The 144,179-nt window shown below is 42.8% G+C and overlaps 1 protein-coding gene across 1 annotated transcript; it reads right to left on the bottom strand.

The window, feature by feature from the left end:
* Positions 1-28,835: 28,835 nt before the first annotated feature.
* LOC124620101 (sorbitol dehydrogenase-like) lies at positions 28,836-109,973 on the bottom strand. Its single transcript, XM_047146769.1, has 8 exons — positions 109,806-109,973; positions 82,774-82,807; positions 81,843-82,007; positions 78,255-78,414; positions 57,143-57,327; positions 36,837-37,015; positions 36,633-36,751; positions 28,836-28,998 (listed from the first exon to the last, which is right to left on the bottom strand). Exons 1-8 carry the CDS (start codon positions 109,971-109,973, stop codon positions 28,836-28,838), a joined length of 1,173 nt encoding a protein of 390 aa, XP_047002725.1.
* Positions 109,974-144,179: the final 34,206 nt, after the last annotated feature.

The following is a 144,179-nucleotide window of genomic DNA, read 5'->3' as shown; positions in this document are numbered from 1 at the left end:
TCAATAATCCCTGCAAAAGACTGGCCCTGACTAACAATAACCTCACATAAATCTTCATTACTCGAACTACTTCAATACAGCGAGCGCCAATAAAGCCAGCTAAATAAAAGATTCTAACTACTGAAGGCACTAACTACTGATAGGCATAGTTAGCAAATGAAAGATTTTGATAGAGAACAAAGAATATATTTAACTTAATTGTGTTCAAAAGACATATTGTATATAACAGTTCATGACATCCAGTCTTACAAGTTTTCTTTCTCTGACGGACACCCGTCCAGATCGTCCGCTATCAAAACTCTGGCATCTCTCTCCCCACATCCACCACTGCTGGCGGCTCACCTCCAACTGCACAACGCTACGCGCTGTTCATATCCAACTGCCCAACACTACACAAGCGAGTATTCCAACAATGAGTCCAACCAGCCACAGACTGCACACAGCGCAGTCAGCGATTTCCATACAAAGCTCTACGTGGCGTTACCAACATATAAACCTAAACAGCCTACTTACAGTTCCAAAACATTATTTTCTCTATGTATATGATGTCTTAATCATCCACTTTCACCTCCGTATACGGCTGCAATCCAGACAAATACCGGCAGCAAAGACTCTGTAACACTTCATATTTTTTGATAGCAAATTGTGCTTTCCAGAAATGGCTTTCTTGCTGTTGCCAGTCTGCATTTTACATCCTCTGTACTTCCGTCGTCGTCAGTTATTTTGCAACCCAAATAGCAAACCTCGTCACCAGCTTTAAGTGTCTCACTTCGTAATCTGATTCCCTCAGCATCGATCCATGTTCTCCTATCATTGATATCCATCCTATGGCCACCTCCCAAGACACTATCCCTTCTGTTCAACTAGTCTTCTGCATCCTTTCGCGTCTCTGACATTTACAGTATCATTGACAGTCGTCAAAGACAAATATACATCAACATTAAGTATGTGCTCACTGCCTTGGAAAAATGGTACCTGTTCTGATTTTTGTTTTGCAAGCAAGGCGTAATAACCATATTTCGCCTTATTAAAAATGTATTTGAAAAACTCATTTATACCTAAATGCGCTTATTATAATGAAAAGTCTGTAGTGACTCACTGTAATGACACGTGTGGGTGCCATACAATTTGTGTGACAAGTATGTTTTGCTTGGAGCTGGAATATTGTATTTGTTGTTACTTCATACTGTAGGTGATTCATGAACACACAGCATAACTCCCACATTTTGTATTGTATTACAATAATTTTTTGTGATCTAAAAAAGTTTAAAAATCTATTAGCAATCAATACCTTGCGACACTATTAATATCGATGACTTTGTTCCGATATTTCGAGGTTTCGACACAATTTTACGTACTGGTGTCGATGGCGTATATCGTATCGAATCAGGTGGTGTAACGTCTCAAATCACTGCACCAATGATCACTGCGTAATATCACCACCACCTGTACACATTTTCCGCTTGTGACACCAATCAGAGAAATACCGATGTTTTGCGGACGATCAGTTTACATGCAAATGCACGTCCGTTCTAACAGCTGTTAAAATCGAGTAGCTATGCAAACTCTTTGTACACCTAAATGTACATTTACTGCATTAGATTAGCAGTCTTTGTATCTGAATACTGCAAAGGACATAGATTCGATTCTTGGTCCTGTCAAGGATTTCCTTATTGTTAGGTTGACCAAAAAGCGACGTGCTTATAGTCGTAAATGCGGCAAAGAAACTACGTGTATTGAATGTATGCCAATCTGAGATCGCAACCAAGAGTACCACGTGATTTTGTCGTCTTTCATTAAAACATAAATGCCTTAATGCAACTTTACATGATAGACGGAACACAAGATACGTTAGCTCAAATGATATGGAGAGAACTGCTATAAACATAATTTAATGTGTTTTCTGCTTTATGATATATTTGAGTTATGTAAAATTCTCTCAGTGTTTTATTTTTTTCTAGTGTGTCTCTGATGGTGCTTTTTGAAGACAACCGAAACTGATAATATTTAAAAAGAATCTCTATGACACACACAGTGAAAACACTACCACAAATTATAAGAATCGTTGTACCAGAAAACACAAAAGAACCGTCGGACTGTGGCCTTAAAATTTCAGTATTTTGCAAACAAAACGAAGTATCGATCAGAATGTTAAACAACATAATACGTAACGAAATACAGTTTGACCTTTCAGTATCTCACGTTAGTTATTACACTGTTTGTCGACGGGATAGGTTCCGCTTCGCTATGGAAACTATTCCAGGCTGCCTCTCATTCAGACAGACGTAGAACATGCACTATTGGATTGGAGGGACGTGGTTGTATTTAAAGATTTGGTGAGCTCCGGCAGGGAACAATGATATAGAGATTTCTATTCGATCGTTGAGTGCTGATGAATATATGGCGTAATCAAATGTTCTTCTCTAGAGCGCAGTGGTCTGGTTACGTCGGTCATCTATGTGTCTGGATCTGACAGTTTAATTGACTGATGATGTGGAGCTCGCGCACGCACTAGCGGTAACTGAGGCAGATTTCCATTTAGATATGTGCTACACAACAAAGTGAACTCTACCTCCCGCTTTTGTATGTTAATGCTTATTTTGTTACATTTACAGAAGAATCAGTAGTGTGGAGAGTAGTGTTCAGAGTATCAGTTTAATCAAATTTAGTTCTATAGAGCTGCAGAAGTTTCACTAAGCCGGTCTTCTATAAGGGACATTCAAAAAAGACACGAGCCGGAGGTCGTAAAATGAAAATCGCTGAAGGGATCGTAACGCCATCTACATCTACACACATACTCCACAAGCCACCATACGGTACATGGCCGAGGATACCACATTCTACTACTGGTCATTTCCTTTCCTTTCCTGTTCCACTCGCAGATCGAGGGAAAAGCGACAATCTAAATCCCTGCCTATGGGCCCTAATTTCTCGCATCGTATCTTCGTAGTTCTTGCTTCAAGAAGTATCTTCATCAAATTTGCGTGCTCATCATATCTACCGGTGACAAATCTACCAGCTCGCCTCTGAATGGCTTCATTGTCTTCAATGTCTTCATTTAATCTGATTTGGTTGGGATCCCAAACACTGGAACAGTACTCATGAATGGGTCGCACTAGCGTTCTATACACCGTCGCATTTATAGGTGATCTATACTTTCCCAGAATTCTCTCAGTAAAAAGAAAGTTGAGCATTCGCGTTACACACAACCAATCTGACGTGCTCATTTTAATCACACCGCTTTGCAACGTTACTTCTAGATGTTAAGTCGATGTGACTGTGTCTAGCAGCACCCTCCTAATGCTGTTTGCGAACGTTACATGGTCGTTTTTTCTGCTCAATCGCATTAACTTACACTTTTCTACATTTAGAGCAAGCTGCCATTCATCACAACAACATACGGATCTTGAAGAATACACCTTTTGTCAGGTTGTTGTAGAATAGACACTTCGCTTTAGGTCTTCGTACTGTGATGACTTCGCTTTCGGCTTTGGGCAGGAGAGATGTCTGATGAGGCCAGCCTTGCTACCGCTGGGAAGATGTCTGCAACTCCAGCTCTAAGTAGTGAACGAAGACTGGCATCGTACCATCTGCAACGAGTCCTTAGACCCACCACTCTATACATGATAGACTGAATCGCCTCCAACTAATACTGCTTGACTCGGGTATTTCCGTGCTACTGAATGTAGACTTCCCTTGAATGATTTTACAGCTGTTACGGCGGAACTTGATTTCACCTAGGCCTGCTTTCGACTTCTATAGAAACAGTATTTTTGTTGATAGCAATGAACACTCCCCTCCTACGGCGTCTGATCTGTCATTTCGATATACGTTCCATGCCTCCCTAAAACAAGCAGTAGAAACACTCGTCACGTGCGGACAGGCACCATCTTGCTCATATGCAAGCCCAGGATGTCTTGCCATGAAGGGTAACAAAACAGGGCGTAGAACATCGTCGACATACCGGTGTGCTGTGAGAGTTTGGCGGATGAGAACCAAATGAGTCCTCCTACGAAAAGAAAGGGCACACCAGAACATCACTTCTGGCTGTCGGCCCGTACAGAGGGCGACCGTCAGGTTGATATGCCACTGCATTGTAGGTAGTTTCCAGGCACGTCATCGCAGGGCAGCGAGGCTCAATTTAAAGTGAGATTCATCAATGAAAACAATTCTACACCAGTCAATGAGATTCCAGGCCGAAGATGCGTCTGGGGGCGCCCGGGACAGTGGTGGGATGCAGTTCTGATTGTCGCTCGCCATACCACCCACAGCCAGTAGTGATGGTCTGAGTTGCCACTTCCTTTCATAGCAGGGATCCTTTGATTGTCATCCGCGGCTCCCTCACTGCGCAGCGGTATGTCGAAGATATTCTACGCTCCGTCTTGTTGCCCTTCGTAGCTAGCCACGTTGTGCTTACATTTCAGCACTATAATGCCTGCCATCACATGGCGAGAGTTTCTACTGCTTGTCTTCGTGATTAACAAACCACACTTCGCCCAGCAACGTCGCCGGATCTCTTCCCAATTCAGAACGTTTGCGGCATTATTGGCGAGGTCCCCCTACCAGCTTAGAATTTTGACTATCTAACGCGCCAGTTGGACAGAAACTGTCCTGATGTCCCTCAGAAGAACTTCAAACAAATCTATCAATCGTTGCCAAGCTTCCATAAGGATCAGAGGTGGACCAACACGTTGCTGATACGCTCACTTTGTGGAACTCAAGTTTTCTGAAATTGTATTCATATGTTTGTCTGTACATGTACATCACATCTACCGAATTCTGTCCCGTTCGGGCAGTTTCTTCGTGATGATTTTTTGTTTTCATTTTTTTTTCTTTTTAGTGTAGTTCGATGCGTTCTACTTCGAATTTCAGCCAGCTCGACGGCCGACGATGAACAATCTGGAACACCACACCATATTACCGATACCATTGCCCAGCAGGTGGATGCCCTCATTATTGAAGACCAGCTAATTACGGTGGCAGTAGCTCCCCAGAGGTCAGATTGAGCGTCGGAATTGCAACGGACATGCTGTACTCTCCTCACAGTTGTACCATTCTTCGATGAATTTACGTTCCCGCACTAATTCCGCTGTAAGGAAACTACTACACACCCCTTTAGTCTTCTTCTGAAGCTTCCACTTCTCCTCAGGCTATCTCTTTGGGACCCCTTAGCTGGGGTTACCTGTCCTTAGGCACTACGCTAGAGCAGCCGCAAGGCACAACTCACGAGGATAACGCAGAAAATGCCATGACCCTACTTTCCGGGAACTCCGATCAGGGGAAGAGGAGTCAAAATAAGCGAACACGTGTCTCGGCTTGTCCACACATACTGGACCTTTTATGGAGACACGACGGTCAAAGTATTCGAGGTATTTTACGTGCCTTTTGAAGCGTAATACTCTCAGACCCAATGATAGCTCAGTGGTGCCGGTACAGCTGCTCAGCGTTTTCGCACAGAAGGCTGCCTGCGCTCTGTAATAAGAAAATGATGATAAAAAAAGACCTGAGTGAAATAGTCAACTTGAAGGTGTGTCCTGTGACGCCCACGCAGGCCAAATGACGAACAAAATGGAATAATGACGAAAAAGAGTGGGTAGCGTCGCGGCTTATTAATTTTCCGCCCTGTGTTCAAACCCCGATTATTGTTTTTACTTTTTATTTTGTTTTTATTGTGTCTCCTTCATGTATGACTGTTATAAGGTTACTAAATGAATTCTTCTTATGAAATTATAGGATACAAGGGCGTTGCATTAATTGTAAGATTACGACTCGATTTCACAGCAAGTATCATTAATTTATTTTACAAAATATGTATGTGTGGTGTGTTGTGGAGTTACGATCTGTATAAATACTCGTATTCTGATTCTTCATATTCATGTCATTTCTTATATTAAGCCTTGTATTTTATTAACATGTTTATTCTTCAGAATATTGGTGCATTATCTTGGATGATACCGATCGTAGAAACATTCGAAACACAAATATTCCGAAAACCACGAGCATCGCGTGAAGGTAGGATTGCTACAGTGACATTTCTTCCTATGAGTCTCATTTGCGAAAGAAACGTCGTTAACATTGCTGAAGATTTCACGCGTTGGCAATAATATGGCGGAAAATCATGCATAACTGATCACTTTTCCGAAAACTGGTGCATTAAGTTGACTATGAATTAGGTACACTTCAGGAATTTCACCGAAAACAATTTCGACTAATTTTCTCATTCTTTTTTCTCAATTCATTTATCTGACATACAATTAGTTCGTTAATAAGGACAACCGGCCGGCGTGGCCGAGGGGTTCTAGGCGCTTCAGTCTGGAACCGCGCGACCGCTACGGTCGCAGGTTCGAATCCTGCCTCGGGCATGGCTGTGTGTGATGTCCTTAGGTTAGTTAGGTTTAAGTAGTTCTAAGTTCTAAGGGACTGATGACCTCGGAAGTTAAGTCGCATAGTGCTCAGAGACATTTGAACCATTAATAAGGACAATATTATGTCAATATACGCCGGAAAACATTCGTGTAGTTATTTTCTACCGACAGAAGTATATAAATAAAAATAATAGTTGGGTTTCGAATACTGAGTGAAAAATGAAGAAACCTCGACGCTAGTCACTGAGCTACCATTTAGTCTCAGGATATCTCGTCCCAAAAGGTAAAAAATACCTCGAAAATGCCTCGGAAACTGTAACAATCGTTTTTTCAGAAACCCCTCACCCTGAGCGAAGTTTCTTGGGAATAAGGTGATGCCACTTGACGAGTTCTCCTCGTCAGCTGAGCGGTTTCGAAGTCTCTACAGGTAGATTTTTAAAGTGCTCAACAAAAGTGCGTCGGTGCCACCGAGATTGTTGCTGAATTGGGTGGAACTTACAGGGACTTACAGGGAGCCTTTGCCGTTTCATTCTCGCACATGTCAGTGTTGCATCTCTCCACAATCACGCCACGGGAGGACGCGCAACGGTAGGGAAGAAAAAGCGTAAACACCCTCTGCTGCTTCTGTTCACGTTCACATTTCGTCGAACGGTTTTGAATGGTCTGTAGTGGTTCTACCTTGTATACCAGAGCAAAACTTTGCGGTCGCATGATGTTCTTAGAGTAGGGTTGAATCATCCGGAGGATCAGCAGAGTCGAACGTTGTCAAGACCGGTGTCCTGTAGCTCACCGTCCTTCAAACTGTCGTTTTCGACGGCGAAATGTGTGGTAATGAACACCCAAAAGAAAGAGATAGTTTCATTGACACCCTTTGTGGTGGATCTCCATTGATGTTCTCCTGTTTTCGGAATCAAAATGGTGAACCCAACTTCTATTAGCTGTAACAACGTTGTTACGCTACCAGTCAATCTCACGCTCAAAAGGCAAAAAAAAGTTACAGATGTCTAATCTCAAATGTAACATGTCAGGAGTGAGCATTCGAGGCACCCACCGTGCACACAATCTTGGGTACCGCAGTTCTGCAGCGATGGCCCCTATACTTTCTCGCGGTATGCCGCACTTACCTGAGAGCTATTTCTGTGTTACCCGACGATTTTCTCTGATGAGTTCATCAACCCGATTCCGATGGGTCTCGTCTGTTGCCGTAGCAGTCGCCCACATGCGCCTTGAGGTTAGCACCATTGTTTATTTCATTAAGAGCACGAAAAGCCCAACTTCGCACAACATTGATGTTGATAAATAATCACCGTAGACAGCTTTCGGCGTTCTTCTATGAATTTCAGTTGGACGCACGTTTTCTGCAGTCAGCAACTCGATCACAGCACGCTGTTTCTCACGCAACAGCATAATTATGTTACACTCCGCCACGTTCCACGCACTCTATCGGGAGATGGTTGCAGCTTGCGTCAGCGAAGCGACAAAGTCAACCATGTAATATGCATGGAAACAAATATCTCAACCGATACTGAGGACAAAATAACAAATGCGAAGGTGTTACTTATATAAAATACAAAGAAACAGTATCAGATCACGTACAAAATATGTATATAGCACCGTTATACGAATCCACCTAAGGGGAAAGAGAGCAGTAACACCTAATTATCAGAAGAGTTATATAGGTACCAACAAATCAGAGCATAAACTTGTGACGAATGACACCCTATCCTCCACATAGCAGAAACCAAATTGAGGCCATTGCTTATAATCAGCGCAGACGGTATCGAATAAATAATGAAAGAAGTTGAAATATAGCTTTTTGGGTGTATACTCCATTAGAGGGCACTACAGGTCCTCGATGACGCATATTAATGCCGTTTAGGCTGGTAGCAAGCAAATGCCTTGCTTTTATTTCTGCCATGTAAAGGCTAGCGTCATTTGTCACAAGTTTATGATCTGACGTGTTGGTACCTGTATGCTTCTTCTGGTAACGGTATGTCATCCCTCTGTTCACACTTACGTGGATACCTATTCTGTACTGATTCTATCTGCCTTTGTATCTTAGCACTGACGATAACTATGTTATAGGCGAAATCTAGATTTGCAATAAATTACGGATTTTAGCGACTGACTGCTGCCCTTCTTTAAATATGGATATTAAACACTCCCTGTGCACAAAGGCATCCAGATGACTCCAATTTAGTTAAAATTTAACTATTACAACACATTTATTTTTCAATTATTGATGAAGTTTCAGAGCATTTAATGTCGCCCTGGAGTCATAAACAATACTCAATTATCACATAGCAAATAACTGGTCAGCTTCAACACGAGGTGGGTCGAAGTTGACCGACACTTTTTTTTTCCTATGTGTTAGAGGAAAAGGTAACCACGCTCAGAAAGAAAAACCAGCACATTAATTTTATTGGTTTCAGAAAAATTTAATTTTAAATTTCAAAATCGGTCAACTCACCCCATCCGACGGTGTGTATAAGATAGTAACGTATTCGCTAAATTATGGTAGACGGATGAGCATGTAATTATTAGGTTCAACGGTTAAAATCATTTAGCTCTATGAGTCGAGATACTGATGCAAGTTAAAAAATCTGCGTACGTAACATAACATATTAGACTGCTTACAGAAGATATACTTTTTGTATGTGACTTGCCACAGCTGCACCATTTCCAAGTCAGGAGCCCCTATGGTCTGACGCTAGTCATGTTCAGAGATGGTGTTCAATCTGCCGAGTGATGAATATTCTTTTTTTTTTTATCAAACATAGGATGTAAGATAGTTGTGAATAATGTCCTGCACGCCATTCTCAATGGAGTGCTTCAGATGTCTAAGGTCTTGTAGCAACACATCGCTGGGATATCATTTGGCGTCATTCTTTTTATTCATTATTCGACCTGGCATGATTAGGGCCCGTTCGATCTGTTCACATTACATTGGAGTTACATCACATCCCGAATAGAATCTCGCTCGCTTTCCTGCTGAGTTGTAATTTAGCAGGCCAAGCTGGAGTAAGCCTTCTGCTTTCTGCAAGACATGGTCAATTATGGTGCTCATTCGTCTGCTCTACACATTTATGTGCATGCTGGTGGTCAAAGCTCCACCGTAAAGGTCTGCAGTGGTGCAGCCGAGGCCTTGACATCAACTAACAAGCGTGCAGCGACGTAAGTAGAGGCCAGCGGGTCGTATACTGCACCTTGTGGTAGCCACGTAGGGCGGAACACAGCTGCTTGCAACGGATTTCTTCTTCTGAGGCCACGGTTCCCCTAGAACGAAAGCCACGTTAAAAAAGAGAGCATATAATACGGAGGATTCTTTTTTTGTTAATGGTCGCTTTGGCCTGAAGGACCATGTACGTTCATTACATTCCTCCACAAGTTATTTCTGTTCCCGTATTTTGTGATCTGTTCTCCTTCTCTCAGGCACATAGCCTCTGTATCTCTGTTGATATCATTCTTCCATTTTGTCTGTGGCCTTCTACGGATTCTGAAAAAGCTACTAGTGGTAATCTTTCCTCTTCCATGTTAATTAGGTGTCCAGCTCGCATCAACATTCTTTTAGACCTCCTTCGAATAATATCAGCTTGTTGGTATCGGTCTTCCAACCCTTCCTTGTGACTCGGTGTCCCTCTTGGGGCGAAATGTTTTCCTTAATATTTTTCTCCCGTAAACTGACGGTTTTTGTTCATCTGTTTTTCTTAACGTAAATATTTCAGAGTCATATACAGCTACCGGGTGTAGTCTGGTATAGCCTGATTTGGAAACTTATCGAAACTGCTCTACTGCACAAAACGGCCGGTTAGCTAAAATATGTTTGCCGCTGCGATCCTTCATTTAATCTCAATTTCCATTTTATTCTGATCACTAAAATTCTTATATTTAAATATGTTTACTATCTTGAAAGTGAATTCATTAACTATAAATGGAGTTTTATCGCTCTGTGTCTTGCTCACACTTTGCGCAGTTGCCGCGAGGTTAGAGGTGCCATGTCACGGTTTCCGCGGCCCTTCCCGCTGGAGATATGAGTCCTCCCTCGGGCATGGGTGTGTGTGTTGTTCTTAGCGTAAGTTAATATTGTGTGTAAATCTAGGGATCGATGACCTTAGCAGTTTGGTCCCTTAGGAATTCACACAATTTTTTTTGTCTTGCTCACGACTATACACTCAGTTTTCTCCTCGTTAATGTGTAACCCTACTTCGCTTGCAATATTTCTGTAAGAACATATCCTGAGTGGCAAGTCCTCTTTGCTACCGCTTTTTTAGAAACATCGTCCGCGTATGCAAGCCGATTTGTTGTGATATTAGCCAGTTTTATTCCAGCCTGGTTTAATTTTTGGTGTTCTCTGCCTACCTTTCCTAAAATTAAATTAAAAATTATGTGGAGGATAAGAAAATTTAATGTAATAGTATAAAATCATGTACCTCGGGCAAATTCGATATCTGCTAAAGAAACTTGAATATTTCCTTATATGGCAGGTGAAATTTAAATTAAAAAATTATCGTCTTAAACAATAATTTTACATTCTGTCACCTTTTAATGTTAGGTCTGTGCATATTTGCTATACTCTTCTTTTACTGGCGTTGGAGAATGCTTCATTATAACTAGTTAATGTTACATCGATAACTAATAGTGCACGGCAATGTCATAAGCAGTTTTACAACTATTATACAAATACTATCACACAACACTGTACTTGAATTATTAACCTATTATGTCTAGTCACTCACTTGGTAAGTTCAGACTGAACCGTAGGATGCAAACAATGTTGTACCCAACTCAAAATCCATGAAAATAATGAGGGGGTGAAGGTACAATGCAGGAGGTTTACGAAATGAAAATAAGAAGTTTGCAAAGATAAAACGTCACGATTGGGGAGAAACGTCTTTCAGAATCAGTTGAACTGGCAAAAAAAATGTTAGGTGAGTTATTCTGACAAAAATTAACCTCCGCTATAAGACCCTGAAGATCGTTCGACGCCAACCGGCCGCCTGGTTATCTTCCGTACGGAACTGAGACAGTTCCAGAAAAGTAGAAATTAAGGACATAGCACCCGGATTAGTTTATAGTACAAGAGATTATTAAAGAATTTTGAAGAGAGCATTATGCAACGATTGACTGAAACAGGAAAAACGAATTCAACAAAAGGTGAATTGGTTGATTTGCGATATGAAATACTGAAGGCGAGAGAGGTCCAAAGAAAGACACACTAAACGACGTATTGAATTTAACCCAAGAGAGAAGAAAGTATGAAATGTATAGCAAACGAAGCATGCAAATGGGTATTCGAACGTCTAAATACTAGATTGACAGAAAGTGCAAAATGACGAAGCAGAAAATGGCAGCGGGGAAGAGAAGCTGGAGAATCATCTAGGACTAAGGAGAAGACAGATTCCGCCCATAGGAAAATTAAATACTCCTGTAGGAAAATCAGGGGCACAGAGAGTAACCAGTGCTAAGTAAAGAAATGAAAGGTGGCAAGTGGAATGTGTTATGAAGTGGAAGATTGAGTAAATGGGGTTGAGATGGGAGATATGAGGGTGCAGAAAAATTTCACAGCGCACTGAAACACCTACTTCGAAACAAGGCACCTGGAGCAAACGAACCTAAAGACCTCATCTCACCGGTCGAGAAAACGTACTGTGGGGAGTTGGTGACGTCACAAAGTGACAGTCCAAGTTCTATTACACTGTGAAGTGTGAAATGAGCCGGCCGGGGTGGCCGAGCGGTTCTAGGCACTACAGTCTGGACCCGCGCGACCGCTACAGCCGCAGGTTCGAATCCTGCCTCGGGCATGGATGTGTGTGATGTCGTTAGGTTAGGGGACTTATGACCACAGCAGTTGAGTCCCATAGTGCTCAGAGCCATTTGAACCATTTTTTTTGGTGAAATGAAGAATGTGGCACGTCAGACTTTTGCCTCGTGGAGTGGAACGTGACCAGTGAGAAGTGGCATCGGTTTTACGTCACAAGAAGAAGTTAGGCGCAGCCATATTGTATGGAGATAAATTCCGTAATTTATTTATTTTTTCTGTAGACTACGTGATATAGATATAAGCTGCTTCAAAGCATTAGTACATTGAGGATCTCTTACAAACGTATCGTTGTAGGGATGATTTGTTATAATAAAGTGCAGGAAACTACATATTGGTAGTTGAAGGCTTCCTGTATTTCATGGTTTTAGTGTTGCAACGTGTGTGTTATCAAAGCATATACGGTTTCAACGCTGTGGCACTCTGATGATCAAAAGCATTTTTCATAATTAAATGGACTCGCATTCGGAAGGACGACGGTTCAATCCCGCTTCCGGCCATCCTGATTTAGGTTTTCCGTGATTTCCCTAAATCACTCCAGGCAAATGCCGGGATGGTTCCTCTGAAAGGGCACGGCTGACTTCCTCCCCCATCCTTCCCTATTCCGATGAGACCAATGACCACGCTGTCTGGTCTCCTTCCCCAAACCAACCAACCAACCAACCATAATTAAATAGCAAATAATGACATTTATAGATACAGCCGTCACATAGCGTATACCATATAACTGAGGTGCTGCAGCCATGTACAAGTTGTAGTGTTGTTGGTAACGTCGTGAACTTCCCAGATTCATGTCTTGCTACTTCCCAGTTTTTTCACATTTTTTTTCTAAAAGATTCCTCGCCCTTCTAATTAATGCAATAGATGCATTATCTGCAATAGTCGATGTTATTTATTATAAATGAAGTAGTTTCTGCAATTCTAGTTGCATAGACCAACGACTGGAATGTGACCCGAGCGGTCGAAATCTTAGTGGCTACAGCCTGTGTCATAAAGTAAACGTAAGTTACATTCTGAAAGTTTATAGACTACCTCATGTTTGTATCTTACCGGTAAATGTATTTATCACTGACGGTGAGCCGCTTCGAATAGATCTCCTCTTCCATTCGAGTGCCGGCCGTTGTGGCCGAGCGGTTCTCGGCGCCGAAGTCCGGAACCGCGCTGCTACTACGGTCGCAGGTTCGAATCCTTGCTTCGGGAATGGATGTGTGTCATGTCCTTAGGTTAGTTAGGTTTAAGTACTTCTAAGTCTAGGGGACTGAGGACCTCAGATGTTAAGTCCCGTAGTGCTTAGAGCCATTTGAACCATTTTTTCCATTCGAGTGAAGACAAATCCCGATCTTACAACCTATATACGAATAAAATACGTTTCCTCAAGATGATGGTGGTCAATACATCCTGAATATGGATATTACGCATGCGCAAACTAGCATTAGACGCTATACTCTATATTAAATTTAAAACCGAAAATGAGTTAAGGAACAACTTCTATTAGAATGTATCTCAGATCGTTATACAGAATTATGTAGTGTTCCTGCGCCAGAAATTTGCTATTCAAACTATCGACGAGTCCATAATCCTCTTCGCGATTCCCTCCGCTCTTCTTCAACAATCGCAGACAGTGTTTGCGCTGCTATTTTTCGCGTAACCATTTTCGTTAGGAATCTGTAGCTTGCGCGCCGTGTTCCAAGAAGACAATGAGCAGCTGCCCCTTGCAGTCAAAGCAAGAGGTCATCACTACTTTCCCGGAGCTGACGTGCCTGTTGCTTCGACTTCACTGAAGAAGTTTCGCCGGGAAGCTCTGACACATACTCCATACCGTCCCGATCTCTCTCCATACGATTTCTATACTTTTGGCGCACTGAAGGATGACATTTGTGGCCGTCGATGCGCCTCAGACGAAGAGGTGCGTGCCCGGTTACAATCATTATGGCGTAGGCAACCGCAAGCGTATCTTCCATGAAGGGATTGACCATTTTATCTCGGAGTGGGATAAATGTATTAACAGCTACAGCGTTTACTTTTAAAATAATGAACAGTTTACTTTCTTTTTTTTTAGGATTTAGTACGCCAATGTCTGTAGACGGAACCCTTATAGGATAACTTTGTCCCATTTTCTCATGAACGGACAGACGTATCAAGTTGAAATTTATGTCATATACTAAGATTTATGGACCCTTGGCGGTGTAATAAATGTAAGCTCCTAGGTCAATCCAGTCAAAAGACACGGTTATTTGTGTCACATATTTTGATACTTGTAAATTCAGTCATCAAAACCTATAGGGTACTTCCTGCTAGCCTAGAATACTGAAATTTTGCAAAATGGTTCAGACAGCTCTAAGCACTATGGGACTTAACATCTGAGGTCTTCAGTCCCTTAGACTTAGAACTACTTAAACCTAACTACCTAAGGACACCACACACATCCATGCCCGAGGCAGGACTCGAATCTGCGGCTGTAGCAGCAGCGCGGTTCTGGACTGAAGTGCCTAGAATCGCTCGGCCACAGCAACTGGCGAAATATTGCAAGAAGCAGGGTTTTACAGTACAGGTAAAGAAAACAAAGCATAAAATTGTGAACCTGTTACTACATCAAACGAGTAAAAAGTTGTCATTTGTTAACCGACTGTCTCCTTATCCGTCTGTCTGATAAGACCCCTTTTTCTCAAAAACGTGTAGACTATCAAGTTAAAATATGTGTCACGTACGAAAGTCTACGGTCCCTTGGTGGCATAAAAAAATTGAAGCTTCTAAACCAATGAAGTCAGAAGACACAGCGATTATGTCACGTAAATTAGAAGCTCGCCAACTCACTTATTAGAAACTATATGTTACTTCCCGTTGACTTAGAATTTTTGAAATTTGTCAAGAAGCAAGGTTACACAAAACATGCAAATGATAAGTCGGAAAATTGTTAATTTTTAATTGTATCACAAGAAACAAATATTTATTTTACCTTTGTTATCCGACGTCAAACTTGAAATTAAATCATTCTCGAAATCCCTGGGACCGATATGTTGCCAGTAGCAACGTCCCTAACAGGCAAAAATGGTCGAGATTCTTGATTTCCGGGATGGATGAAGTACCTGTATGTACAATTAAGTTTTTACGGAACCCTCAGTGCGCGAGCTCTACTCCCAACTGGCCAGTTTTTTCCATCTGCCTCGTTTTCATTTGATTGCCCCTTATATTTCTATTAGAGATTTCAATGGACTCAGAAGATGAGTTCAACGGAATGGATAATGTATAGGAAAGAGGCTATAATATTAAACACAAGAAAAATGCAAGCAACGGAATGCACTCGAAAAAGAAATCATGTGATGCCGAGGGAATGAGACACTATAAGTCATACATTATTTTGTTATTTGGATAGCAAAATAAGTACCTGTGATTGAGACACTGAGACAGTGACATAATAAAATGCAGACAGACAATAACAAGGCATTCGTAGAAAAGAGAAATTTATTCACGTAAAACATAAATGTTTTGAAGTCTTTTCCGAAGGTATTTGGAGTATACACTTGTACGTAAGTGGAACGTGGACACTAAACATATCATACAAGAAGAGAATATGGTCTTTAGAAATGTGGTGCTGGAGAAGAATACTGAATATTTAATCGGTAGGTCGGGTAGTTAGAAATTCGTAGGTAAAGTTGACTACAACAAAGAATCAGTTGGTAGGACACTTCATGAGGCATCATCGAATCACTAATTTGGCAAAGGAGGGAAAAGAGAAAAGAGAGAGAGAGAGAGAGAGAGAGAGAGAGTAGGATGCGGTAGGAGGCGATGACGTAAGGTTGGAAAGGCAGAACAAGGCGTGACTAGAATAAAGAGGTTCAAATATTCATATGAATGTAGGCTGCAGTAGTTATGCAGAAATGAAGAGAACTTCTTGCTCAATATAGAATAGCACGGAGAGCCGCATCAAACCAGTCTTAAGTATGAAAACAACAACGACAAGGAAGCGGCATGAGGTCACCTTCCCTAATGATGCAGCCACTACTTTCCATACAAACATCTCGCAGTGCACGCCACTCCCGTACTCCAACCAAGGAAAATTCCTCGCCAGCCCCGTGCCAAAACCGCTGAATGCTCAATTCCTGTGACGGACCAGTCTTCCCACGCGATGTGCAATTAAAATAATCATTTTGTGAATGTTATAGTTCTTCTTATTTCCATATTTGCTAAGAAAATTGGAGAGGAATTATGTCTAATGCAAGACATCTTTGTAGTTTTGTTTTCACCGAGACGTGTTTGAGCACTTTTCGTGCTACCATCCGGGGGTTTATTTGGTTAGTTTCCTCCTGCAAAATTGTTGTTGTATGTTTATTGTAGAAGAAACTTTTGGCGCAGAATATTCACATTCGTGGACTGCCCGAGTATTGTCAAACACTTTACATTGGTTTGCATATAGTAAAGTGCTGAGACCTGTATCTAGGAGTTGAAGTATTCTATGTTGCTTTATTTGCGATATGTCTAAAGTTTCGAGTTTTAAAGTATATGTGGAAAAAAAGTTGATGCATGCATTTCTTTAGCGTGTTACCTCTACACAAAGAAAAAACACAACATCATAAAAAAAAATTGTAAGATACACGCTAAGTAAAAAGATAAATAATGATTCTCAGTCCTAAATGCATAATAAACAGAAAAAGTTTGGAAGGTAGGAGACGAGGTACTGGCGGAATTAAAGCTGTGGGGACGGGGCGTGAGTCGTGCTTGGGTAGCTCAGTCGGTAGAGCACTTACCCGCGAAAGGCAAAGGTCCCGAGTTCGAGTCTCGGTCCGGCACACAGTTTTAATCTGCCAGGAAGTTTCATATCAGCGCACTCTCCGCTTTAGAGTGAAAATTTCATTCTATAAAAATAATACATTTTACTGTTCGCTGGTGACAAATTGTAAATTACGTAGTAGACACAAAGCTACTAGTATAAACATCCAGTAACTTCATGTGATGTATGCAAACGGACTCATGCTTCCACTTTATTTCCAAATGTACTATAAAGTGAGACCTTTAGACATACCGTAAACAAACAACATAGAATGCTTCAGCTGGTTGATACATACCTCAGTTCTATACCTTATGCAAGCCCGCGTAAAATATTTGATGATAATCCCTCATTTTACGTATGTAAATGTATTGCACCGAAAGTTTCTTTAAAGGTTAACATGGAACAACAAGTTTGCGGAAGGAAAGTAAACAAATAAACCCACTGAACACAGCAGACAAAGTGGTGAAAGATATTTGAGTGAAAACATAGCTGCAAAGGTGTCTCGCATAAGGCGGAATTCCTCTCCAAGTGGAAATAAAACTTAACGTACCATAATTTCTGTATCTCAATTACGTCAGCCTGTTTGTTATGCTCCAAAATTGATTTTCTTGATTTGACACGAAGATACTCACACATTTTTCTTGATGTTTTACACAAATGTTTTACTGCAGTCTCAATATTGTGATCACTTCTATCCATCTGTGACGGCATAATTTCCTCTGCATATCTGTTTCCCAATTTTTTTGCGCTAGGTAGTTCTTTGAAAATATTTCCTGCTAGTGTGGTTCCTACTCTCTAACAGGCCGAATACTGCATGAATTATCAATACTATCTTTGTGTTGTAGACAGTTTTGTTATATAATCGGTTAAAAATGAGTCACTAAGGCTGTAGCTAAGAAAATGAGTTGGCACTGAAGAGACATGAGATTTAAACCTCAGTCTCTTTATTCTAATATTGATTTGAAGTGCCTTTCCTACACCGATTCAGCGTCATGTCAGATTAGTACCATTGATAAGACTACGATGACTTTTCCTTGTCATTTATAATCATTGTTGACAAGACATCAAATTTTTTTCAATTTGGTTTTCTTTTCTATTACCAATCCAAGGTTCTAATTAGTAACGAACAAAGTTCTTATCTGAAAACTGCTAACTACATCGCTGAGAATAGTCAGTTTTTTACGTCTGTTGCCTGTTACGAGAATATTCTACAAAAACAGCGGTGTACCATCAAAGCCCTTTCAACTGTTTTGAAAACAGAGCGTGTTAAATATTAACTGCAGCAGCGAAATGATGCCCCAAATATTGGCAGCGGAAATAATAATCCTGTCTTTAAAAATTCAGTACGCAGGTGTTTTAGCGTATAAGGCAGGAATTACTGTAACAGGAATTTTAGATCGTGATTGTTATCACGCAATGTCGGCTGTTGCAGTATAAAAGGGCGCTGCTTACGTGCCGAAAGGTTCATTTCATTGGGAAGAACCAGCAGAAATCCGTGTCTATGGCCTGAGGTTACAGGGAAGCGCCAGATGTCTAAAGCAAGAAGCTAAATTTTTCTTCTTGTTCAACAATGCAGTTTTCATGTCTGTACCTAAACAGGGCAAAGAATTCATTTTCGTTTCTTGATATATATTTCCTTATCAGTGGTCCATCTTCGAAGTGGCTGGACGTCGGTCGTCCAACAATATTGCGAAACTCCATGAAAAACAGCTTTTAGTGACCGGAAATATTCCCACTCTTCACTAAATAGGAATATAATCGTCTTTAAAATAATGTGGTTATCCAAGCATTTATTTCCACACTGACTTCCTGAAATTCCTTCACGAAGGAGTGCCTTCAGGGATGTGAAGCGATTCAAGTTATTACATTGAAATGGAGAAGCAGCCACAGCAAACCTTCTTCTATATATTCTAACAACAAATTAGGGGTAGTGTTAATTAACACATGTCGGCGGGAAAAGGTGATAACCTACATCAGCGTAACCTGACAGTCCAAAAAGTTTGGACAACAGATATTAAAAAATAGAGGAAAGTTAAGATCTTACCTTTAATACTTTCAGTATTCTACGTAGTGCCCCCCCCCCCCCCCCCCCACCCTCTCACACTTATGTAGAACGCGCAGAAAATTCATACAACCATGGGAAACGGGCAGAAGAATCTTTAACTGGAATGTTGTTCAACTCGTGCGTCACGTTATTTTGAATATCGATTAAGGCATTCGTCAAAGCGTTGACTCTTGACGTGAATTTTGCTCTTCGCCGTTTTGCCGTGAGTTCATATTGATAATACCAAATCTCGTCACTCGTTATCATTTCTTCCAGAAATGTAATTGTCCGCGTTTTACATTTCAGGTCAAGTCGTGGCAGGCGGCCACGTATCGTTGTTTTGGTTCGTGAGTCAAGGTGTGTGGCACAGACTTAGCACATTCTTTTGTCCTCTTCAAAAGATTCTGGAAAATTTCTTGGACGCTTGATTTATGGATGTTACTCGATTGCGATTTGTAAGACAAAACGTAGACACTGTACGGCCAGACGTCCACTACTTCAAAAAATTGCCTGCTCACAGCTGACTGCTCGAATGCATATCTGTTATATATAGTTGTTAATTAGAGCTGTCAACATAGGTGAGAAATAGTGAGAATTCATATGCACATCATTGATTTTGTGTTGTCAACGTACATTGCCACCATGGTCATGTGATCTACGGACGGCCCAGGTTTGTCCGTAATGCGTCCAATAAATTTTCAACCATAGTATAAATAGATTCCCTTCGCAGTTGCTGTGGATGTGGTACGGGCGTTTTGTAGACACCTAACAATTTGCATTAATTCATACCTGGAATAAACTGGGCTTGGCCGAGCGGTTCTAGGCGCTACAGTCTGGAACCGCGCGACCGCTACGGTCGCAGGTTCGAATCCTGCCTCGGGCATGGATGTGTGTGATGTCCTTAGGTTAGTTAGGTTTAAGTAGTTCTAAGTTCTAGGGGACTGATGACCTCAGCAGTTGAGTCCCACAGTGCTCAGAGCCAATAAACTGGGCTTCTATTTTGATAAGCAAAATGAGCAGGCATCACATCGTCACGTCAGGGTGTATTGACACTGTCCGTCACGCCATGTCACGTCACGTCGCGTCGCTTAGCCCATTACCGAACGGCGAAAGTGAGGTTATGGGTCACTATGCGTGATCCAAAAAGTCAAAGTATAATATCGGAATTGAGGTACTAACAACGACAACATATATAATCAGCCAGAGTAAATTTCGTAACATGTGATCTTGATCAGTTTTGAAACTTCCTGGCAGATTAAAACTGTGTGCTGGACCGAGACTTGAACTCGGGACCTTTGGCTTTCGCGGGCAAGTGTTCTACCAACTGAGCTACCCAAGCACGACTCACGCCCCGTCCTCACAGCTTTACTTCCGCCAGTACCTCGCCTCCCACCTTCCAAACTTCACAGAAGCTCTTCTGCGAACTTTGCAGAGCAAGCACTCCTGAAAGAAAGGATTTTGCGGAGACATGGCTTACCCACAGCCTGGGGGATGCTTCCAGAATGAGTTCTGCAAGGTTCGCAGGAGAGCTTCTGTAAAGTTTGGAAGGTGGGAGGCGAGGTACTGGCGGAAGTACAGCTGTGAGAACGGGGTGTGAGTCGTGCTTGGGTAGCTCAGTTAGTAGAGCGCTTGCCCGCGAAAGGCAAAGGTCCCGAGTTCGTGTCTCGGTCCGGCACATAGTATTAATCTGCCAGGAAGTTTCAAATCAGCGCATACTCCGCTGCAGAGTGAAAATATCATTCTTGATCAGTTTTGTTTGGTAATGCGATACGAAGTGAAACATAATTTCAAAACATCGACATTTACTTGCTAGCGAAAATATATACATAAAAACGCATCAAACAAATGCTATAAACGAATAAATGTTTACCTTATCGATTACTTTTTTTTCCTATGTAACTAATAACGTCAAAAACAACTGTAGTTTGTCCATCATTAAAGCTGACGTTTTCGCTTAAAATGTTATATAATGGAAACTTCTTCGTGAACTTATATTGTGGGCCTCGGCTTTGTTCGGTTATTGCCAACGTTAATAGTTCTTCTCTTTGAGATATCTGACCTCGTTTACGTAAGAACACTCAATGGCAAAAAAATATCCGAGTCGTCATGGACCATTTGTAATTTAGCTCGAACACAACGCATAATAATAAAACGAAGTTTGTGAAACTACAAAGGCACAAATCCACTACTATCACACGAGTGACTGCTGAGATACCGTCAGAATTTTCTTCCCGAGAAACCTTGACGTGCCGTGTCGTGACGTGATGTGACGGTCCATTGAGAACCCGTGTCAATGCCGCCTTTTGAAATGCATTGTGGAATTCGACGCGACGCCCAAAGGGAACTGACCTTAAACAAAGCATCGTCCTGAGATCACGCGATAATTCAAACATGCGCAGAGCCCAGTATTCACTCCAGATATTTCTACTCTGTGGCTGTCACCGTAGTTACTGCGCTGACATCGCTTGGACACCAAGAACAAAAGTAGTCGCGAAACTTTTTGGTCAGCGTAATGCGGTTCGTTGCTTAAGAGAGGACCAACACTTTTCCTCAAACAAAGCATTTATGTAACTTTTCTCAGAACACTAAGAGCAATATAAAAATTATTAATGTAAACAATAGAGAGTAGTGAGTAACAAATATCAAATCCACGGAAAAACTTAAAGTAGTAAAATTGAATATTATTTCACCTCCCAGTTCAAAGATAACGGGTTCGTCGGAACTCACGTAAGAGGTACGCGCCCATTTTTACGTAATTTGAAGGGTGCGTCAGTGGCGTAAAGAACGCTATAAAAATACGTGGAAGTCACGGGTACTTGTAATTGTGCTCAAGTTGCTGGAATTTTCTGTGCTTATGTTATTATCTTTCGGTTTTGTTTTATTTCAGTCATCTGTCAATTTCATTGGATGTTAGTAGGTCTAGTGTACTTAGCTAGCCATTTATAAAAATAAAAAAAAATGTTGTGCCTGAAACTGTATACAAGTCTTGTATGTGTCCATTACAATCATAACTGTTTTATAAAAATAAGTTTATTCGTCGTGCCAAAGCATAGACTCGTCCCTTCCGCATTTACCTGGCGCTCACCTATTGCGCCCCCCCTCCCCTCCTTTATAACATGAGTTTTGATAAGTGTGTAATACAGTCGCTACTTTACGACCCGCCAGGGTAGCCGAGAGCGCTAATGCGCTGCTTCCTGGACTCGGGTAGGCGCGCCGGCACCGGATCGTATCCGCCTGACGGATTAATGACGACATTTGAAAAAGTTCGCACTTTTTCCATGGCTACACTAGACACAGACAGCTGGGGTACATTAATCCCATCCCAGGGGTTCGGGGTGGTGGCAGCAAGGGCATTCGGCTATCCTTTACAACTAACACTGCCAAATAGTAACACGGCTGACGCCGCATGACGTGGGACAAGGCCCCAACAAATACAGAAAACAGTCGTTATTTTACGGTTTTATCACACTGTAAATTTGTTTTTTAATTATACACTATCTCTACATCGTGTCTTTGTCACTTTGAAGTACCGTCTATGGTTCCTTATGGATTTTATTAGATTAATCTGATGATTATGTATAAACTGAAACGTGTAATTGAAGGAAGTAGTCACCCTGAGACTTCCACGTATTTGTATAACGTCCATAGCACTGACACAACGTCCAGTCCAAAGAATTTAACGAAACATCTCAAACGAAACCACGAGGATCAGTCAGAAAACAATGCCTTCCAATATTTTACAACAAAAGCATACGCAATATACGTAGGATACCAGTTACAACGTTCGCGATTAGTTTGTCCCTTTCCAGTGTAAACACCATCTGTATCCATAGGTTCTTTTTTCCTATCTTGAAACAAGTGCCTATATACCAGAGCGGTAAAAAACATTGTCATACTTCCTCATCCAATAGAGTACAGAATGTTTCAGGGCAACTGCATCTTCAAAGTGATGCACCCGATGAGCTCCTTTTGGTAGTCCGAGCAACTGGAAGTCTTAGTCAGAGGTCTCTTTAATCTGGTCGGTCAACATTTGCGGTACCCAGCGTGCAAAAATTTTGAAGTTGCCCAGGTTTTCAATAGTGATGGTCACACTGCCTTTACCGATGGACAAATGACGACACAATTCCTCTGTTGCCACCTGACGGTCGTCACGGATGATTCGATCGACACGCTGGATGATGTGTGACGTCACTGCAGTCGCTAGTCGGTCGCTCCGCGTTGCATCAGTCAATTGTGTTTGCCCTTCAGCTTCTCTACGGCGGCGAAACCATCGTCTAACCTTGTGAACGCCAAGCGTAATATCTTTATACACCTTCCTCATCCTCTCATGAATAAGATCGGGCTTTCCACCGTCTGCAGTTAGGAATTCAGTCTCAGAGCGCTCTTTTATACTCACGTCAATGTCGGCCGTTGTTTGAAAATTTAACTCGGCTGCCTTCTGTTGGAGTGGGCTGTAGTGAAGATTTTCGGAAGTGCACCAGATTCATGATTACTACACTACTAAGTTAATGATGAAGAACGTGAGGAGACATTACTTTCTGGCTGTCACTCGTAATATGTAAGACATAGTCAAACAACAACAAGACAGATAGGAAGAAAGTTAGTAAACTTTTTATTATGTTAAAAAAGCACCTCTTCGCCCCAAGCGAATCCATGGCTATGAATGTTTAGGTCTCAATTAAAAAAAAGGGTGGGGAGGTATCGGGACTGTATTGGGCTACCCAGCGAAACACCTGCAGCGTGGTTGAAACAACCTTGGAAACACGTGGGTTCGCTCACATAGTGTGTGTGTGTGTGTGTGTGTGTGTGTGTGTGTGTGTGTGTGTGTGTGTGTGTGCGATAGAGAGAGAGAGAGAGAGAGAGAGAGAGAGAGAGAGAGAGAGATAGGGCTGGAGAGAGAGAGAGAGAGAGAGAGAGAGAGAATGATCTTTATTGATTAAATGTAAAAGTAATACAAACTGTCCAATTGTATCGAAGAGCTGGACAGTGTTCTGTAACTACAAGGGAGCAAAGGACGAGAATTCAATGAAATCTCCGATTACGACGTTACAGGTGCAAACAACAGCCAACTCCGGTAGTACATAGAATAAAATAGCCTTGACATTTAAATTGTTGATTTCCTGACGTCAGTTTTGTGAATCTACCGTTGTCTCTTTTCTGCACATTTGATCATGAAATGGCACCAGGAACGTCACTTTCTTGTTTACACACTGGCTTTCAAACACTAGTCATTACGAGCGTGTTTCGATGCCATTACTATTTATTACCAGAAAAAAATATTAATGGGCCTCGAGGTCGAACGCGTACTTCTATTTTACACGCAGTTTATAAGGTTCTCAACTTTCACGTGTGCCTTCTGATGTGACTTTTATACGCAGCATTCATCACATCTAGTATATCCCACTGGACGGAATGTACTTGCAGGTTGTGTTTTATGCGGGTACATGCCGTACTCAAAGTTCACGCCAAATGTTACACTGTTATAGACTTCATATTGCTACAGGGTGAAGATCTATCTCGCTATTAGCCGAGTTAATGGAGGAGATTACTGTTTAACGTCCCGTCGACAACGAGGTCATTAGAGACGGAGCACAAGCTCGGATTAGGGAAGGATGAGGAAGGAAATCGGCCTTGCCCTTTCTAAGGAACCATCCCGGCATTTGCCTGAAGCGATTTAGGGAAATCACGGAAAACCTAATTCAGGATGGCCGGACGCGGGATTGAACCGTCGTCCTCCCGAATGCGAGTCCAGTGTGCTAGCCGAGTTAATGATTAGTTTTTTCTTTAACAGTGCTGGATACTGCTCACTGTAGAGTTCCTCTAACTGAGAGCTGAGTAAGCATTACACCTACCTTCAACACAATAAAATGAAAGTAATGATGATGCCGTTTTTAAGCAAAGGCTGACTTGACTGCTCAGCAACAAACCGTTTAAAAATACCCCAGTACCTTACTATATGTACTCGTACCTATCTTAACTCTCTCTCTCTCTCTAGATAAATAATAGTTAGTTTGTTTGTTTGCAATTCATACAAATCTACAATTTTATTCCCATGTAGCTGAAATTTTGCACACTTTACCTTCCAAACAAGAGGAAGACCACTGTCTACATAAGATCTCGTGATACAACTTCGAACGTATATGTATACAATATATAAACGGGAAACATTGTTACCAGAAGTCTCTAAAAGTTCTTGGCCGATTTACTTCAATAGGGGATCGTGTAGGAGTTTGAAGTCAATCCGCTAAGAACTCTTAAGAGACTTGTGGTAACAATCCTACCCTTTATATATAGAGAAACTTTGTTACCAAACATCTCGAAAAGTATTTGACCGATTTATTTCAAATTTGTGCATTCAAATGGAACAATGAAGAAAATTTTAGTTGGAGGCGACTAACCTACCAAGTATAGACTGGGATGTCTATGGATTCACTGTAGGGGGTACGGACAGACAGTCATGCGAATTACTTTTTAACACATTTTATGAGGACTGTTTGGAACAGGTAGTTCGGCAATGGAAATATTTTAGACCTCGTGGCTACAAATAAGCCGGACTTTAAAAACGGGGATTAAGGATAATGATGTCATTACAGGAACTATGGTTACGAAAGTTAATAAATCAGTTAAGGACGGTAGGAGAGTGTTTCTGCTAGAAAGAGCAGATACGAAGTTGTTGGCATCTCACTTAGGCAGCGAACTGACATAACTTAGTTTCAGTAAGATGGACGTAGAGGAATTATGGGCAAAATTCAAGCAGATTCTAAATGGTGGCCTGGAGAATTATGTGCCTAATAAGTAGATTAAGCACGGAAAAGACCCATCATGGCTTAATAACAAAATTCGGAAAATTTTAAGGAGGTGGAAGCTGCTCACTCTCGGTTCAAAATAGAACGCACAAATGACGACAAGCGAAGGTTATCAGAGATTCGTGGTCTGTGAAAAGATCTATGCGCGAAGCAGGCAAGTACTACTTCCGTCATACCTTAGCAAGAGATGTGGCAGAGAACCCGAGAAAATTCTGGTAGAATGTAAAATCGCTAAGTGCGTCTAAGGCCTCCTTCCAGTAACTTGTTGACCACTCTGGTGTGACAGTTGAAGGCAGCAAAACGAAAGCTGAAGTTTTAACTTTCACATTCAAAAAATGTTTCACCAGTTGACATCGCAGCAGCTGAGAAGAGTGCTCCACCTGCCATCTTCGAAGGATGCCATGGGTCTGATGATGGTCATGTTATATGACCGAAACCGGTCACCTGTGTTCTTGTAACATACGTGGCGCGATCAAGACTGAATTTTAAAAAGAAAAATTTTTGATCACTGTTCCAAAAATGTCTATTAAAACTATTGAGAAGATTTAGAGAACTGTCATTTAAAGCTGACTGCAGAATGATTCTGTTGCCTCCAACATACACTGCGCGTAAGGACCACTTAGATAAGATACGAGAAATTAGGGCTCATACGGAGGCATATAGACAGTCGTTTTGCCATCGTTCTATTTGCGAGTGGAACAGGAAAGGAAATCACTATTAGGCAACGTGCCTAACGTGGATTGCGACATATACATGTAGATGCAAATGAAGTCGTGTATCAGTTACACTATTCGCTAACATTAAAAAACTTCCGCTCGTTTTCACATCAATAAACTATAGGCAGACAGTTGGTGTGCACATGTTCTATCCAAGGAGTAACGGGATAGCGACAGAAAGGGCCGTTTGGAATAACCACGCCATAATCCGTTGATAACCATGGCGACGCCGCGCCACCGCTGACTCACAAGAAAGAGATGATGATGTTCAAAAACAAGCAGTTTGTTCTCAGTTTGGAAACGACATACAGCTTTCTCGCCCTACTGAAAAACAAAGTTTTTGGTCATTTCTGTAATTGCTTCAATAAAAGAATAGATTAGTCGGTTTTGGTGCCTGGAATTCACCGTCTATTATAAGTCAGTTGCCATGTGACTTTTAAGGTCAGAAGTTGTCAAATTTTGTACTGTCTGTGCCAGACGCTACAGGTATCCGCTTCCCATGGCGACAGAAAGTCATATAAAAAAAAAAATGCGAACTCGTACATTCTGGATATCCATAGTGTCTTTATGCATATAAATTTTAATTAGGTCGAGAATAGGCAAAAATATCCCATCCAGCAGTTTGCTAGCTGAGAACTGTCAGGACAATGCTTTGCGCTGCAGAGATGGCAAGTATGGATGTTCAGTGGTCATCTTTATTTACAAGATACCAATTTTGAGTGTTTAGTCATCGACGTTCCAGTGGCGATACCGACGTGCTTGAAAACATCGATGTTAAATACAGAATATAGACCTCCGATGGCAGACAAAATAGCCTACTTGTTACCACTCTTAATAAGCTGCTTAGCATCGTTTAAGCGAATCTTTTTCTGTACATTTCTCTCTAGTATCGAAAAAAAAAATGCAACACAATTGCGCCTTGTCAAACTTGGGCATGAGGGGGAGGGGGAGGAGGGCAGTCTGGGGGGGGGGGGGGCAGGAGGCAGGATGCTGCGAAAAGGATTTTTTTCATTTGTTCACCGGTAGCGTACCACCTCGTTAGTGTCTAAGGCTTCTAGTTTCCTTTTTGTTGTACCCAATGAAAGTGACGTGAGCTATATTTTTATTAGATGTGTCATACTGTGTGTGTGTACACCGGATATTTTTCAAACAGGAGTCTTCAATAGTTGATATGTTGCGCCACTGAGGTTCTGAGTAAAAGCAATGTGATCTTTGGTTGTCAGTAATATTTTCGTTTTTAGTGACAGTCGGGTGTTGGTCGCACTACTGATCAGTCTGTCAATAGCTACCAGAGCTCAGTGATAGAAATCGAAAGGTTGTTGAATTTTGGAAAATTTGATTTTGCAAAGACTGAGTTGAGAAGTGTGAAAATTTTCGGCTAATGTCGCTGATTTGTTTAGTCGCAGGTAATTTATGAAAAGTATGTGAAGGGCAAATTTTGGATGATTTTATTTATTGATTCGGTTTAGTTAGTTCGATTGTCGAGACAAGATCAAATGAAAGTATCTGTTCACATAGCTTGCACTCAGACACTACAGTTTTACCACTCTTTCACCATTTCAACAACTATTTATATAGCACAGCAATATTTTTTTAAGAAGAAGTAATTTTTTTAGAGATGATTGTAATTGTTAAGTAATGTGTTTCATAATACTGTTCTTGGGTGCTAGTCTCTTCTTTATGCTTCAGTAATTACACCACCTTCCACCGCCTCGTTACGAAAATTTTATTTTGTAATTGTGTGTTGCTGCATTGCACTTCGCGGGAGCGCAAGACTTTCTTTCCTTTAGCTTGTTTGCTGCTACGCTGCATTTTTATTTTCACTACTTTTGGAGCAGTACTGACTTATTGTTGCTACAGGGAAGCCATGAAAATTTGTTAAGGACAGTTTCACATTACAGTCGGGACACAGTTAAATCAGTCGCAGTTGAGATATGCATTTCAGTGTTATTATCAGATTCAATTTAGATTAAATGCAGTACAGATATCGTTCCTTTGACAGTAATTACACAACTTGGTTTGTTCAGGATCACAATAAAAACCGATGGAAGTCAAGAATAGGAAACCAATCCAGTTTAGAACATAGCGACAAACACACAAAATTTACAAGTGTCCTTCCTATTGCATACGTTGTAGGAAAAGCAGCAAAATATGAAAGTATTTATAAATAAATTATCGTTAGTTAAATAATAACACGTGATCGAACAGCACTATACACACTGCTTTCTTATTTATTTTTGATTTGAGTTTAACACTATTAAATTTGGACATGTAAGTCAGGCACAATACCAGTAACCACAACTGGGACCATACGTACGTTAGCAAATTTTGTTGGCATGAATCAGAATTTTTATCGGATTGCCTGTTCCACAGACTGCCGTCTCGAATGCCTTCACTGACTCCTCTAACTTGAAGCAGTGCGTTATGATTGGCTTCGGGTCGACTCTTCCGGTAGCCACCAGGCTCAGCGCTATGGGATAGCTGAAAGAAAATGTCTAATATAACACAGGCAACGTGCCGAGCAGGTACAGTTCTTGCAGAATGACAGTCGCTGTTGATACAAGGTTAAATCCTTCCATGCTCGTACTTTCGTCCCCCTAGGAATTTGCAGTTTCCACAGTGGATAACTAATGTTTAGCTGCGTATGAATGCCTGCCTTTGTATACGAGGACATTATTTTTCTACGCTGATGTGAGTTGGTGCAGCGTTCAGATTAACAGTCTGCTGTTCATAGTGTGAGCACTGATTCGCGTTCAAATATTGTGTTGTATTTAGACCGTGCGCTGTATTTGCTGGTGTGTAATCGCTGTAGTCAAGGGCCTGGCGTATGTTACTGCAGCTGCCATTGTATTAAATCGTGGAAGGTTCGTAATTTCGTCCCCCTTGTAATTCTTATTTATGTCCCAGGAACGATATTTGGAACTACTATTAAAATTTTATAGTATTTGTTATTTACAAAGATTATTTTCCTTTTTTCAGTTGTGAAAAAGCACACCGAGAGAAATGTAGTCGTTTCATGAAATGCTTCGTTTCATATCACGAAACATGCCCTGCATCTACACAGACACAAATTCATACACGAAGTATGTTAGAAGGCGAAAAAAACAGTATAAGCGTTGTTCCTTCATGGTGTTCAAGTGATGTATAATAGTTACAATGTTTGGCAATGTCGTGTGCAGAAATACAATTAAATTAATTTTACTCTTGAGAATTTCAATGGGGACGAGATTACAAACACTTTCTTCGTATTTTTGCTTTCGCAGTGTTAACTAACTATAACTACTAGCTACAGTACGTTGTAACAATTTATCTGTAACTTTCCTAAAATGGAGAATAAATTCAGGAATATATGTACCAATTTTTAACGTTTCCCTTTATCTTCCGGGGTTACAGGTCCTAACCTATTAGAATGACGAAATCTGTGCCGCCTGCCTTACAGATTTTAAGCCCCGAGACGACTGTGCCAAAGTTTGGGTTGTGTGCTCTCCCAGAAAAAACATTAACATCCGCCTGAAAAGTCAACAATTTCGGTTCTTTTTCGTACATTGAGTAGTTTAGAGTTAATATTTAGCATCATTCATTCGTTTCCATTTGTTCTACCCAATAGGTGTTTCAGTGTGCCTGTAGACCAGGACAGAGCTACTACAATATTTATACTACTAAGTTATACATAAATTTCATACTAAATATACTAGGAGGATATTCTACAGATTGAACCCAACATTGCCAAGAAAATTTCAGTGGTCATTCAAAGATATTTTCTACCAATTTCGTATGAAGGATCCGTGGTTCCCGGTGGCTCGTTACAGAGTAATAATGTAAACACCGCTGGGGAAGCAAACCCGACACAAAACTGGGCAGTAATGAATGCAGCCTTGAAGGCGAAGAGTAAATCAGGAATTACTGTTGTCAAAAGGGAGTACTGTGAACAAGCACCGCGAATAAAAGGAACTAGTCAGTTTCCAAACAAGACACACAGACTATACCACAGATATTTGTACTGTAGTGCAGATACTTTGAGTATAATAGAGATATAAAGACAGATCATTATCATCATCATCTTGAACAAAATGGTTCAAATGGCTCTGAGCACTATGGGACTCAACTTCTGAGGTCATCAGTCCCCTAGAACTTAGAACTACTTAAACATAACAAACCTAAGGACATCACACACAGCCATGCCCGAGACAGGATTCGAACCTGCGACCGTAGCGGTCGCGCGGTTCCAGACTGTAGCGCCTCGAACCGCTCAGCCACTCCGGCCGGCTACCTTGAACAGTTTCCAGCCCCAGGCTGAGTCCGTTTGGAACATAAGTCTTGCTATGTAGTCCTGTTTTCCCACGATCTTTCTGTGTTCACTCTGGTCCATATCTCCAGATCTCACCTTTTCTTCCTTTTCTTTTCTTTTTTTTTTTTAAAAAAAAACACTCCTCCGCACCTTTCACTCATCCACCCCTTGGTCCTCTCCTCTTAGAAGTTTCTTTCGATTCTCCTTTTAATGCATCATCTTGCGAATCCTCTTTTTTCCAGTCTCCTTAAGTGCCAATACCATCTTAGCCTTGATGTTCCTATCCTGTTCTGCAAGGGTTCCTCTTTCACTGTTTCACCTACCCTTCCACACCTCACTTCGTCACTCTTTGTTACTAGTTTCCTACTTCTGAGGAACTTCATCCCACGTGCCTGTAATCAGCTTACATCTTCTTTCTTCATTACCCATGTTTCAGGTGCATATAATGAAGAATGTAGATGACAGTGCACTGCCTTTTTCACACCACATATTTGGTGGGACCAATCCGTCCTTTCATTTCCTACTTTCACACAACTCAGACTTCCACACTATATCTCCTCTACTTCGCGTGCTATCTCGTTTTCCGTTCCCTTCTTTTCTAGTGCTTTCCAGACTTTTCTTCTCATGCCGTTATCAAATGCCTTTTCTATATCGGCAAACACCAACACAAGATGTTTCCCTAGTTAATAGTGGTGTTCCTGGAGCTGCCTGACGGCAGATATGGCTTCAACTGTTGACCTCCCAGGTCTGAAGCCATGCTCTTCCTCTCTGTATATTGTCGACTCTTGTTAAGAGTTTGGATGTGGGGATAAGAAATCAGACGGACCACAATTACTCGGTAACGAGCCACCAGAGGTCATATGCCCGTCATGCTAGAATGCTCTGAAAATATCCCTGAACAGTCTCCAAAATATTGACCGTGGAGTTTGGATTCGTGTTGTATAATATAACTAGAAAATTAAAGTGGATGAGAACAGAACAAATGCATCATACAGAAATGTAGTATAACTAATATCTTCCGCGGCGCGGCAAGCGCTGGATATCTCTAATATGAAAGGTATCTGAGTGTGTTAGCAGTTCCCTGTATTATGTTACAACGCATTACATTAGACTGTATGTTGTATCATGTTACTACCTTGAAAATATTTTCGATGCAAACCGTATTCTTTTCCTTGTTCCGCATGTGGAGCATGTCGAGGCACTGTCCGCAACTATACTATAGATTCTGAATAACACGGCAGCACTAGTTTATCTTTTATCTATAGTTTGGGCAAAAAGGTCATTATCCACTCATTGTCAGAACATAGGGGGGGGGGGGGGGGGGGGGGCGAGTAGAGTTAAGAGTAATGGACACATGAAAGGAGAGATAGGAAGTGCGTTGTAAGACAAAAAAGGACGCACCACGTAGGAATTATCAGACTGGGACGGAAATTGTTAGACATTATGTATATGTACAGACAAACAAATGAATAAAAATTTAGAAAAATTGGATGATTCACTCTAGAGAAAGAGCTTCACTAATTAGGCAAGTCCATAACGCTTTGATCCTCCTCTGGTAGTCATTCGCTGTAGCATTGATTGATAGAGTTGTTGGATGTCTTCCTTAGGGATATGGTGCCAGTTCTGTCCAATTGGAGCGTTAGATCGTCAAAGTCCCGAACTGATTGGAGGGCTCTGCCCATAATCTTCCAAACGTTTTCAGTTTGGGAGAGGTCCGGCGACCTTACTGGCCGGCTAGGGTTTGACGAGCACGAAGACGAGCAGTAGAAACTGTCACCAGGTGCGGGTGGGGATCTCTAGTTGAAATGTAAGCCCAGGATTGCATGCCATGAAGGGCAACGAAACGGAGTGTAGATTATCGTCGACCTACTGCAGTGCTGTAAGGGTGCCGCAGTGACAACCAAAGGGTTTTGCTATGAAAAGAAATGGTGCCTCGGACCACCTATTCTGGTTGTCGGGCCTGCAATCTCATCGACTGGAGTAGAATTGTCTTCAGTTGAGGCACTTGAACTTAGCCTCGATGACCAGCGAAGACGTGTTTGGAGTCGGCCCGGACAGCAATGGATACCAATGTGACTATTGCGCGCCATATGGCCCGACAGTCAGGAGTAATGATCTGGGGTGTCATTTCTATTCATAGCAGGACCCGTTTTGTTGTCATATGCAGCACCCTTACAGTACAGCGGTACGTCGACTATATTCTTCGCCCCATTTCGTTGCCCTTCATGGCAAGCAATCCTGGGCTTACATTTCCTGTACACGGTAGCTGGTCCTGCTACTTGTCTTCAGGGTTGCCAAGTCCTACCATGGTTAGCAAGGTCGCCGGGTCTCTCCCCAATGGAGAACGTTTGGAGCATTGTGTTAATGGCCTTCCAACCAGATCGGTACTTTGACGATATAACGTGCCAATTGGACAGACTTTGGCAAGATCTGCCTCAGGAGTACATCCAACAACTCTGTCAATGAATCCCAAGCCAAATAACTGTTTGCGTAAAGACCATAAGCGAACAAATGCCTTATTCTATTGTTTAATTTATGAAGCTTTTTCTCTTGAATGAATCACCCAATTCTTCTGAAATTGTAACCATTTGTTTGTCTGTACATGTACATCATATCTGCCGCTTTGCGTCCCATTCGTATAATTTCTTCGTGGTGCGCCTTGTGTTTTGTCTTAGAGTGTCAGTGAGAATAAGGAGATAGCCTCTTCTGTTATTTGAAAATTAATAAATCAATGTCGGTGAATATCGTCTTTTATTGCAGCGGATCCTTGCATCCCTAGTTATTATGTTTGCGTGGAATTTAAATAGAGGAATATCGCGGGCAGTAGGTGCATGGCCTCTTTACTTTTGTAGGACGTGATCCATTTGTAAGTCGTCTCCCTTCAGTAGATCAGATTGTCTTCAAATTAAATCAGCTGTAGTATTCCGAAAAAGGGGGGATAGCTTACGGTAGTACAGAAGCTCATCGAATAAAATATCATTCATCTACCTGACAAGAACACACTGTGACTTCGGGGCGCTGTCGATGATGTAGAACTGGTTGCTTGCTGTCTTGTGACCTTCCAAATTTCATGTCAACTATGTCAGCGATGCAGTGTTTCTACACCAGTCGATTATATAGAAGTGCAATAAGATGGATCAGCATACAGAGTGGCAGAATGCCAGAAATGAGTTATCGTGCTTGGACGCGTCCATGGCCACACCGTGAGTAAAGTTGTCCTATTTGTTGGAGAACTGACGCGGACTGTCTGAAATGTGTACAAGGATCGATGTACCACTCACAGTAGCGTAGCACTGCTTAAACTGATCCTAACCGACAGGGACCGGGAAGGGGCGTCACGCCTTATTAGTGGTGGTTATTAGGGATGGCGGTTATCGCTGAAACAGCCGGTTTTACGCTACATCTTTTTTTTCGCGCCACTTGAGTATGACTGTCAAAACGGCTCCAAATAACCACTTTCTCAAATAACCGATTTTAGATTTTTCATTCCTACTATTTTCTGTAACAAACGTAGAAACCTAACAAAGGCCGAAAAATGTCGACTCTCAGCTTCAAGATGCATGGAATCAAAATATCCAATTAGAAAGGCAAATTGAGGAAAACCTAGTCCATCCACCGTTCGCTGCTTTTATCCAAAAAAGTGGGTGAATACACCAGTATAGTTCTATTCATTCCAATTTTTTGAACATCACGTTGTAATTGGGGATCATACTACTATGTGGGGATTACAACGGTCTACGCTAAAGGGTGAAAACTGAGGTTGAAGAAAACTGTTTCGAGTTAATTTGTCCATCTTCAAGGGGTATAAGCAGATAGAGGCATATTTAGTAGACACAGGCCGCATTTCAGCTACTTTCTGTTTTTATTGTGTGCTATGAATGAATAGTCGTTAAGACTAATTTATTATTGTTACCATAATTTCCTTCCCCTTATATTATTTCATAGAAATGGTAGATAAATCTTTAATCTTTTAAACCGAATGAATCATTATAATTCATTGCTATCACACTTCATAAATAAGATATTTCCAGCCAAGGGCTGGTGCCATTCTGCAGTACAACGGATGTCCGGCGACGACAGCGGGAAACTGCAGTGTAAACCAGGTGGGAGCAAGTCTTGGACACTGCACTTACACGCATACCTTAAGCCACGACTAACGGCAATAGGAACATAATTATCTCAGCAATGCTGCACAAATTCTTATGCCACCTGTTTCTTGTTCGTTTCTGCCAGCACTGTTATTAAAGAAAGCACTGATCGCTTTACCCATTTTCTATAGTAATATTTCAAACCAATGCAAATTTTACGAATAAAAATCATTCCCTTTTTTTAAAAAAAAAATTTAAAAACGAAACATTTTAGCACTGGTGCTGTGGCTAATTGATATTTCGTAATTTTACTCTGTTATAACTGAAAACTATAACCGAGACGGAAAAATACCGAACAAAATAGCCCTTAGGTGTAGCAGTTATTATTAAAATGCAGCCTCTGACTTACGTCCAACGTAAGATAGTGATAGTGCTAGTGCTCGTGCAGTGTCCGTTCTCTGGTCAAGAGTACGGGAAGTTTTGCGGTCTAGTTTACACAGGTTGCTATAGAAGATCCAGACGGTGCGACAGCTGGAACCTCATGATCTCCAGCAACTTTCCAAATATATTGCTCTTCGGTTTTTGGCAGGGATTCAAGAGTGGAATGACGAGGCACATTTTACATTTCAGGTTGCAGTGAACACACAGGAATGGCGAACTTGGGGGCTGTTAAACTGCGCGTCATGTAGGAAGAATCACAGCACTCTCCGCGTGCGACTCTGTGGTGTGGATTCGCAATCCCTTTTATTCTCGTTCCGTTCTTCTTTGAAGAGAATACACACAAAGGGATCATCAGGTGTACCATGACGTCTGCATGTTGCGGAGACCTTGTACAGCACGTGATTCCTGCTTTCGTAGAGCGCAGCTGTGTGGAAACCACTGTTTTCATACGAAATGCCAACATCTCGTAACACTTGCCCAGTGAAAGATCTACTTAATAAAATCATCCACGAATGTCATATCTCAAGAGGTTTTCTGGATGCATGGCATGCAAGATCACCTTATCTGAATCCATGTGACTTTTGGCGCTGGCGATATCTATAGGAACGCGTTTGCCACGCACACGTTCGTTCTCCACCTGATCTGAAGACCAGTACACAGGACCACGATATTCATATTCCACCCGAGCTGCTGCGAGCAGCTGTTGATCTCGTCTTTTCACGGATGAAGCGTCTCGTCGACTCTTCCGGTGCTCATGTTGAACAAATTGTGTAAGCAGCGGTTAATAGAAAAGTCCGCCGGGCGGATTCGTGCCGGGGACCAGGCGCTCCTTCCCGCCGGGAAAGCCGTGCGTTAGACCGCACGGCCAAACGGGCGGGCGAGGCGACAATACTTCTCCCTTTCATGATAGCGTCTGATTCCCCCACTCAACGTACGCACATGACTTCGTGCTCGGAGTGGAAACGTGTTTCTCTTTATTGTTCAAAGTCATCGGCGGCGAAATGGTATTGCGCATTGGGGTGAGCAAAACTTTCACGGGTTGCACCATGTGCTGCAAACCCGGGGCGGGCCGAGCGTCGGCGGAAACACGTGAAAATACATCCCAGGCGGAGTACAATGCAAGCGCCTCGCTCTGCTCCCCCCCCCCCCCCCCCCCCCCCCACGGTTTTTCGGCAGACTGGACTCAAACAAATCGCGAGACGGATCCGATTGCCCGCCCGTGCCCTATTACATTGACTGACATGTCACTATTCATATTACTAGATAAACATTGACAGTAGCGAAACGAGAACACTTACCAGTTACGGTAGCGGAGACAGCCCATCACATCGACTTCGTGACACACTGGAACGATCGGCATACAACTGCAGTCGGTAGATATGCCTACAAGAACATACTTTCCACCGTAACGTGTAACCTGTGGACATGTTTTCAATCAGTGAACGTCAAGCAGATCACGAAGAGCCTGAGTGAGTTTGTAGTCGCGACTACTTTCGACGTACCAGTATGCCCCTCCTAATCGTGCTCTCGAAGCCAGAGCAGTCGATGGTGACATGTGGAGCTCCACCCATGCCACACCTTACCTCCTGCACGAATTTTGCTTCATCGTCGTCGTCGCACTGCTTGAAAGTAATATCTGCGCATATTTTCTTGGCGACACCAAGCCGAAAGTCATTCTTATCTGAAACGAAAATAACAAGAGACTGTAGAAGATTGTGTTGCACGGACAAGGGTAGACTCCCGTTACCGAGTCAGTATCGCTAGATTAAAATGTAGCAGCTCATTAGGTCACATGTACATTGATCTCTTGATTGACTAACAAAATGAAATATTTCTTTCTGTAACGTTAGTCTGTATTCTACTTAACGTCTTCTCTGTCGTATCACAGAGTCAAGTGAATCAACCTCTTTATGAAAAATGAAAAAAAAAAAGTTCAAATGTGTGTGAAATCTTATGGGACTTAACTGCTAAGGTCATCAGTCCCTAAGCATACACACTACTTAACCTAAATTATCCCAAGGACAAACACACACGCCGGCCGAAGTGGCCGTGCGGTTAAAGGCGCTGCAGTCTGGAACCGCAAGACCGCTACGGTCGCAGGTTCGAATCCTGCCTCGGGCATGGATGTTTGTGATGTCCTTAGGTTAGTTAGGTTTAACTAGTTCTAAGTTCTAGGGGACTAATGACCTCAGCAGTTGAGTCCCATAGTGCTCAGAGCCATTTGAACCATTTTTGAAACACACACGTCCATGCCCGAGGGAGGACTCTAACCTCCGCCGGGACCAGCCGCACAGTCCATGACTGAAAGATGAACACCAAAGAAATACTGACCCACAGTTACGTACACGCCAAACCGAGTAAAACAGAGAACAATGTACACGTGATGTAATGAAAATAACGAACTAATTGCAACTGGCTTCATATTTTCAATACCATTACACATTCCTTAGGAACAAGACATAGTAAAAAACGTGTTTCTATATCATTATACATTGCCTAGGAACAGGATACTAAAAACTACACTCCTGGAAATGGAAAAAAGAACACATTGACACCGGTGTGCCAGACACACCATACTTGCTCCGGACTCTGCGAGAGGGTTGTACAAGCAATGATCACACGCACGGCACAGCGGACACACCAGGAACCGCGGTGTTGGCCGTCGAATGGCGCTAGCTGCGCAGCATTTGTGCACCGCCGCCGTCAGTGTCAGCCAGTTTGCCGTGGCATACGGAGCTCCATCGCAGTCTTTAACACTGGTAGCATGCCGCGACAGCGTGGACGTGAACCGTATGTGCAGTTGACGGACTTTGAGCGAGGGCGTATAGTGGGCATGCGGGAGGCCGGGTGGACGTACCGCCGAATTGCTCACCACGTGGGGCGTGAGGTCTCCACAGTACATCGATGTTGTCGTCAGTGGTCGGCGGAAGGTGCACGTTCCCGTCGACCTGGGACCGGACCGCAGCGACGCTCGGATGCACGCCAAGACCGTAGGATCCTACGCAGTGCCGTAGGGGACCGCACCGCCACTTCCCAGCAAATTAGGGACACTGTTGCTCCTGGGGTATCGGCGAGGACCATTCGCAACCGTCTCCATGAAGCTGGGCTACGGTCCCGCACACCGTTAGGCCGTCTTCCGCTCACGCCCCAACATCGTGCAGCCCGCCTCCGGTGGTGTCGCGACAGGCGTGAATGGAGGGACGAATGGAGACGTGTCGTCTTCAGCGATGAGAGTCGCTTCTGGCTTGGTGCCAATGATGGTCGTATGCGTGTTTGGCGCCGTGCAGGTGAGCGCCACAATCAGGACTGCATACGACCGAGGCACACAGGGCCAACACCCGGCATCATGGTGTGGGGAGCGATCTCCTACACTGGCCGTACACCACTGGTGATCGTCGAGGGGACACTGAATAGTGCACGGTACATCCAAACCGTCATCGAACCCATCGTTCTACCATTCCTAGACCAGCAAGGGAACTTGCTGTTCCAACAGGACAATGCACGTCCGCATGTATCCCGTGCCACCCAACGTGCTCTAGAAGGTGTAAGTCAACTACCCTGGCCAGCAAGATCTCCGGATCTGTCCCCCATTGAGCATGTTTGGGAATGGATGAAGCGTCGTCTCACGCGGTCTGCACGTCCAGCACGAACGCTGGTCCAACTGAGGCGCCAGGTGGAAATGGCATGGCAAGCCGTTCCACAGGACTACATCCAGCATCTCTACTATCGTCTCCATGGGAGAATAGTAGCCTGCATTGCTGCGAAAGGTGGATATACACTGTACTAGTGCCGACATTGTGCATGCTCTGTTGCCTGTGTCTATGTGCCTGTGGTTCTGTCAGTGTGATCATGTGATGTATCTGACCCCAGGAATGTGTCAATAAAGTTTCCCCTTCCTGGGACAATGAATTCACGGTGTTCTTATTTCAATTTCCAGGAGTGTATTTCTAGTTACGTTCTAACTTGTATGGTAGAGTTGAGTTCCATACACTGAAATCGTTACCTGAGGTGAAATTATTCTGACTTCAAATAGCGTTCAAACCTCAACTTAGCTAAACAAGATTTCCTATTCATACAGGATGACCTAACAACTATTGCACTCTATTCACACAAAACAATCGACCTAGTAAAGTTTTTAATGCTGCTATCGGTCCAACAGTTTTTCGTCTGAAGTGCACCAAGGGCAGTTATGGTCAACATTGCTAATGATTTTGGTCAGAGGCGAGGGACATGAAGAAGGACATACCTTGGTCTTTGCTCCGTGCTCATGAAATCATGATTTTCAGGACCTGCAGCGACGTACCCGGTGATGAAATGTTCGCCTCAGTCAATTTAGCTCCGACTGAATATCATGAAAACTACTGAGTACCTAGAAACAGTTTCTATAATTTGTACATCCTAGAGTACAAGCCATTGAGATACACTGTCTGGGTTCCAAAACTGTTGAAGACACTGCTTTCCTCCTCACCTCCTCACTCAAACGGCTCTCTCACTCCATTCATCTCATTCTTCGGATTCATTTGCTTTCCTTTACCGTGGCTGATTTGTTCTTTGTTAACATGTACATTGGCGAAGCAGACTGCCGCCATGATACCAGCTTGCTCTGACCTCCGTTACCTTGGAGTCAGTCTAGCAGAGTCCAACGTTGACAAATTGTTGGTTCTCGTATGGTGGGTGCTTCCGCAACCAAGGTAGCGTAAGTGATTGTTGTTTTGCGAGCCATCATATTGAAGATATATACCGCATGCAGGGTAAGGTGAAAAACATCCGCTAAGTCACAACGCGGACGGAAATGTCTGTTCAGCGATCGTGACAGACGGTCATTAAAGAGGATTTCGATAAAGAAATAAGGTGATGACAGTTGAAAAACTCACTGTGGATCTGAATGTCGCGCTCGTGAATACTGTCAGCACCAAGACAACACGACGGGAGCTCTAGAAGCGGAACTCCAAAACCACACAGCAGTGACGGAAATGCCCGTAACAGAAAACGCGATTCAGAAGCTATAAAACCTGGACTGTGGCACAATGGAAGAAAGTCATTTGGTCAGATGAGTCTTGTTGCAACTTCTGACCGAGTTTGTGTTTGAAGAGTGAAACGTGACATGGGATCTTCGTGATTTGGGCAACCATATCGTAGCATTCCATGGACACTGTGGTTACTCAGCAAGGTCACATTACTGCCAGGGGTTATACGAATATTTTGGCTGATCAGATCCACCTGATGATACAGTCTTTGCTCCTCAATGGCGATGCTGTGTTCCAAGACGACAGGGCTCCTGCTCACACAGCTCACATCGTCTGGGACTGGTTTTGCGAGCACGAGGACTAATTTTCACATCTCTCATGACCACCACAGTCACCAGACGTCAATATTATTGAGCCTTTGTAGTCCGTTTTGGAGATAAGGCTGCGCGCGATTGATATTCACCTCCGTCGCGTTGCCTAAATATGCCATTATTTTGTAGGAAGGATTGTATAAGATTTCCCTGAGAATCATACCGAACCTGTTTTCATCCATTACGAGACGAGTGGAAGCTGTTTTGAATGTCAACGGTTTTCTTAAAGTGCATCTCCTGTACGTGCTGTGGCTGCTTTGGTAAGCGCTAGAACTCCCATGGCTAGTTGACAACTTCCATTGTTTCTCTCTCTACAGTTTTTCCTTCAGTTGATTTGAAATTCGAACGATTTTCTTTCTTTCTTAAGCCAGTATGGTAGTTAATTGGCCTACTGCTGTCTTGAAATTCCGTTTATAACATACTATGGGCTGGAGTAAACAAACTTCTTTGTCTCTTAGGCTCAAATGGCTCTGAGCACTATGGGACTTAACTTCTGAGGTCATCAGTCTCCTAGAACTTAGAACTCCTTAAACCTAACCAACCTAAGGACATCACACACATCCATGCCCGAGGCAGGACTCTAACCTGCGACCGTAGCGGTCGCGCGGTTCCAGACTGCAGCGCCTAGAACCGCTCGGCCACTCCGGCCGACTCTCTTTCTCTTTAATACCTTGTTTGTTCAAATATCTTCCCTTGTGTTAAACTGCTATTTCCGCTGATAGTACGACGTTATGGATTAGTGACTCCCATAACGGAAGGGCTGCTTCCGCTTTTATTCGTATTGTCGAATATGTCTTATTTACGTTAAAATTCTACTGTCTGTTTCATGTGCGTAACCGACCCGCCTGTCCTAGTATTAGCATACAGCATGTTTCGCCATAGACACGTGCACTGAGTCTACATGTTCGACGCTGCCATGGTCATAGTGCAAGTAGAATTTCTCTAGAGGTCAGGTAGGAAACTACTCACCTGCGGGAAGAAAATGGAGCGACAGTGATGCAAAGACTACAGCCAAGATAAAGACACTGGAACATCCAAAGCTAAAGATTAACCTAAGCAACGTTGCTATATTCCTATACCTTGGAATTCTTCTATAGAAGGACAATATAGTATTCAAGCAACGTGGATGCGGTAGGTGGCAGCTACTCGCCGTATCGTGTGACAAAGAAACGCTTGTATACTTCAATGAAAGTATACACGGTGAGTCGCACAAGACGTAACACCACTTTTATGTCATGAACGGTTCAAGGAATCAGACGAGGTTTTATACAAATTGTAGTGCCCCAGAATTTTACGGAAATCTGGAGACACTTGTGTTCCAGCCGTTTCGAACACGCGTTATTTTAAAGCAGGGCGTAAGAATGAGCATGGGATATTGCACCCATTTATTGTTTGTGCAGGCGAAACTGGAAGGGAGATAATTCGTCGGCGCTGGCAAGTGTTCAGCGCGACCTGCCAAGAATAATCAAATACGGCCCGGAAGCTCCGTGGCCGGCTGCAAAGAGTAATGTAGCTTTGTATTGTTGAAAAACAAATGTAGAGACTCGAAATATTGACTGTTTATTAGACGTTGAACTGCTGTTGAGAGTACGTGGACTGGACGTGGATAGTCAGCCACGATAAAAGCTTATGTATTAATTGTGTTCAGAAATGTGTTATTAACTGATTCTGGGTGCCCGGTAATGTGTGGTTTTTTTGTACAAAGTGGAAATAAATATGTTCTGGTGCATTGAATGATATTCCAAGAGCAGCGTATTTTTTAAATAAGAAGAGAGAGAGCGAGAGAGTGAAAATTTCCCCTCCCTAACAGTGAAATCTTCGGAGAAGGGTCCGGTGCTAGCAGAAGACATCGGCGCTGCAAGAAAGCAAAACCAGCACTCTTCAACAAGTAAGTCCACGAAAACGCTTAAGCTGTATAGGGAGAGCTTAACATTACACCGGGCCACCGCAAAATGTTAGTACACCGATGGCAAATTAATGTTGTTGTCCGTTTAATCCTTGAAAGTATTGTATGAACCGTGATACTGAGGCAAATGCTTTTTTTTTATTTTTAATGGAACGGTGCCCTTTTTTTAACGGCATAGCTGGCAAACAACTTTTAACTCTATTATTCCGGCATATTTCCTTCCCAGGAATAAAGGGGTAAGGGGTGAGTTTCAGATTAGTGAAAAAAATGAAGGGTGACCCTTTCGGGTCTCCGTGTTGCAAAGACAATATTCTTAATGTTCTAGCAGAAGTAGTGATTTGCCAGGACTTAATGCAATCTCCTAGCCATACTCCTAAACTCAAGTTGAACTGAAACATAAATCGGTGTTAGTTCTCAGATGATAACATGGTCCGTTTCCCTGTTTGTGCGTCACCTTTTATGTCTCCCTCTCCCTTTAGTTTTTAATGAATTCTAACATTTTTAGTAGTTTCCGACAGTACGCTATTTAGACTCTCAAACAGTGTCGAGTTTATGTTTTCTATTGTAGTATTTCGACGCGCAAGTCGCCTAAGTGTTAGTGTACAGCTTTTGGCTCTCCTCTGCAGTAGTTTATAGTGGGGTGTGACATGACTGGAGTGAAATTTTAGGAATCGAGGGACAAATTTAATATCAAATTATCTCCAGCATCATGTTGTAATTCTAAGTAATGGTCATTTCCTTATTTTACATAACTTGCATTCAACCACTGCTGTCAAAGATCTGACAATTTCCTATCTAAGTTTGTTACTTCCTTGTCTTATCTGACCTTTTTCTATCTAAGATTGTTACTTCCTTGTCTTATTTTACGGTTCCTTTCTATTTAGGACTTCTCCAGATGATGTAAATAACGCTACGTGGAGGCGTCGTTAGGGTTTATCCCCTTCTTATTCTTAAGAAAACACTAAACGTGGAAGGATATGAGCTACTTTTACAACACCGTGTACTGCGTACAGAAAGGAACAGTTCCGAGACGATAATTGTTTGTATCAGCATTACAGTGGACTGAGTCATAAAGCAACACCCGTGAGGCAATGGTTTGAAGACATTGACATGGACTGGCATGCTCACAGTCCTGAGCTCAACGCCATGGGTGTCTTTGGGATGAGTTAGAACATCGACTAAGGTCCACACCCCTGCGTCGAACATTGCTAGCTTCTCTGGTTTCGACTGCTGAGGAACAATGGGCTGCCATTCCTCCACAGACATTCAGACGCCTCATTGAAAGTGTCCGCAGCAAAGATGAAACCGTCAAGAAGGCGAAGGGTGGAGTCATCCCATATTAATATCCACTAATAGGGGCCTAGTTCAGTGTACTTCTGAGGGCACGATTTGAATGCAAAATGTTTAGGAAACAATAAATTATGTTTACTACCGCTCCGTTACAGAGTGATTATCCAGCGAAGCAAACTTCAATTGACTGCCATTTTGAAGGAGGGAATTTGTTTGACGATAAAGGATCAGTATCAAGATATCCAAAGTTATTGTAATGCTAGAGTCTGTGTGAGTGAAGAATGGGATACAGATTTTGTAATGGATGTAGATAACGAATATCTGCGAAGATGAAAACTTTATCGATGGAGCAGTTAATCAAAGTTTTGTAAGGGAAATCAATAATAATAATCGCACTATACATAATGATATAGTGGGATTTATTAATGAAATTAATAATGATACAAAGAAAGGAAACAATCAGTTGGAATTAATAATTAATATGGGATAATTATATTATGAACAGTTTAGATTTCCAAAGGATCAAAAAAATATTTCAGTATACCTTGCTAACTAGGACGTCGAAGTACTCCTGAACGCGGCAAATGTTACTAACAGAAAAGACAGAGATAATTTCGCGGTTGGAATGAGTGTAATTATCTATTATAGATAAACGAATGTGAATATAAAGTTCTGATACGTTTACGCCAAGGTCTGAACAATCGACACGCAACTGGAAACATGTGTACATTGTCTATGTTTCATGGTAAACTTTTAAGAAACGTGAAAATAGACTGAATTGAAAAACAGGTATCGATAAACCGGAACCTGATACCTCCCGTAAAATAATTCCAACATAGTAAAAAACTGATGGGTTTACTTTTTATTGCCATAAGGATTTTCAACAACTGTGATAGTGTAAAGTACAAATATTCCACGTATCAACGGAAAATAGCGTTTTGCGGTCACCATTGAGAGTGTTATTTGCTTTGATCCTATAAAAAAAATAATTATTTACATCAAGCACGGTTCAAAGTGCAAAAGGTACAGCAGGATCCATGGGTTAAGCTGGTAGGGTAAAGGAAAATAGTCTGTGTATTGTAATGTGCCTGAATTCTCCCTTGTATGAAAACATCCAAACATTATCAGATGACTTTGCCTTCAAAAAAGTGATAAACAAGAATAATGATATATATGAGCATTAACACCAAACAATTTCTATACAAAGAGATGTTAAACAGTGCTGGTGTATTTAGTTTGTAGGTGAAGTGTTCGAACTGTCTATTTCATGAGAATGTAGGCTAGGTATAAAAATTATCTTTATGAGATAGTCAATGTTAAATGGTGCTAGCCGGGCAGAATCAGTCAATTTAATGTCCTACACGTGTGTAGTACTCTAAACCCTCCAGCTGAAGTGTGCAAGTATGATACAGCAATAACTAAAATTGAAATGGGGTTTGCCTCGACAGAGAAATAACGTTGATGTGAAAGTATTGGAAGGTTGTCGAGGGCATAGAGGCATTTTTAGTGTTTATTGGACGTAATGATAAACATGGGAATGATGATGGAGAGATATATCTTTATTAGATGTATGATTGAAGTACGAAATCTGTCAGAACAAATACTGTATCACGTATAACTGGAACAAAAGTAGCACAACTACCAAATAATGACATGTTAGGCATTATCTAAGTACCCACTGGACGTTGAGCTACATGAGCATATGGAACTGTTCCTTTTTTTCCCTGTGTGTGGAATCACTATTTCTTGGTTAATTTTAGTTCTATTATATCCATCATTTACTATGTTCTTCACTTCGTCATCACAGTCTCGAACATGCCCGTGCAGAATAATGAGATCTAAAAAATGTATTATCTTAGAACAGCTTTTTCCTTGAGTATCTGCGCTTGTTTCCTCACTGTTTAATATTGATATCCCATGCTTAGCTGCCACGAAGAACAAGAATTTGCGTATGCTGATGACTTTGCCCGTGCTATGTACAACAAAAGGCTTCGGTGATGTAATGCTGTCTCTTACTAAGGGTCTGAAGAGAGCTCTAGCGTACTCAAAAAGCCGCCAGCAACTATCCACCAAACACGCACATCTATATTTTTCCTTCTGAGCAACGCAATGTGCAAAACAATAATCTCCCTCTAAATTTAAGAATAAAAACAATGAATTCATTAAATTAGCACTTACAGGTGAATTAAAGCTGTAGTAGTTGGACATAAGGAGAGCGAAGAGAGAGGTGGGTGAATGTGGTGGTGGGGGGGGGGGGGGGGGGGAGGGCAAAGTAGAGAGACAGAGAGCCACCCTGTCACAGTTTTACAACTCCACACGTTACAATTAATACAAGCCTTTAGGTATTTAATTTTTAATTACCCGTTCAATCTCATTACTTGAGCAAATTCTAGAGCCAGACACTTCTCTGGTCTAGGGTTTGAGCAGAGCGAAACAAAACTCTCCAGAAATTGCTTGAAAGTAATAAGGGTAATTAAGCAAACTTAATTAGTAATGTGAGGGAAAATGTTGTCCGAATTTTCGTAGCCAAACGAAGAGTGACAGATGGGCAAATAGGTTATCAATTTGAGAGGCGTGAGATCTTGTTTGCAAACAAGATTTAAATGCCTGGAAGTAATCACGGTAATTAAGAAAGACATAATTAGTGATTTGAGGGAAAATTGAAACATTTCACGAACAGTTGCTGCTAGCAGTGAATAACGAAGTGTCCAAAGGTTCGTCTCCTTAAGCTCTAGTAGCTATTTTACACATAAGAAGTTACATTGGGGTGATATTTAACTGTCACCAAATCTTTGCTCGAAGTGAAACAAGACTCCCCAGAAATGACACACTGGATTTTATACAAATTTTTACAGCCAGACTAAGTGTGCGAAATAGACTAATCACGTATCAAACTGATTAGTGTGAGTTCTATTTTCTAAAAATTATTTAATTACTTGAAATTAATCAGGGTATTTAAGGAGATCGAGATTTATATTACATTTCATGCTTTCTGAATGATAAAAATAAAAAAAAAACTTGAAAAAAAGATCGCAATATTTTATGAATTGATATGTCTAAAAGTAAGAAATAAATAGATTTGAGATGCTCGAAATCATGTACAACAATTATCCTCTAGTACTCTTTAAAATTCTAAGTTAAACTCTGAACTTAATATTCTCATTTGGCACCTCATTTGCTGCACATAATTTTTTGTATCATTCAGAGGCGCGGCAGATGCTTCTCAGATCGAATTTTTTTCTTAAAAATAATTTCATAAAGCGTTTGACTGTTTATTCAGCTTTTTGTGGCCCACAACCTACAAAGAGACGTTTATGCAAATGACATCCTAAATTAACAAACAGAGTTAGCTAGTACGTAGGTAACAATTTATGTTAAGTCCTAATGGAACATCAATGTGAAAAGATATACATGTAAAACAACTTTTCATGTCTCATTACACTAGACACGTTGTATTATTAAGCAAGCAATGTGACGTGGTCCATTTTCATTATACAGAAACGCATATCACGTCTTTATATGGGCTACTTCATATGTCTATAACCGCAACTGATTTCGGAATGTATAAGAAAATTGTAAGTTATAGACAAACAAACGCGTAAGTCAACCAAACGGTGACAGCTGTACTTCACTAGTGAATCAGTGAAGTCCAAAGCATATAATCAGTAAAACAGGAGTTACAAGTTACAGAATAAAAGTAAATGCATCTAACTATCAACTAAACATAAATATATATGTGGAACAGTGATAAGGTTCTATTCAAGCCTCTGTTCTTTCCATGAGTCAAAGATCGACCGCGAATACTCAGTTATATTCCTAGGGCACTGATTCAGAATGGGCGCCCTTTATTCATCATAACGTAAATTTGTAAGTAATAAAAATTTATTCTGGTGTAAAGCAACGGGCACTCTTGGCTGCTACACAAAACTGCTTGAAATTATCCTTCTCTTTCCATACTAATCGTTTTATTTGCATTTATTTAATAAACTGTCTTCGTGAGATTAAAGTTTTCGTATTTAATTTCTCTTTTACAAGGGCGTGCTGGGAAGTAATGTCTTCGAATTTTTTTCTATGCTCTTAATATCGGTTGAGATGTTACATGCCATGCATATTACATAGTCGTCATCCCCGCTTCGCCGACGCAAGTTAAAACCCTCTTCCGCTAGAAGGTCTGAATAGTGGCGTCCACCCTCGTTAACTGAGTAGCCAGCGCAGCAGAATGCCGCGCCAAGGGGCCCGGGTTCGATTCCAGGCTGGGGCAGGAATTTTTCTCCGCTCAGGGACTGGGTGTTGTGTTGTCATCATCATGTCATCCCTATCTCCGACGAGCAAGTCGTCCAATGTGGCGTCGAATGCAATAAGTACTGCCCTCGGCGGCCGAACGTCCCCGAATGGGGGACTCCCGGCCCACAATGCCGTACGCTCATTTCCATTTTTCCGAATACTAGCGTGTAACATGACCGTATACAGCGTAACTATGTAGGTGCATGAGAAACAGCGTGCTACAGTCGTGTTTCTAACATCAGAAAACGTGGCTCCAACTAAATTCATAGAAGAATGTCCGCCCCGATAGCTGAATGGTCAACGTGATGGACTGCCGTCCTAAGGGGCCCGGGTTCGACTCCCGGCTGAGTCGGGCATTTTCTCCGCTCAGGGACTGGGTGTTGTGTCGTCTTCATCATTATTTCATCTCCATCCGGCGCGCAGGTCGCCCAATGTGGCGTCGAATGTAATGAGACTTGCACCAAGGCGGCCGAACCTGACCCGTCAGGGGCCTCCCGGCCAATGACGCCAAACGTTCATTTTCATTTCCATAGAAGAATGTATGCTGTGTACAATAATGATTGTATCAACATCATTAATGTGCGAAGTTGCGTTGTTCCTGCTCGTAATGAAGGAAACAGTGCTGGTAACATCAACGTGCGTGACAGACCTCGGAGTGGACGACTGCGTGCGACAACCGACGAGACTCATCGGAAACTAGTTGATGAACTCACCAGAGAAAATTGTGTGGTAACAGAGAAACAGCTCTCAGGTAAGTGTGGCGCATCGTGAGAGAGCATAGGGGCCATCACTGCAGAACTGCGGTACACAAAACTGTGTGCGCGGTGGGTGCCTCGAATGCTCACTCTTGACATGAAACAGAGGAGATTGGACTTGTCAACAATTTCTTTTGGTTTTTGAGCGCGAGGATGACGAGTTCCCTAACAACATAGTGACAGTTGAGAAAAGCTGGGTTCACCATATCGACCCTGAAAGTAAGACAGCGTCCGCCGCAAAGCACCACCTGCGACAAATAAGTCCAGGACCATGCTGTCAGCGGGCAAACTCATGCCCACAGGATTCTGGGATGTTCAACGGGTGGTGCATTTGGAATCCGTGTCTAAAGGCACCACCATGAACACTGCAAGGTACTGCAAGACTCTCATGAAACTGGAAACACGAATTCCAAGAGTTCGTCCATGTAAACAGTCGCTCTGCTTCTGGATAACAACGCCAGACCACACACACGAGCGCTGGGTCACCTGCAACAATCGATGCCCTGGGTTCACTGTCTTCGCTCATACTCGATGCAGCCCCGACTTGGCCCCATCCGATTTTTACCTGCTTCTAGAACTCAAAGAACACCTTCGAGGACATCGCTTTGATAGTGACGAAGCGGTGGAATCAGAGATGAGATTGTGGCTCCGTCAAAAATCAATCATTCTACGGGTGTCAACATTGAGAAACAAATATGTAGACGTGAAGAATAAAGATTGACAATGTTTATAATTTTTTTCTCATTTAAAAATCTATAAGAGTTTTCACATACAAAATTCTGAGGCATTACTTCACAGCACGGTCTTGCAGATGTATTACTAGTATTCGTTGAAAAGACGCGTTTCGCCTTATTTAGGCATCTTCAGGTTGTCTTTTCTAGATGGACGCGAGAGGCACCAAAGTCTGCATAACGCGTTCCCGTTCACAGGAGCGAGTAGCAGAGTAAGATGGGGGCTCAGGTAGCAAGCATAATGCCCAACTACTGCCCCCATCTTACTCTGTTACTCGCTCCTGTGAACGGGAACGCGTTATGCAAACTTTGGTGCCTCTCGTGTCCATCTAGAAAACATAACCTGAAGATGCTTAAATAAGGCGAAACGCGTCGTTGAAAAATGAAAAAACTAAAATTGCAGCCAAGACTGGTTTTTAACGAATACTGTTAAGCACTGGTTTGCTGTATGCCACGTATGGATTGGAAGAAATATATTACTCTTCGACATGTCCACGTAAATGTATCTCATCAACTGAAGATAAGCGAAACACGTCTTCGCATAACGAAAGCTCTATAAGAAGCGTCTGTTGTTGTGTGTCTTAAAGTAATTTAATCCATAGCCACGTAGCTCAACAGCGGTTATCATGGATAAATTAATGCTCTTTGATTCGATTCTGTAGCTACGTATTGCGTTGGCGACAGGGTCAGGTCCCACGTCGTCAGCTGTAGCGTACAGTGGCTGTTAACTTACATGCAATTAGAAAACTGAGCGATTTCATCTCAAATCGTACAATGCATGTCAGTTCATCATAATGCATTTCTCTGGAAAAAATTTATACTAGACTTCCACATCATTTTTATTAAGAAATAAAATAATTCCAATTTTTTACTTTAAATTGATACAGGCCTATGAAGAACGTGAATTTTGTTAATAACTCACAATATAGTACTGAACTAAAAATATGTGACAAACAAACCGCAAATACTAGTGACCTGAAAGATTTTTTGCTTTTGAACTTTCAAATTTAGACGAGTAACACACTCATAGTCTTTATTTTTATGCACAAATTTTAGATTTTTCTAATGTTCAAAACTATTTTCTTTTGAATTTGGAAGGTCAAGTAATGCTAAATTTCCTGTTATATTACCACATACAACTCATCTATCTACCTACAATGTCTTCTCTTCTTCAGCTATCTGTATTACGTAAATATATAATAACAAGAATTTTAAAAATCTCGTTTTTATGAGATTTTGCAAATTATTTGCTCTAAAATCCCCATCAAAAAATGTTGCATAATATATTAGTTGGTTATTGTGTGATTTGTGGATGCAATCAAAATGAGAAATTTTTTGTTTGTAAAATGTGAGTGATTTTTCAACATTAAGCGTATTTAGCTTTTAATTTTTAGCGTAAAATTAGTATGTTGACAACACTGTTTTCAGATCTCTTCTGTTTGGTATAAACACACATGAATTTCCATGTCAACCATCCTGCTTTGAATTCTCTGTGTGATTTGAACTTCTTGTTGGGTATAGTGCCATTGATTAAATACACTAGTGAAAGGGTGAGATGCGTGAACTGTGAAAACAAACACGGAAAGTTTGCGTTTAAGAAAAGTGGAAAACATCTACCAGTTTTTATATTCTTTCGTAAATAATTCGTGTTAGTATTTGGCCACCATGACTTATTAAATTGATAGTTCGATAGCCTTCACACCCATCAGCACTAGCTTTCTTCGGAATTGAAATTATTACTTTCTTCTTGAAGTCAGAGGGTATTTCGCCTGTCTCACACATGTGTCACACCGAACGGAAGAGTTTTATCATGGCCGGTGCTACCAAGGCTGTAAGTAGTACTGACGAAATATCGTTTACTCCCAGGCCTTGTTAGGACTTACACTGTGAAATTTTTCTTGCTGTATATCATATCTCCAATCACAAATTCAGTGAAGTAGTCTTCCATTTCTATAATATTGCCTTCAATTTCATCTGCCTTGCGGCAGATACGTGATGAATAGGGCCCGGATTTTAATTACCTAAAAAAAGTGAAATATGCAAGCATTTATGACCTAAAGCTTACATAAATATGACCTTAAAAAACAAAATACGACGTAATAGAAGTTTATTTAAAGCATTCTTATTTGTTTATGTAATTTTTATTCACCATGAAGTAATATAAAATTCACTTCTCAAAATATTGTAAGTATAGCTCTTTCTATCTATAGGGTTTGTAGCTAATTTGCACCTATTTTTTGAATGTCTCAAAACAGAAAGTATAGTGAAAAGATCATCTATCGAAACAGCAAAACAATGTTTTTATTTCTACATAGTATTTAAAGCATTTCCATTATTTAATACCGTACGTCAATCTTCAGTATCTTCAAAGTTGCACTGGATCACAAGCTGCATTTTCAAGTTTCCCACTGTCAAAGACCTAAGGTTGTCGCTGAGGATAGTTTTGCACCTGGAAAAGCTCCTCTCCACTTCACAAGACGTCACTGGAGCGTATTTGAAGGCAGCCCAGTCACTGGAGTTCAACTTTGTTTCAGTATCTTCAAATGTTGCGGCATTCCCTGAAAGACTGTCACTAATTTTGCACAGTATAGAATATCCAGGATTCTGTTGGAGAACACTTTGCAATTTGGTTTTCACTTTTTCAGCCACATGACCACGAGCTCGACTCAACTCACTCTGCACATGTTGCACAATAGTCAGGGCCTCACATAGCTGAGTGCCAACAGCTTCCAGTCGTTTGGTGGCTTTTGGTATCACTGAAAAACTGGCGTTGATGTATGCCAAGTTTCGAGACAATGTATCTGTAAAAACGTCTTTCACAATTTTGATAGCACTTGACTCATCGCTACCAAGCTCACAGAAGATTGTCTTTATTTGGGTGTAGTTGGTGCAGCAATACTCAGCAGCATTAAGCCAAGAACCCCATCGTGTAAGAACACGTTTAGGTGGGAGGGACGTTGAAGGTGCTTGTTCCGTGAATTTCTGCACCAGTAGCGGAGCCTTCACATAGGTTTTCTTGCCACGGGAAATTAATTTGTCCACGTCAGGGTAATTTGACCGCACCTCTTCGGCAACTCTGTGCAACGCATGTGCAAGTCAAGTGCCGTACACCATACGGGGGAAGAGAATCTGAAGCCCTTTGGATGCTTTAGCCATATATGAAGCACCATCTGTTACAAGCAGCAAAACGTTCTCTCTTTTCATACCATCCGGCCACAGTAGCTTCAGAGAGTTGTCAAACAAAATATCAGTCGTCAAATTGTTTACTCTATCGAGAGCTTCACACGTTAGTAGGAACATTCTCCACGGCCATCAACACCAACAACAACATTTGCAATATATCGCCCACTAATATCCGTAGTTTCATCAATCGACAGCCAGATCTTTTGCTCAGCAATAGTAATTCGTATTTTGTTGAACACATCATTGTAGCACATGGATAAATAGTTTTTTCTCAATGAAGATTCATGTGGAACTGGATGTGGTATGTACTTCTCCAAGACCCGTCTGAAGCGTCGATTCTTCAGCTTTTCCAGTGGGATGTTGCAGGACACCATCATCTCACAGATCCTTGCAGAACGATTGCACGGTTGACGATTGACCTGTTTGTTCAAATAACAGCGTTTGCCTGCTGTTATTTTCAGCACTTCGTTTCACACAGCTGCTGTGTTTAGCGGTATTACAGTGTTGTTGCACACTAAAGCGCGTTTCTGCACTAACTTTAACATCACACAGTCTACAGAATAATTTTTTCCCATCAGTACTGAAGAACTTCTCTCCAAATTCTCGAACATATCCTCGCAACTTCACGCTGTCGGAACACTTTGCTTTAGGCATGTTCAACAAGGCAAAGGCTATATTCAAACTGGTTACTGGGAACACCTGTGCGACTGCGATGATTATTACGGCAGAAGCCTTTGTTGGCTCTGACTCTGCGCAACAATGTTTTATGTTCGCGAAACGACTGTTGTGGTACACCGATTTTCTGCTACGGTCCTGAGAAATAAAGCTGTGTACTAATTTATCTGTTTATCTTTCATAATAGCACGTTAAATACTGTCTCGTGAGCAACATATTCCTTTTATAATTCGTATGTCCCGTAAGATTCGAGAAAAACGGTATATGAATTTTTGGCAAAAGTTGACGGAAATATGACCTATTATATTAAAAGTTAGCCACAATATGACATATTACTAAAATTTGTTGAAATATGAGTCTATATGCACAATCAAAATACACTTTCGACACTAAAATGCCTAGATTTGTGTACAATTTTTTTCTAAAAGTCACCCTATAGTTCAGAAAAATGTATGACTTGTCATTAAAATCCGGGCCCTAGCGATGAAACATCAGACTGGTGATAAGCTAGGATAAAATTATAACGTCGTAGTAACACGTTACTCTATTCTTGTAATATACATTTATTTAGCGTCGTTGAGCGGATGTGAGCCGCTCTCAGCAGCCAAAATAGTACAGTCTCGGTTTTCAGAGGGGCTAGGATGTGGAATAAACTAACTCAGTCTGTCGCTGTTTTTGCCCGAGAGCGCTGGGCTCGAGCGAGTATGAGCGAACAAAACGCCCTTTGCAGACCTCTAGTCTGGAGCGCTCTAAGAGTTCATGTTATGGGGCAGCCGCAACTGTACAAGCCCATTTTGGAAAATTAAGAAACCGCGAAAGTTGCTTAATCCCCTAGCTTTTATTGTGTACACACGGTCGGTTTCGGAACAGTTAAAGTTCCATGTCTGATGCAAGAAAATAAGATCGCTTAATCAGCATGCTTGAGGAGCACGCGTAGCGACTCAGTTGTTCTCTGCCGTCTCCGAATTGGACACACGCGGTTGACCCACAGCTATCTCCTTCGCCGTGAGGAACCCCCCCCCCCCCCCAGTGTCGCTGTGGTGCAGGGCTGACAGTGGTCCATCTACTGATGGACTGCTCCCTTTTAGCCCCCTTGCGGCAGTCCTTTAATTTGACCAGCTGCACTTCCTTTAATTCTAGGTGACAATGCCTCTATAGCTGACTCAGTTTTACGTTTTATCCGTGCAGCCGGGTTTTATCACTCACTCTAGTTTGGACGCTCTCGCATGATTTCTCAGGCTACACCCACTCCAGCGACTTTTAATTGTGACGTGGATACCAAAATAGTGTCTTTTATGCTAACAAGTTGTGTTGGTATCTCTATCAGCGATTTACAGCTGGAGGTTCTTCGTTTGTAGTTGAGTGGTTGACCTTTTACCTGATCCTTCAACCACTGTAGTCTGTTTTACTCTAGTCAACTATTTGCTCTGCTCTTTTAAGTGTCCTCTATTTTGTGTTATTGCGGTGTTCATTTTAGCTCTGAACCCCTTGGTGTTCCCTCCCTGACCGCTACGGTCGAAGGTTCGAATTCTGCCTCGGTCATGGATGTGTGTGATGTCCTTAGGTTAGTCAGGTTTAATTAGTTCTAACAAGAGAACCTCCCCATCGCACCTCCCTCAGATTTAGTTATAAGTTGGCACAGGCCTTGAAAAACTGAACACAAATCGATCGAGGAAACAAAAAAAAAAAAAAAAAAAAAAAAGGCTCAAATGGCTCTGAGCACTATGGGACTTAACATCTATGGTCATCAGTCCCCTAGAACTTAGAACTACTTAAACCTAACTAGCCTAAGGACATGACACAACACCCAGTTATCACGAGGCAGAGAAAAATCGAGAAAACAGGAAGAAGTTGTGTGGAACTATGAAAAAAATAAGCAAAATATACGAACTGAGTAGTCCATTCGCAAGATAAGCAACATCAAGGATAATGTGAGCTGACGAGCGCCGTGGTCCCGTGGTTAGCGTCAGCAGCTACGGAACGAGAGGTCTTTGGTTCAAGTCTTCCCTCGAATGAAAAGTTTATTTGCTTTATTTTCGCAAAGTTATGATCTGTCCGTTCGTTCATTGACATTTCTCTTCACTGTAATAAGTTTAGTGTCTGTGTTTTGCGACCGCACCGCAAAACCGTGCGATTATTGGACGAAAGGACGTGCCTCTCCAATGGGAACCGAAAACATTTGATCGCAAGTTCATAGGTCAACCGATTCCTCCACAGGAAATAACGTCTGATGTATTCTATACGACACTGGTGACGGCATGTGCGTCACATGACAGGAATATGTTGTCGACCTACCTAACTTGTACACTTGGCGAATGGGTAAAAAGATTCTTCTACCTTGCCCGATTTAGGTTTTCTTGTGGATGTGATAATCACTCCCAAAAAAGTGATGAAAACAAGAGTTTGTCACATAAACTGCAACAAATGAATGCAACAGTTTCACAGTCGCACAGTTTTCCCTGTGTTCTGTCAAAACATATGTTTTTAACGTTTTCAAATTTTTCCGTGTGTAGAACGTCAAATCCTGCTTATGTCCAAGCAAATCTGAACATGGCCTGGAATTTTGGAGAACGAAGTTGATTATATAAAAAATTCAACTTTTCACCCGAGGGAAGACTTGAACCAAGAACCTCTCGTTCCCCAGCAGCTCACGCTAACCCAGTGTGCGATTTGCAGGGGGGGATGGGGGGAATTTCCCTCCCTCTACATCAGACCATCCCCTCCTCTGGTTTTAGTTTATGTGTCCCAACCTGGGATGTTTATTTCCCACGCACTGGAGTAAAACTTTACATATAATTTAAATTTGTGGAGCCGAACACTGAAAGTTTTTAATAAGTCTTACTATTAATACTATTAATATGTTTCAGTTTTCTATCATCAGAATAAGTAAAGCTCTTCACAAATGTGCCTCTACTCTTTGAATTCCGCTCGTATACCTGTATGTAGATGATTTTGTAAATAAGCTTTACCTATAATGCACTTTTAAAGCTATAACAAGGGATGGCTTTTCTGATAGTGTATACGCGTGACTAGTGAGTTTCGGCATTAAAATCTATTTATAAATAGCTGTTTAACCATGCGTCCAAGCTAGTAACATAGATAATTCTAATAACCCCCGAAGGCATCCCCCCCCACTGGTAGAAGCACAAATCGCACTCTGCGCTAACCACGGGACCACGGCGCTCCTGAGCTAACACTCTCCTTGACGTTGCCTATCTTGCTCATGGACTACTCAGTTTGTATATTTTGCTTATTTTTTTCATAGTTCCACACAACTTCTTCCTTTTTTCTCGATTGATCTGTGTTCAGTTTTTCAAGGCCTATCCACGGTGCCAACTTAAAACTAAATCTGAGCGGGTTGCGATGGGGAGGTTCCCTTGTAAGTTATAGGCGACTGATGATCTCGGAAGTTAAGTCACATAGCGCTCAGAGCCACTTGAACCATTTTTCCCTCCCTCTGGGTGCAGAGGTTACGCTTTTACTGTATAGACCTTTTACAAGTATGTATGTTTGGAACAGGGGACTGATGACCTCGATGTTTAGCCCCCATCAAACCCCAAAACAAACCAACCAACCAACTTAATCATCAGAGGTCATTGTCACCCCAACTTTGATTTCTCGATATTTCGAAACTGCAGTTTTGTACCTGCGATGCCGATCTTGTTGGCGCCGAACGCCTTGGCGGCGGCGACGGTGAGCAGCCCGACGGGCCCGGCGCCGATGACGAGCACTTTGCAACCCGGGCAGACGCCGGCCAGGCGGCACGCGTGCACCCCCACAGACAGCGGCTCCAGGAGCGCCCCCTCCTCCAGCGACACGTGATCTGGCAGTCTGCACACAACGCCACGTGGTCAGCAGTCGATTCAATCTACCGACACCGGAAATCAGCTATAACCTAGATGGAGGATGTTACAGTATGTACAGGGTGTCCAGAAAAGGGCTTCCAGATTTCAAAATTAAATATCTCGAAAACATAGATCGATAGAGGAATGCAGTAAACAGTATGTTTGTATGAAAGCTGTAAGAAGTTTATACAGCAGTTTGAAATAATAGTTACAAAAGCTGCCAACAGATGGCGCTGTATGATGTACAGCTCATATCAGCATACATAAGTGAAATAATCGTATGAAAACAATCTTTGCAAACAATCACATCACAATGTTTTCAAAATGTTCACGATTGGCACTACAGAGGTGGCGCGAAGGAAGAATGAAATTCGCCATGACATTTCGTAGTGTCTCAACCAAATGGGTTCACATGCCACAGAGATCGCCGATTCAAGCTCGTCCAGCGTGGCGGGATGCTTCGGGTACACCATGTCTTTCACAGTGCCCCACAAAAAAAAGTCACAGGGAGTCAAATCCGGCGAATATGGAGGCCAATCCATGCCTGCACCAGTAAATTTGGGGTATTCCAAAGCAATGACTCTATTCCCGAAGTATTCCTCAAGAAAGCGAAACACTTTTTCGGTCCGATGTGGTCGGGCTCCATCTTGCATAAACCATTCAGTACCTGGTCGATCCTCTAACGCTTGCTGTGTGGCGACAAATTGTTCCAAAATTGCAACGTAACGTGCACCAGTGACAGTTTCTCGAATGAAAAAAGGGGCAATAATGCCTCTGCTGCATACTGCAGCCCACACAGTAACTTTAGGGGAATACAGTGGTTTCGCTTCACACCAATATGGCTTTTCGGAACCTCAAAATCGCCAGTTCTGCTTATTCACGTATCCATTCAGGTGGAAGTGTGCTTCATCTATAAACCAGATGCAGCCAACATCAAATCCTTCACTGTCAATCATTGTGAGCATCTGATTAGCAGAGGCAACCCGTTGTTGCACAGCTCGTACGGGTATGTCCTGGTGCGTTTGAATTTTGAACGGAAACATGTGTAGGCTCTTTCTCAGTATTTTCTGCGTGCTGGAACGCTTCAAACCAGTCTCAGATGCAATTCTACGGACGGATGACATTGGATTTCGGTGAATAATTCCAGAAACTGTGGCGATATTTTCAGGCGTAACTGCGGTTTGCTTGCGGCCAACATGCCCCACTAGATCATCAGTTACGCTGCCTGTTCGTTGAAATTTTGCGAAGAGCGTACAAATGGTTTTCGCATCCGGTCCTTTTGGAACATTAAATCGTGCTTGAAAACTTCGCCTTGTTGCCATAGGACTCTCTTCTAACCTGTGGTACTCTAGCACGAGAAAAACGCGTTATTCAATGGAGTACATGGTTTTAATCTCTTCCTTCGGTACGCTAACCTCCTTTTACGTTTCAATAGTGGAACTGATCGCTCTGGGCTTCGGATCAATATTTATACTAGGCATTACGTATGGCGATTACAGCGCCATCTATTAGCAGCTTTTGTAACTATTATTTCAAACTCTGTATAAACGTCTTACAGCTTTCACAGTAAACATACCGTTTACTACATTCCTCTATCGATCTTTGTTTTCGAGATATTTAATTTTGAAATCAGGGAGTACTTTTCTGGACCCTCTGTATCTTCGTACTTGTACAAACACATATGCGAAAGCACATTGGCATTGTTTTTTACAAAGTGACCCCAAAGTCCATTCATATTTGAAAATGCAGTAATTGCTGAATAATAGAGGTGGAGAGGTAAAACTTGATACACATGCCTGAAACCAAAAACGAGTGCAAAAAAGGCTAACAGATGGCGTTGAACAGCAACACAACAGCGACCACTCATGAGAATCGTGTATAAAATGAACTGTAGTGAGAGAGGGAGTCAGATGCGCAAACATTTTTCGTGTGAGCACTTAAAAGTTCAAATGTGTGTGAAATCTTGTGGGACTTAACTGCTAAGGTCATCAGTCCCTAAGCTTACTCACTACTTAAACTAAATTATCCTAAGGACAAACACACACACTCATGCCCGAGGGAGGACTCGAACCCCCGACGGGACCAGCCGCACTGTAGCACTTCAAAAATGGGAGAAAATGACGATGTTGTCTAAAGTGTTATGGGCCGACGTAGCCCATTTTACACTCTTAGGGTTTGTCAAAACCTACTTGTTCAGAATTTGGGCTACCGAGAATCCTAGAATTGTCGTGGAATCCCAGTTACATGACGAAAAAGTCTCGGTGTGGTATGGATTACCACATCAATCGTGACTGGATCCTTTTTTCTTAGAGGAAATTCTGTGTGCTGCTTTTCAGACTGTCACCGTGACCAAAGAAGACGAAGTAAATATTCCTGAATTCCAATCAAGAACAACTGCCAAGATGGAAACATAGAAGTAAATATCCTTGGAGTAACGAAGCAGCTTAAATCACTTAATAAAGGCAAGGCCTCCGGTCCAGATTGGATACCAGTCAGGTTCCACTCTGAGTATGCTGATAAAATAGCTCCATCTTAAGCAATTATCTACAACCACTCGCTCGCAGCTAGATCCGTACCTAAAGACTGGAAAATTGCTCAAGTCACATCAATACCCAAAAAGGGAAGTAGGAGTAATCCGGCCGGCCGGAGTGGCCGAGCGGTTCTAGGCGCTTCAGTCAGGAACCGCGCGACGGCTACGGTCGCTGGTTCGAATCCTGCCTCGGGCATGGATGTGTGTGATGTCCTTAGGCCCGTTAGGTTTAAGTAGTTCTAAGTTCTAGGGGACTGATGACCTCAGAAGTCCCATAGTGCTCAGAGCCATTTGAACCATTTTAGGAGTAATCTGCTGAATTACAGGCCTTTCTCACTAGCGTCGATTTGCAGTAGGGTTTTGGAATATATACTGTATTCGAACATTATGAAGTACCTCGAAGAAAACGATTTATTGACACATAGTCAGCACGGTTTCAGAAAATATCGTTCTTGTGAAACACAACTAGCTCTTTATACTCGTGAAGTAATAAGTGCTATCGACAGGGGATGTGAAATTGATTCCATATTTTTAGATTTCCCGAAGGCTTTCGACACCGTTCCTCACAAGCGTCTTCTAACCAAACTGCGTGCCTACGGAGTATCGCCTCAGTTGTGCGACTGGATTCGTGATTTCCTGTCAGAAAGGTCACAGTTCGTAGTAATAGACGGAAAGTCGTCGAGTAAAACAGAAGTAATATCCGGCGTTCCCCAAGGAAGTGTTCTAGGCCCTCTATTGTTCCTGATCTACATTAACGACATAGGAGACAATCCGAGTAGCCGTCTTAGATTGTTTGCAGATGATGCTGTCATTTACCGTCTTATAAAGTCATCAGAGGATCAAAACGACTTGCAAAATGATTTAAATAAGATATTTGTATGGTGCGAAAAGTGGCAATTGACGCTGAATAAGGAAAAGTACGAAGTTATTCACATGAGTACTAAAAGAAATCAGCTTAATTTCGATTACGCGATAAGTCTCACAAATCTGAAGGCTGTAAATTCAACTAAATATTCAAAGATTACAATTACAAATAACCTAAATTGGAACGATCACAGAGATAATATTGTGCGTAGAGCAAACCAAAGACTGCTATTCATTGGCAGAACACTTAGAAGGTGCAACAAGTCTACCAAAGACTGCTTACACTACGCTTAGTCCGCCTTATTCTGGAGCATTGCTGTGCGTTGTGGGATCTGCATCAGATGGGACTGACGGATGACATCGAAAAAGTACAAAGAAGGGCAGCTCGTTTTGTATTATTGCGAAATAGGGAAGATACTGTCACAGACATGATACGTGAATTGGAGTGGCAATCATTAAAACAAGTTAGTTTTTCGTTGCGACGGGATCTTCTCATGAAATTTCAATCACCAGTTTTCTCCCCCGATTGCGAAAACATTCTGTTGGCACCCGCCTACATAGGGAGAAATGATCATCACGATAAAATAAGAGAAGTCAGTGCTCGCACAGAAAAATTTAAGTGCTCTTTTTCCCAAGTGCCGTTCGAAAGTGGAACGGTAGAGAGACAGCTTGAAGGTGGTTCATTGAACCCTCTTCCAGGCACTTTATTGTGAATAGCAGAGTAATAACGAAGATGTATAGATGTAGACGTGTGCAAGGTACCCCAAAATGTTACAGAATCGCAGCATCCGTAGTCTTGCTGATAAACATCTGGTTGAAGGTACGACTTTTATGCAGGATGGTGTTCCACGCCATATTGCTGCACACTTGAAATATCTCTTGCGTACATCGTTTGGTGAGGATTTCCAGGTCCCAGACAGCAACCCGCGCGATTGTTGGTTGTCATATTGCCAGAAGTCGCAAGACTACCGCGATCGTCCGACCTCATTAGGGACGCCAGATGACAACATCCGAGCAATTTCTCACGTCACCTACTGGTATGCTGTACAGTGCTGTTCACAAGATTGTCCATCATTTACAGGTATTGTTGAAGAATCACCGACATGTTGAACATTTGTATTTTCTAAAAACCAGTCGCTATACTATTTATTGCGTTTGTAGCACATGAAGCACAATCTGTTTGTCACTTTGTGTACCGTTTTCTGTTTCAACAAAATCCCATGTTATTTCAAGCGTGTGTCAATTTTTAGCACTATACCTAGATTATTCTGTAAAGTACTGAATTTCAAAATGTTAACTGACTTCTGGGTCACCCTCTATATTTATACTCATACGGGACAGCTGAGCAAAGTGCCTATGGCGGGAAAAGTGCCGCTGCGGTCACAGGAGCTACGAGGTGCCGATATCCTCAGGGAAATGCCTCAAATTATTCTCCATCGAGTTTACAAACAATGCTGCTCCAGGAACATTCGCAACCTCTACTATAATGATCACATTATAGTAGAGGTTGAACATGCCGCTTCAGTTCTAAGGTATTTTTTATTTTTCAATACTTAAAGCATCACTGGTTTCTGGCTGTGATAACTTTGTGTTCTGACCCCGAGCGCCCTGATGGACAAGTATAGGACGCGGTGTACCACCAGCGAGCGCAGAGTACGGCGCTCGGGGTCACAACACTAAGTTATCACAGCCAGAAACCAGTGGTGCTTTAAGTATTGAAAAATAAAAAGTATCTTGCAACGGAAGCAGTATCATTAGCCTCTCGTATTCTTGAGTGCCCAATCACCCCATGAACCTTCTCTGCTGCGCCGCTCTTCAGAGTTATAATATTTTTTCTGGATTTTCATTATCCTGATGTAATGTAAGAAGGTGGGACATGGATAAACTGACAAAACTATAAGTTGTAGAGAGTTTCAGGGAGAGCATTAGGGGACGATTGACAAGAATGGGGGAAGGAAATACAGTAGAAGAAGAATGGGTAGCTCTGAGGGTTGAAGTAGTGAAGGCAGCAGAGGATCAAGTAGGTAAAAAGACGAGGGCTAATAGAAATCCTTGGGTAACAGAAGAAATATTGAATTTAATTGATGAAAGGAGAAAATATAAAAATGCAGTAACTGAAGCAGGCAAAAAGGAATACAAACGTCTCAAAAATGAGATCGACAGGAAGTGCAAAATGGCTAAGCAGGGATGGCTAGAGGACAAATGTAAGGATGTAGAGGCATATCTCACTAGGGGTAATATAGATAGTGCTTACAGGTAAATTAGAGAGACCTTTGGAGAAAAGAGAATCACTTGCATGAACATCAAGAGCTCAGATGGAAACCCAGTTCTAAGCAAAGAAGGGAAAGCAGAAAGCCGGAAGGAGTATATAGTGGGTCTATACAAGGGCGATGTTCTTGAGGGCAATATTATGGAAATGGAAGAGGATGTAGATGAAGATGAATTGGGAGATATGATACTGTGTGAAGAGTTTGACAGAGCACTGAAACACCTAAGTCGAAACAAGGCTCCAGGAATAGACAACATTCCATTAGAACTACTGACATCCTTGGGAGAGCCAGTCCTGACAAAACACGACCATCTGGTAAACCAGATGTATGAGGCAGGCGAAATACCCTCAGACTTCAAGAAGAATATAATAATTCCAAGCAGGTGTTGACAGTTGTCAAAATTAATGAACTATCACTTTAATAAGTCTTGGCTGCAAAATACTAACACGAATTCTTTACAGATTAATGGAAAAACTGGTTGAGCCAACCTCGGGGAAGATCAGTTTGGATTCCGTAGAAATGTTGGAACACGTGAGGCAATACTGACCCTACGACGTATCTTAGAAAATAGATTAAGGAAAGGCAAACCTACGTTTCTGGCATTTGTAGACTTAGAGAAAGCTTTTGACAATGACACTGGAAGACGCTCTTTCAAATTCTGGCGGTGGTAGGGGTAAACTACAGAGAACGAAAGGCTATTTACGATTTGTATAGAAAACAGATGGCAGTTATAAGTGTCGAGGGGCATGAAGGGAAGCAGTGGTTGAGAAGGCAGTGAGGCAGGGTTGTAGCCTATCCCAGATGTTTTTCAATCTATATACTGAGCAGCAGTAAAGGAAACAGAAGAAAAATTCGGAGTAGGAATTAAAATCCATGGAAAAGAAATAAAAACTTTGAGGTTCGCTGATGACATTGTAATCCTGTCGGAGACAGCAAAGTAGCTGGAAGAGCAGTTGAACGGAATGGACAGTGTCTTGTAGGGAGGATATAAGATGAACATCAACAAAAGCAAACACGAGGATAATGGTGTAGCGGCACTGATTCTTAAGATGGGAAAGTGGGTTTTGTGCGATGCTCTGAGCCCAAGTTACAGCCAGCTGCGGGCCGGATTGCAGTGAGTTACGCATACCAACGTTTACAAAGTAGGGTGGAGGTCACGTGGCCATCGAACCGATGAAAAGAGTAAAAGCAGCGGTCCGCGTGGCTTAAGCCCTAGGCATAACGCAAGCTCTAGGCAGAATGAGCCCACTGGCGCAATATTGGTGTAGAGCGTACGTGACTCGGAGCAGCATGTTAGCAAAACAGCGTCACACAGCCGAGTATAAGTAGGTGCTGTTTTCTAATGAGATTCATTCAAGCAGCTCTCCTGGATGGCGAGGAGTGTCACACCGCCGGCTACACGCGGCAACAGATGGGGCGCCAGGGTTCCAGTCAACAGTGGGTCTTTGGTTCGACCTTGTGGGGCCAACGCTGGGTCCACAGCCACTCAGGGAGGGCCACTCTTCGGCTCGTTGCCGCGGGCGGTCGTCTCAGCTCCCGACTCACGCTGGAGACTTCTCGAGGTGAGGGGGACAGATTCGGACACCGGATCACGGGCGGTCGTTGCCGCCGCATTCTCAGCTACGCCAGGGAGGAAGAGGCAGCAGTGGAGCCGGCCTACGGCTCCCGGCGGAGCAGCGCAGAAACGACGAGGACGGTGGCCACTGAGTCGTCTGCTGGCGCAGCCACCCTGACGTAATCAGAACTCTGCAGCTGACGTACAGGGCCGGCACGCACAGCGTATTGCTCTGAATTGCTAGGGCGGTGGCCTCAGTATTGTGGGACCCAGTGACGCAGAACGAGGTTAATGGGGCTCTGTAGCTTAAAAAAAAAAAAAAAAATCATTTGTAAAGTTCTCGCCGAGTTTTAATACGGCAACTCCTGGCACTTACCCACTACATTTGGTGTCTTCCCGCTACATTTGACCATCCTGATACATTCGGTGGCAGAAGTCGCCACAACAATGTAATGTAGTCGAATTAAATTGGGTGATGCTGAGGGAATTATATTAGGAAATGAGACGCTTAAAGTAGTAAATGTGATTTGCAATTTGGGGAGCAAAATAGCTGATGATGGTCGAAGTTGAGAGGATATAAAATGTAGACTGGCAATGGCAAGGAAAGCGTTTCTGAAGAAGAGAAATTTGTTAACATCGAGTATGGATTTAAGTGGCAGAAAGTATTTTCTGAAAGTATTTGTATGGAGTGTAGCCATGTATGGAAGTGAAACGTGAACGATAAATAGTTTAGACAAAAAGAAAATAGAAGCTTTTGAAATGTGGTGCTACAGAAGAATGCTGAAGATTAGATGGGTAGATCGCATAACTAATGAGGAGGTATTAAATAGAATTGGAGGGAAATTTGTGGCACAGCTTGACTAGAAGAAGGAATCGGTTGGTAAGGCATGTTCTGAGGCATCAAGGGATCACCAATTTAATATTGGAGGGCAGCGTTGGGGGTAAAAATGGTAGAGGGAGAACAAGAGATGAATACACTAAGCAGATTCAGAAGGATGAATGTTGCAGTAGGTACTGGGAGATGAAGAAGCTTGTACAGGATAAAGTAGCATGGAGAGCTGCATCAAATCAGCATCTGGACTCAAGACCACAACAAGAACAACAATGTAAGAGTTAATTTAGTGTATTTGTTACTGTGAGGGAACGACACTTTCCTCTTTTTAATGAAAATGTGTTGAAAGTGTATCTCATGACTCCATAATCCTACTTTAGTAAATGAAATTTCGATCATTCTATTACAAGGCATGCAGCTTTTGTGTAAATGCGTTAATGTGGGCAAAGTGGCCATCTTGGTGGTGGCTTCTGGCCACATTGTGCACGAAGATAATGTAAAAGCATTGACCGAAAGAAGGGCTGAGCGGTGATCCTTACAGCCAGTCCTTATAACAATGACAAGGAAGTGGCAAATAAAGAAAGAGAAGAAGTACAAAGTGAAAAGAAAGAAAACGGAAAGCAGCCGAAAACAAGAAAGGCGGGGCTAGTATCTTCCTGCAGTGGGACGGTAGTTTTCTCTTAGCCGCTTGTTTACACTGTTGAACCCGGGTCGTGTGGAGCTGCTTGCTGGTGAACTCACGCTGCCCGAAACAGTGGGTTCGCTGGTGCCAGGTCACCCTCAACTTGTAGCCATACTCTCTGTTCATATCTTCAGGAAGATTTTGATAGTGTCTCTTATTTTTCCACGGCCGCCAAACAAGAACACGAGATTCTTGAAAATTAATAGGTCGGTACAGTCATGGTGATATGCAGCTATATCTGATTTATTGTGGTCCACTCTTTTCTTTGAACTGTCCAATGACATCCCAGAATATGACGTTGCTAGTCAACGGACAACCGATGTAAGGCAATATTCAGGGTGAACATTCATAAAGACGACGAACTACAGGGAAGGATTCCTGACTGGAAATGGAAGAAAAAATGTCCTATGATCATATGCGCGGAAATGGACAGTGTGCGTGCAACGACAAGAAATCGTCCCGGAACATAATACAGAACTGCATCGCATCCAGATCACAACAGATGTTCTGGCGGCTTCCATGGGATGCAGTGGACGCGTTCACACATCGCATCACGAATTACCGCACTCTTTCGCATGTTACGGCCTCTTTCCAAATAGCGTCAGGGGCGTCATGAACACGCTTTTCAAAGGTCTGCACATCAACTTGTTCAGCATATACGCCGCTTATCAGCTGATGCAAAGATAAATGTCCAGGGGTTTAAGTTCAGTGCTACAGGGCCGCCAGCGTCCAGGGAAGATGTTGTTGAGGTGCTGGCAAATTGTAATGCGAAAGTGGGGTGGTGCTCCGTCGTGCAGAAACCGCATAACCTGTCATATTGCCAAAAACTCATTCTCAGGCAGCCCAGGCAGGGTATTTCGCAGGAAGTCCAGGTACGTTCCTTCGTCAAGGCGTTGTGGAATAATAACTGATCCAAGTATATGTTCGCCAAGAATCGCTGTCCACACACTGGTTCTGACCCTAGGCTACTGAGACATCTCAACCATTCCCCGAGAATTGTCTGTAGCTCACAAATGACGATTATGCAGATTGACGATGCCAGTTCTGGTAAAGGTTGCTTTATTGGTAAAGAGGAGCGATGTCAGAAATCCCATAGACAAAATTCTTCCCGTAGACGGAAATCCGCTACTGATAATCCTAGCACTCGTTGCAGGTAATAATGATAGTAGGGGCTGTCATGCAGGATACACGTAATCCTACTGTGGCTTACACCATGTTGGCGGGACACTCGCCAGGCGCTTGTACTATGGTTCGTCTCAATATCCTGCAGAACCTGGTACTCCAAATGTGGTGTACGCACAGCTCGCTGCCTCCCTGCACGTTCGACCATCTTAAAGGGCCTATGATCACACAAACGCCCAAAAAGGGCTTACAATGTCGTGTTATGTGGTTGGTGTCTATGGGAGTATTTTTTTTGGCATAACCATGCTGCCTCTCGACCTTTTCCATCTGCTGGGCCGTACAAAAACATCATGTCGGCTTGTTCCCGATGTGAATACAATACCATTCTAGTGTTGACAGTACACTGCGTCAACTACACAGCCTGCAATACACAAGGAAGACAGGCACATGGTTAGAGGAACTTTCATTCGTCAGCGTCATCTGCCGTGGAAACGACGCATTTCCGGACATATTTTCATATTACCTTCTTTCTACCGTTTCCAGTCAGGAATCCGTCCCTACAGTTTGGCGGTTTTATTAATGTTCACCCTGTCTAGAGGACGAACATCACCACACTCCAGCAGTTAGTAGCTCGCTTTAGCGTTTCAAAACTTCGAGGCATAATACCGTAAATGATTTTCTTCGTATTTATCCTGGCCGTGGAAGCCTACAAACTTACGGTGTATCTTTTTGCATCTGTGCTACTCTTAGAATGCAGCTGTGATGACCGACTGAACTTCAGTTTCGCCAGAGACCCTGACCCGGCCAGAAATAGTGATGGTGGTTACCACTGAAACACACGGTTTTTGGTAACAGAGGTTCCTTTCGTCTCCAGTTTAACCTGAATGTTAAAACCATTCAAAATAACCGGTCTTTTAAAAAACCGATTTTCGGTTTTTACTGCTGTTTCTTCCAGTAATTAACGTAGGCTTTGGACAAAGATTGAAAGTTTCTAATGGCTGTGAAGGAGGAGGAGATACTTTTCGATACGGGGTTGAGGTTGTGGCAGAGATCGATCCCACTGTCTCCAGCAAAGATTGCTAAAGTGAAAGAGAGAGATTCAGCGACAGCGAGAGCGAGAGATCATAAGCTGAAGCTACCCTTCATTGTCACTTTTGGATGTTATCCAATTTTCACCCTGAAGCAGCCACAAAATTAAGGATTGAATTATTATCTCAAGAATATAGCACGTCAATAAAATTGTGTGTAAACGAGTATTAATGAAATTCATCTTCTCTTCCAAGAACACTTAGCTTGTTGTGGATCCTCTCATTTTTAAGTGTTTAAAGCAAATAATACACTGCATTTCGTAAAATATACCTGCAGACAAGAGTTGGTACCATTCTGCAATACTACTGATGTTCGAGAACAACATTGAGAATCTACTTTATAGACCGTATGGAGGCAAGTCTTCCACATGGCTCACGTACTGTCTAATAGGACACACCACATGGCAACAGGTATATTACTGTCTCTGCAATTCTGTACCGATTCATTCGGAATGTGTTGCTGGTTCCTAACTGCAGATGTTGTTACTAAAACAGTGCTGATCGCTTTTTCCAGTCGAATTCCTGCAATATCGCATATTTCAGAGCAGCTGAACTCTTGCGAATAAACATTGTTCATTTTTTAAAAGAAGTTTAATTTAAAAACCAAAAGTTTTAGGACTGCTGCTACGGAAAACTGAAATGTCGTTTATTTTGGGCAGTTATTCGTGAAAAGTAAAAAACTGCTATAGCCAAGATCAAAAAAATGCCGACCTATACCTGTTATTCAGAACTAAAATAGCGTTACCGGTTTAAACCGGTCGGTTTTTTCCATCGCTAGCCGAAAAGTGAAAGATCGTAAGTGAGTCGCCTACCGCCGTTCTCTTCTGCAGATAAGTGTGGTCTTCATATGTAATCTGTCATGTGGAAAACATTCGGTTATGGATACGGCACGTAATACAGAAATTTTACACACCACTTTTAAAAGAAGACTGCCGTGCTGGAAGACAAGACGATAAACAACAGTAAAACACCTTGACTGTATTCTTAACGAACAAACTACACTTGGATGACAAGGTCATGGGGTAGCCATATGTACATATACAGATGACGGTAGTATGGCGTACACAAGATATAAAAGAGCAGTGTATTGGCGGAGATGTCGTTTGTAATCAGGTGGTTCATTTCAAAAGGTTTCCGACGTGATTGTGGCCGCATGGTGCAAATTAAGACTTTGAAGGCGGAATGATAGTTTACGTAGAGTTGCAAGCACCACTGAATAAAATAATCTCGGAAACCAATGTGGGACGTACGACCATCGTATTCGTTAGGTCTGTGCGGTGAAATGTGGCGTTAATGGGATATGTCAGCATACAATCTACGCGAGTACCTTTGCTAACAGGACGACATCGCATCCAGCGCATCTCTTGGACTTATAACCGTATCAGTTCGATCCTAGCCGACTGGAAAACCGTGGTGTGGCCAGGTGAGTCACGATTGTAGTTGGTAAGAGCTGATGGTAGGGTTCGAACGTGGCGCAGACCCCAGGAAGCCACTGAGCCAAGTTGTCAACAAGGCTCTGTGCAAGCTGGTTGTGGCTCCAAAATAATGAGGTGTGAACCGATCATTGGCTGGAAATGGTTATGTTCGGCTACTTGTAGACCATTTGCAGCCATTCATGGACGTCATGTTTCCAAACAACGATGGATAGCAATGAGTCATGTGGATGACAATGTGTCATGTCTCAGGGTCACAGTTGTTCATGATTGGCTTTAAGAACTTTCTGGACAGTTCGAGAGAATGATTTGACCATCTGGATTCCATCAGACATTTATGGGACATAGTAGAGACGTAAGTTCGTGTACAAAATCCTGCACTGGCAACACTTTCAAATTATGGACGGCCGTAGAGGCCATAGAGGCAGTAATTGGGAGCTCCAGTTGGTCACGTGTTAAGAAAAAAATATTTTTAGCACAGATCAGGTGAGTCACAGCCCAGTTCGTTTATATCTACACCATGCCCCGCAAACCATCTTAAGGTGTTCCGGGGAGGGTTGTTCTGATACCAGTAACTGATACCCCCCTACCCTGTTCCACGCGCGAATCGTATGTGGGAAGAATGGCTGTCGGTAAGCCTCTATATTCGCTCTTATTTATCGAATTTTCTCGTCGTTGTCATCAAGCGCGATGTATGTGGCAGGAAGTAATATGCTGTCCGATCTCTTCCTGCAAGGTACTTTCTAGAAACTTCTGTGGTAAACCTCTCCGTGGTGCACAACGCAACTCTTGTAGCGTTTGCCAATGAAGTTTGTTGAGCACATCGGTAACTCTCTCGCGCCGACGAAACGTGCCGTCCTTCATTGGATCTTTTCTATCATTCCTACCTGATAATTAGCCCATGTTGATGAGCAATACTCAAGAATCGGTGCCACAAGCACCTTGTAAGCAACTTTCATCGTGGAGGAGCTACATTTCCTTAAGAGTCTTCCTATGAATCTCAGTCTGGCATTCGCTATTCCCATAATTTTTTGTGTGTTCGTCGCACTTAAGGTCGCGCTGGACGGTTATCCTAGATACACTCCTGGAAATTGAAATAAGAACACCGTGAATTCATTGTCCCAGGAGGGGGAAACTTTATTGACACATTACTGGGGTCAGCCGGCCGCGGTGGCCGTGCGGTTCTACGCGCTCCAGTCCGGAGCCGCGCTGCTGCTACGGTCGCAGGTTCGAATCCTGCCTCGGGCATGGGTGTGTGTGATGTCCTTAGGTTAGTTAGGTTTAAGTAGTTCTAAGTTCTAGGGGACTGATGACCACAGCAGTTGAGTCCCATAGTGCTCAGAGCCATTTGAACCATTTGAATTCCTGGGGTCAGATACATCACATGATCACACTGACAGAACCACAGGCACATAGACACAGGCAACAGAGCATGCACAATGTCGGCACTAGTACAGTGTATATCCACCTTTCGCAGCAATGCAGACTGCTATTCTCCCATGGAGACGATCGTAGAGATGCTGGATGTAGTCCTGTGGAACGGCTTGCCATGCCATTTCCACCTGGCGCCTCAGTTGGACCAGCGTTCGTGCTGGACGTGCAGACCGCGTGAGACGACGCTTCATCCAGTCCCAAACACGCTCAATGGGGGACAGATCCGGAGATCTTGCTGGCCAGGGTAGTTGACTTACACCTTCTAGAGCACGTTGGGTGGCACGGGATACATGCGGACGTGCATTGTCCCGTTGGAACAGCAAGTTCCCTTGCCGGTCTAGGAATGGTAGAACGATGGGTTCGATGACGGTTTGGATGTACCGTGCACTATTCAGTGTCCCCTCGACGATCACCAGTGGTGTACGGCCAGTGTAGGAGATCGCTCCCCACACCATGATGCCGGGTGTTGGCCCTGTGTGCCTCGGTCGTATGCAGTCCTGATTGTGGCGCTCACCTGCACGGCGCCAAACACGCATACGACCATCATTGGCACCAAGGCAGAAGCGACTCTCATCGCTGAAGACGACACGTCTCCATTCGTCCCTCCATTCACGCCTGTCGCGACACCACTGGAGGCGGGCTGCACGATGTTGGGGCGTGAGCGGAAGACGGCCTAACGGTGTGCGGGAACGTAGCCCAGCTTCATGGAGACGGTTGCGAATGGTCCTCGCCGATACCCCAGGAGCAACAGTGTCCCTAATTTGCTGGGAAGTGGCGGTGCGGTCCCCTACGGCACTGCGTAGGATCCTGCGGTCTTGGCGTGCATCCGTGCGTCGCTGCGGTCCGGTCCCAGGTCGACGGGCACGTGCACCTTCCGCCGACCACTGGCGACAACATCGATGTACTGTGGAGACCTCACGCCCCACGTGTTGAGCAATTCGGCGGTACGTCCACCCGGCCTCCCGCATGCCCACTATACGCCCTCGCTCAAAGTCCGTCAACTGCACATACGGTTCACGTCCACGCTGTCGCGGCATGCTACCAGTGTTAAAGACTGCGATGGAGCTCCGTATGCCACGGCAAACTGGCTGACACTGACGGCGGCGGTGCACAAATGCTGCGCAGATAGCGCCATTCGACGGCCAACACCGCGGTTCCTGGTGTGTCCGCTGTGCCGTGCGTGTGACCATTGGTTGTACAGCCCTCTCGCAGTGTCCGGAGCAAGTATGGTGGGTCTGACACACCGGTGTCAATGTGTTCTTTTTTCCATTTCCAGGAGTGTATATTATGGTAGATACTGTTTCTAGTGGTGTATCGTCGACAGTGTAGCTGTACAGTAGAAGCATTCTCTCACCATATATGCGCTATCTGTTACATTTATTTACATTCAGGTCAACTGGTAGAGCCTGCACCATCCACCAGTCCTCTGTAGGTCATTCTGCAAATCGTTACAGTTTTCTGGCATTTCTTTGTTACAAGCAACCACGTCATCTGCAAACAGGCTTAAAGAGCCTACGGCGCTTTCTATGAGATCATTTATATACACTGAAAACAGTAGATATAGGCTATAGGCTATATGCGATAATGCGATAATGAATAGCTTAGTAAGCAGCCCAGTTGAGGACTGGACATTTCTAAAAACGGTAACCACAGAAGTTACAAAGGTACTAGAAAGGTAAATGCGAAGAAATTATGGATAACATAGGAAATACTTCACATAATGTTTCGGAAAATTCAGCAATACGTAAATACATGTCACCTAGAAATTAAAGAAACAAAGTGCAGGACAGCTAAGCCGAAATGGCTGCATGAAAAAATGTGAAGAGTTAACAAATCATTGTTGGATGCACTGTCTCAGTGTGCGCAAAAGTCGACACAACCGGCGGTGAAATTAAAAACAAGGGCGGTAAAGTTTAAGATTTCAATGGAATTGCACTGTTAAATGCAGAGGAGAGAGCAAATAGGTGGAAGGACTACATTGAAGGCCTTTATGATGGGAAAGACTTATCTGACGGTGTGGTAGAAGAAGAAACAGGAGCCGATAGAGAACAGGTAGAGGATCCAGCCATAGAATTTAAGAAAGCTTTGGAAGACTTAAGATCAAATAAGGCAGAAGGGATAGATAACATTCCATTTTAATTTCTAAAATCGTTGGTCTAAGTGTCAATTAAACGACTCTTCACGTTGGTGTGTAGAATGTATGAGACTGGCGATATACAATCAGACTTCGGGAAAACGTCATCCACACAGTTCCGGAGACTGCAAGAGGCGTCAAGTGCGAACATTATCGCATAATCAGCTTAAAAGCTAATGCACCCAAGTTGCTGAAAGAATAATATACAGAAGAATTAAAAAGAAAACTGAGGATCTTTTAGATGACGATCAGTTTGGCATTAGGCACCAGAGAGGCAGCTCTGAAGTTGCGGTTGATAATGGAAACAAGACACGTTCATAGGATTTTTCGATCTGCAAAAAGTGTACGAAAACGTAAAATGGTACAAGATATTTGAAATTCTGAGGAAATAGGGGTAAGCTGTAGCTACGGTATACAATATGTACAAGAACCAACAGGGAACAATAAGCGTGGAAGATCATGAACCAAGTGTTCTGATTAAAAAGGGTGTAAGACAAGGGTGTAGTCTTTCGCCCCTACTGTTCAATCTATGCATCGAAAAAGCAATGACGGAAATAAAAGAATGTTTTGAGACAGGTATTAAAATTCAAGGTGAAATGATATCATTGGGAAGATTCTTATGGCATTGCTATCATCAGTTACAATGAAGAAGAATGACAGGGTCTGCTGAATGGATTGTACAGAATTTGAATTGAAAGTAAATCGAAAGAGGACGAAAGTAATGAGAAGCATCAGAAATGATAACAGTGAGAAAAGTAACATCAAAATCAGGGATTACGAAGTAGAAGCAGCTAAGAAACTCTGCTACCTAGGCGGCAAAATAACACAGGATGGACGGAACAAGCAGGATATAAAAAGCAGACTGGCACAGGGAAAAAGGGGCATTCAAGTCCAAGACGTTTGTTGGTATCAGACACAGGAAGAAATTTCTGGAAATTTACGTTTCGAGCACAGCGTTGTGTAGTAGTGAAACATGGATTGTGGGAAAACCGGAACTGAATAGAATCGAAGTATCTGAGATGTGGTTTTGCAGAAGACTGCTGTTAATTAAGTGGACTGATAATGTAAGAGTGGGCAAGGAAAGGAATATATGGAAAACAGTGCCAACAAGAAGGCGGTAGGATGATAGAACACGTATTAAGAGATGAGGGATTAATTTCCATGGTACTAGAGGGAGTTGTAGAGGGTATAAACTGTAGAGGAAGATAGAGAGTGGAATACATCCAGCAGATAATTGAAATTGTAAGTTGCAAGACTTACTCTGAGATGAAAACGTTGGCCAGGAGAGGAATTCGTGGCGAGCCGCATGAGACTAGTCAGATGACTAATGACTCAGAAAAAAAGGCCCTTTCGTACTTCGTTGGGGTACTGAGGACCTTTACATCTGTCGACTTTGTTCCCTTAAGAGCGACGTTTTGAGTTCTGCCTCCAAGGAAGCCTTCCTTCTGGTCGAAAATCTGATCCAATAATGGATAAGCTTGTATTTTTTCACTAAAAGGCAGTGCGGGACGGTGTGAAATGCCTTCCTGAGGTCAAGGAACACGACATCGACCTCAACCTTTTGTGTCAGAGTAATTTGCAGGCAGTGGTTGATACACCGAGAACAATCGGTAATACGAAGATCATTGATTCGAGTACGCACGCGGAAAGTTTCTGTATTTCCAATTTTTACGTTATGTAAACTGCAGATAAACCAAAATAATGCTCAATGTATTGTATTTAAGTTTGGTGGATGAGCGCGAGGCAAAATGTAGGAATGTTTTCACTACATCATCAGAACCTGGAGAAGTTACAAAAACTTTATACAAAAATGATGAAGGAGAATTGTCATCATGCAGTATCAACGTTATTTCCCTCTTCTCAGCCCCCCCCCCCCCTTTCCCCCAAATGACCTCTCTAGTGTGCAAATCTGCGTTGTCTATTTTTATCATCAGATAAAGAATTTGATGAAAAAGCTTCAAAACTGCTTCCATCTCATCGAAAGAGTAAAAGAAATCACATTGCTAGAAGACAGCATGAAAATATATTCCATTGCTAATATTTGGTGAAATGATGACGCATGGTTTGCTGCCACACTGTGCATGAGAGAGAACCTTTTATCAACATAAACCAAGTTTGTTTTTCTATAGAAACTTTAAAACCACCATGTAATTGTAAAAAAGCACCATTTATAATGTATGCAAGATGCAAGAAAATTACTGTCACTCCTATTTTTACCATGAATATCACTCCAGCACGTATAAATCTGCTATAAAATAATAAACATATCTGGTTGTATATGTGAAAACCAGAAATTTATTTGCCGTCCTAAATGTCTGTTAACCATTCCTTTTCATGGTTTTTCTGAAAATATTAATAAATGAAGTATGTTGACCATCATTACGTTTATTCGCAGTGTTAAGTAGCGTGAAAACTGTAAATAAAAAAAAAAAGATTCCCTTGTAGACACACGACGCCACGGAACTCTTACAACAGTTGTGTAGCTTTTGAGGCTATGCTGCCATAAATTCCTCCCCCGACCCATACAAAACTTGCTAATTTTTTTCTAAACTTCAGGGCATCTGGATCTACAACTATTGTCATTTTCATCTCTGCCCACGCCCTGCACATACCATGAATTTGAGCGAAATCAGTGATGACAAGTATGCTTGCTCCATTTTTAAGTCAACTTATCATCAAGTCTTTAGTTTTATATGTTGCCTATTACTATTTCTTTTAAGTGTTTTATTTTTTATGGACTGTTTTTACTTTCACTCATTCGTACAGTTTCGTTAACAATCTCTTCCATATACGATGTGTATTCACAGTTGCGAATATGGTCAACCGTGAGCTGTATAACAATTTAGTCCGAACTGGGACTCTAACTCGAATTTCCAGGTTGTCTCATGCATGCGTGTCCAAAGGAACTTTGCATCTTAGTTCTGAATAACATATGCACTGCAATATCGTAATCTCTTCCGTCCTAAACTGCACCGTCATTGGTATGTTATACAACATTTTTCTGTGGAATGGTTCTTACATGCCGGTGCTGGTGCTACAGAAAGAAAATCTGAAGATGAATCATATGTGACTTTTAGATAATGCCTTTTACTGTCATTTTATTTTCACATCTCTATCTTATATCTGGTTCTGGTAAGTTATGTACACTGACTGTGCTTGTGTGTCTTATACAGGTATTTCGCTGATCTTGTAACTATTACTGTGACACATGTCATCTTTTTTGTTCTTCTTTAGTTATGTAATGTAATGAAACGTGTATCTAAGCACACCACATGTTAATGTCATGTGGTGTGATTAAGCTCAGAAATGCTGAGAGTGCTGGCACACAAGGGTAAAAGCATATATCTGTCGACGAAAGATTTGCAGAGCCAGAATAGCTCTTTGTTCTTGGCCCAGTGGAATTCTACCTACAAGATGGTACTCTGTGGTATATCCAGACGTGATGTCTAGAGAAAATACCAGAGTCCTCCATAAACTCAGCCCAAGAATGACAGTCCTGCATTTAAATTGTGTTATGTCCTATTTAATATAAAAACTGCTTCCTAAATTCGATACATACAGCTGCCCCTATTGATAGGATTTATGCAACCCACATTGCCTTCAGAAACTAATCTCGAGATTTTCACATTCTCTCGCTCCGCTACTCACAAACCATTAGTCCTACAGAAAAACACGAACAACACTTATTGTAGGAAATTTAATGCAGCTAAATTATATACTGGGATATATTTTCGGTCGAGGCCACAGCTTTCGAGTTAGTCAAGAAAAACGCGTTTTAAGGTAATTTTTTAACGTTTTTCTTGAAAAGTTCGAGAACTAAGGCCTCTAGCGAAAACGTATCCCAGAACAAAATTTAACTACATTAAATTTACTATAAAAAGGTGCTGTTCTTTTATTTCTGTAGTACTAATATTTTGCATATAGTGAGAGAGAGAGAGAGAGAGAGAGAGAGAGAGAGAGAGAGAGAGAGAGAGAGAGAGAGCGCATATGAAAATCTTGCACATGTTATTTTAGACATTGCGGGTTGCATAAAACCCAAGGGTAGGTGCAGCTGTGTGATTGTGTTCCGACAAAGGGAGTCAGTCTTCCACCAAGTCATCTGTAAAAATTAATTGCTTTTTCAAACATGCAGTTAACGTAAAATTACATGAAAAGAAGTAGTGTCGTGGTAAAAGATACTAACCCGTGACTGGCTGGCTCAAATACTCTTTGGGTGAGGTGATCAGGAGGCGATAACACTGGCAAAAGCGCTTCGTCCTGGGCGCTCCAGCAAACCGTGCGAGACTTCTTTCTCGGAAGTCGCGAGCCGGAGCATAGTTTTGAGTATAGCATACCACAACATTGGCGGGATGTTGAGTATCATTACTTGCTCCATTGGTATCGGTGTTTCGTATTCAGGAACGACTCGTTGCCCAGCCATTTTAGTGTAAGATACAAATAGTGCTTCCTCAGTGCTAATCAAAATGTGTTGTAGATGAGGTGTGACAGTTGTATTAAAAACAGACTTATTCTTCTGATAGCTTTGTTTTCTTTGGGTTGGGAGCCTGCTGGTGACATTGTCGATTTATTAGTTCCTGCTGATATTGTTGCATGCAGAGTGTTATCTACTACATCCATTGTGTGACAGGGCACGGAGGTGAAGATACAGCTGGGCCAGTTGTATTAGAAACAGTACGAAGTGTATCGCGGCCCACTGGATTCCGCAGGTTACAGAATCTGCATGCGCAAGCACAATACGGCAACTGCATTCTAAGCCCCTAATGCACCCGACAGACAGTATAGCGGTTATTATGATGACTGTTCAGCAGCTACAACCGGTCACCATGTTGCTAATTTTTGCGGTCAATAAAAAACATTTGAGAACATTAGATGGCGACGTTCATAGGTCACAGGACTGATCAGTGTGTCTGTAGAGCTCACATTACACGACACTGAGAGAGTAGCGGTGCTAAGAATGAACACTTCTCACTTGTAGCAGAAGTCAGCGGCGTGCACGTAGTAGCGGACCAGGTTGCCGTCTACGGGCGGCGTCGCACAGAAGGCGACGTCAGGACACAGGTTGTAGCGGCCCTCTTTGCAGAAGCTGCACAGCCTGCAAGACACTCCGGGTTCTATTGCCACACGGTCACCTGTAATAGAAACGTTTTGAGTCCGCGCGCCGTTAATCCCTGTCAGTAGTATACCGCTTACAAGCAGCTTTGCCAAATAATGACATTATTGGAAAATAGTGAGTGTTACAGAACGTTCATCTAAATTACTTTATGAAGACAAGTCGTTGTTTAACGTTGTTACCTAAAATCTCCAGAAGTATTTGTTCGATTATCTTCAAATTTTTGTACGATTCTATAAAGAACGTTGAGACGGGCATAGGCTACATCATAAATGGGAAACATTGTCATCACAACTCTCGTAAAGTTCCTGAGCGATTTCATCAAATTTTTACTCAGTGCTCTAATGAACGTCCAGACGGATGTAGGCCATATATTTCTAATGTGTACAATATACAAATACATGTTTAATATAGAAAGTGGAGTCGGTGTTAGCAAAAATCTCGAAAAGTTCTTAGCCGATTTGATTCACATTTTTATGCGTTAGTGTGATAAACATCCAAATGGACATAGGCGGTGCACTTTTTTTAAACGACAATGTACAGATTTTCTGTTAAAACCGATTGCGAGGAAGAGAATGCTGCGATGTGCTGTGTTATGAAAATGTACGGTTTCGATTTATTTTATCGTAGGGTCTTTCAGCTACGATAGGATGGCATGTAAACCATTAGACAAGTTGTTTCTCCTGTATATGTTCTTTCTGCTCTTTTCAAACAAAAATTGTGTACATAGGAGAGAGCTGTTTCCTTTCTCACCGTCTGTTTTAGAGGAAAGTTGTATTTATGACACATCGACTTATTGCCAGAATACCACTATGGAATCTGAATGGGACGAAACTTTGTAATCCTACCAATTCACAGATTAAAACCATGTGTATTATTGTGATTGATGGAACTATCCTCACAGAATCAGCAGCTGGAGAGCTATCTTTCATACTCTATATATCAATGATCCCAACCTATTTGCCCATTCATTTTCAGTGACTTCAGTTCTCGATCAAGGTATCGTGCTTGGATAGAGCTCACTCAGTAGAGCATTTGCCCATGGAAGGAGAAGGTCCCCGGTTCGAGTCACGATGCAACACACAGTTTTAATCTCCAAGAAACTTTCAAGTCAGTTCACACGCCGCTGCAGAGTGATAATTCATTCTGGAACATTTATGTGTTACTGATGATTTGGTATACAGTCACAGTGGTCTTCATTAGTATTCACTTTATTGGGCAATAACACAAATTCTGCAAACTCCGTATGTTTTGAACACAAGGTATATGAGCGTTAACAAAGCTGCTGTACAGAGACACAACCGAAGATTTGGCATCCTATGAAAAGGATGTGTACAGGATGATCAGAAACAGTCTGAAATACTTGGAAAGGTGATGCGGGATAGGTTGTGCTGAGAAACAATTCTCAAAAGAAGATTTCAATGTATTGCGCCGTTTGCGAGTTAATTAGCACTGAAGTTAGCTAGTCAGAACGTTGCGCGCGTAGTTAAAGCCCCTCTCAGCCCCAAGGACAGTGTCATCAAACAAGTTCCTCGTTTGATTTCCTATAACAAAACGAGAGATCGATACAAAAATTGGACATGGGACGGTAGAACGGATCGAACCGGAGCCAAAGGTTGAGCAGTCTCGTGCACCACCATCTACCCTATTAGAAAAACTGACGCTAATTGTATCTGGTAGGCTGTTTGAACTTGCGAGCGCAACGGCCTGATTCACTAAATTCGGAGCTAATCAAGTCGGTAATTGCAAAACGTATCAAAATACATAGGGAAACTTTACTATCAGTGTATTGTAGAAAGCAGGTTATGGAAGTTAATTTAGCTCTTTCAGATTTGACTTCCAGTGTATTGGCAACTGACTTCTTGTGTATTTTATACCATTAAATGATCGTGTGCACCTTCAGGGCCCAGCGGTCGTTTTACTACTATATGTCACTTTCGGTTTAGTGTTTCTTGCTGTCCTCTGTAGCAGTAATGGTGCGCTAAGTTGGAAACAGTCAATATGGCGGTTCATTGCGAAGTAATTAAAGACTGTATGGAACGAAAGGACGTATTAAGAAACACAGTGTGCTCATGCAGGGGATATAGAATAGAGACTGTTTTAGAAAGAGAAGTTTTCTAAGAAAGGGAAATGTGACACATTAAAAGTAATTTAATTTTAAAAAGTTTTTCTGAAAATATATTCTAGTACGGAAGAGAAACGTGGACGATAAAATTTTCAGACAAGAGGAGAACAGAAGCTGTAGAAATGTGTTGCTAAATTTAGAAAGGTGTGGTATGTTCCTATGGGACCAAATTGCTGAGGTCATCGGTCCCTACCTACGCTTACACACCAATCTAACTTAAACTAACTTACGCTAAAGACATTACACACACACCCATTCCCGAGGGAGCACTCGAACCTTCGACGGGGCGAGCCGTGCGAACCATGGCAATGCGCCCTTAACCACGCGGCTACCCCGCGCGGCTAATGTGTTGCTAAATAAGAATTCTCCATATTAGATACGATGACTGGATAGCTAACGCCGAGACTGAATCGAATTTGGGAAACACATTATGATGCAACCTGACCAACAATGTATCGGTTGATAGGACATATTTTGAGGCCTGAAAGAATAGTTAATTTGGTGGCAAACGGGTAAACAGTGGGTCAAAATCGTACAGGGAGACCAAGACTTGACCATTGCTATCATGCTGAAGTGGATATAGGTTGCAGAAATGAAGAACCTTGCACAGGATAGACATTTTATAAACCAACTACAATATGCATCTTTCCAACATGACGTCCAACACTTGACTTTTTCAAGGTCCGACTAACTAATAATCGCGCCCAAAAATCAGAGTTTCAAGTACGTCAAAGATCATAGTGACAAAAGAAAGAATACACATGAGAATAATATCATTGCAATATAAACATATCGATGTATCACAAATGAAATCAAATCTGAATGTTGTCTCAGAAATATGTCAACTACTTCTACAGATACACAGTAGAATATTACTGGTATCCAGAGGTGCAGGTGAGCTGCCGTAATGGTTACGTAATTCAAGTACCATTACAAGTACTTGAACAGACACTGGACCACATAGCAAAAGTGTTGAGGATCAGCTGAGGACTTTTAGAATCCGCATCTCATGCTATGAAGTGGATACATGATCTGCACTTCGATCTGTAGTCAGTAACTAGTCTTTAATGCTGTATATGTTATATCTGTGTGGTTGTTCTGTCGTACTTTTATGTCTTTTATGTTCTCTTACATATGTTACGCATTTTATTCTTGTCTATTATGGTATTTGTATTTGCATATATGCTGCTGCCTCGTGCAATACGATAAAGAAATAATGTAAAAAGCAATCGGCGTTGCGGAAATATACGGAACACCTTCGAAAGTTAAAGAATACAATAGTAATCTATATGTGGAAGTGTTGCGGAGTACGTAGTACTTACCGCACTTCAGGTTCGTCACGGTACATCCCACTTTCTCGACGACCCCTGCCGCTTCATGTCCAAGAACCATAGGCTCCTTCACTACAAACTCTCCTATCCGACCATCAACATAGTAATGGACGTCGGAGGCACATACACCAACAGGTCCCATCTTTAGAAGAACTTCTGCAAATGAGAATAAAAGTAGCAATGTAATAGCCATTAAATATATTGTAGCTTCCGGAAAGGAAAACATACGAGTAGAAGGAAACACATTAATAATGTGTTCGTTTAGCATCACGTGTCTGTTAAACCTCTCTTAATTCTTGATAACCACCGCATTTTCTCCTGTGTAGTGTTCATTGTTATACAGACATGTATTTCATGATTACAATTTCAATGATAAGAAATTCAGCTTCAGCATAACATCATGTAATTAACGTCTTCGTAATTATGAGTGTACATTGTAAAGTAATGTGAATTAAATTCTCTTACTTTCGTTTACCTTTAGTATAAGTATAGAGTAAAATGGTTTTCAGGTTTAATTCTCGAATGTGTGACGTTTATGACGTTTCAAAGTTGGGTCCAATAAAAACAGAACTTGTGAAAGAAAGTGAAATATGACGAATAATATGGGAACAATTGAGCTAAAGTGTCGAAGTAAGTGCAAATAGGAGAAATTGCTACATATCTTCAAGGCACGTCCGTATATATTATACAGATAAACAAAGGCGACGGAAGAAATAATTACTGCAATATAATACACAAGACTGTATAGTGTGTTTCTTCGGCAACCATCTGTTCCATTATTGTCCTGGAATGTCACAACATATGAACTGGTAGAGAAGAAGTAGTGAAGAATATAAAACGAGTGGTTTGGTACCATGAAAGTATGCTTCATTTACTACTAAAAGTTTTGCTTTATTATTGAAATTGAGTTCTTATAACTTACGGTCATACTTCGGTTCAGGAATAGGCCGTTGCTCCTGAAATGAAAAGGAAAAGTTAATAGCTAATTTTATTAAATAAAATTGCGAGTAATAGCAATGCCAATGAAAAGGCGACAATATTTAAATTAGAGGGCCAAAGCTTATCAAGGTTAACATCAATAATATTAGATGCTAATTTATAAATTTTCTGACCGCTTGAATGGTTTTTTAGTGCATGTGCCTTAGATAGTTAGTTATTCTGTACAGTTTGAGCAGTCTTCTTGCCTTCGCTGTTATTTGTTTTCAAATAAACCAGGAAGTGAAAATCTGTGTACTTTTCGTTACTGGAAGGCTGTGTCATTTAATCTTAAAACATAAGTTTCTTGTTGAGGCCTCGGTCTGTGGAAATAACAACAATTCAATTCATTATAACTGCCTTTTTTATCTAGCAAAAGATAAAACTCTGCCATTTAGATAAAGTGTAAGGCTCTCTCTCTCTCTCTCTCTCTCTCTCTCTCTCTCTCTCCCTCGCGCGCGCGCGCGCACACACACACACACACACACACACACACACACACACACTAGCACATTAGAACGGGCATTTAAATCTGGCTACACGAGCAAGGAAAATATCTAGATCTCCAGCAGAAGAAACTTGCAGTGTGATTGAACATGACCCTACTAGTTTTTGATAAAAACTGGTGTTGACGTTGGAAAGTCCAGTTCCTATTCGAGCAAATTTTGGATTGGCTCAAGTAGTGAACATTTAGGGCGGATTTGGAGACCAAGAAAAGGAAAGTATTTTTTTTTTCATGGGTGAACAGTTAGAAATGCCAAGGGTTTTGTAAAATAGTATCAAACTTATGGAATGTTGTGACAAAAAATAATGCAGATCTCTGTCACACACATTAGCAATTTGACTGGCAGAAGTGGCTTTTTCTCTGCACAAAGTAGTTACTGCTGTCCACAGCGAACCTCAAATTCGTTAGATATTTTTAGATTTTCAGGAAGGTTTTTGACACCGTTCCTAGCAATTGGTTTCTAATCAAGCTAGTATACCCTCTGTGTCCTCGGTGGCTTAGATGGATGCCGGCACGGTGGCTCAGCGTGTTCGGTCAGAGGGTTACGTACCCTCTATAATAAAAAAATTGAGTTAATCGATCATCAACGAACTTAATCGGATGTCTTACGACGTCCACCCCGAACAGATACAACGAATAAAAGCGGAAAAAAATGGATAGAGCGTCTGCCATGTAAGCAGGAGATCCCGGGTTCGAGTCCCGGTCGGGGCACACATTTTCATCTGTCCCCGTTGACGTATGTCAACGCCTGTAAGCAGCTAAGGGTTGTCATTTCATTGTAAGTTTCTGATTCTTTAAAGAACTGTAGTCCCTCGTATATAACAGATTTAAGCTTCTTATTACTTTACAACTGAGTTAATGTGTTAAATAGTGGACGACAGGTATGTACATGAGGAAGTTTACACATGCTTTGAAATTAAGTTTAAAGTTTGTCGGAAGAGTCTAAGTGCTCTCATTATGAAACAACAGATAAATATAGTCTGGGTAATTTGCCCACTGATTTAAGCAAAAGCTGGTTTTGCACGCATCTCAGTGTTTATGAGGTCATATCTGCTGAACGGGAAATTGAAATTGGCAGTAGACTTTCTGGGACTCGAACCCTATTCCTCCTGGACGGAAAGTCCAAGTGTACCCCTCCAACACAATCAAACCACCAGAGGTGCTTGGAATTGACAGGAAATTAAAAATGGATGTGTCATTTCTGGGACTCGAGCCCTGATTCTGCTCAGTGTACTTTATTTATTTTGGTGTGTTCAAATGGTACAAATGGCTATGAGCACTATGGGACTTAACATCTGAGGTCATCAGTCCCCTAGAACTTAGAACTACTTAAACCTAACTAACCTAAGGACATCACACACATCCATGCCCGAGGCAGGATTCGAGCCTGTGACCGTAGATGTCACGTGGTTCCAGACTGAAGCGCCTAGAGCCGCTCGACAAGACAGACCGGCAATTAATCACAAATATCAGGCCTAATTACACAATCATATCCATAGCGCTATATAGGGATGGCATAAAATCGCAATACCACTCAAAAACTGTTGATACCATACACTTTTGTTATCGTGCTGGGAAAAAATTTCGCAATACCACTCGAAACTAGCGACAGACACACTCAAACTCTACCCTACACCTACAAGCTGGCAGGAGAAAGGCTGAGGTGTAAGGTAGTACCTTTATTCCATTTGGTGGGAAATATGTTCACCTGACGAGATGCAGGTGTTGGAAAGAGAGGAGTTTAAAAAGCGTATTACTTGTAAGCATACAGTATCTATCGTCGTTTGTCGTCAGAGTTCGCTATAGCTCTCTGCTCAAAAACCATCCTGCAGCCCAGGCAATCGAAGCCAATACATGCTACTACAACTGAAGGAAAAATATGCATCACAGTTCTATTTCCACTTCGGAATAGTCGTGAGAATGCCTGATGTATCACATGTACTGGGGAAAATCGTCGGCCTAAAAGACTGCAAAGGGAGTGGTAGTTGAACGTGCATTCTCAGCGATAGGGTCCACAGGCTGCCGAAAATCGACGCCCTCTTCCTCGCTCCCTCCATCCACCTATGGAGGGGGACACAGCCTTCTTGAAACTTCCAGCTGCTCCGCCTACCACCTTGGGGGACGGGCAGGCCATTGTCCGCACTTGGCTTTCCAACATATGGCCGCCACCTTAAGGCAGCGGTCCTGGACAACACAAAACAGAAATCTAGTTGCATAACCCTGATCATCTGGAGAACGCGCCAGATGGCTATTTCAGAAGTCAGCTGGTTGTGAAACAGGAATCCCCTACCGTATAAAGCGACCGCCGTCCCACGTTGGCATTCCTCAGAGCCGTGATAAATGACTGCTATCCAGACCAAGGGAGAGACGCATCTCTTAGAGAGCTCGCCCGCCGGTACAGGCTGCACTATTTAACATAAACGCGTCTCCTATAATAATGCAACCATTAAAAAAGGGAAACGATAATAAATGTCCTTTTTCCACGAAAATAGGCAAAGTCGATTTTCTTTTTTGTTTTATGAGCAAAATCGGTATAGTTTTACGTTCGACTCCTGTCGCATCCCATTTGTTTGTGACGTCCAGCGAAGTGTACCACCGCCGATTACATATGATCAGCAGGGAAAAGAAAAAACTTCGACTATTTTGATGCGAGAACTACGGACGACCGCAGAATGTCCTTGTTATTTCGGAACCATCGTGAGAATAAATAAAAAACGAGAATTTAAACTCCAAAGAAAAAAAAAATTAATAATTTGTATTAAGCAATTGCTTTTAGCCTACTTAACAAATTACACGACCTGAGAGCGTCTTTTGCGTTCATTGTCTGTAAATAAACTGTCATGCATGTGATATAACATTAATCTTTCATGCCATTGGCTCTCATGTCAGGAAAAACACAATCATTTTACATTAGAGCACAACAAGCTATAATTCAAGATAACGTAGTCCTTTTGTACACTATGACAGGTCCCTTTTACCAGTGTGATGCTATATCATACTAGCGTTTACGAAACAAATCAGTAGAATCTGTCTCGCCCTGTGTAGGTGGAAGATGGAAATTTCGTTAAAAAAGATATAGCCACAATGTAAAAAAAGAAATGCTTTTCAAAAATCATTCCCTGGTGCCCTAGATATCTCTTTCACCCACCAGGTGGCATGTCATTGATATAAATTAGATAGGCTAATTAATTAAATTGATCATGAGAGCAACTTTGCGTGGTGAGTAATTTATTTTTCCAGAAGTTGGATTACACTCGCCAAGTAAGTCAGCTGGGAATAAATGAATGGAACACGATGTTCTTTTTGAGGAACACTATTGAGAATGTTATCTAAAGCTGATAACAGAGGGATTCTATAGCCCACAACATTCATTTCACGTAAGGACCGCACTATTAAAAACGCAATCATAACGTCTATGTTACAATCACCCAGCATAAAAAGCGGTCTTGAATCTACAGAGGCTCACATGAGTCGCTGACAGTGTTACGCTTTCAGGTAGAAATGCTGTCTCTGATTTGGAATCAAGTCTATCCTTTCTACCACATACTTGCATTGTATCTTGTAGAGACGTCTTTTAGTGGTTACAGCCACTGGTGAATCATATTTGCGCCATTCTCCTATCTCAAAAGGAGTCCCTTTCTTTCCGAACCTTTCTGCTAAGGATACCATACGCCAAGAACTCCAGTGCTGCATTTTGACAGTCCTTCTGCATCTTTTAACTGCTCCAAAGTCTCTACCCTGCCCCACCTGCAGCTTAGTCTATGTGATCGTCCCAATTAAAGTGTGTCCTGTTACAGAAGTCGGAGAGCGTTATATCTAAGATCTTCTGCATCCCGTGGGGAAACAGGACGACCTGAGTTAATGTGACAGGAGCGCATCACTCGGTGGAAATGGGAACATGGTGTCCTAGCTCCGCCAACCGTGTACAGTGTGTAAGGCAGGCGTCATACGAAGATTTCTCATGCAACACGAGGTAGTGAGCAGTTACGGTGGTGTTTCTTGTTGGCAAAATTAGGAAGACTACACATCATACATTGCATGGAGGAAGGAAAAAGATTATGCTACTGCATTGCGACACATCCCCAGTCAACACACAGGTAGTCCGAAGGAGATCTGTGTCTCTCAGCGTCCATTAATGTTTAACATCCAAACATATTGGGCGATCCTTTTAAATGTACAGGTATTTGTTCATTGGAGCTGGTGGTTCATGATCGAATTCGCTTCCACAGAACGGTGTAAATTTTCATCACCTGTTCTGTAGGATGACCATATCCAACAGACTATTAATCACACGAGAGGGTTCCTGTATTGCTCCTTAATAAGTAGTTTAAAACATTGGCTTCTTTTCCGTTGTAACACGCCCAATCAGTGTACACCGCGATTCACAGTTTTTTCTACCATCTCTTAGAAATCGGTGTCAGCTGATGCTAAATTGATATTAGCATGTTTCGATGCACTGGCTCTCACAGAAAACTGAACATCGCATGGCATAAGCTATATAGCTACCACAACACAGGCAGGTAGAAATAACACAGACACGATGTTTCTCATTGACAAAATGTAGAAGACAACCCAACACATGGAAACTGGAAATGTTTGCCGTATTGTAGAGCACTTCCAGCGGCTATTCGTATGTGATTACCTGTACAGTTAATCTCGTCTGCCCATCGACAGTGTAGGGGGTGTCTCAGTGCTGCGTTTCGAAAAGCATTGTTCCTTCATCTTGCAGTCATGTACGTGGTTACTGTTAGAGTGTTGACCAGCGGCGGAAGGTGCTGTTAACAACAAACGTGATGTAGTGCAAATAAAAAGAGTTGCTGTCATCTGACTGGTGAAAAAGGAAATGAAAACATGTGTAGGGCATTGCAGCATACTGAAATAGGACAAGTCTGTAGCAATGAGGAACGCTTCCAAACAACTGTATTAAGGTGATGACCTCTACATTTAATCCCATGTTCCACAGCAACAAGTGGAAGATTTCCAGTGTTCCATCAAGGTTCCCTCAATCTCAACGGAATGGCGTCAGTCAATCATTATGCGATAATCAGCAGCGTACCCAGTGGATGGTCGTGATGGGAACGACACCATTGATATGGAGCAATGTACTGTAATACACACTGCAGTTAATAGCGAGATCAATTTTAGCAAGGTTACCCAGAAGTCGGAGAGACTAATATCGACCACATTCTGAAATCTGTGTAGGAACAGAGTGAGCTGAGTTAATGCAATATTAGCGTGTTTTGACCACTCTATGGAAGTGGGAACATGTTGTAGCCCCACCACCCATGTACGATATGTGAGGTCTGCACCAAATGAAGTCTGTTCCTGCAACACGACGTCGTATAAAAGAGTGTGTGATCAGTTATGGTCGTGTTCCTTATCATAGGAACACTCAACTTCATACAGGTACTGCCGTCCGAAGCAGATCCGCGTCCCTCAGGATCTATTCACATCTGTAACCGAAACATTCTATCATCGTTATTCGGTACCACCTAGCAGTGAAAACTTCCGCTAATTTCATCCAATAGATTATTACGGCATCTCTCTGCTGCTATATCGAAAACAAATACCGTCTTCATGCCGCCATCGAGCATACCGGGCTATCCTTTTAAATATACAGCTGTTGACCCAGTCGAGCAGGCAGCCTGTGATCGATGTTGCTTGCAAAAGACCCTGTGTAAAGTTTCATCGCCTGTACTGTACGAGGCCCATCTCCCATACATCATCAGCTGCAGGAGAGTGTCCCTATTTTGTTTTTGATACGCAGCTTTTTCTGCTGTAGCACGCATTGCGCACGTACGAGGGAGGACCCAAAAGAAACCGGGCTCCGTGGGCGCTGCCACTCGTAGACGTAGTGCAGGGTTCTCACGCTTGATGGTGTTAGTAGAGACCTTCATGAAACAGCTGTGCAGACGCCGTCAGTGTAGAGCTGAACGTGAAAGTGTGGTTTTGTGTTTCTCTGACTGTTGGCGGGCTACCTCTGCGAAGTCGTTATGGCGACTTTAAAAGAACAAAGTGTGTGTGTGAAGTTTTGTTTCTTGCTTAAAAAAAACTGCAACAGAGACACATCAAATGCTTCAGGAGGACGCTATGAGCCGCACACAGGTTTTCGATTGGTTTGGGCGCGTTAAACGTGGTGAGATGTGTGTTGAAGACCAAGCTCGTTCCGGACGCCCTTCAACATCGCGAAATGAGGAGAAAAAAGGTCCGCCAAAAGATCAACGAGCATCGTCGCCAAACGATCGACCAAATTTCAGCAGGGACAGGAATCAGTTGGAGCTCGTGCCAGCCGATTTTGAGTGAGGATTTGCACAGGAGACATGTTGCTGCTAAATTTGTTCCGCGCCTTCTCACACAGGAGCAAAAGAACCATCCGCATGAATGTGTGTCAGGACTTGAAACAGAGATTGCTCGTGATCCAAACTTCTTGAACAAAGTCATTACAGGGGATGAGAGTTGGTGTTACGGGTATGACCCAGAAACCACGCAAGTGTCAAGCCAGTGGAGGACTCCCAACTCTCCCAGACTAAAAAAAGCAAGGCAGGTGATGTCAAATGTGAAGACGATGATCATTGTGTTTTTTTATGTTCGTGGAATTGTGCATCGGGAATTCGTACCCCCTGGCCAGACTGTTAACCAGCACTTTTACTTTGATGATTTAAGGCGTCTGCGAGAGGATGTGAGGAGGAAACGCCCGGAACTTTGGCGACCAGGTGAGTGGTTTCTGCAGCACGAGAACGCTCCAGCACACACGGCCTTACGAGTGACCCACTATTTGGCATCTCAGAGGTGGTCTGTCGTTCCCCACGCTCCGTATTCGCCGGACCTAGCCCCGTGCGACTTTTTCCTATTTCCACGAATGAAAAAAACGCTAAAAGGGGAGCGCTATGACGATTTGGAGGCGGTAAAAACAGCTTCGCAAAGGGCGATGGACAATATCAAACTTGAAGAGTTCCAAACATGCTTCCAACAGGGGGAAAAGAGACTTGAGAAGTGCATGGCATGTAATGGAGAGTATTTTGAAGGTGTCTGAAGTAATTTTGTAAAAAGGTTCATCAATAAATTTTTTATGACAACAATCCGGTTTCTTTTGGGTCCCCCCTCGTACATACATTTCTTTTTTCTCCGCCACGACTTAAACGTCTGTGTCAAATTCTGACATTGACACGTTTTGGTCCATTGGCTGCCCCAGAAAACTAGACATCACAAGGTGTAAATCATGTTGGTGATGCTTGCGGGGGTCAGGGATTTTCTCTGCCTCGTGATGACTGGGTGTTGTGTGATGTCCTGAGGTTAGTTAGGTTTAAGTAGTTCTAAGTTCTAGGGGACTGATGACCTCAGATGTTAAGTCCCATAGTGCCCAGAGCCATTTGAACCATTTTTTTATGCTTGCGGGCCTTCAAATAAAAATTGGTGGTGTAGTGGCCCTCGTGCTGATCCCGCAACACACCCATGCACTGGGTGATTGAAATAAAAGACAGTCACAACATAAGGAAACTGGAAGAGTTTTGAGGCATTGTGGAGCGTTTCCAAACTGCTGCCCTCATGTGATTGACTATCTCTACATTTAAACTCATGATTCATAGTGATGGGGTAGCTGATGACGCTGTGCTCCGTTTGACTGATTCCTCATTTGCTGCCATGCATGCGATCACTGTTTCGGTGTTAGCCATCCCTGGAAGGTGTTGCCCCCTCCACCCAGACCCTTTTCTCCATCTCAAACAAGCGATGTCAGTCGATCATTACATCGTAATCAACAGCGTGCCAGTGGGCTGTTGGGATGGAAAAGGCACCGTCGATGTACTGTAACAATAAGCGTCATAATTGATAGTGTGATCAATTTTAGCAATTTTATCGTACTTTCAACGCAGACCAATATCGCGGCAGCATGTTTAGTAATTGTTGTATAATCGCTAGACTGTCCTTCCACTACTTTGCGAGTACCATCGTGAATGTAGATATGAGTATATGACTATACAGTACGTCCATTCATTGTTTATTCTCAAAAATCTACATCATCAAAGTATAGCATACAGGAACCTACATATCTCTAGCACTTCGATCATAGTGTATAATACAAAATCTTTCTGTATGTGGATGGGAGTCACAGGGCATTCTTAGGACAAATCTAGAGACCTAAAGATCTCCTCGCATTGTCTATGACCAACGCTCCCAGCAGCTGACCAAACGTAGACCGCTACATTCCACGTTTCATGTAGGAGCATTGCTAAGCATGCTGCTGCGTCATTGGTGGGTGCTGAAATTACGATACAATTCCTAAAATTGATGAGATTATTAACTATGATGCTTATTATGACAGTACATCGATAGCGTCCTTTCCATCCCAACCATCCACTGGTACGCTGTTGATTACCACATAATGACTGACTGACACCGTATCTTTGAGATGGAGAAAGAGTCTTGGTGGAGGGGGCAACAACTTATGGGGATGGGTAACACCAAAAAAGTGGCCGCGTGCATGGTAGCAAATGAGGAATCAATCAAGTGGAATACAGCGTCATCCGCTATCCTGTCACTGTGAATGATGAGTTTAAATGTAGCGGTCGTCAATCACATTTGGACAGCAGTTTGGAAACTCTCCACAATGCCTCAAATCTCTCCCAGTTTCCTTATGTTGTGACTGACTTTTATGTCAATCACCCAGTACGATGTCTCGTTTTCTGGGGGTGCCAATGGACCAAAACGTGTTACTGTCAGTTTAGAACCTCACACAGATGTCGAAGTTCTGGCGAAAAAAAAAAAGAAATATATCTATGTGCACAAAGCGTGTTACGGCCGAAAAACCGGGGTATCAAACAACGAAATAGGGACCCCCTCCTGCAGCTGATAATGTGTGGGAGATGGACCTCGTACAGTACAGACGATAAAACACTACACAGGTCTGTGCAAGCAACATAGATCACATGCTGCCTGCTCGAATGGACCAACACCTGTACATTTAAAAGTATCGCCATATGTGCTCAATGCCTGCATGTAGACGGTATTTGTTTGTGATGTATCAGGAAAGAGCTGCAATCAAAATTTATTGGGTGAAATTAGCGGAGCTTTTATAGCTGGTTAATTTTCTCTGCTGGATGGTACAGAATAATGATGAATGTTTCGGTGATAGACATCAATGAATCCTGAGGGACGCACATCTGCTTCGAACGGCAGTATCTGTAAGATGTTGAGTCCTAAATTTCCCGATAAGAAACACCACCATAACTGTTCACACTGTCTTTTGCACGTCACTATGTTGCACGAGCAGGCTTCATTTGGTGCTGACCTTACACATCGTACATGAGTGGCGTAACTACGACAACATACTCCTATTGCATTAACTCAGCTCACTCTGTTTCTACACAGGTTTCAGAATGTGGTCGATATGACTCTCCCAGATTTCTGGGTAAAATTAATAAAATTGATCTCACTATCAACTGAGGTATGTATTGCAATCCATTGCTCCATATCACTGGTGTCTTTCCCATCCCGTCCACTGAGTACGCTGTTGATTACTGTACAATGATTGTCTGCCACAACCTTGTTGAGATGGAGGGAACCTTGACGCAACACTATATTTCTGTTACTTGTCGCTGTGGAACATGGGATTCAGTGTAGAGGTCATCACCTTAATACAGTTGTTTTTAAGCATTCCTCTTTTTATTTGTGCTACCTCACGCATGTTGTGAACAGCACCTTCCACCGATGGTCAACACCGGCACAGTAATCATGTACATGACTGCAAAATGAAGGAACAATGCTTTTCGAAATGGAGCACTCAGACATCCGCTACCCTGTTAATGAGAAGATGAGAATAACTGTACAGGTAATCACCTTCGAATGTCTATTGAAAGTGCTCTACAATACTGCAAACACTTCCAGTTTCCATATGTTGCGATGTCTTCCACATTTTTGTCAATGAGAAACATTGTGTCTGTGTTTCATTTCTACCAGCCTGTGGTGTGGTAGCTGTATAGCTTATGCCATGTGATGTTCGGTTTTCTGTGAGAGCCAGAGGATAGAAACATGTTAATGTCGGTTTAGCATCAGCTGATACGGATCTCTAAGTCATGGTAGAAAAAATAGTGTATCGCGGTGTACACTGATTGGGAGTGTTACAACGGTAATAAAAATATATTAGGCTGCTTATAAAGGAGCAATGCAGGAACCGTCTCGTGTGATTGATAGTCTGTTGGATATGGTCATCCTACAGAACAGGTGATGAAACTTTACACAGGCCTCTGGAAGCGACTTCGATCACGAACCACCTGCTCCAATGAACCAGTACATGTATATTTAAAAGGATCGCCCAATATGTTTGGATGTTAGACATTAATGGACGCTGAGAGACACAGATCTCCTTCGGACTACCCGTATGTTGATTGGGGATGTGTCGCAATGCAGTAGCATAATCTTTGTCCTTCCTCCATGCAATGTATGATGTGTAGTCTTCCTAATTTTCCCAACAAGAAACACCACCGTAACTGCTCACTACCTCGTGTTGCATGGGAAATCTTCGTATGACGCCTGCCTTACACACCTTACACACTGTACACGGTTGGCGGAGCTATGACACCATGTTCCGATTTCCACCGAGTGATCAACATGCGCTCCTGTCACATTAACTCAGGTCGTCCTGTCTCCCCACAGGATGCAGAAGATCTTAGATATAACACTCTCCGACTTCTGTAACAGAACACACTTTAATTGGGGCGATCACATAGACTAAGCTGCAGGTGGGGCAGGGCAGAGACTTTGGAGCGGTTACAAGATGCAGAACAACTGTCTAAAAACAGCACTGGAGTTCTTGGTGTATGATATCCTTAGCAGAAAGGTTCGGAAAGAAAGGGACTCGTTTCGAGATAGGAGAGTGGCGCGAATATGATTCACCAGTGGCTGTAACCACTAAAAGTCGTATCTACAAGATACAATGCAAGTATGTGGTAGAAAGGATAGACTTGATTCCAAATCAGAGACAGCATTTCTACCTGAAAGCGTAACACTATCAGCGACTCATGTGAGCCTCTGTAGATTCAAGACCGCTTTTTATGCTGGGAGATGGTAACACAGGCGTTACGATTGTGTTTTTAATAGTGCAGTCCTTACGGGAAGTAAATGTTGTGGGCTATAGAATCCCTCTGTTATCAGCTTTATATAACATTTCTCAATAGCGTTCCTCAAAAAGAACGTCGTGTTCCCTTCATTCATTCCCAGCTGACTTACTTTGCGAGTGTAATCCAACTTCTGGAAAAATAAATTATTCGCCACGCAAAGTTGCTCTCATGATCAATTTAATTAATTAGCCTATCAAATTTATATCAATGACGTGCCGCCTGTTAGGTGGAAGAGTTAGCTTAGTCACCACGGAATGATCCTTGACAAGAATTTCTTTTTTTCATTTCGTTGTGGTGATATATTTTAACGAAATTCGAAATTTCTATCACCCACCTACACAGGGCGATACAGGCCGTAACGATTCGTTTCGTGAACGCTACTGTTATATAGCATCGCACTGGTAAAAGGGACCTGTCATAGTGTACAAAACAGCTATGTTCTCTTGGATTATAGATTGTTTTTGTCGAATGTAAAATGATTGTGTTTCTTCCGACATGTGCGGGAGGACGACGGTTCAATCCCGTCTCCGGCCATCCTGATTTAGGTTTTCCGTGATTTCCCTAAATCGTTTCAGGCAAATGCCGGGATGGTTCCTTTGAAAGGGCACGGCCGATTTCCTTCCCAATCCTTCCCTAACCCGAGCTTGCGCTCCGTCTCTAATGACCTCGTTGTCGACGGGACGTTAAACACTACCCACCACCACCACCACCATCTTCCGACATGTGAACTAATGGCATGAAAGACTGTATTGCCTAGTGTCATTTCACGTACATGACAGGTTATTTACAGACACTGAACGGAAGGGACCATCTCAGGTCGTGTAATTTGTTCAATAGACTGAAAGAAATTGCTTAATACAGATTATTACTTTTTTCTCTTTGGAGTTTAAATTCTCGCTTTTTCTTTACTCTGCTGACTGTTTCGAGACGACATAAAAACATACTGCGGTATCCATAATTTTAGCAGCAAAATAGTCGAATTTTCTTTTTTTCCAGATTTTACACACATGGTTTCGAAATAACGAGGACATTCTGTGGTGATCGGTAGCTCTCGCATAAAAATAGTAGAAGTTTTTTTCTGTTCCCTGATTTTATGCCGGGTGGGCAAGTCTCTGCTGACCGTCTGTAATCGGTGTCGGTAAACTTAGCTGGACGTCACAAAGTAATGAGGTGCAACTGCAGCCGAAAGTAAAAACTATACCGATGTTGCTCATAAAACTAAAAGAAAATGGACTTTGCCTATTTTCGTGAAAAGAGGACATTTATTATGGTCGCCAATGTGTTTTCTTTTTAATAGTTTCTTTATTATTGGAGTCAGGTTTATGTCGAGCACAGAATGGTGGGCCAACTCTCTAACAGACGCGGTTCTCCTTCGGTGGGGATAGCAGTCATTTATCATGGGTCTGAGGGAGGCCAGCGTGGGGCAGCGGTCGCTTTATATGGTAGTGGCTTTCTGTTTCACAAGCAGCCGACTTTTGAAATAGCCATCTGGTGTATTTTCTGGATGGGTTGGGTTATACTACTAAATTTCCTTTTTGTGTTGTCTAGAGCCGTCGCCTTAAGGCAGCGAGCAGCGGCCAGGTGGTGGATAACCGAGTGCGGACGGTGGCCTGCCCGTTCCGTGAGGTGGTAGGCAGAGCAGCTGGCTGTTTCAAGAAGCCTTTGCCACCCTGATGACCCGTTCATTACAAGTGCTGGTTTTTTCAAGACAATTTCGAAGTGTAATTAGAACTATGACACTTTTTTTTTCTTCAGTTGTGGTAGCATGTATTGGCTTCGACTACCTGGGCTGCAGGGTGGTTTTTGAGCGGACATCTGTAGCGAACTCTGACGTCAAACAACGATAGGTGCTGTATGCTTACAAGTAATACACTTTCTAAACTCCTCACTGGCCAACACCTGCATCTCGTCAGTTGAACATATTTCCCACCAAATGGAATAAAGGTAGTGCCTTACACCTCAGCCTTTTTCCTGCCAGCTTGTAGGTGTAGGGTAGAGTTTGAGTCTCGTCAGTTGAACATATTTCCCACCAAGTGGAATAAAGGTAGTACCTTACACCTCAGCCTTTTTCCTGCCAGCTTGTAGGTGTAGGGCAGAGTTTGAGTGTGTCTGTCGCTAGTTTCGAGTGGTATTGCGAAGTTTTTTCCCCAGCAGGATAACACCAGTTGTATCGTATCGGCAGTTTTTGAGTGGTATTGCGATTTTAAGCCATCCTTGTGTAGCGCTATGGATATGATTGTGTAATTAGGCCTGATATTTGTGATTAATTATGTTATTAGGATCGATATTTGTGGTACTTTCCCGACCAAAATAAATAAAGTACACTAACCTAACCCTCCTCTCACGCATCTGGATAGTTTCCATGTGTAGGGTGTGCACATGGGCTTTCCATCCAGTACAATCACTGTTCAAGTCCCAGAAAGGAACCAGCCATTTTTAATGTCCAATCAATTCAAAGCGCCTCTGGTGGTTTAAATGTGTCAGTGTGGGTACTCTTGGGCTTTCTACCCAGGAGGACTAGGTTTCAAGTCCTGGGAAAGGTACTGCCAAGTTTAATTTCCCGTCAATTCTTGGAGGGGGGTGGGTGGTTTGGGTTGTCAACGCAGTCCTGGGACAAAGAAATTCCCACCAAAATTTGAAATTGCCACAAAAATTCGAACTTTCAGCCAATAGGGTAGTTTGGGGGAGGGTAGTGGGGGAGGGGAGTGTGAACTAGAGGGAGCTGGAGCACACGTGCAGCTGAGAAAACGCGTGACGTCATCCATGGACTAGAGTGGGCATGGTCGTGAGCGAGGGTGCGTCGGTGCGGATGGGGGTGGTGGTGATTAATTGATAAATTTAGTTAATTTTCATATCAATTTAATATCAAAAGTGCCCTCATAGCCCCAACTCCCTACTACTGGTACCTGCATAATATCTGGTATGGCCCCTGTCAGCACGCAGAAATGCCTCAACATGACGAGGCATGGACTCGACTAATGTATGAACTAGTGCTGGAGGAAATTGACACCATTAATCCTGCAATGCTGTTCATAAATTCGTAAGAGTACGAGGGGTGACGATCTTTTCTGAGCAGCACATTGCAAGGCATCACAGATATGCTCAATAATGTTCATGTCTGGTCATTTTTGTGGCCAGCGGAAGTGCTTCAACTCAGAACAATGTTCCTGAACCCACTCTAGCACTTCTGAACGTGTGGGGTGTTGCACTGTCTTGTTGGAATTGTCGAGGTCAGTATAAAAATGCTCAATGGACATGAATGGGTGCAGGTGATCAGACAGGATGCTTACGCACATGTCACCTGTCAGAGCCATATCTAGACGTACCAGGGGTCTCATATCAATCCAACTGCACACACCCCACGCCATTACGTAGCCTCCACCGGCTTGAACAGTCCCCTGTTGACATGCAGGGTCCGTGGATTCATTTGTTGTCTCCATACTCGTACACATCCATCCGCTCGATACAATTTGAAACGACACTCGTCCGACCAGGAAACATGTTTCCAGTCGTCAACAGTCTAGAGTCGGTGTTGTCGGACCAAGACGAGCATAGAGCTTTATGTCGTGCGGTCATAAAAGGTACACGAGTGGACCTGCGACACCGAATGCCGGTATCGATGATTTTTCGTTGAATGGTCCGCACGCTGACACTTGTTGATGGCACAGCTTTGAAATTCGTAGCATTTTACGGAAGGGTTGCATGTAGTTCTGTATCGTTGAACAATTCTCTTCAGTCTTCGTTGATCCCGTTCTTATAGGATCTTTTACGGCCGCAGCTGCGATGTCGGAGATTTGTTGTTTTACCGAATTCCTGATATTCACGGGACAGTCGTGAAATGGTCATACGGTAGAATCCCCACTTCATCGCTACCTCGGAGATGCTGTGTCCCATCGCTCGTGTGCCATAACACCATCTTCAGACTCACTTAAATCTTGATAACATGCCTTCGTAGGAGTAGTAACCGATCTAACAACAGTGTCAGATACTTGTCGTCTTACATAGGCGTTGCCGACAGCAGGGTCGTATTCTGCCAGTTTACGTTGTTGTTGTTGTTGTTGTGGTCTTCAGTCCTGAGACTGGTTTGATGCAGCTCTCCATGCTACTCTATCCTGTGCAAGCTTTTTCATCTCCCAGTACCTACTGCAACCTACATCCTTCTGAATCTGCTTAGTGTATTCATCTCTCGGTCTCCCTCTACGATTTTGACCCTCCACGCTGCCCTCCAATACTAAATTGGTAATCCCTTGATGCCTCAGAACATGTCCTACCAACCGATCCCTTCTTCTGGTCAAGTTGTGCCACAAACTTCTCTTCTCCCCAATCCTATTCAATACTTCCTCATTAGTTATGTGATCTACCCATCTAATCTTCAGCATTCTTCTGTAGCACCACATTTCGAAAGCTTCTATTCTCTTCTTGTCCAAACTATTTATCGTCCATGTTTCACTTCCATACATGGCTACACTCCATACAAATACTTTCAGAAACGACTTCCTGATACTTAAATCTACACTCGATGTTAACAAATTTCTCTTCTTCAGAAAAGCTTTCCTTGCCATTGCCAGTCTACATTTTATATCCTCTCTACTTCGACCATCATCAGTTATTTTGCTCCCCAAATAGCAAAACACCTTTACTACTTTAAGTGTCTCATTTCCTAATCTAATTCCCTCAGCATCACCCGACTTAATTAGATTACATTCCATTATCCTTGTTTTGCTTTTGTTGATGTTCGTCTTATATCCTCCTTTCAAGACACTGTCCATTCCATTCAACTGCTCTTCCAGGTCCTTTGCTGTCTCTGACAGAATTACAATGTCATCGGCGAACCTCAAAGTTTTTACTTCTTCTCCATGAATTTTAATACCTACTCCGAATTTTTCTTTTGTTTCCTTTACTGCTTGCTCAATATACAGATTGAACAACATCGGGGAGAGGCTACAACCCTGTCTTACTCCCTTCCCAACCACTGCTTCCCTTTCATGTCCCTCAACTCTTATAACTGCCATCTGGTTTCTGTACAAGTTGTAAATAGCCTTTCGCTCCCTGTATTTTACCCCTGCCACCTTTAGAATTTGAAAGAGAGTATTCCAGTCAACATTGTCAATAGCTTTCTCTAAGTCTACAAATGCTAGAAACGTAGGTTTGCCTTTCCTGAATCTTTCTTCTAAGATTAGTCGTAAGGTGAGTATTGCCTCACGTGTTCCAGTGTTTCTACGGAATCCAAACTGATCTTCCCCGATGTTGGCTTCTACTAGTTTTTCCATTCGTTTGTAAAGAATTCGTGTTAGTATTTTGCAGCTGTGACTTATTGAACTGATAGTTCGGTAATTTTCACATCTTTCAACACCTGCTTTCTTTGGGATTGGAATTATTATATTCTTCTTGAAGTCTGAGGGTATTTCGCCTGTTTCATACATCTTGCTCACCAGATGGTAGAGTTTTGTCAGGACTGGCTCTCCCAAGACCGTCAGTAGTTCCAATGGAATGTTGTCTACTCCGGGGGCCTTGTTTCGACTCAGGTCTTTCAGTGCTCTGTCAAACTCTTCACGCAGTATCATATCTCCCATTTCATCTTCATCTACATCCTCTTCCATTTCCAAAATATTGTCCTCAAGTACATCGCCCTTGTATAGACCCTCTATATACTCCTTCCACCTTTCTGCCTTCCCTTCTTTGCTTAGAACTGGGTTTCCATCTGAGCTCTTTATATTCATACAAGTCGTTCTCTTATCTCCAAAGGTCTCTCTAATTTTCCTGTACGCAGTATCTATCTTACCTCTATTGTGATAGGCCTCTACACCCTTACATTTGTCCTGTAGCCATCCCTGCTTAGCCATTTTGCACTTCCTGTCGATCTCATTTTTGAGACGTTTGTATTCCTTTTTGCCTGCTTCATTTACTGCATTTTTATATTTTCTCCTTTCATCAATTAAATTCAATATTTCTTCTGTTACCCAAGGATTTCTACTAGCCCTCGTCTTTTTACCTACTTGATCCTCTGCTGCCTTCGCTACTTCATCCCTCAAAGCAACCCATTCTTCTTCTACTGTATTTCTTTCCCCCATTCCTGTCAGGTGTTCTCTTATGCTCTCCCTTAAACTCTGTACAACCTCTGGTTCTTTCAGTTTATCCAGGTCCCATCTCCTTAAATTCCCACCTTTTTGCAGTTTCTTCAGTTTTAATATACAGGTCATAACCAATAGATTGTGGTCAGAGTCCACATCTGCCCCTGGAAATGTCTTACAATTTAAAACCTGGTTCCTAAATCTCTGTCTTACCATTATATAATCTATCTGATACCTTTTAGTATCTCCTTCTTTCATGATTCTTAAACCAAGTGTTAGCTATGATTATGTTGTGCTCTGTGCAAAATTCTACCAGGCGGCTTCCTCTTTCATTTCATAGCCCCAATCCATATTCACCTGCTATGTTTCCTTCTCTCCCTTTTCCTACACTCGAATTCCAGTCACCCATGACTATTAAATTTTCGTCTCCCTTCACAATCTGAATAATTTCTTTTATTTCATCATACATTTCTTCAATTTCTTCGTCATCTGCAGAGCTAGTTGGCTTATAAACTTGAACTACTGTAGTAGGCGTGGGCTTCGTATCTATCTTGGCCACAATAATGCGTTCACTATGCTGTTTGTAGTAGCTTACCCGCATTCCTATTTTCCTATTCATTATTAAACCTACTCCTGCATTACCGCTATTTGATTTTGTGTTTATAACCCTGTAGTCACCTGACCAGAAGTCTTGTTCCTCCTGCCACCGAACTTCACTAATTCCCACTATATCTAACTTCAACCTATCCATTTCCCTTTTTAAATTTTCTAACCTACCTGCCCGTTTAAGGGATCTGACATTCCACGCTCGGATCCGTAGAACGCCAGTTTTCTTTCTCCTGATAACGACATCCTGTTGAGTAGTCCCCGCCCGGAGATCCGAATGGGGGACTATTTTACCTCCGGAATATTTTACCCAAGAGGACGCCATCATCATGTAATCATACAGTAAAGCTGCATGCCCTCGGGAAAAATTACGGCTGTAGTTTCCCCTTGCTTTCAGCCGGTCGCAGTACCAGCACAGCAAGGCCGTTTTAGTTATTGTTACAAGGCCAGATCAGTCAATCATCCAGACTGTTGCCCCTGCAACTACTGAAAAGGCTGCTGCCCCTCTTCAGGAACCACGCGTTTGTCTGGCCTCTCAACAGATACCCCTCCGTTGTGGTTGCACCTACGGTACGGCTATCCGTATCTCTGAGGCACGCAAGCCTCCACACCAACGGCAAGGTCCATGGTTCATGGGGGGGGGGGGGGGGGGGGGGGGGCTGTTTACGTATCTCTATAGTAAATACGCATGCCTAATACCTGTTTCTTTGGCGCTTTAGCGTAAGCAGTTTTTCAGGATCTTAAATAATTAAATTCGGTCACTATTTGTATTGAAATATGAAAATAAAACTTTTGTTTCACTTGGAAGCAGTTACAGAGGCTACTTTAGTTTGGCCTTGCACTGGGATAGTCGCTTAGTAAAACAGACTACGCGGCTGTGGAGTGTCGTCTCAGCTATGCGACTTGACTCGTCATTTCCTATCAAGAAAATCACAGCTCGTGGTGATATACAGGAAGTCATCTAGTAACAGCCAAGGTTACTGTGTATTTCTCGTAAAACTGCTCTTAAGCTACATAAACCATTTAGCAGAGATCGGGATGTCAACTTCCTGGCAGATTAAAACTTTGTGCCGGACCGACACTCGAACTCAGAACCTTTGCCTTTCGTGGGCAAGTGCTCTGCCATCTGAAATACCCAAGCACGACTCACGCCCCGTCGTCACAGCCTTACTTCTGCCAGTACCTCGTCTCCTACAGAAGCTCTCCTGCGACCCTTCCGGAACTAGCACTCCTGAAAGGAAGGATATTGCGGAGACATGGCTTAGCCACAGCCTGGGGGATGTTTCCAGAATGAGATTTTCACTCTGCAGCCGAGTGTGCGCCGATATGAAACTTCCTGGCAGAGAGATGGTAGAGCACTTGCCCGCGAAAGGCAAAGGTCCCGAGATCGAATCTCGGTCCGGCACACAGTTTTAATCTTCCAGGAAGTTTCAAATCAGCGCACACTCCGCTGCAAAGTGAAAATCTCATTCTGGAATCGTGATGTCGTTTACCGTCAGCCAAAGTAAACACAAGATCAAAACGATCTACACTCCTGGAAATGGAAAACAGAACACATTGACACCGGTGTGTCAGACCCACCATACTTGCTCCGGACACTGCGAGAGGGCTGTACAAGCAATGATCACACGCACGGCACAGCGGACACACCAGGAACCGCGGTGTTGGCCGTCGAATGGCGCTAGCTGCGCAGCATTTGTGCACCGCCGCCGTCAGTGTCAGCCAGTTTGCCGTGGCATACGGAGCTCCATCGCAGTCTTTAACACTGGTAGCATGCCGCGACAGCGTGGACGTGAACCGTATGTGCAGTTGACGGACTTTGAGCGAGGGCGTATAGTGGGCATGCGGGAGGCCGGGTGGACGTACCGCCGAATTGCTCAACACGTGGGGCGTGAGGTCTCCACAGTACATCGATGTTGTCGCCAGTGGTCGGCGGAAGGTGCACGTGCCCGTCGACCTGGGACCAGACCGCAGCGACGCACGGATGCACGCCAAGACCATAGGATCCTACGCAGTGCCGTAGGGGACTGCACCGCCACTTCCCAGCAAATTAGGGACACTGTTGCTCATGGGGTATCGGCGAGGACCATTCGCAACCGTCTCCATGAAGCTGGGCTACGGTCCCGCACACCGTTAGGCCGTCTTCCGCTCATGCCCCAACATCGTGCAGCCCGCCTCCAGTGGTGTCGCGACAGGCGTGAATGGAGGGAAGAATGGAGACGTGTCGTCTTCAGCGATGAGAGTCGCTTCTGCCTTGGTGCCAATGATGGTCGTATGCGTGTTTGGCGCTGTGCAGGTGAGCGCCACAATCAGGACTGCATACGACCGAGGCACACAGGGCCAACACCCGGCATCATGGTGTGGGGAGCGATCTCCTACACTGGCCGTACACCACTGGTGATCGTCGAGGGGACACTGAATAGTGCACGCTACATGCAAACCGTCATCGAACCCATCGTTCTACCATTCCTAGACCGGCAAGGGAACTTGCTGTTCCAACAGGACAATGCACGTCCGCGTGTATCCCGTGCCACCCAACGTGCTCTAGAAGGTGTAAGTCAACTACCCTGGCCAGCAAGATCTCCGGATCTGTCCCCCATTGAGCATGTTTGGGACTGGATGAAGCGTCGTCTCACGCGTTCTGCACGTCCAGCACGAACGCTGGTCCAACTGAGGCGCCAGGTGGAAATGGCATGGCAAGCCATTCCACAGGACTACATCCAGCATCTCTACGATCGTCGCCATGGGAGAATAGCAGCCTGCATTGCTGCAAAAGGTGAATATACACTGTACTAGTGCCGACATTGTGCATGCTCTGTTGCCTGTGTCTATGTGCCTGTGGTTCTGTCAGTGTGATCATGTGATGTATCTGACCCCAGGAATGTGTCAATAAAGTTTCCCCTTCCTGGGACAATGAATTCACGGTGTTCTTATTTCAATTTCCAGTAGTGTATAAATTTGTTTTGACGAGATACCTACGTAATGCGGAAAGTGGGAATTCTACATCTACATCACCATGGATACTCCGCATATCACATGTAAGTGCCTGACAGTGTGTTCATCGAACCACTTTCACAGTTCACTACTGTTCCATTCTCTTATAGCGCGCGGAAGGAACAATAAAAATTATGAGTTCCTTCACGTAAGTACAAAAGAAATTGTGTGAAGTACCGGTTAGACGACAAATCAAACAAAATGGAAGGTTAACTAGTCAACTAAATACCTAGAGACTTCATTTACATATAACTCAAATTGGGAAAGTAATATAGAAAATGTTGTGGTAAACGCAAAACAAAGACTGTGTTTCATTGGCAAAATACTTTAGGTCCAACAAAGCTAATAAAAGACTTACTTCGCTACGGTTATCCACCATCTTCTGGAATATCGCTGTGCGACATGGGACCGACGGAGGACATCGAGAAAATTCGAAGAACAGCTTGTTTTGAACTGTCGCGAAGGAGGGGTGTGATAGCGAGTTGCGGCGACAACCGTTACACCTGCAACTACATTTATATAATTGCTCAGCAAGTCAAAATTACGTGCCTGGTAGAGGGCTCATCGAACCATCTTTAAGCTTATACTCCACCGTCCCACTCTCTAACCGTTCGTGGGATATACGAACACTTAAATTTTTCCGTGTGACCTCCGATTTCTCTTCCTTTATGACAATAATCACTTATCCTTATGTAGGTGGGCACCAACAAAATATTTTCGCACTCTGAGGAGAAAGTTGGTGATTGAAATTTGCTGAGAAGGTCCTGCCGCTGCATAAAACGACTCTGTTCTAATCAATACCACCCCAATTCGTTTATCATATCCGTGGCACTCTCTCCCATACTTCATGATAATACAAATCGAGCTGCCCTTCTCTGAACTTCTACCGTGTCCTCCGTCAATCCTATCTGATGCGTATCTCACTCCGCACAGAACTAGTCCAGAAGATGGCGAACAAGCGTAGTATAAGCAGTCGCTTTCGCAGACCTGTTACGTTTCCTAAGTGTTCTGCCAATAAATCACAGTCTTCGGTTTGCTTTATCCAAGCAATATGTGATCTTATTCGTAATTGTGATTCCTCAGTACTTAATTGATTTCACACCATGTACATTTGTGTGATGTATCGAATAACTGAAATTTAGAGGATGCTTTTTAATTCTCATTTGGCTGACCTCACACGTTTCGTGATTTAGAGTCACCTGCCACTTTTTGCACCATTCAAATACCTTGTCTAAACCATTGGGCGATTCGTTTTGATCATCTGATGACTTTCCATGACGGTAAATGACAGCATCATCTGCAAACAGTATCAGAGGACTGTTCAGATTGTCTCCTAAATCGTTTACGTAAATCAGGAACAAGAGAGGACTTATAACACTTCCTTGGGGAACCCCATACACTACTTCTGTTTTAATCGACCAATTTCCGTCAGTTATTACTAACTGTGACCTTTCTGACGAATCCAGTCGCACATCTGAGACGATACTCGACAGACACGCAATTTAATTAGAAGTCGCTTATGAGAAACGGTGTCAAAAGCATTATGAAAATTTAAAAATATGGAATCAATTTCCGATGCCCTGTCGATAGCATTCATTACTTCGTAAGAATAAAGGGGTAGTTGTGTTTCACAAGAACGATTCTTTCTAATATCATTGTAAAATGGCGCAAAGAGGACATTATAAAAAAAAAACTTTGTGCAATGAAATGAAATATCTTTACTAATGAACACCCTAGTATTGGAGCGGTGTATATTTGCCGCGAGTTTGACTGGCACATTGTAAGAAGAGAACAATGAGAAATATTCGTAATCTAAGTAATATTGTGTAACATGAAGAGTATGACAAAAGAGAACATGATTTCTTAAATCACTAACATAATTTTAAATTTGCGTTGTAAATGTTGTATTTGCATCTGATGGATGCAATATAATAATGCTTCCAAAACTTTGTTTAGTGAATCGTCTTAATGAAATATGCATGCCATTCACATCTTTAGCGCCATGCGTGGACAAACTGCGGTTCAGTTTGTTTCTCTGTGTGGTGTCGCAGATTCTACATAGCGAATCCTTGAAATCAATTTGCTTTGTGTTTCATTTGCTGACACTACAATCTGAATGGTGAAAAGGCCTGTATTTACTAAGGGAGTTCGGTTGGGTTGTTTGGGGGAAGAGACCAAACAGCGAGGTCATTGGTCTCATCGGATTAGGGAAGGACTGGGAAGGAAGTCGGCTGTGCCCTTTCAGAGGAACCACCCCGGAATTTGCCTGAAGCGATATAGGGAAATTACGAAAAACCTAAATCAGGATGGCCGGACGCGGGATTGAACCATCGTTCTCCCGAATGCGAGTCCAGTGTGCTAACCACTGCGCCACGTCGCTGGGTACTAAGGGAGTCGTTAGTAACAAGTGGAGATTTATTTCGTTTTTAAATTAATGTTGTTGTTGATGTGGTCTTCAGTCCTGAGACTGGTTTGATGCAGCGCTCCATGCTACCTTATCCTGTGCAAGCTTCATCATCTCCCAGTACCTACTGCAACCTACATCCTTCTGAATCTGCTTAGTGTATTCATCTCTTGGTCTCCCTCTACGATTTTTACCCTCCACGCTGCCCTCCAATACTAAATTGGTGATCCCTTGATGCCTCAGAACATGTCCTACCAACCGATCCCTTCTTCTGGTCAAGTTGTGCCACAAACTTCTCTTCTCCCCAATCCTAATCAATACTTCCTCATTAGTTATGTGATCTACCCATCTAATCTTCAGCATTCTTCTGTAGCACCACATTTCGAAAGCTTCTATTCTCTTCTTGTCCAAACTATTTATCGTCCATGTTTCACTTCCATACATGGCAACACTCCATACAATTACTTTTGGAAACGACTTCCGTACACTTAAATATATACTCGATGTTAACAAATTTCTCTTCTTCAGAAACGCTTTCCTTGCCATTGGCAGTCTACATTTTATATCCTCTCTACTCCGACCATCATCAGTAATTTTGCTCCCCAAATAGCAAAACTCCTATACTACTTTAAGTATCTCATTTCCTAAATCTAATTCGCTCAGCATCACCCAACTGATTTCGACTACATTCCATTATCCTCGTTTTGCTTTTGTTGATGTTCATCTTATTTCCTCCTTTCAAGACACTGCCCATTCCGTTCAACTGCTCTTCCAGGTCCTTTGCTGTCTCTGGCAGAATTACAATGTCATCGGAAAACCTCAAAGTTTTTATTTCTTCTCCATGAATTTTAATACCTACTCCGAATTTTTTTTTTTTTTTTTTTTTTTTTTTTTTTTTTTTTTTTTTTTTTTTTTTTTTTTTTTTTTTTTTCCCTTTACTTCTTGCTCAATACACAGATTGAATAACATCGGGGAGAGACTACAACCCTGTCTCACTCCCTTCCCAACCACTGCTTGCCTCTCATGTCCCTCGACTCTTGTAACTGCCATCTGGTTTCTGTACAAATTGTAAATAGCGCTTCGCTCCCTGTATCTTACCCCTGCCACCTTCAGAATGTGAAAGAGATTATTCCAGTCAACATTGTCGAAAGGTTTCTGTATGCCTATAATTAAAACATAACATGCCTAAGCAGTAAAGAGTAGCGATCAGCAAACAGAAGAATTCTAATAATCGGTTTTTATCTGAAAATTTCGCTCAATCAGTTTCATTTGCCTTCCTTTCGTTGCTCATCGTGTTTCCTTAATTGTCATTTGTTATCGTTAAGATGTTTATTGTAATTTTAACCATTTTAATTTCTGCATTCTGATTCACATTGCATAATCCATCTCGTCTCCCACTGCCAATAATTACTTGATTAAGGGGTGTCTCTTTAATTGGAGATGGGTCAGGACCATTAAGAAACCTGTGTAAGTGACAAATAAGTGACTTCAAGTTATCGTTTCGTAATCTGGCTGTAGTTCTGAGAATTACTCAACTGTTATCAGGACCTATTAGTCAGGCTTAGAACGACATACTTAACAATTAAAATGATAAACTTTCAGTGACTTATTCACACAAATTATGGAGGTACACTTAAAGTAGCTTAGCCAAAACTCACTATGAGTCTCGATACTTTGTGTTGTTGCCCAACAAACGTGAATAAAAACTGAGATCACTGTGAGTGAATAGGATAAAACAATATTATCGTGAACATTATTCGATGGCGAATGACGGTGAAATCAGATGATCCAGGTGGTCATTTCAAGACAACTCACCTGTAAATCAATGTACCCAGCTTCTGATGAAAAAATACAAGCTGTCTGAGTCTGGATGGCTATATTCGAAACAGGTAATGGCGTTTTTTCAGTATAGTAAGCCAAAAGCAAATTATAACTGGTTGTTGCAGTAGATTATAAACATTCTGTATCACTATAAACCTCGTTTTTCCCACGAAGCCAGTGTGTAACAAAATAACATTAAAATTAAAAAATTGTGGAAAAATTCAGGATAATACATGTCAGAAGAAGAAAGAAATCTGTATTAAGCAGTTGGAAGTTTAGTAGTGTTTATCTTGAGTACTTCACACGGTCAAGTATTATTTAAAATTACTGGGTCAGGAACCATGTCTTGCCCTGTTATTTATTTGTAGCTGTGCCTGAGACTTCGTATGTTCGCAATTTATTTATAACTTATCAAGCTTCTTTGTACCCAAAGTGTATAGTAGTGTGATGGAAACATGAGGCAAGAGCTTATTTGCTTCAGTAACATGGGAAAGAGCCATGCACAAAGCAACTGCACTAAGGCCCACACCAGCAACACGCAGCTTCTAGCCTCTTGCTTTGTTTGTGGTCATAGCATAACATTAGCTTACCAAGACTCGCACACGTTTAAAGCTAAATGGTAAATTGTTAGGAATAAACAACATTCGGGGTACGAAATTCTCTCGCCTGCGCTACTTTCTGTCAAAATATAAGATGTTACGTTTAAGAGTAGTACCTTTAAGGCTCTGTGGGAGTGAAGGCTTCTGAGGGGCGAGATGATGCATGATGCGCTCGATCAGAGTTACGTCATGCTTCGCTTTCGGAAGGCATTTCCAAAGAGTGAGTTAAGGCATGGTGTACTGAAGCCGCAGCAAGTCTCGTCTTACGATCTTCACTGGAATCTTAAAATCACATAGTCTTCAGTTTCTTGCCTTTCTTGTGTATTGCGAAAGACTTGACCGTTTTATAGGCATTTTTATTAGTAAAATAAATGAAGTCAAAATGTAGTGAGTGGGCACCAAAACGACAAAGTGAACTAAATAAATTACTTTTCCGTACCAAAGAACATAAATAAAACATATCGAAAGAAGCAAAGCAACGTCACTATGTTTTTAATACAGCAAACCGAAATTAGTGAATCTGTATATCCTAGCCAAGCAAAATCGCTGTTAGTTTGTATTAGTAAATATAAGATAGCACCGCTTAATTCTATCGGTCTCCAAATTTCCGAAAAATACTTTTTACTGAGTTAAACAACTAGCAACGCCATCTGTTGGTTGTTTGGTGTGCTATGCCGTGATAATTAAATATTCGAACTATTAAGCAGAGTAGATGATTTTAGATGAAACTTTAAATTGCCATATATTTTTACCGTGTTCCCATTTAGATGAAATAACGCCGATATGTTTAAAGTAACAAACGCTTTAGGTGATACGCCTTGTACACCGTATTCACAGCCACGGCTAACGTGGCTGCATGACTTACCAAGCGAAGATCCTTGGGGGCGCAGAGGACAGCGGCGAGGTTGTCGCAGGGATCGGGACACTTCTGCTGAGGTTTGCACGAAGAGTTGCACGAAGAGTTGCAGGCGACGGACGTCAGATGGAACGGCCATCCCGTCGGACGCACGCATCTCGCAAGCAGGCGAAGCATTTCGATTTCTGCCGGTTCTGCGTTGGTAAGCGATTTTCAGCCCGCTCGTCTACGCGAGGGATAGGAAGCACCTAGACGTGATAACTCTGATTACAGAATTAACGAGTATCTAAGTAATACATAAACCTCGACACTTACCCTTACACACACGATGAAGTAGTGCTCTTCCTGACGTCTCAAAATACAAGGTGACTGTCTTCTTCAGTAGTCATTGCAGAGCCATGATTGCCTTCGCCATTTTAATTTGTATGCTGCAAACATAAAATATTATATAAATATTTGGCGAGATGTGCTTACAAAAAAGGCATTAGTAGCCTCCTGGAGGACCATATTAAGTCATAAAAGTATAACTATGCACGGAGGTTTGGTAAATAGCATCAATACCATAACATGTCACCAACAGGCCACAACAAAACGACGTAGCCCATTGCCAAAGCATCTTGGAGTCATTGGTTTCCTGATTTGAGAAGTAAAAAACACTGCAACCATCCGCGCTGAGTTTTTGGAAGTGTACGGCAATAATATCATATATCATATCATATCACACAGTGGTTAGGTGACACGGATGGTTGCAGTGTGGTCAAAGAAATTCGAGTGATGAAGAAAATGAAAAACTAGAAAACAAATCCTGACAAGTGCGAGCATGACTAGGGCACCGAAGGTTCCGTACGGACTTAATTAAGCATATACATAATTAATCCGTCCCACGAATCGAGAATTTCTACGTTTTGTGCCTGTTAACGACATCGAGACCGGCAACATATCAAAATACGTGACTTAAAGTAACCATACACTTCAGTATGCGAGATAAATTTTAACTTGATACATCAGCCCGTTATTGAGAAAAAACGGTCTTTACAGACGAATAAAGGTCGAATAACATGATAAAAAATCTTTTTTGTGTGATATAATTACAAATTAACAATTTCTGTGTTCTTACCTTTAGATACACTGCGAAACCTTGCTTCTTGCCTAATTTCATGACTCAACAGGTTGATTGGTTTGGGGGATTAAAGGGACCAGACTGACTCAACAGGAAGTACCGTACAGCTTTTGATGAGTAAGCTTGCAAGTATCAAAATATGTGGCGCAAATGGCCGCATGTTTTGACTGCACTGACTAGAAAACTTAATGTTTTCGCAACGCCAGGGGACCATAGAACTATGTACGTGACATAAATTTCTACTTGATAAGTCTACCCCTTCCTGTGAAAAAGGGTTCTTAACTGTCAGAAAGAGAGACAGACAATAAAGTGATCGTATACGAATTCCGTTTTTACCGACTAAGTTAGGGAATCCTAAAACGGACGTACTATCCTACGTCTACTATATCAGTGGTTCACAGTGACAAACAGTCAACTCATTCAAGTAACTGGGAGGGGGTGCGGGGGGGGGGGGGGGGTGGCAGTAAAAATTAGTGGGGATATGAACTGGAATGAGCACATAGGTTCCGTCTTACGTAAGCCTAACGGAAAACTTCGGATCATTGGCAGGATGCTGGTAAGTATCATCATTTTATAAAGGAGACTGATTACAACTCACGTGCCCGACCTGTCTCAGAATATCGCTCAAGTGTGTGGGACCCATACTAAATAGGGGGTATTGGACGTGTCAAAGGAGGACAATTCGAATTCCATTGATTTGTTAGACTCACAGGAGGGCGTCACGGACATATCGAAAAACATGAACTCTGTCATGCTTTGTCGTATAGTGTTCTGTTAAGTTTTTTTGGTGCCTACGAATCGGTATGTGAAATGCTAGATTTAAATGCGCTATAAATATGTTGTTCGCATACTGCGTTATCTTGGTCCGCATCCTGTTTTGCACTTCCTCGTTTTCACTGAAGAACTCCATGTAAGCAGCTTTTGACAGAACTAGCATTCAACTACAGTATATTACATCTTGTCACCGAATGAGTAGGGTCTATGTATTTCAGCTTCGAATTGTGTTACTTCTTGCCATTGAAAATGTTTTGTGTAGTCTTAGTGAGTAAGGCATTATTACCTGAAAATGCTGAAATTGCAAAAGTAGTTACTCAAATGTGTTGACATGTTATTAGCAGATACTGCAAACAATGAATTTTAACAGAGATAAGTGTACTCCAACCATCCTCCTACTCTAACGAAAATTTAAAGGAAAGGAAATAATACACACTGTCGTCCTTTCATCAATGGATCTACTAGTGAATTATGTACAACTAGAGTTAACTAAATGCTGTAGCATTCTGTACGGTGAAAGTACGTTCAACCATACCACATAATCATATGTATAAATATTCACCGCGATGAAGAACATTTTTTCTACATAGTGGTACCTTGCACAATAGCTACGTACTCTGCCACTAATACTACAAAGCATATTAAACTGCAAGAAACAATAGTCAAAGCTGAAATGTATACTCATTCCATGACACGATGTAAAGTTGAATACCAATCCTGCTAAATTATAAAATTTAGATTTTCGCGGCCGGAAATGTCACAGTTATTAAAATATTCCGGGCTATTATGACGTAGTCAAATAGTTCTCAAATTTAAATCGAGGGTTTCGTCCCCATCTGCGGAGGACATTTTCAAGGGCGACCGTAGCTTCTTTAAGTGTCCCGATTCACCCCCGGACTCGCTACTGATTGCAGTAAAATTCCGTTTACGCGTCGTTCCGCGCAGTGGCGTGACGTTACATGTTCTGAATACCCGATAGCAACTTGTAGTTGTCGAATGCCGTCGTGCGCTGTGGCTATCACCCCATGGTGCAAGACTGGTACACATCTTCTTCAGCACCGGGATCCAGGTGTCATTCAATTTCACGCCCCCCTCCTTCACTCTGAAATTTCTGTGTGTTTTACAATCTCTGTGGCCTCTCTGTATAGCCTTTCATGGTATCCGCTTGTGGCCGAAAGGACTTGACTCCTATCAAAATAAATGTTGTGGGCTCCTAGCTGCAAAGTATGTTCCGCAACAGCTGATACGTCAATCTAACGCTTTCTGCCATAGCCTTTGTGCTCCTCTAGTCGTTTATTGGCCATTCTTTTGTAGTAGAATTATATAAATTACTGATTTTTCCAGCGGTTGGCGAGCATCCTTAGCCAATATTAGGTGATCTTTTACTACTCAGGTAGGTTTGTGGATTACCACGATGTTCCGTTTTTTCAAGATTTATCCTATGCAATAAGTAACGTCCTTACTGAAAGACACGAAAATTTCCGATTTCACAGGCGCTTGTGCGTCGCTATGATTTCTGCGTGGTGGTCTAACTCTCATTTTACCACATCGGGCGAACAACACCGTTGACAAACGAAATGCGACGGTTGTTTTGAATATCAAGTTACTTTCCATTAGAAATGTGGATGCGGAGTATATATGTAGATGAATGAGTGCTGAACATATGAGTGCAAATCAAAGGAGTAAAGGAAGTTGTACAGACATGTGAATATATCATCCTTCAAAACAGGCGAAGACCAAACCATCGTCGATCAAAGTGCTTCTCAGATATTTCTTTTTCTCCTGCAATCGTATGGTGCTAACAGATTACGCTCGTCCGGGCTAAGACATCACAGGAGCACACTACCGTAAAATCAGGAGCACACTGCTGTAAACTTCTGAGGAAATTATGAGCAGTTGTCAAGATGATATGACACCGGAAGCTGTCCCACGGGGCGGTTTTGTTCTACAAGATCTCTGTCCAGTCACACATGCTCTTTCTTAGGGCTATCAGATTTTGACTAATCCCCGTATTCACACGACATGGCACCCGGTGACTTCTTCCTGGGTCGCATGAAGACACCATTGCGTTGCAGGTCTTTTCCAAGTGTCAACAACGTTATGTCGAGGTGGAATTATTCTTAACAGCGTACGTGACGACCTCTTCATCAATGTCTGCTACAACTTATCCATGGCTGCGAAAAACAGTCGCATTGTAGGATGATTACGTACGGAATGACTAACGCCGTCACCGGCTTCCATCGTGGACGGTTGACTTTCACGAGGTGATGATTAAAACTGCACTTCGGAAATTGACGGTGGTGTAATCGAAGAACATGATACAGTATTTGAACAGTTCTCGGGTATCCGACATGGTAGCGTCGTAATTTCTCCACAATATTTCGGCAGATGTACACGCTGCCATCTTCAGGTGGTTCCTGATGAATGCTGTGCTGTTCCTTTCCGCGCCCTATATATACTAGCCGTTACCCCCCTCCACCGTTCCTCTCCTGGTGTCTTTGGTGCGCCGGCCGGGGTGGCCACGCGGTTCTGGGCGCTACAGTCTGGAACCCCGCGACCGCTGCGGTCGCAGGTTCGAATCCTGCCTCGGGCATAGATATGTGTGATGTCCTTAGGTTAGTTAGGTTTAATTAGTTCTAAGTTCTAGGGGACTGATGACCTTAGAAGTTAAGTCCCATAGTGCTCAGAGCCATTTGAACCAGTTTTTTGTCTTTGGTGCGGCCGGCGCGGCGGCTACTGGAGGTGGTGGGGGAAGCGGCGCCTGGGTCTGAACTGGGGTCTGCAGTCTCCCTGCTGCCGCCGTCGTGGGCGGCCCTCGATCTCTGGGACCGCATCTTTCTGTCCAGGCTGAGTGCAGTGTTCCAAGCCTGACTAAGTTGAAGACCGCTGTCTTTATTAATTAGATCGTCCTGTAGTCGGATTTCGATGGCCTCTTTAGTAACGCAGTCCCAGAAGTAGGATGATTGAGAGAGTATTTTTGTTTTTTCATAGTAAAATGGTTCAAATGGCTCTGAGCACTATGGGACTTAACGTCTGAGGTCATCAGTCCCCTAGAACTTAGAACTACTTAAATATAACTAACCTAAGTACATCACACACATCCATGCCCGAGGCCGGATTCGAACCTGCGACCGTAGCGGTCGCGCGGTTCCAGACTGTAGCGCCCAGAACCGCGTGGCCACTCCGGCCGGCTTTTTCATAGTCCATAGCATGGCCAGTCTTTATACAGTGGTCAGCCACGGCTGATTTAGTGTCCTGGCGTAATTCGGTATGGCGCTTGTGTTAGCCGCACCGTTCTTCTACAGTGGGGACTGTCTCCCCAATGTATGATTTTCCGCACTGCCAGGGAATTTGGTAAACGCCTGGACGCCTACAGGACGATCTAATTAATAAAGACAGCAGCCTTCAACTTAGTCAGGCTTGGAACCCTGCACTCAGCCTGGAGAGAAAGATGCGGTCCCAGAGATCGGGGACTGCCCACGACGGCGGCAGCAGGGAGACTGCAGACCCCAGTTCAGACCCAGGCGCCGCTCCCCCCACCACCTTCAGTAGCCGCCGCGCCGGCCACACCAAAGACAAAAAACTGGTTCAAATGGCTATGAGCACTATGGGACTTAACTTCTAAGGTCATCAGTCCCCTAGAACTTAGAACTACTTAAACCTAACTAACGTAAGGACATCACACACATCCATGCCCGAGGCAGGATTCGAACCTGCGACCGCAGCGGTCGCGCGGTTCCAGATTGTAGCGCCTAGAAACGCTTGGCCACCCCGGCCGGCGCACCGAAGACACCAGGCGAGGAACGGTGGAGGGGGTAACGACAGGGCGCGGAGAGGAACAGCACAGCATTCGTCGGGCACCACCTGAAGATGGCAGCGTGTACGTCTGCCGAAATATTATTGAGAAATTACGAGGCTACCCGGTCGGATACCCGAGAATTGTTCAAATTGGAAATACGCCGGGAAAACTTCAGATCGCATGATATAATATATTAGCAATATTCAACAACGGGAACAGCAGTAATCCACTGAATTACCCATGTCATTAACGTCGATTTGTAGTAGGATTTTGGAAAATACACCGAGTTCAAACATTATGAACTACCTCGAAAAAAAAACAAAAAAAAAAAAAAACGCTCTGTTGACAAATAGCCAGAACGGATACAGAAAATATCGTACTTGTGGAAAGAGTAGCCCTCTGTTCGCACCAAGGGGATTTCATATTTCTGTATTTCCAGGCTGGCCGGTGTGGCCGTGCGGATCTAGGCGCGTCAGTCTGGAACCGCGTGACCGCTACGCTCGCAGGTTCGAATCCTGCCAAGGACATGGATGTGTGTGATGTCCTTAGGTTAGTTAGGTTTAAGTAGTTCTAAGTTCTAGGGGACTGATGACCTCAGAAGTTAAGTCCCATAGTGCTCAGAGCCATTTGAACCATTTTGTATTTCCAGAATGCTTTTGACAACGTTCCTCTAGAGAGACGTATAATCAAATTGTTTGTCTACTGATTATCATCTCTTTTGTGTGACTGGATTCGTGATTTCCTGTCACAAAGGTCATAGTAATTGGTAATCGGTGGAAAATCGTTCATAAAACAGAAGCGATATCTAGCGTTTCCCAAGGAGGTGTTACAGGCCCTCTGCTGTTCATAATCTGTATAAACGATTTAGGAGACACTGCGAGCAGCCGCCCAAGATTTTTTCACATGATGCTGCCATTTACCGTTGTTAAAAGTCACCAGAAGAATGACGCCCGTGGCAAAATGACTCAGACATGGTATCTCTAAGGTGCGAAAAGTGGGAACTAACCCTAAATAATGAAGTGTGTGGGGTCATCCATGTGAGTACGAAAAGAAATCCGTAAAATTTCAGTTACATGATAAGTCAGATAAACTGAAAGAGCTTCAGTTCCACTAAATATGTAGGAATTACGATAATGAAAACTTAAATTGGCGCGCTCACATGAGAATGTTGTGGGGAAGGCAAACCAAAGACTGCGTTTTGTAGGCGGAACACTTAGAAGATGCAACAGGTCTCCTAATGAGACTGCCTGTACTAATCTCGTCCATCCTCTGCTAGAGTACTGCTGTGCGGTATGGGGTCCCTACCAGATAGTTTTGACGGAAGACATCGAAAAAGTTCAAGAAATAGTGCATAGAGTGCCACGGATATGGTAGACGACTTTGGGGCGGCAGTCATTAAAACAAAGGCTGTTTTTAGTTGCGTGATATCTTTTCACGAAATTCCTATCTCCAACTTTCGCCTCTGAATGTGAAAATACACTCCTGGAAATGGAAAAAAGAACACATTGACACCGGTGTGTGGGACCCACCATACTTGCTCCGGACACTGCGAGAGGGCTGTACAAGCAATGATCACACGCACGGCACAGCGGACACGCCAGGAACCACGGTGTTGGCCGTCGAATGGCGCTAGCTGCGCAGCATTTGTGCACCGCCGCCGTCAGTGTCAGCCAGTTTGCCGTGGCATACGGAGCTCCACCGCAGTCTTTAACACTGGTAGCATGCCGCGACAGCGTGGACGTGAACCGTATGTGCAGTTGACGGACTTTGAGCGAGGGCGTATAGTGGGCATGCGGGAGGCCGGGTGGACGTACCGCCGAATTGCTCAACACGTGGGGCGTGAGGTCTCCACAGTACATCGATGTTGTCGCCAGTGGTCGGCGGAAGGTGCACGTGCCCGTCGACCTGGGAGCGGACCGCAGCGACGCACGGATGCACGCCAAGACCGTAGGATCCTACGCAGTGCCGTAGGGGACCGCACCGCCACTTCCCAGCAAATTAGGGACACTGTTGCTCCTGGGGTATCGGCGAGGACCATTCGCAACTGTCTCCATGAAGCTGGGCTACGGTCCCGCACACCGTTAGGCCGTCTTCCGCTCACGCCCCAACATCGTGCAGCCCGCCTCCAGTGGTGTCGCGACAGGCGTGAATGGAGGGACGAATGGAGACGTGTCGTCTTCAGCGATAAGAGTCGCTTCTGCCTTGGTGCCAATGATGGTCGTATGCGTGTTTGGCGCCGTGCAGGTGAGCGCCACAATCAGGACTGCATACGACCGAGGCACACAGGGCCAACACCCGGCATCATGGTGTGGGGAGCGATCTCCTACACTGGCCGTACACCACTGGTGATCGTCGAGGGGACACTGAATAGTGCACGGTACATCCTAACCGTCATCGAACCCATCGTTCTACCATTCCTAGACCGGCAAGGGAACTTGCTGTTCCAACAGGACAACGCACGTCCGCATGTATCCCGTGCCACCCAACGTGCTCCAGAAGGTGTAAGTCAACTACCCTGGCCAGCAAGATCTCCGGATCTGTCCCCCATTGAGCATGTTTGGGACTGGATGAAGCGTCGTCTCACGCGGTCTGCACGTCCAGCACGAACGCTGGTCCAACTGAGGCGCCAGGTGGAAATGGCATGGCAAGCCGTTCCACAGGACTACATCCAGCATCTCTACGATCGTCTCCATGGGAGAATAGCAGCCTGCATTGCTGCGAAAGGTGGATATACACTGTACTAGTGCCGACATTGTGCATGCTCTGTTGCCTGTGTCTATGTGCCTGTGGTTCTGTCAGTGTGATCATGTGATGTATCTGACCCCAGGAATGTGTCAATAAAGTTTCCCCTTCCTGGGACAATGAATTCACGGTGTTCTTATTTCAATTTCCAGGAGTGTATTTCACTGTCGCTAAACTGCATAGTGAGAAATGATCACCATAATGAAATAACATAAATAAAGGCTCGAGCAGAAACAGTTTAGTGTTCGTTTTACCCACGCGCTGGTACAAAGTGGAACGATAGGGAAATAATCTGTTGGTGGTTCAAATTAACCTCTTCCAGGAGCGTAAGTGCGAACTGTAGAATAGCGATTTAGATGTAGACATAGAAAGATGCTCCACGCGTAATCACAACCAACCAACATAAAATTGCCGCCCAGCCTTCGCTCTTTATGTTCACTGGTTTCCCTGAGATTTTCCAGGCAAATACTATATTAATAGCTTGAAGGAGCCCGTGCCCAGTTGTCCTGCTCGTATAGCTTAATTCGCGAAGGACTTAGTTCTTAAGACAGTGAGTTGAGTCAGAGGTTAACTGAATCAGCCTGCTGGATATATGATCGTTGTTCTCTGAAGTCGGTCAGGCATAGTGTGGTTAGTCGGTGGATTTCAACACTTGTCTATGCAACTCTTGGCGGGAAAAAAATGCCAATGAAATTACAACACATACACGAAAAATACTATGCTTATTTGATTTACGTACAGACGAAACACACAGCCCTCTCCGTGCAGAGTAACTGACGTTTCAGGTGAGAGGCGACAAAGGCACTCATATGGGAAGAAAAGACCGTAGGTCGACTGATGCACATTATTAGCCGCCACTGATACAAGCGGGACAAACCCTGTAAAAACAGAAACAAACAACAACAAAATAGGAGTAGAGGAAACTTCAGTTTTGAACTATAACTGTATATTTTTGAATTGTGTTCCAGCGTCCTAAAAACAAGGAGTTTAGTGAGATATTGCTTGTTACACTGTTTTTAGTAAAATGATATATGAAAGAAGATTAGAGACGATACTAATTATAGGCTCAGAAAATGCCAGAACATCGCTGATCTCATCCTGTTACCCGATATCTGTTTTAGAAAAGAGATGAAACTGGGATTTATCGGTAGTCTTTGTTCTCATACGAAACGTACACTGCCTGACAAGAAAGATGAAGCACCAAGAAGGAAAGGAGGAAACGGAATGAAATGATTCAAATGGCTCTGAGCAGTATGGGACTTAACATCTGAGGTCATCAGTCCCCTAGAACTTAGAACTACTTAAACCTCTCTAACCTAAGGACATCACACACGTCCATGCCCGAGGCAGGATTCGAACCTGCGACCGTAGCAGCAGCGCGGTTCCAGACTGAAGCACCTAGAACCGCTCAGTCACAACGGCCGACTGACACGGAATGAGACTTCACACGTTGACAGAGTTTGTGGTGATATTTCAGTGTTTACAAAATCAATTCAGACTAACGCTATGACGGGCCGATCGGTTCTAGGCGCTTCAGTCCGGAACCGTGCGACTGCTACGGTCGCAGGTTCGAATCCTGCCTCGCGCATGAATGTGTGATGTCCTTAGGTTAGTTAGGTTTAAGTAGTTCTATGTTCTAGGGAACTGATGACCTCAGATGTTAAGTCCCATAGTGCTCAGAGCTATTTGAACCATTTTTCACACCATGACTTGCACTCCCACTGACTTGGATGCACGCACTGATTTGGTTACGAAGAGTTTCATGAAGCTGTTGTATCCACAACTGAAGTAAATGCCTTACAACTGTTGTAACTGCTCTTCGATGTACTGCGTACTGCAGTGGGACAGAGCTGACGACCGAGCTGGTCCCACACAAGTTCTGTAGGGTTTTGCTGGCTATGGGAATACATCAACACGAGACAGTCAGTTCATAGTCACGTGCCAGGAGTATAGTCCTATACAAAAATGGCATCACGATACTGTCGCGTAAGAGGTAACGCTTGAGAACTCAGGATATTCGTGACGCATCGTTGTGGCGTCAGAGCTCCGTCAGATACTACAAGCCGCGACCGGAAGTCGTACCCATTGACTCCCCACACCATCGCGCCAGGAGTAACACTGTCGTGTGTCTCCAAAACGTTGGATGTATGGGACCTGTAACCACGTACTCACCATACTCACCGAAAACGATCATCCGTGGCAGTGCATAACCTGCGATTCCTCACTGAACACAGTGCAACGCCATTCATCAGCAGTCCATGCTTCCCGTTCACGGCACCTTTCCAGTTTGAGTTGTGATGTTAACGACAGCCCTTGCATGGGATAGTAATTCCGTTGTCCGGCAGCTGCTAGTCTCCTACTGATTATGTGGAATGATACACAGTGTCCCAGGAAGTAAGTTACCTGTTCTAGAATGGCACGCGCAGATGTGAAGGGGTAACAATTTGCATCGTTCGAAGTACGTCAATCTCATCTTGTGATGGTCAGACGTGGTTGACCGTAACCTTGATGATTAGTATGCCCGCCTTCACGTTCCAGCCCAACTTCGGGCCGCTGTCACCTCCGAATGCCCGACAAATCTTGATACCGCACTGTTCGACCTGCTGACAGAAGGAGGTCCTTTACAGACTTGTCAGATGTTGATAATGCTGTCCCATAGGGGTACGCGATCTCTCCGTGTCCTTTACGAACTTGTCAGATGCTGATAATTCTGTCCTGTAGGGGGTCATTCACAATGGTCACTCAACACCTGACGCTGTTCTACGTACCTTACCAGGTCTGGCAACACCATTAAACACCAGCAACACTAACGCACTCTGGCGGCCGTTCCACACACCACACACAAATTACAACTGTAATTATATACATATCCCTCTATGATGTATATGTGCACAGAGTTACATTAACATCCGACCATGCCTTCTGGGTGCTTTCCTTTTCGTGAGGCTCTGTATTTTCTTCCTCTTTTTGTGCAAATATTCATTACAAACGCGAAAAGCGTGATATTACTTTACTCTTACCGTGAAGGCTTTCGAATGCAAGTGAAAAGTATAAGCGAGGCCAGATATACAAATTATTACACCCTGACTAAACGCTACCAGACCGAAACTCCAGTACTTCCATGGATATGGAACATGTTCATTAACTTTCGATCATCAAGCGAGCTGATTTTCAGTACAGTGAAATGACATTCCTTACACACAGTCCAGTAACATTAATGCGCCCACCGCCTATATTCGACGTCAACCTGCAATAATAACCCAAAGACAGCGGGGACCACCACTGGCTTTGGAGGGTAAAGAAAGCGTGTCGGAGGGGCATGGGGGGGGGGGGGGGGACGCGGAAGAACACTGCAGTCGTTGTCATAATGCGGAAAAGAAGCAATTTATGTGACGTCCAGAGGGTCATGATGATTGGCTTTGGGGCCAAGAGTGGTAGCACTTCTGAAACAGCCAAGTTCTTAAACTGTTCCCGTGCCACCGTGGTTAAAGTATAACATGCATGGCAAAATGGCACATCCAGAACCGACGCTGAGCAAACTGTGGTGCATCACGGGCCGTAGATTACAGGGGTGAACGACGACTACGTAAAAGTCTGCGGGTCACTGTTGAGTAATTGGCCACCCAGATGTGCATAGGGACTATCAACACTGCCTCCTTAACGACCGTTCAGAGAACGTATGGGCCTCTGTGGCATTCCCTTGGTGATCCAACACAAGTATACCTCTATCCTTGTAGACCACGTCCATTCCTACATGCAGTTTGTTTTTCGTCGGCACGATGGCATCTACCAGTGCGACAGTGCAACGTGTTACATTGCTTGCAGTGCACGTGCGTGGTTTGAAGAGCACCAGGATGAATTTACCGTTCTTCCCCTGGCCGCCAAAGTCCCCAATTTTAACCCCAATTTAGAATCTGTGCGGCCACCTCTGCCTGTCTGTTCGCGTCATGGATCCTCAACCAGGAAAACTAGAGCCGCTGGCTGTGGCACTGAAGTTGGGCCGGCCGAAGTGGCTGTGCGGTTAAAGGCGCTGCAGTCTGGAACCGCAAGACCGCTACAGTCGCAGGTTCGAATCCTGCCTCGGGCATGGATGTTTGTGATGTCCTTAGGTTAATTAGGTTTAACTAGTTCTAAGTTCTAGGGGACTAATGACGTCAGCAGTTGAGTCCCATAGTGCTCAGAGCCATTTGAACCATTTTTTGAACTGAAGTTGGTGTGGCTTCACTTGCCTATTGGTACATTCCAGGACCTCACTGACTCTTTCTGCACGTCCGCCCTGCAGAAGGTGGTTATCCAGGCTCTTGCCAGATGATCACCTCATCTTACTGTAACTGGACAATGCAGTTGATGAACAGTGTGCCAACATGTTGGCTTTCGTGTGTGTCAAATGTTGTTCTAAATTTTCAGGTTGAGATCCCTACAAAGCCTGCCCAGAGAATACGCTCGTTCACCTTATCAGAATATGCTCGTCTACTTTACCACTGTTTTTTTTCGAATTAGAGAAAGATGGACTCAATCACGTGAGGGATTTGAAGAATCATACGTACAAGTCACATTGATAGTTGGCTGTAGTGCAATGAATGCAGTACGAGTGGTGACGATATGGCCTCAAGACAAAAACATCCAAAAATATTAGTCACGGTTTTATCAGTTATTATAATTACGAGAATATCGTAGGATTGTGTGACTGGCTCTGACGAATAGACAGAAGATAGCAGCTCAAATGCGGAAGAAGTTACAGGCGGACTGCCACCGCGAATCGTTGAGCAAGATAACTGGAAACGATGGAGGTTAAGATGTCTAGTGTCAGCGGGAAACGACGCTTGATAACTCCACCACAAACAACATACTTGACTGGTGTAGATCTAGAGTCATATAGAGTCATTTGGATCATTCGGTGACATTTTGCTGCTTTCAGCGACGAGTCACGCGTTTGCTTATGGTGGACATACCGACGCTTATGTGTCCTCAGATGACCCATATAAGGTCACAGGAAGCAACGAATCTCCAGACACACAACTCTTCAACTCCTGATGGGAAGCTGTGACTGACTGATTTGGTAATTGTTGATTGGAGGCCGAGTGCTGGCAGTGAAAAGCCTGCGTGACCTGAGCACCAAATGGCATAGTTCGGCGGGATAACGAAATATCGCACATTGCAGCTTACATCAAGGTATATAAAAAAAGGAGATAGGCAATTCCGGCCCCTGGCGAGCAAAAACTTCCCAGACACGCCTGCGCTCCATGACATCACACAGATAACAGTGGTGACTATGCATTCAGTGGAACACGGAAGTCGCTGTGTGCAGCTAAGAAAAATAACTCGTTTCGTGTAAATATGCGCAAGGGTCAGTGTAGCTGCACCATGGTAAAATGCATTAATATTGCTCAAAAGATGACAAACATTATTTACCATAATACTCCCAAAGATGAGCTCTCACATTGTGAACTAATAATTCGATACAAACATGCGGACAGTTCCTTGTGATGAGCTAGTGACCCAAAAATACTTACATCATCCAAATCAGTGGTGCAGCGCAATCTACAGTCAGGAACCGCGCTACCGCTACGGTCGCAGGTTCGAATCCTGCCTCGGGAATGGGTGTGTGTGATGTCCTTGGGTTAGTTAGATTTAAGTAGTTCTAAGTTCTAGGGGGACTGATGACCTCAGAAGCGTATGCTTGATATGGTGAAGTTTCTGAATTCAGATAATTTCATATTTATTCATTTTTTATTTTAAAAAATTATCGAAATAACTCTGATCACTATTATAATTCAGTTAATTGGTTTAAATGTAATTTTTTATTTCTAATCCTTTGTTGCTTCATTTTGAGCATCAAATTAACTTTTATATTTGCGCCCAATTTTCTTGTTATCATTCGTTTTCATTTAGAATCTTCGTGCAAGTGAACACCATTATATTTATTTACCTATCATAATATTTAGTTATTTAAAAATGTTGTACCATAGGTTACAAAACAAAAGACAAAATAATCTATTTATAATTGCTGTGCAATTTTACTGAAAATGTATTTTTTCTTATAAAGTGTACTTTTTTTTAATGGTAATAATCACATAGCATTTAAAACATAAATTCTGTTTGCACTGTGGACAAAATAACACAGATGAAGATTTAAACGAAAGAAGAGGTTATAAATAAAACGAAATTCAAGCAGCATGAGGAATAGAATTAATGACTGCTGTAACATGAACAAAAATATGAAAGTATAAAACGTAAACAAACTGAATAAGCCTAAAGACATAAGAATAATCAAAACCACGTGAACAAAGTTTCCAAATAAAAGTCTAGCAAAGACATAAAACGATTAAAATGACGCTGCAGAGAATTAGAAATAAGAAAATTACATTTAAAATAATTAAATTAATAAAAATAATGAAAATAATTATAATAGTTATTTCGACAAAGATTTAAAATTAAAATATACTTCACCTCAGAAAGTTTTGACACAAAGCCTTTCATACTTTTTTTCAGACATTATAGCCACTGCGTTACGCCATAACTTTGGGCGCAATTCTTTTTGAAATTACAAATATAACGAATGTTCTTCTAGATGCGGTGAAATAGATTGCAAGCTACATTGCATTTAAATGCCAAAATATTGAAAAATCAATGGGCTTTCCAGTAGCAGAAAGTGAAGTGAGAGACCGGTACAGACAAGAAATTGACTGTATATCGTGAGGGTCTCTACTATCCAACGCCAGCATGGAATAACGTGTTGTACTTGGAAGCAGAATTTACTGCTTTTCGTGGAAGCGGATTGTGTCAACAAAAAAAGTCGTAAAATATCTGTGCGCCATTTGAAACAAAATTTTTTTCGAAGCTCATGGAAAAAGTTGTTGCTCTTTGTGTAAGAAGGAGAACATCTATAAAAAATTAAGTATTTGATTCAAAAAGCTAAGTAGGAAGCCATTATGAAATGTGCCACAAGAGTGAAGGATCTGGGTATGGCATCTTCATCTTATGAGTGGCGATAGGAATCTCTAACAAATTACATTACTGTATACTTCTTCGTCAAATGAGATATTTTTCATGTTTACTGTCGTTTATTTGGTCCTAAGGCGTTATCATCTGTCAGTCACTTGGTCTTATTTGTCCAGTTTTGCTATAAATCTAACCGAAAGTAAATTAGTGAGCTATACACCACAACGGCTGAGATGCGACGCATCTGCCGCACAACCACAATGTTGCGCTACGCTACGCATCTTGCTTGTGACGTCACTGGCCTCCAGCCCATAGCAAGCGTTTTCGCTGGAATGCTCGCCTCCTTCCCCGGTTAACACAACAAATGCCATGAGAAATATACGAACCCTAGACTGGCCTACCTGATCCCAAGGTTTGTCAGATCACCTCTGGCATACGATGAGAGGACACACAGGCTGCTTTCATACCGGCCTCCAGTGAACAATCTTCATCCACTGACACAGAATGCGTGTAAGTCATGCCAAGAAATTTGTTAGTATCACATTCTGAAGCTCTCTGCTTCTATGCCACAACGGCACAGAAGTGTATTTATGTTCTTGGCAGTCACACCACATGCTGCCGTTGATCGCAGACAGAAGCTTCCAAGAGAATAAACATTTAGTCGTTCAGTACCTGTCACATAATGAGCAGTTCCCCAAAGTTTGATAAATATCGGACTGCTGTTTCACGTTGTAACGATTTTCATTTCCGTCAGTGCTAATTCATTGAAGGAAAGCAAAGGTTTCAGCACTATTTCGGCAAGTGAAGATTTTGCGATAGTTGACAATCAGGGATATTATGTGTGGAAACTTCCTGCAAAATATGCAGTGTTTCTGGAAATATTTACGTTTAATGTATTCTGTATATTTTCAGCCTACTCTTAAGATCATTTTTTAGGGTTCCGTACTGAAACCTGTAAAAATGAAACTCTTATAGCATCAACTTCTTGTCCGGCTGTCTGTCTATCTGTTAAAAATCCTTTTTATAAGGAATGGGTTCTCGTATCAAGTTGAAATTTATCTCACGTATCAAGGCCTACGGCCCTTGGGGGTGTAGAAAATGAAGCTTCAAAGTCAGTGCAGTAAAAAGATAGACTATTTATGTGACATACGGGGGTTGGAACTTTAATAGTGGCAACTATTTATGTACAGCTCGTCCAAAATGAATACGTGTTTCAAAGTTTTACTGACCTTCAAAGTAGTCACCAGCATTGTGTTTAACCCGTTGCCAGTGACGTGGAAGTCGTAGGATACTCTTAGCAGCGCCAGCTGTGTTGACAGTTGGAGCGGCGCGATCTATTGCCCGACGAATTTGTAGCAGTTCTGAAGCGAATGCCGTGAAGTGTTTCCTTCAGTTTAGAAACTGAGTTGAACTCACAAGAGCTTAAGTCAGGGGAGTGCAGTATGTGGTATAGCACTTAGCAGCCATATCAGTCAAACAAATCAGTAACAGCATTGTCCTGCAAAATGATGGTCAGATCCTGCAGAAAGTGTCATCACTTCTGTCTCTAAGCTGGTCGTAGGCTGTGTTCCAAAAATGACGTATCTAACTTGTACGAACTGTAATTAAATAGTTGCCACTATTGAAGTTCCAACCCTTGTATTTCTATACTCGCAAACTCAGACACCGAAAGCTATAGGGTACATCCTGTAGACCTAGAATCATGAATCATGGTAAGAAGCAAGGTATAAGGCTGAAAGTAAAGGAAAAAAATCCGAAAAGTGCTAATCTGTAATTATATCACACGCAAAAACAATTAAAATTGTTATCTGACTGTCTCTCTGTCCGTCCGTTTGTTAAGACCTTTGTCTTCTCGGAAACGGGTTGACGTATCAAGTTGAAGTAAATGTCGCATACTGAGACCTGTAGTCCATTGGCAGTGTAATAAATGTAAGCTTCCAAACCAATGCACTAAAAAAATGACATTTATGTTGCATAATTTGATTCTCGTAAACTCGCTTCACAAAACCTGTAGAGCACTTCTCGTTGGCTTAGAAGCATGAAATTTGTAAAGGAAGGAAGGATTCACAGTACAAGTAAGGGAAAAGACCAGGAAATCGTTCATTTATAATTAAATCACACGAAGAAATATGTCTTTTGTTGTTTGTTATCCGAATTCAAACTTAAAATTAAAACATTCTCGAATCTCTCGGAATTTATCGGGACCGATATCTTGTTAGTATGAATGTCGATAACTGGAAGAAATCGTCGAGATTCTCGGGATGGATAAACTATATATGAATATATTTAACTTTGTACGGAACCCTCAGAGCACGAGACCTTCTCACACTTGGCCAATTTTTATCTTTAAATCTTTCATAATCGAAGAGAACAGTGTCATCCAGTTTTCTTCGTCCCACGTTTACCGTAAAACCAGAATAGTTTCCAGGCCTGATCCTATGTGATGGGTGCGACGTACTGATTTAAACATCTGAACAGGCTGAAACTTCCTGGCAGGTTAAAAATGTGAGCCGGACCGAGACTCGAAGTCGGGACCTTTGCCTCTCGCGGGCAAGTGCTCTAACAAATGAGCTACCCAAGCACGACTCCCGACCCGTCCTCACAGCTTCAATTCTGCCAATACCTCGTCTCCTACCTTCCAAACTTCACAGTTTTAATCTGCCAGGAAGTTTCATATCAGCGCACACTCCGCTGCAGAGTGAAAATCTCGATTTGAACAAACTGTCAGACAGATATAAGAGAACAGTCGTCAGACACAAATTGCGAATTCGAAGTAGTAGTGAACAGGCTAAAGAGCATAGCAATAAATACAGTCCGTGTCTTTACAATAAAGCAAATATAAAAAATTATAATAATCAACAGGCAAACAGGGAAGTGATCACTAGGTTGCCAAAGAGGTAGAGACACGAGGAAAGTAATAGAACGATATAACAACAATACGTAGCAGTCCAGATTCTAAAAACTGGGGAGAAAAGTTGAACAATGAGATGATGGACGAAAAGGAGGTTGAGTTTGAGGTTGAGGTGATGGAAGTGGAGGAATGGAGAACATATATATGATGAAAGTGACTGAAAGTATCAAGTCAGACACCTTCGCAAACGACCAGGAATATAGTGTCAGCCTTGTTGGTGAGGAACGCATATATTTTCAGTCCTAGAGAATATGGAGCGTAAAAGTTACGAAGACTTGGTATTGTAGATTCCGACCACACTTTTTCACAAAGACGATGCTACATAGTCGTTCGTCTGGTTAACTGAAGGGATCATTCGAGACATCATAATACACATTTAAATTAATTTTATCATAATGTGTCCTCTCTTACATCAAATTGATTATATAATCTTACAGTTGTAGGAGAGTTTATTGAATTTATGCTATGCTTAAGCGAGCAACGTAAATGCTTCCTTACATATGGGGCGAAAAGTGAAGTTACTGGTTCTGGAAGAAACCAAAAGATACTATCCCATATCGAGGAAAGTGTAAATTATTAGATATACCTTAAATCCAGAAATCAGACTTCTGGAAAGATGCCAAGCGACATACCATGTATATAAAAGTGTAAAACATTCGATATGACTTGAATTCAAAATTCAGTCGCCTGTAAACAAGAGAGTCCTAAAAAAGAAGTAAAGAACTATTTTTTATTTTGATTAAGGTAAAAGCTACAAAAAGATACACAAGCATCCAGCTTGTTTATACCGAAGACGCGATTTCACTTGTGCCAATATTTTGGGTGCGGACAGATTTGCTCAGGTGTAACACGTTATTTTTTTAATATAGATAATACTGTTAAGTTACATAGTAGTTAATGTCCATCTGACATTAGAGTTACTTGTAACTACGTATTTTTAAACACAAAGGAAACTGTTTTAACTGTTTCAAATTTCGGTCCTTGGTGAAACACTGCATATTATATAACCTCAACGAAACACTGTTTTGCCTTATTTCACACAACTTACGACCTAGGTTTAGGGCTGTAAGCCCATTTTCCAATCCACGTCCGGTCTAAGTCGTCGGAAAATAAGGTTTTGCGAAACAAGGGAAGGAAGTGTTTCGTTTAGGCCACACAAAAACAAAATCCTTTAGTAAATATATTATTTGAAACCGGAGAAAAATGTGTGACAGAATTATGGTTCAAATGGCTCTGAGCACTATGCGACTTAACGTCTGAGGTCATCAATCGTCTAGAACTTAGAACTAATTAAACCTAACTAACCTAAGGACATCACACACACCCATGCCCGAGGCAGGATTCGAACCTGCGACCGTAGCGGTCGCTCGGTTCCAGGCTGTAGCGCCCAGAACCGCACAGCCACTCCGGCCGGCGACAGAATTGTGACACTCTGCCTTGCCGCCCCCTCCTCCCTGGCATTCCCCACCCACGCCTCCACCCGCTACAATCTTTTTTTTTTTTTTTGCGAATGACAATTTCCTTTAATTACTATTTTAAGAAATATTGCAAAGTGTTCATCAGGATCAGTCAGGCATATAGACAGTTAAGATGCTACGACAAAAATGTTTTTCCAGGTTATAATTTAAACTCTGTAATAGTTTCACACAGCACGTGTCCTGCCTGTAGTGGTGAAACAACGCTATTTCAGGCCGATAGTGTCACAACGTGGAAGAACGACTGTACACACAGAGCAAAGAAATAAGTTTTGAGGACCATATAATAAGAAATCGTGCACGGTATTGCAAAGGAGGCATACGTCACACTCCTCCAGTGCTATAAAACAAACCCAACAACACACCCAGAAATCAAAATGGTAATTTGGCCATTCAATACAACTTATCATGAACGACAGTTCAGCTGTTTTGTATGCTACAATTTAGAGTGTCATAAAATTTCTGGGGACCGTAAATATAAGACAGGCGTGTTACCAAAAGTTTTTTTCCTGAAATATGTCTGAGTACAAACAAATCATTAATGCTTTTTCGTATGAGCTAGAAACAAATTCGTAATGCTTCTTCGCTGGAACAACAGAAATTTGAAAGTATATTGCTAACAGTTAACTAAATCACTTTCAATGTATTCTCCAATAAACTCCAAAGAAAGAAAATAATGTAGTTTTTTATCTAAGACCAAGCAGTTTTCCAGATGTTAGTTTAGAATACCAAAAGCGACTTTCACGGTAACAATTTTCCTATACGACTGCTTCCCGGAGCATACGAGTTCTCGTATCGATTAGAAATGATTCATGACTTTCCTGCTATAAGCAGTTAGTTTAATGTGGTGCTCAGTGGATAGAAATCAATGAAAATGTAGATTAATTGACGTACTTAGGGATTTTCGGATTATCGGAATTATTTTACAGGCAGCATATATGACTAAAGTAGGCTTTGTAAAGATGGGTGTGGATATTGTGAATGAAGAGAAATAATAAATATTATTAGATAGTGATTGTTTACCTGCGTCACAAGAATTTAACTATTTTCCCTGCTGTATTCCACAATACGACGTTCGGAGAGAATGCATAACTACTCGATTCTAACAGCGGAAACAAAGGAATGCCGATGAGTCTGTAAATAATCAGTGTATACGATCGCAGATACTCTCTGCGCTATATTGCCCTTTAATATCGAGATCACAAGAGCAGAAAGTTATTGCTTCGATATGCTGTTTCTATGCAGCGATATTACATCAGCCTTTTACGGAAACAATAAATTGCTAATATCGCAGTCTTTTTTGCATACGAATTTTAATAAATAATGTTGAATAAATACGCTTTTGTCAAAGAAGTAGAGAAAAGCCATTGTGAAGATACGCAAAAAAAGAATTCATAAAACTGTATGCAGAGGAATGAGTACTATGCTAATGCGAAGAAAATCATGAAAGAGAAAAGCAGTAATAAAAGACGAATCATAGGGAAACTGCGGTCCATATGGACTTCGATTTCACTGCGAAAATACACTTCTGTAATCAGTTATGAGCTAGACAAAAGTTCGTGAAAATCAGCGTAATCAAACGCTATGGTATCAGAAATTTCAAAAGCGACTAGCTTTCAAAATGCCTTAAACATAATAACGACAATTCTCTCCATCAAACCAATGATTATTGCAAAGACCTGCCAATAAGAGAACGAATGAATCGTAAATGGAGAAAAACGTTCAGATATTGAAAATGTTCGCGGTGTAGAAAGGAGCAAATAATTACGAATAGCGACTGAACGTGAACTGAAACATGGAAGTTCATGTGTAACGAGTCGCTTTCACTTCTTCAAGTAATTGATGGTGGTAATTATAACGGAGGCAGAGTTCTATGAAAAATTATGAATGGTCAAGTGATTAGGTGCAGGCAGACGTCATCGTAAAGTCGAAGGCGTGAAGGAATGTGAGATATCGATAACAGAGCGTGCAAGTTTTTTGAAGACTTTCTTCCGTTCGTGAAAGACAAAAGTAGTAAATTTAAATATATTAATGGTGTCGAAATGAGATCACAGTTCGAATAACAAAATTAAGTGGTTTTCTGTTATGGACAACCGCAGCTGAAGTAATTTGTGTTCCTAAAATAAACTGGTTTCAGCTGTATATAAACTTTTGCAGGAACACAGTCGGTTTTGTAATTTCAAATCACATCTTCAAGTCTACATCTACAAGACAGAAAAATATCATAGGAAAAATATCATAAAAACTGATCCGTATCCTAATAATATGTGCTCACGACAACCGATATGAAATACTCACACGTCAGTAAAATATTTAAGCCTTGATATGGGAACAGTATTTTATTTTGAGGAGGTTCAGTTCCCCTGTTTCTCTTATCTCTTACTGACGTGTCAGTATTTATGTTGGTTCTCATGAGCAAACACTGATGAGCCAAAACATAATGATCACCTGCTTAATAGCTAGTTTCTCCGTCGTTGGAACGAAGTACATAACTGATTCTTCCACTAGGTAGCATCCATTGTCGCGGGGGGAAGTGTTCATAGTGTTTTGGCTTATTAGCGTAGATTATTAGGTTAGGTATCAGTTTTTTATCACAATAACGATTGCATGTTTCCTATATTGTAGATGCACACATGAAGATGTGATTTGAAATCACGAAATCGGTCCTGTTCCTGTAAACGTTTATGGTATATGCAGCTGAAAGCGGTTTATTTCAGAAACATGAACAAAATTAAATCAAATTTTCAAAACAGTCTAAACTACCCAAAGAAAAGACATATTCCAAAATTGTGGCACGACAAACGGGAATAAAGTCAAGAATATACGGAAAGCGCTAAAAGCTACCTTCGCAATATTGGTTCACAGATAACTAGTAACACATTGTGGTCTTGCACAACGATAACGCCTCGTTAAATGCCGTCATTTACACACTCACAATCTGTCATTCAGTAATCACACTCGGACTATATATTCCGTAAGCACTGTCGTGCATACAGCACAATGACCAATCTTGGCTTAATCGTGGGCCCAACATTCGAACCAGGTAGCTCAACGGCGAGGCACTAGAATCTCTTTTGGGAATAGCGTTTTCAAATCCCGTACGATCATTCTGATAAGTGACTGTCATTCCTGTAACTTTTCTTTTAGCGTCTAAGCCACATTATGTTGGTGTAGCATTAGTTTTTGATTCTTCCCGATAATGTAAGTTTCGTTGTGCTGTGGCAGATAGCACCATCAGATAATATGGGAACGTTACAAAATGGCATTGATGTCAAGGTACGTATAAAACATGGATGAGTCATCGAATGCTTGTTACTGCTGGAAAAAGTGGCTAAATGTGTAATGACACGATACACTGCACGAGATTACCGTGAGGCGGTGGGCACTGCGTTTCACAGGTGGAAATGGATGTTAAGAGAAGCCTGCTTAACTCCCATCCCTTACAAGAAACACCGTGTTCATCAACTAATTCGTGGGAACTACCAAGGAATTGGGTACGGAGCTGAACATCGACTGTATTGCCTTAGGCAAGACGTTATTCAACCTAGGTTATAACAAAACACACGTGAGATAATGGGGAACGCTTTGCTGTGGCTCAGTCGAAAATGAATGAATGAATGAATGAATATATAAGGGAATTAGATATACGTCCTAACCTCTCCGTCTCCCCTGTCTCTATCCATCACCTCCTCCCCCTTCTCTCTTCATCTTCTCCTCCCCCCCCCCGCCCTCTCTCTCTCTCTCTCTCTCTCTCTCTCTCTCTCTCTCTCCCTCCCTCTCTCCCCCTCCCCCTCTCCCCCCTCTCCCCCCTCTCCCTCTCCTCCTGCCCCTCTCCCCCCTCTCAATCCATCACCACCTCCCCCCTTCTCTTACATGCTCTCCATCCCTCTCTCTCCATCTCTTCCTCCCCCCTTTTAATATATTTTGTATGGGATCTAAAATTTTAAAAACCTCTCTCACACCGGCCTGATTTAGCTTCACTGATCAGGATAGTAAAAACATGCGTATGTTAAAAGGAATTTTCATTCACAAAGCAGGCTTATCACATTCACACAGTTCAATACTGTTCTATCCTGATTAAATTGAGCTTAACTTAAATTCCATAAGGCAGTGAAGCCATTTTGAAGTCTCGGTGCGACGAAAATTGTCAGTCGATCTCCTGAAAACATTTGTAATAATTATTAACTTTCGGTGATCACATGGGGAAGACCGGAGATCTGCTGGTAAGACCGTGTTAGCCTATTTATTTGAAGTAACTGGATATCTTGAGCATACAAAACGGCAGGTTCGTCCAGTGTAAATCAGACGTTCCACACTGATCCCGTGCAACACAGCGTAGTAAGCAGACACTGTCAATAATAATCAGTTAAATAATACGCGAACCCACTTATTTTAGTTTAGTTCATGTATTAAATTCCTTCCCATATAGAATCTCATCAAGATAGCGACTAGCTCAACAATACATACATATACATCCTTCTTCCACGACTAATCGGCAAGAAGTGCCCTATTCTTTTCATAAGAGAAAACATAGGTAGCAGAGAAGTTATTCCATGGAGTAAATGGACGCTCCAAGGAATAATTGGGCTTGAAACTACTTTGCATTGATAATCGGTAAGATAAGAAGAGATATTTCGAGATATATACTGAGTTATATAATTTATAAAATTTCTGAAAATATCGCGGAGAGACCGCTGCAAGAGACATTACACCCTCTCTGTCTGACTCCTGCTTCCCGTTTCCTGTGCCCATTTTTTCCCATGCCTCTGGCCGCCTCCTATTTCCTCCTCTCTCTGACCTTGAGTCATATTTATTGTTATTGCAAATTCAGATTCTATAGGGGTTTTCTAATCATACGCCAATAAGGCATAAATACCACTTTCCGGTTTGCTAACAACATTTCAATAAAATTCAGATTCTGTAAATTCAGATTCTTTAGCAGTATTCTAATTATAAACCAATAAACAATAAATAAAACTTTTCTATTTGTTAACAACATTGAATCGGAATTGTACATTTTGAGATTTTTGATAACAATGTTTTCCCTTTATAAATGACATATGTATACACAGATTAAGGAATTAGGTACCTAAAAACACGCCCGTATTAGAATTCAAGCTCGTGTCAGAATTTCAAAACAGTCAATCAATAATTTTCGGAAATCAATTTACATTTTTGTAACTTTTTTTACCTATATTATATATACAGGATGTTCATTTCAAGTGAAGACATCGAAATATTTCAAAAACTATATAGTAATTTACCACATGCTACTCAATGGCCCTTGAATATCCAATGGCACGCGAGACCCCACCTCCATGCTGCGAGGATGGACCACGCTAGCATTTCATAACTTCTAATGGGAAACCCCATTCGTAACTTTTTTTTTTCCTCCGACATAGGGAAGAGGCAACTACTCGACGCGCCACTGTGCCCGTGTAGCGAACTACGACGTATGACAACAGACAGTACACTGCGACAGGAACTCACGTATCGTACAGATGTAGATCAGATAGCGGATCTGAAATTTACAATACTTGGGCAGTGTTTATTGCCTGAACACCTATCTGTCATTTGGAGAACGGACGTACAAGTGGACGATAAATGCTGCAACCACCGAAGAAAACATTGAAATGATCCTGATTTACGGAGAATGTAGGAAAAACGTTGAGGCTGCTGTTGCCTTGTATACCGAGCGTTTTCCAGAGGAAGCTCGCTCTCATTCGTTCTTTTACAAGGTTGTGAACGCCTTTACGTCAGACCAGCAAAAGGAAACGAAGTAAACGTGTTATAGAAGAAGCAAACGAGACAGCTGTACTAGCGACTTTGCACCACAACCCACAGATAAGCGCCTGGAAATTACACCGCGATTCCGGTATGCCCGTTCGCAGTACTGTCACAATATTGCATCGTCATAAATATCATCCATACCACGTGTCTATGCATCAAGAATTTCATGGCGACGATTTCCATAAACGGGTAGCGTTTTGTGAATGGGCACGTGAATAAATGCAAACGACCTCACGTTCTTTGCCGTGATGTTTCCCGATGAGTCTACGTTCACAAGCCATGGTAGCATAACCAGCATAACGTGCACTACTGGAATGTAGACAGTTCCCACTGACTACGGCAAGTTGACCTCCAAAGTCCTTAATCTGTTTACGTATGGCGTGGCATCGTGTGGGACAAACTCATTGGTCCGTATTTTGAATGGACGAAAATATCGAAGGTTTTTGGAACAGGAACTACCAGTGCTACAGCAGGATGTCTCACGCGGCGTTCGACAACGTATGTGGTTTCAGGCCGGCCGGAGTGGCCGTGTGGTTCTAGGCGCTGCAGTCTGGAGCCGAGCGACCGCTACGGTCGCAGGTTCGAACCCTGCCTCGGGCATGGATGTGTGTGATGTCCTTAGGTAAGTTAGGTTTAATTAGTTCTACGTTCTAGGCCACTGATGACCTCAGAAGTTAAGTCGCTTGGTGCTCAGAGCCATTTGTGGTTTCAGCATGACGGTTGTCAATGCATTACGCAATTGAAGCACGGGAGGTATTAGACAGTGTTTGCACAGGTCGGTGGATCGGTAGAGGTGGCCCTATTAACTGGTCCGCTAGGTCGCCGGATTTCTTTCCGCGGTGCTAATTAAAAGGTAAGGTGTACCAGCAAATGCCAATAGGCCGTGAAGAAATGGCCAACCGCATCGAAAATGCCTGTACTGACATTCCAAGTGTAGTGAATTTTGAGGTAACACGCCTGAAAAATTACTGTAAATAAAGCAGCGTTCGCCTCGAGCCACATTTTTTGAACCGATATGTGCTTTTCGAGACAATTGATTGTCTTCAGTTAAAATGAACACCCTACTTATACCATATGGCGTTCCAGTAGGTATCGTTGATTAGCGTGGCATAGACCAATACCTTCAAGTGTCCCCATAACCAAAAATCTAGGGGATTCAGGTCTATGGAAGGAGCAGGCCAAGGTGTGGGGCCTTCACGACCAATCCAGCGGTCCTAAAATGTCTGCGTCAGATGTTCGAGCACGTTGTGACGAAGGTGTGCTGGTGCGCCATCGTGCATGAACCACATGTTATTCGCTGCTGCAATGAGACAGTCTCCGGCAAGGTAGCCAATACATTAATGAGAAAGTCCAGATAATGTTCCGCAGTTAATCTTAGTGTTAGCACCTATGGCTCTATTAATCTATCCCCAAGGACGTCTGCCCATACTTTGACTGAGATCGACGTTGATGCAGTTTTTCCTGAATTGTTTGGGGAGTTACATCTTCCTCCACATGTTTATGGAAATTCACATCTCTTGTGAAACCTGCCCCATCGGCAAATAAAACCTTGGATGTGGACAGTGGATCTGCGGCACATTTCCGCAACAGCCATTGACAGATACGCCGTCTGCCACGATGATCCTGTGGTCTTAAGGCCTCAACGCGCTCCAGTTGATTTGGGTACACCAATTGCCCATTAAGTAGCCCCAGAATAAGAGAGTGAGGCACGCATTCTGCTGGTGCTAATCGTCGCACAATCGTCCCAGGGGTTTCTTCCACCGAACGCGGCACTCACTCATCCATGCCAGGCATGAGGACTGTGCCGAGCATTCGACCGTCAGTTTTCCGAGCTGCTAGGGTTCCTGTGTCCCTCGGACGCTGGAAAAGTCTGCCGAACCGCTTTTCGGAGGGCATTCTGTGCTGCAAATATTTATCAGCGCAGAGGGCACGGGCTCGCAGAACACGTTCATTTGCTAAACCATAGCAGATTGCCGTATCCGCCATTTCACTTGTCGAGTGGTAGGCTTCCATTGCTAACAAGTGGTGGAAGAGAGAAAATCACAGACATTAAGAAAAGTAACGTAGGTTACAACACGATTCGAATCACACAACCGACTGCAGACCACCCAGTGGTAGGTTGAGTATTGTGAGTAAGACATCATAAAACTCGCCGACACGTGTGACGGAGCGCCAATGCAACGACAGTACCAATATAAGCAATGAAGCGTCGCACAGCCCTTTCTATAAACACCTGTGTATCTCGAAAAGTATCATGTTTACTGGACGTACTTATCTTGTTCCGATGAGTACTGCCACCTCTCGAAGTATTCGATACTTATTTTGAACATCCTGTATAAAAACACTGGAGTATTCGAGTGTAACGTTGTCTCAAAATTTTTGAGTGCAATCCATGATAAAATTTCGGAGATGTGAGCATTTGAAGAAACGGACATCTACGTTTGTACTTAAAAAGAAGGTATAAATGTTCCTAATCGCAAACCTCCGAAGATTTCTGACCGATTGCTTTGAAATTTTTACACACGGTTGCATTGGATACACGTGTGTTTTTAAATATCCGTTTTTAATAAATATATTCGCCAGTATTAATATGCAGCGAGCAATCGGTCAACAACGTTATATAGGGTGTTACAAAAAGGTACGGTCAAACTTTCAGGTAACATTCCTCACACACAAAGAAAGAAAATATGTTATGTGGACATGTGTCCGGAAACGCTTACCTTCCGTCATTTTATTACTTCTCTTCAAATCACATTAATCATGGAATGGGAACACACAGCAACAGAACGTAACAGTGTGACTTCAAACACTTTGTTACAGGAAATGTTCAAAATGTCCTCGGTTAGCGAGGATACATGCATCCACCATCCGTCGCAAGGAATCCCTGATGCGCTGATGCAGCCGTGGAGAATGGCGTATTGTATCACAGCCGTCCACAATACGAGCAAGAAGAGTCTCTACATTTGGTACCGGGATTGCGTAGACAAGAGCTTTCAAATGCCCCCTTTAATGAAAATCAAGAGGATTGAGGTCAGGAGAGCGTGGAGGCCATGGAATTGCTCCGCTTCTACCAGTCCATCGGCCACTGAATCTGTTGCTGAGAAGCGTACGAACACTTCGACTGAAATGTGCAGGAGCTCCATCGTGCATGAACCACATGTTGTGTCGTACTAGTAAAGGCACATGTTCTAGCAGCACAGGTAGAGTATCCCGTATTAAATCATGATAACGTGCTCCAATGATCGTTGGTGGAAGAACACGGGGCCCAATCAAGACATCACCAATAGTGCCTGCCCAAACGTTCACAGAAAAACTGTGTTGATGACGTGATTGCACAATTGCGTGCGGATTCTCGTCAGCCCACACATGTTGATTGTGAAAATTTACAATTTGATCACGTTGGACTGAAGCCTCATCCGTAAAGAGAACATTTGCACTAAAATGAGGATTGACACATTGTTGGATGAACCACTCGCAGAAGTGTACCCGTGGAGGCCAATCAGCTGCTGATACTGCCTGCGCACACTGTACATGGTACGTAAACAACTGGTTCTCCCGTAGCACTCTCCATACAGTGACGTGGCCAACGGTACCTTGTGCAGCAGCAACTTCTCTGTCGCTGACATTAGGGTTATCATCAACTGCACGAAGAATTGCCTCGTCCATTGCAGCTGTCCTCGTCATTCTAGGTCTTCCCCAGTCGCGAGTCATAGGCTGGAATGCTCCGTGCTCCCTAAGACGCCGATCAATTGCTTCGAACGTCTTCCTGTCGGGACACCTTCGTTCTGGAAATCTGTCTCGATACAAACGTACCGCGCCACGGCTATTGCCCCGTGCTAATCCATACATCAAATGGGCATCTGCCGACTCCGCGTTTGTAAACATTGCACTGACTGCAAAACCACGTTCGTGATGAACACTAACCTGTTGATGCTACGTACTGATGTGCTTGATGCCAGTACTGTAGAGCAATGAGTCGCATGTCAACACAAGCAGCGAAGTCAACATTACCTTCCTTCAATTGGCCCAACTGGCGGTCAATCGAGGAAATACAGTACATACTGCCGAAACTAAAATGAGCTCTAACATGGAAATTAAGCGTTTCCGGACACATGTCCACATAACATCTTTTCTTTATTTGTGTATGAGGAATTTTTCCTGAAAGTTTGGCCGTATCTTTCTGTAGCACCCTGTATATAGTTAAGTGACCCTCTTGATAAGTATGGAGGTGTGATTACACATGTCAATCACATCGCGATTACGGGCAGCATGGGGTTCACGTCTGAGCCTCAGGACGTGCGCTAGCACCGCAAGTCGGGTGTTTCAAGCGTCAACTTCGCGTCTCAATATCTCGGGATGTAATGGGAATATTGCGATGCAATCAACGCCATTGCGTATGTGCTTTGTCATGCTATGGATTGCTGAAGGAAAAATATAGGAGGTCCGTTTAAAAAAACATAAGTTTGTGTTAAAAAACACATATGCTTTCGTTTTAGAATGTTTCCAAATATATACATTCATGGGCCCCAGCCCTACATTGATAGGGGTGAAAGTCGTTTTCCAATAGCTGTTATTGTTCCAGAGATATTTTGGGTGGACAAGATAGCTGGGACACTATGTATATATATATATATATATATATATATATATATATATATATATATATATATAGGTGTGTGTGTGTGTGTGTGTGTGTGTGTGTGTGTGTGTGTGTGTGTGTGGGGGGTGTTTCAGAAGGGGTCAATATTACGGGATATGACAGGAATAATCATTCGAAACAAAAACAAAAAAGTGAAGTAAACATGGGCTCTAAAACGCATACCTTAAGCGCTATGAGCAGTTCTTGAACTTTGTTACTTCTACTGCGACCTCTTTGCTTTCCATGTTTTGGGAGGGCTAGTAAGGACCAGAACGAGAAAAATTGTGCAGTAAGCATGTGCTCCAAAATTCATACCTTGAAAGTTATCAGCAGCTGTCCATTAGAAGAGTTGTGTTTCGAAGTAACGAAGATGAATAAGTCCTCATAGCTCTTAAGCTATGCATTTTGAGCACATGTTTACTGGACTTTTTTCTTGTTTTGGTCCATATTATCACTTCCCAAAATATGGAAAGCAAAGAGCTTGCAGTAGATGCGATCTCTTTCACACTATCGAAGATCAAGAAATGTTCATAGCTCTCAAGATATGCGTTTTAGAGCCCACGTTTACTCGACCTTATTATTCCGAATGAACATTTCTGTCATATTCTGAGTATCCACCATCACTTCTAAAACACCATATATATAGACAAATCCGTTATTTAATATTGTTTCCAAAAGTATCGAACGTTCTTCACCGATTTACTGGGAATTTTTACACGATCTGCTAATAAATGCACAGGTGGACGTAGTGTAGGGAACCAGCCTACTCACGCCATATAAAATTCACATCAGTCTTTCCATTGTGTGGCAGCCTAGTCCGCTGTAACTAGCTCTGACGTCATAAATGCTGCGCAATACCTTAAAAATCAAGTAAATAACGTGAAACGTTTCTAGCATGTCAGGAGTAATACTAAATCAATATGTGTTGAATATCAGTTCAATAACTTTAACCATTTTCGAAATTTGGACGTTTTTCTGTAAAAATCATTGGCGCAACAGAAAAGAGCTAGAGACTTAAAAATGTATATTTAGATTCCTTTTTCATAATAATTTAGTAGAAACAGTCTTCTGGATCTCACAAATTAAGATTTTAGTTGAAATTCAATATTTTCTGTTTTTTGACTTAAAAATTGAGGAAGCAAGATAGATTAAGTAGGCTAATAAATAAGGCTAGGATGTTTAAATTTAAGTAGAATGGAGATCCGCCATAATCATAAAGATGTGACGTGTTTCAATTGAATAACTATAAAACTATAGCGATAGCGTATCTCCATAGGGCAAGTTCAGAGCTCGTCTACTGTGTGTAGTGTAATTAAATGAATTCTCTCGCCCAAAATATTTGACTTAGCCACATCTGACATTTATTGTCATTACTTACCTGTGTGCTGAATGCACATTTAAATTGAGAGCTTCATCGGCCATCAACAAAGGAAGCAATGATTCATTCAATAACTTGAAGTGGTGCATTACTAGCCCAGCGGCTAGTCGGGAGAGCCGATTTGATCAGACGTTCCCTTAGCCGTCCGCACCGTGGCTTTATATACAAGAACGCTGCGCGAGGAAAAAAGGCCCCAGTTCTCTCCAGACGCTGAATAGCACACCATCTGTGTCGGGAGTCGCGTCGCGTCGGTATCATTGCTATAAACAGCCTCGGATGCCGTAATAAGTTACTCGGGATACGCGTAACCATGAAATCGTTTTCGAGCGAAGTGTTAATTCTGGGATGACTTTAATGATCTATCTTCAGTTTGCGTATGTCGTATTTTTACGTGCCGCCGCGGGACAGATATTCTACCATTATTTAGCGTGGCGTTTGATGAACATTATCATCAAATTATGGCGAGCATTCACTTAAACATTTAATTTGGACAGTTATACACTCCTGGAAATGGAAAAAAGAACACATTGACACCGGTGTGTCAGACCCACCATACTTGCTCCGGACACTGCGAGAGGGCTGTACAAGCAATGATCACACGCACGGCACAGCGGACACACCAGGAACCGCGGTGTTGGCCGTCGAATGGCGCTAGCTGCGCAGCATTTGTGCACCGCCGCCGTCAGTGTCAGCCAGTTTGCCGTGGCATACGGAGCTCCATCGCAGTCTTTAACACTGGTAGCATGCCGCGACAGCGTGGACGTGAACCGTATGTGCAGTTGACGGACTTTGAGCGAGGGCGTATAGTGGGCATGCGGGAGGCCGGGTGGACGTACCGCCGAATTGCTCAACACGTGGGGCGTGAGGTCTCCACAGTACATCGATGTTGTCGCCAGTGGTCGGCGGAAGGTGCACGTGCCCGTCGACCTGGGACCGGACCGCAGCAACGCACGGATGCACGCCAATACCGTAGGATCCTACGCAGTGCCGTAGGGGACCGCACCGCCACTTCCCAGCAAATTAGGGACACTGTTGCTCCTGGGGTATCGGCGAGGACCATTCGCAACCGTCTCCATGAAGCTGGGCTACGGTCCCGCACACCGTTAGACCGTCTTCCGCTCACGCCCCAACATCGTGCAGCCCGCCTCCAGTGGTGTCGCGACAGGCGTGAATGGAGGGACGAATGGAGACGTGTCGTCTTCAGCGATGAGAGTCGCTTCTGCCTTGGTGCCAATGATGGTCGTATGCGTGTTTGGCGCCGTGCAGGTGAGCGCCACAATCAGGACTGCATACGACCGAGGCACACAGGGCCAACACCCGGCATCATGGTGTGGGGAGCGATCTCCTACACTGGCCGTACACCACTGGTGATCGTCGAGGGGACACTGAATAGTGCACGGTACATCCAAACCGTCATCGAACCCATCGTTCTACCATTCCTAGACCGGCAAGGGAACTTGCTGTTCCAACAGGACAATGCACGTCCGCATGTATCCCGTGCCACCCAACGTGCTCTAGAAGGTGTAAGTCAACTACCCTGGCCAGCAAGATCTCCGGATCTGTCCCCCATTGAGCATGTTTGGGACTGGATGAAGCGTCGTCTCACGCGGTCTGCACGTCCAGCACGAACGCTGGTCCAACTGAGGCGCCAGGTGGAAATGGCATGGCAAGCCGTTCCACAGGACTACGTCCAGCATCTCTACGATCGTCTCCATGGGAGAATAGCAGCCTGCATTGCTGCGAAAGGTGGATATACACTGTACTAGTGCCGACATTGTGCATGCTCTGTTGCCTGTGTCTATGTGCCTGTGGTTCTGTCAGTGTGATCATGTGATGTATCTGACCCCAGGAATGTGTCAATAAAGTTTCCCCTTCCTGGGACAATGAATTCACGGTGTTCTTATTTCAATTTCCAGGAGTGTAGTTGCATCAGCGCATTAGACTCTGAACTGCTCTGGTAGTTGGATTGTGTGGATTCTTTTTTTTTTTTTTTATCTGTGACTTTCAGAATACAGCGAACGGTTTTACAGGATCGTTTTTGATTATGAATCCCAGACAATCTCCTAATTCCTCAGAGCTATAAGCTGTAGCTATAAGTGTATTTCTCAGATGAAGTGGGCACTAGGAATTCTAATTACAGGCTTCTCGTTTTGCTAATCACTTTCTGGTTGCCAATATTGTAGTTAGAGAGCCAGTGTTGAGAACAGTAAAAGACAGCATAATTAATAGGAACATTTTAAATAACAATTAATTCCACCTGCCGCCCCACATATGGTTAATCGGCCGGGAAATGCATCTTTTCTACATTACATAATACAAAACAGTTTAAATGACAATTAATTCCACCAGCCGCCCCACAATTGGTGCATCGGCCGAGAAGGCGCATCTTTTCTACGTTACAAACCAAACATTAATTAACAAGTATTAATTCCACCAGCCGCCCCACAGTAGGCTACATATTTTCTTAATATATGTAGTATTAAATATTTGTATTCTACGTCAAGGGGAAATGTCTTGGCTAAAATATTGATAAGTTCTTTGCAGATTTACTAACAATATTTTCACAAAGTGGATAAATATCCAGATCTTCTACTTTTAATAAACATTCAGACGGGCGTAGTTTCATGTGTGGAGAACATGCTGGCCACTCTCGTCAAGCGATGTCGTTATCCTGAAGGAAATCATTCAAAAGACGTGCACGATGGACGCGAATTGACGTCCACGAAGACGAATGTCTCGCCAATATGCTGCCGATATGGTTGCACTATCGATCGGAGGATGGCATTCACGTATCGTACTCCTTCCATGACCAC

Source organism: Schistocerca americana, chromosome 6 (genome assembly GCF_021461395.2).
Source record: "Schistocerca americana isolate TAMUIC-IGC-003095 chromosome 6, iqSchAmer2.1, whole genome shotgun sequence".
Taxonomy (NCBI): Eukaryota; Metazoa; Arthropoda; class Insecta; order Orthoptera; family Acrididae; genus Schistocerca; species Schistocerca americana.
The sequence above is the reverse complement of the archived record's forward strand: the minus strand, read 5'-3'. Positions and strand labels throughout refer to the sequence as shown.

Bases quoted from the DNA above. Each gene is read 5' to 3' on its own strand.
- LOC124620101 (XM_047146769.1), bottom strand. From the start codon at position 109,973: ATGCTTCGCCTGCTTGCGAGATGCGTGCGTCCGACGGGATGGCCGTTC. The intron at 82,008-82,773 runs GTAAGTTATAAG...TCTCATTTGCAG, and splicing joins TCCTGAACCGAAGTATGACC to AAGTTCTTCTAAAGATGGGA. The intron at 57,328-78,254 runs GTGAGAAGTGTT...CGTTGTGTGCAG, and splicing joins GCCGCTGACTTCTGCTACAA to ACTGCCAGATCACGTGTCGC.